Below are 144,179 nucleotides of genomic sequence, written 5' to 3'. Positions count from 1 at the left end.
TTCTTCTTCAATTAAGTAAATATAATATTTTCTTCCAATTAGGACAATACATGCCCTTCAGCTATACTACAGATGAAGAAATAGAATACCTGCCGTCCATAAAGCAAAAAAGGTACTCCAACCCGTAATTTTCGTTTGACTCCTACTTTAGGGTTTGTGAATGAAAGATACTTCGGAGGTAAGACGGTCGAACGCTTACCTCCATCCACCCTCAGTCAACCAGATCTTCCGATGGCTAGGGAGAATCTGCGTCCAAAACCAATTACCGTGGAAACTCTTGATAAGCCTGCTGAAGATCCTGACACTCACATGGGTGATAGACAAACTATTGGAAACACTGCTCGATCCTATGTTGCTACTCTTGTGGGAGATAAAGAAGGGAGGGACATAGCGTTAGATCATTTGGTTCATGAGTTTGATGTGAATCTTGAAGACGGGGATGCGATTGTGGGTCGCAGTGGGCTCTTCCCTCCTATCAAATTTTCCCCTTGTTTCCACGACTCCATCAATGCAAACATGAAGAAAACAATAATTATTCGATTGTTAGGCAAAACGATTGGATACAAAACTTTATGGAACAAGATCAAAATTCTTAGGCAACCTCAAGGAAGATTCTAGTTAGTTGGTCTTGATCATGATTATTTCTTAATCCGGTTGGAACACGAAGAGGATTAAACGAAAGTGCTAACTTAAAGGTCGCGTGTGATCTTTGGTAGTTATTTGAGAGTTCAACCATGGAGCAGGGATTTCAATACCTTAGAAAATCATTCTTCCCAAGTAATCGGTTGGATATGACTTCCAGGCCTTTCCTATCGTCACTATACCAAATCTCTTTTTCGGGTTATTACACCTGAAATTGGTAAGGTAATCAAAGTGGACTACAACACGAACGCATGAGAGAGGCAAATTTGCGCGTTTGGCAGTTGTGGTAAACTTGAATAAACCTCTTTTGTCGTGTATCGAAATAGATGACTTCATACAGAAATTTGAATACGAAGGTATCCGGAATATTTATTATAAATGTGGGGTGTATGGACAATCGAGATCAATGTGGTGGAACTCCGGAGGCAAATATCCTTCCCTAGGCGACGAATATAACCCCGCTATCTACATCCACCTCACCACCCGAGGTTGATAAAGACTTGTATGGACCTTGGATGGTGGCTACCACTCGAAAAACACAAGGTGATGATCAACAAGATGTTAACAAACCTGAATCAGGTACTCAGTCGAGGTTCGCGACCTTTGAGATGATTTTAGAACATCTTGATAAGGAGAACAACAATCCTAATCTGATGGGTGGAGTTGAATCCACATCACGAGAAAGTCTGAAAAGTGGACGAAGACGAGGAAAAGAATCGATCATGCTCGGGATGCACAACCCTAAAGTTGTCTTGGATGCGGGCCAGCAAGCCACAAGAACTACTACTGCGAGGAAAACAACCGGGGAGCTTCTCATGGCCAAACAAACAACTAAAGAGAATGACTTGAGTGTACCTTCGTTTTGAGTTGAGCTAACATTTGTTAGAACTAACGCTAATGTTCAAATCCAGACCTCACAAGTCCAAGGGGTAATCACATAGCTGTAATGATTGATGAAGGATTAGGGGGGAAAGTAATATACTTGGCTTTAAGGGTGACTTGAATAGAACTGGATCACCTAAGGTCACAAAAGAAACAAGTAATAAAGCGTTGAAGTTTAAAAAACAAGCTTGATCGAAAGCAATCAGCCAAGGATAATATGGATGGCCATGCAAGAGTGACGTCCGCGCAACCAGGGCTAGAGGAAGGGTGTACTAATGCTACTGACTCTATGGTTATTGAGGCCGAAGGGGCCTAATTTTCTCAACTTTGTTTTGATGTTTAGTTCCATGATTTGGAATAGCCATGGCATTACAAGCCCTGTCCCATTTGTTCTTCGAGGATGATCTCGTTCTTTTTGCTGAAACGTCTCTCCCTCATAGATATTATTCAGCATATCCTTGAAGATTTTTGTGTCTGTTCCAACCACAAGACCAGTCTTCCCAAGACCAATATTTGCTTCTCAAAAAATATGGACGAACCGACTTGAGAGGATATTAGTAGCAGCTTTCAATTTACTTGCGTTGTTGACATTGAGAAGTATTTGGGATGCCTTTGTTACATGTATAAAAGGGTAACTTATTCTACCTACCAATTCATTGTACTAAAGCTTCAACATCGTCTCTCGGGATGGAGGGCGAAGTTCCTTTCGTTGGCCGGCCGTATTACTCTTGCAAAATCGGTGTTAGCAGCACTCCCCTCCTATGTAATGCAATCCTACTTCCTTCCTAAGAATATTTACACAAACATTGAACGAATTATTCGTAATTTTCTGGGGCAGTACCGAAGAGAAAAAACGATTCACCTTGTGTTAGGAAATAAACCGAGTACAAGTAATTTCCCTATAACCAGATTAGTGAGAATGCGAAATAAAAGCGGAAAAATAATACCCGAAATTGATAACGGAGTTCAGCCAATTGTGTTTACGTTTCCGGACTGCTGCAGATCTTTTACTAAGAGAAAATTTACAGGTGTTTACAAAACACTCACTACTCACAAGAAAGCTCTCTAGTATTGGGAGAAAGAAAATGATTTTTGGGATGATTTTGAAGCTAAATGAGCTAGGGTATTTATAGTTGAAACTTAAGGACTTAATCTTGTAAATACCCTAAAGCCTAGGGATTAATTGTGATTATCCCATTATCATTTTTCAACAAACATCTACCAAACTTTGAAAAACTATTTTTCAAAGAAACATTTACCAAACTTTGAAAACCATTTTCAAAGAAACATTTACCAAACTTTGAAAACCATTTTTTCAAAGTTGGTTACCAAACTTGAAAACCATTTTAATAATTTCAACAATCTCCCACTTGAAGACTGATTTTAATCTGTCTTCACACCTCGATCAATGCAACAGCTTTTCTAGTCTTGTTACTCTAGCATGTCAACTGAAGTTGAACACAATTTCAGTTTGTCTGTAGTCACCGTCTTTGTCAACATGTCTGCCGGATTTTGAGCTCCACTGATCTTTTCAAGTTTCAAAATCCCATCTTCCAGAAGATACCGGATAAAATGATATCGCAATTGTATGTGCTTTGTCCTGGAATGAAAAGACAGATTCTTTGCTAGATGTATAGCACTTTGACTGTCGCAATACAAGACATTGTTTTCTTGTTTCTTGCCTAACTCTTCCAAGAAACTTTGGAGCCAAACCATCTCCTTGCTGGCTTCCGTAACAGCGACATATTCTGCTTCAGTTGTGGAGAGAGCAACTATCTTCTGTAGTTGAGAAACTCAACTCACTGCGGTTCCTCCTAGAGTATAGACATACCTTGTAGTGCTCATTCTGATGTCAATATTTCCGGCTAAGTCAGCATCTACATAGCCTGTCAGTATCGTATCTCCACCTTTGAAACAAAGTGTTTTATTTGTGGTACCCCGCAGATATCTGAGGATCCATTTGACTGCTTCCCAGTGTACCTTGCCCGGATTATTCATGTGCCTGCTAACAGCTCCCACTGCTTGAGCAATATCTGGTTTGGTACAAACCATGGCATACATCAGACTTCCAATTGCTGAGGCATACGGCACCTTCACCATGTGTGCACGTTCTTCCTCCGTCTTTGGTGATTGTTCTTTGGAGAGTCTGAAATGAACACCTAAAGGTGTACTTACTGGTTTAGCATCTTGCATGTTGAACCTGAAGAGTACTTTGTTGATGTACTCAGCCTGTGATAATATCAAAGTCCCCGACTTTGTGTCTCTCTTGATCCTCATCCCAAGAATCTGCTTTGCAGTGCCCAGATCCTTCATAGCAAACTGCTTTGACAATTTTTGCTTCAAGTTTATAATCTCTTGCATGTCTGAGCCTGCAACGAGCATGTCATCAACGTACAACAATAAAATAATGAAGCTATTATCGAATCTCTTGATGTAGCAACAATGATCTGCTTGGCATCTGGTAAAACCACTGCTACTCATGAAACTATCGAACTTCTTGTACCACTGTCTAGGAGCTAGTTTTAAACCATACAAGCTCTTCTTCAACCTGCATACCAGGTTTTTCTTGCATACCTCTATGAAGCCTTCTGGCTGCCTCATATAGATTTCTTCCTCCAAATCACCATTAAGGAAAGCTGTCTTTACATCTAACTGCTCAATATGTAAATTCTCTGCAGCTACAATTTTCAACACCAGTCTGATTGTAGATAGCTTCACGACTGGAGAGAAAATTTCATTGTAATCAATACCTTCTTTTTGTTGAAAACCTTTGACAACCAATCTTGCTTTATAGCGTTTGCTCCCATCGTGCTCTTCTTTGATCCTGTAAATCCACTTGTTATGGAGCGCTTTCTTGCCTGGTGGTAATTCAGCTAATTCCCATGTCTGATTTGACATAAGCGAGTCCATCTCATCTTTCATGGAAGACTCCCACATGACTGAATCCTCCACTTGCATTGCTTCATCATAGCACTCTGGTTCACCATTGTCAGTCAGCAACAAGTAGTGCAAAGAAGGAGAATACCGTTGGGTTGGTTTAGGAATTCTGGAGGAGCGTCTTAGTTCTGGTGTGCCTGGTTCTTCCTCTTGAACTGCTTCAGGACTGATCTGAACATCATTTCCAGAAATCTCCTCGAACTCAGCAAATTCCTTTGTTTCAGCTTCGGTATTACTTGATTCTGCGGTTGACCTGTATTTGTACATCACATTTTCATTGAAAATGACGTCTCTGCTTCTAATGATCTTCCGATTTTCGTAGTCCCAAAACCGGTAACCAAACTCATCACCACCGTAACCAACAAATACGCATTTGTTGGACTTGGCATCAAGTTTACTTCTTTCATAAGAGTTTATGTGTACATAAGAAATACAACCAAACACTCTTAAGTGTGAAAGGTTTATTTCTTTCTTGCTCCAAGCTTCCTCTGGTATTCCACCATCCAAAGGAACTGAGGGCCCACGGTTGATCAGGTAAGCTGCAGTGTTGATAGCTTCAGCCCATAGAAATTTGGGCAATCCGGCATGTATCCTCATGCTTCTGGCACGTTCATTCAGAGTTCTGTTCATGCGCTCTGCTACGCCATTCTGCTACGGTGTTATGGGAACTGTTGTCTCCATCTTGATCCCATTGTTTGCGTAAAAATATATGAATCTACTATCTCTGTACTCTCCTCCATTGTCAGACCTAAATCGCTTGACTTTTAAACCAGTCTCATTTTCCACCATGGCCTTCCATTTTCTGAAGGTATCGAAGACTTCTGATTTCTTCTTCAGAAAATAAACCCACACCTTCCTTGTTGAATCATCGATGAAGGTGACATAATATAGTGAGCCTGCAAGAGATGGAACTGGGGATGGTCCCCATACATCAGTATGAACCAATTCTAACCTTTTTGCCTTGGGTGTCTTGCCAATCTTTGCAAAACTGACTTTCTTTTGTTTGCCAAAGATGCAATCCTCGCATAGTCTGACATCTTCATTCTTTAGATCTGGCATCTTCCCTTTTGACAGAAGTATCTTCATTCCTTTCTCGCTCATATGGTCAAGCCTTTGGTGCCATAGGTTTGATTTTCCATCAACATCTGCTACTGCAATGATATTCTCTAAATTTGAGGTTACATAGAGAGCACCAGTCTTCTTACCACGAGCAATGACGAGTGCTCCTTTGGTAATCTTCCATTCACAGCCTGAAAAGGTTGTATTGTATCCTTCTCCATCAAGCTGTCCTACAGAAATCAAATTTCTTTTGAGACCAGGAATATGTCTCACTCCTGTCAGCTTCCAGGTGGTCTGGTTTGGCAGCTTTAGTCGGATGTCTCCTTTTTCGACGATCTTCAAGGTTTCATCATCAGCAAGATGAACCTTCCCAAAATCACCACTGACATAGTTCTCCATGATTGCTTGGCATGGCGTGGAGTGGAAAGATGCCCCTGAATCCAAAATCCATGATTCAATCGGACTGTTGATGCTTAAAATCATAGCATCACCTGTCTTCTCCGTCATGTTGGCAGATTCCTGTGCGCCGGTATTTTTCTTCGGTGCTCGGCAATCTCTTTTGAAATGGCCCTTCTTGCCGCAATTATAACAGGTAAAATCTTTATTTCATGTTCTTGATTTTCCCCTTCTGGATTTCGATCTGCCACGATTTGAATTTCTTTCTGAAGTTCTCCCTCTGGACTCCGTGTGCAAGGCTGAGGAGGTTGATGCTTCACCCGATTCTCTCCATCGAATTTCTTCGCTCAGTACCAGATCCCGAACATCGTCAAATTTTAATTTGTTGTTTCCCGACGAACTGCTGACTGCTGTAACAGTAGCATTCCAACTATCTGGTAAAGATGATAAGAGAATTAAAGCTCGAACTTCATCATCAAATTCAATTTCCACTGAACTCAACTGGGTTGTGATTGTGTTGAGTTCATTTAGGTGTTGTGCCACCGATGCCCCTTCCGTCATCCGTAAATTAAATAATTGCCTCATCAAATGAACTTTGTTTGAGGCCGATGGCTTCTCATACATACTGGAGAGAGCCGTCATAAGACCCGCCGTGGTCTTTTCCTTTGCTATGTTGAAAGCAACATTGCAGGATAACGTCAGTCGGATAACTCCGAGGGCTTGTCTGTCGAGAAGAGCCCAGTCTTCATTTTTCATGCCCTCTGGTTGTTTTCCTGATAGGTGTTGATATAGATTTTTCTGGTATAGAAAATCTTCAATTTGCATCTTCCAAAATCCAAAGTCCGCACCATCGAACTTTTCAATTTTCACCTTCCCTTCGTCTGCAGCCATCGCTCCCACTCGAATATGGCTTCGTTTGGATCGTTTCTGACAATTTTTGCGAACCGCCGTGTATTAGAACACCTCCGTCGACAAACTCGTATCGCCGACCGAATTTCACTATTCACGAAATTCATTATTCATGTGAATAGTAACCCGAATAGTAACCTCGCAAAAAAATTGACAAAATTCACAACCCAAATGCTCTGATACCAGTTGTTAGGAAATAAACCGAGTACAAGTAATTTCCCTATAACCAGATTAGTGAGAATGCGAAATAAAAGCGGAAAAATAATACCCGAAATTGATAACGAAGTTCAGCCAATTGTGCTTACGTCTCCGGACTGCTGCAGATCTTTTACTAAGAGAGAAAATTTACAGGTGTTTACAAAACACCCACTACTCACAAGAAAGCTCTCTAGTATTGGGAGAAAGAAAATGATTTTTGGGATGGTTTTGAAGCTAAATGAGCTAGGATATTTATAGTTGAAACTTAAGGACTTAATCTTGTAAATACCCTAAAGCCTAGGGATTAATTGTGATTATCTCATTATTATTTTTCAACAAACATCTACCAAACTTTGAAAAACTATTTTTCAAAGAAACATTTACCAAACTTTGAAAACCATTTTCAAAGAAACATTTTCCAAACTTTGAAAACCATTTTTTCAAAATTAGTTACCAAACTTGAAAACCATTTTAATAATTTCAATACCTTCTACGCTGGAATGATGTTTTCAAACCAATTAACCAAGGAGGACTCCGGATGAGACATCTTAACACCAAAACGACGCTTTTTCTGATAAAGACCACTTTTGGGCTCAGGCTCTAAGAGGGAAATATAAAGTTATTGAAACAGTGTCGCCATCAATTGTTTGTCGCAGTTGCTCCCAGTTGTGGAAAGGAATTAGCAAGTCTTGGAATTTAGTGCGCGATGGGATTATTTAGAACATTGGAGATGGCACAACCGTTGATTTTTGGTACGATAGTTGGGTGAGAAATCTTATTCCTCTGTTTAGTATTTATCTTTTAAATGTGGATAATCCCCCTCCCAACACCCGAGTTTGTGATATGGTCATGCATGATGGCACTTGGAATAGGGACGTCATCAATGCAACGCTCCCTTTGGAAGCTAGAAATTCCAATGGTAGTATGTCCACCTTTTGCCCGTGGAGGGACTGATAAACCTGGCTGGAAATGTCATGCACATCGGAAATTCACAACTAAAGGTGCTTATATCCTTCGTACTACGGATACTAATGTCAATCAGTCCGCGGAATAGAATTTGACTGGGTCATATCGAGGCTTGCCGCATGTCCGAATGCTTATGTGGCTCTTGCGACAAGATAAAATTCTGTCGAACGTGGAACGAGTTTGAAGACATCTGACCACTGATGCAAGTTGTACCATCTATGGTAATGCGGCTGAATCTACCTCCCATATATTTAGGCGTTTTGCTGTAGCGAAAACGACCTGGACTGCTCTGATGAAACACGATCGTCATGCGGAATTCAATGGTATGGAATTTGGCCCTTGGATTGATAAGAATTTAAAACACCCGAATTATTTTGCATCGCAATCAACTGAGTAGGGTCTCTTTTTTGGAGCTATCCTTTGGTGCTCACATTCTCTTTGATCCTAATTACATACTACATAGTTGAGGATTCTGTGTTAAACCAAAGTCGGAGACTCACCTTTGAGGCGACCAATGGTCTTTCCATGCAAAATGTTAATAAGATGGAGTCGGCAAGAAGAGTACAGAGGCATGAACCATGAAAACCTCCCGAGGAAACCATCAAACTTAATACTGACAGTAGCCGACAACCAACAACGGGTTATTCTATCTGCGGTGGGGTGCTTATGATCATTTTGAAACTGGCTGTCGAGGTTTTCCAAAGTCATTGGCCTTTGCTCCACTATTGACCTGAGTTATGGGACATATTTGAGGGTTTAAAACTGGCACGGTCTTTGCATGTTCAGAGGATTGTAGTTAAAAGTGATTGCCGTGAAACTTTGTCATGGATCCTCGGAACTCCGACGAGGGGTAGGGGCCAGGGATGGACTTAGGGGGGGCCGGGTGGGCGGTCGCCCCCTATAATATAAAATTATCATATATTTTTTATTTTTTTCTATGTATTTTCTATTAAAAATCTATTTTTGTCCCTAAATTTTTCAACGACTCTTAAAATTTTATAAGTTCAAATTCACCATTCAAACATAAAATTTTGTGTCCGTCCCTACCGGTGGGACTCCTCTTTGCTGGCCCATATTCGGGACTTGTTGAACAGGAATTGGACTGTTGAGTTTGTCTATGCTCCTCGCGAGTGCAACAAAATAGCGGATGGTTTAACAGGTTTAGTATGCTAAGGGACCCGTGCTTACATTATTTTTAGTCACTGCCTACTGGGTTGACAGCCATTCTCACTGAAGAAGCTCAAATAATGAATAGCTCTATTATATCGAGCTAGTCATCTAACTCTTTCCTGCTTTCACTAAAAAAATTTGAAAAATAGATATAATTGAATATAAAAGATCACGAATAACTAAGTTATTCTTTTTAAATGAAGATTTGTTTTCTTAACAAGCATATTTTATAATATTTAATGAAATACCAAAACAAATTATTTGTTTGCAATTAAAAAGTCCGGTTATGCCGACGAGTGTAAACATATAAATTGTTGGGATTCAAGAATTTGAGCTTATAAGGTTAAATTTGAATTCTACCAACATCGCTTTTGATAGGTAATCTTTAAATTCCTATATAAATCACAATTAAATATTAAATATATTTTGGAGCCACCTTAACCTAATTTTTTTGTAACAAAAAACCCCGGCTATAATCTGTCATATAACTAACAAAACAAACAGAATCTAATGAAAAATAGGAATTTATTATATTTAATAATGTTTTGGATAAATGAACAAATGAAATTTGGAGAGAGTCCAATCAAGATGACATTGGGTCCCCGATATTATTTTGTTATAAACAAAATTGTACAATTATTACTAAATTCAAATAATTCGTTAATGATTAATTTTCAAAAAGAGAAGTATTAGCGAAATGATGATGTACCCATGACAAGGCCCCCGAAATCTGATAATCACAACAAGGACCTCATATAAATAATAGGAAGCAATGGGTCCCTTTCACCACCAGTATGAAAATCCCCCCATTTCCCCATGGAAACATGAATATTCCACCCTCTCCGTCCTCTTTACATTTAAATATGTTTCCCTTCATTGGCCAACTCTATCTTCCACACATTTTGTAGACACCCACGTGTAAACAATCAAAGTAAAAAAAATCAGATTTGGAGAATTGGCAATTTTTGTAACACCCAATTCATATCCGACTCGGATACGAATTCAAGGTGTTACATTGATTTTTCAAATCATTGTAAAAGTAGTTGAAAAGTTTAAACATTTATTTATATTAAAATGGTAGAACCCTTAATCAAAAGTAAATGTGAAGATTCAAACTCAAATTGAAAATAATTTTTTTAATAATTTACATAAATAAATTCAAGTTTGTTTACAAAATATGATCAGAGCATACACGATTTAAACATTTAATTACATGCTTACAAAATTCAATACAACAAAAGAACATACCGTTAAATCGCTTCTGATCTGATATTCGGTAGAGATATGTTGTTTTGACTTGTCCTAGCTTTGATCTTCTTGCTTATTTGAACCTACGTGTGAAACACTCACATGCTAAGTCTTTGACTTAGTAAGACATATAAAGTTCGTAATAAAACATTAAAACATCATAGAATAAAGAAATCATGATACACTTCACAAAACAAAAACATATAACATCATACACTGTTCATTTCTTTTAATAGCCTATGGTACATCATTGAGAACTTAAAGATTGTGAGTGCATTGAGGTTGTGCACTAATGCAGACACCACTGCTCATATAAATTGTACCGAAGTGCCGCGTAGAATATGCACCGAAGTGCCACGTAGAAATGTTCCGAAGGACCACATAAATATGTCTCGAAAGACCGCGTAGAAAAGTCCCAAAGGACCACGTAGAATTGTCCCGAAGGACTGCGTAGAACCCTCGACTCTTGGCATGTCAATTATACCTTTAGCTCATATATCACATACTTTTGGGCTTTACCATTTATACATTTCACATAGCTTATATCACATATTCATATAATCACATAGATCATTATCACATAGCATGAAATATAAACAGCGTAGTAACAGAATCAAAGCTATGCTTATATTCATATAAACATGTATTCATAACATTTAATAAACTTTCAAAATATTGTTTTAATTAAAGCATTGGAAATAGACTCATCGCAAGTCTTCTTTCCATAAAACAATATATATATAGTAGTATGCACTCACCTTAGCTTTACTTAGTCAAAGAAAAACCCTTATCACTCTTGGCCGATATCTTATAACTTCGAATCGTCCGGAACTTGCCTTTGTTCAATATCTACACAATAATACGATCAAAATGAATATCAGAATTCATATTACTACTAATCAATCATTAATAACTTAAGTTAAACAAAACACCTAATTCACAATTTCAATCTGAATAGTATCGGTACCCTAGGCCCAATACCAATACTTTCTTACTATGGTATCAATAATATCCTTCAGTATCGATACCCAATCTACATTCTGGAATTTGTCTTCTAAAAATGGTACCGATACTTGTACATTAGTATCGATACCCTTGGTATCGATGTTACTCATTCGATATCGATACTGTTATATTGATTCATACCGTTCTACCTTATAGTATCGATACCATTCTTCCAGTATCGATACTCCAATACAGATTTCTCTTATTTTTTCTTTGAAGTATCGGTACTGTTTATCCAGTACCGATACCCTTGCTCAGAAATAACCCATTTCATCTCGAAAATTTACCAAAACTCAGCTAAATTTCCTACTTTTAACTCTTTTCAGGCCTTTAAACTCAAATACACTTATTAAAATCAACTTATATCACTTCAATACTCCTTAACATAAAAAATCCACTAAATCACTTGAAACTAAAAATCATCCTCATTAATCAATATATCCCAAATCCATTTCCAACACCTTAAACTTCTTATTCTAGCTTATGATAAGTCAAATATTACTTCAAAATCCATTTGTTAATTCTTTCTCATAAATTCTCTCAAAAACCCTCTTTACTTAATCACCCATAACTTATCAATCTTTTAGTTTCATGTAACACCCCAACCCGTACCTGACCCGGATACGAGTACGAGATGTCATATTAACTTTTAAAAATGATATTCTTACAAAATATCAAAACATTTGAACTCATTTTAAGAAAATACCATAAGATTCTATTAAATTATTTTTTCAGTATAAAAATTCAAGTCAAAAACATATTTATAAACAGTAAAATACAATATGAAAAGTACCGTGAACAGTACCCTGCTACAGTACCAAATGCTAAAATTTTCAAGATTGCTGACAAGGAACCGATACCTTGCTACAGTACCTCGGCAAAACATGTATAAAACTCATAAAATTTAAAACGTTCATCATTATACATTTACCATTTACATATATACGTTTAAAACATTCCAAAACTCAATCAGAGCGTATCTAATACAAATCCTTTTTATTACATGCCAACTAATTTCTTTCTAACAAAATATATGTAATTCGATCTATATTTCTGATCTGATCTTCGGTAAGGAGAATTGACTTGTCTTGTTCCTCTTTACTTCTCTTATTGCTTTCCAAACCTACGTGTGAAACAATCACACGCTAAGTCGATGACTTAGTGAGGCATATAAAACATATAATATAACCATATAATATTTCATATAAACAAGGGGCATACATCTATAAATACTATTATTAATCCATTTTTCTTACCATATACTCATCATATAACACATATATCACTATACCAAGGAATAAACATATCATCATATAATTTCTATAACATATTTCATATTACCAAATATATATATATATCACATATAGTGTATTTATTATTATCTCTTATTAACCCATGTACACATGTCACTAACTCTTTTTATCATATAAACATATACTAAACATTTCTTTATACATCATGGAACACCTATATCATTTCACAACAAAAGACACATCATATAATATCAATTAATTTATTTACTCTCTTTAAAGTCTATGTATTAGCCCATGTATACTTTTGAGAACTTAAGGTATGTGAGTACATTGAGGTTGTGCACCACTATGCTGTCACCACAACTCGTATAAATGTCCCGAAGGACCTATCCAGAGGTCATAAAGAACCTCGACAACTGTCCATAGGTCCCGAAGAACCTAGGTAAACTTTCCATATATTCCTTAGAACATAGTTATATTGTTCATATGTGTCGAAAGACATAGGTAATTTTGTCCATATGTTCCCGTAGAACATAGGTAAACCCTCGACTATTGGCATGCCAACTATACCACTAGCTCTCATATTACATAATATGGGCATTATCATTTATAACATTTCATATCACTTGTTCTTTCTCTTCTGTCACATACCACATGTTTGTATAACCATATATCTAATATCATATCACATGTATCACAAGTGCATGTATTCACGTAGATCGTTTCATATGGCTTATACCATTTCTCATTTGTCTATGTAAACTCGCATGTCATATCATGTAACATATATCACATAATCATATAGGATCATGGCTTTATCACCTATCATGTTATTTCACATGTACACTTTTTATATCACATAAACTCATATCTTCTTATCACATAGCTTCTTATTATATCATTCACTTCATATAACTTATTGTCATATAATCTCATATCACCTATAATATATTCACATACTTCAATATCATTTGACTTATTTCACTTTATTACACTAAAAGATAGACATATAGTCTTATGTGCCCTATCAATAGTATCTGTTCATATAATCTCCTTTTACCTTATCAGTAAATACTACTTATTTTATCTCACCTTTCCATTTATTTACATAAGCCACATAGCATTTACAAGAACATATCCACATATATAATCAAGCATACATATTTCATGTCATTTATTTCATTCTCTATATCCTTATGACATAACTTATTTTATTTCTCATATTCTTATGTAAACACATATGGCATGTCTTGTTTACTTATGTTCATATATATATATATATCACACAACACATATAACAACATGTCAAACATATCATAACATTTTAAGAGTTACTTCTTATTATAGTAACTCTATCACTTGCTCATCGCAAGCCAATGTTCGTTCTATAACATAAGCACAAATTAAATTGCACTCACCTTAGCCTTGCTTTGATTCGATCCTAATTATTTGATTATTCTGGAACTTGTTTAGGCTCAATATCTACATAAATATAATTTTTCAAAACAATTATCAGAAGCCTAAACCTTAAACTTGATGTTAATAACTTAAGCTAGTTTAATGAACAAAAATTTCATTTTTCATTTAGGGGGTATCGATACCCCCCCTATAGGGTATTTGTACCCTCTGCATAATCTGTAATTTTTTGCCCATAAATCACTGTTCATGCACAAAAATTTACTATTTCAACTTCAATTCTTCATGTTTCATTCCCTTTCATATTCTTAATTCAAATATACATACTTACACTAATTTATATCAATTTATCTCATCTTAAACCTCAAAATCTCATCTTTTATATGGAATCAATGATCATACCAAAATTTTCAATATGTTCTAATTTCAATTCTATCACTTCATATCTCTTAATTAAGCTTATGACAAGTCGAATTTAACTTCAAATTCAACTTATCAACTCTTTTACAGAAATTCATTTAAAAACTCATTCATTTAAATCTTTCATAACTTCTTCATCTTTTGATTATAAGATAACTTACGCTTAGTTATCATCTAATGATCAAAACCCAACTATAAAATCAACAAATAATCAACTAAATAGAAAACTCACCTTTGCTCTAGCTTGGCACACGTGAAGAAGAGAGGAGAAGAAGAATAAGAGAGTTTTCAGATAACTCTCCCCTATCAACGTGATTCATGCTTATAAAAGGGGAAAAATATCTTTCTTGTCAAATGACCATTTTTCCCTTTAATTCATTGAATAATTACTAACAACTTTCAGGAAATATCTCCACATAAATCATTGAAATATACTATTATACTTTTATCCCCAAATTCTAAAATTTTATAATTTAGTCACTAACCCGTAATTTGGGATGTTACATTTCTACTCCTCTTTAAGCTTTCTCAAGCTTCCCTAATACCCCAAGAATCAAAACAAATAAAAAAAATTACAAGAAATAACTGACTGAAAGACTCCTTACCTTAGCCAAGCACTCACGGTGGAGAGGAGAAAGAAATGATGAAGAGAATTATAGACTTCTTTTTAACTCTTTATTTCTTTTCCAAGTGGATATATAATACCCAAAGAATGAATTTTAAATTCATTTCCTTGAATAAAGACCTTTTTGCCCTTCTTTCTTTCAATTCTTGCTAATCAATCCTACATAAATAATTTTCAATTTATTTACTTAATCACGAAATTTTAAAATCTTACACTTTTGTCACTAGCCCGATATTTGGGATGTTATAATTTTATATTAAAAACCCCAAATAAATAATTATTTAAAGAAATAGGGCCCTCCAGACATTATTTAGAAGAATAACCGCCAAATTATCAACATCGGACGACCTCGTGGCTTGCAAACCATGTGTTAAATCTTTGCACTCTCTAACAAGTGAGATACATCCGATGTAGGTGCACTATTCAAGTAAGCCAATAAAACAATTGAATAAAATGATCTCACACATTGCGAAGTGTGAGGTAGCTTTATGATAAAAAAATATCATGAGATTTATGAAGGATCTCGCGACCTACAAAACGCGAGGATAATAGATACCCTACCTCCCTTCAGTGTCCATAGCCTTGTTCGGATACTATTTTTGAGTGAGAAATTGAATTTTTAAAATTTTTAATTATAAATGCGTAGTGTTATAATTTATCTTTAAGGTGACTATAATATAAACATATATAAAACATTTTAAGCGGGGAAAATGACGTTGAAAATGGTTAGAAATCATAGTTTTGTGAAGGAATAAGAAAAATGGTTTGTTATGAGTCTTATTTATGGCTTGTAAATATGCATAATATATGTTGTTAATTAAAAAAGAAATAATGCAAAAAAACTCATTTAATTGATACGTGGGCCTGAGTGATTGAGACATTTGTTCTTTGTGTGTCCGAGATTCCTACATATAGAGCATAATTTCGGTTGTCCGGTTCTTTTTTTATGTTTGACCAAATCCTCATCATAAAAAATCTGGGTTGACCGTGAACGACCGGGTTTTTTCCGTCATAGTGCATAAAATGATCGTATTGTAGGTTCATCATCAACTTCATCTGATTCCCATTCATTTTCAATGGGAGGGAACTCGTATTCATAAACCTTGAATATAGTTTCAAGTAAGTAAACACGATCAACAATCTCAAGTAGGGTATCTAAATAGAAGAAGCAACAGCAATGGTGTGCGCACACGGGCATTTGAAAGTTTTGAAGAATCCGTTCTCGCATGTTTTTTCTCGTAAATTAACCACGTATGCATTGTGTTGTATGCCTTCCAATGGACTCACAAATTCTGATACACAAAATAATGACATTTCGCGAGAGAAGCATATGGTACTTATCGCGTTGGAATGGTGCTCGAATCTTTGTAATTTTCTAAGGAGTTCTAGGTGGATTTGGTGGCTAGGGATGACAACGGGCCGGGTTCGATCCGGGTATTGGTCTCCCCATCCCCGTTTAAAAAACTGTGAGAATTTAAACGGGGATCCCCATCGGGTAATCGGGGAAAATCGCGGGGAAAATCGGGGGGAAACAGGTATCCCCGTTTAGCATACACGGTTATTTAAACGGGTATTGGGCTGAGTATATATATTTAAATTAAATATATATTATATATATATTAATTTAAATTAAATTTATTAATATTATATATATATATATATAATAATAATAATTATTTTTAATATTTATCAGGCCGGGTAATCGGGTAATCGGGGCGGGGATTACCAAACCCGTCCCCATCCCCGTTTAGCTTAAACAATTTTTCCCATCCCCGTTCATCATCCTCGAACCTGACCCGTTTAATTCGGTTTTCGGTTTTCCTCGTCGGGTTTGGGTTTTTTTGCCATCCCTATTGGTGGCCACCTGTCATCCAGTCAGTTGATTGTCTTCATAAGGTTGCGAAAAGGGTTGCCAGTCGATAATATGTTGCTTTGACAACGAACGTGATAGGCAAATGACACACTCCTTTTAGTGATGAATTTATTACCTTAGCCAGGTTCGTTGTCATGTGACCATAATGTCTACCCCATCAAATGTTCGAATCCATTTCTCCTTTGGGATTCTAGCAACGTAGTTGAAGCCCTCAAAATTCATGTGTCTCAATTTTTGCATCAGGTCCTCAAACTTACATACGGACTGTATCTAACCTATAAATAAAAGTGGATCAATTAATTTGAAATAATTTTTGTAAAGATATGGTAAACCGAAAAGGGTGCAATACATACCCATTCAAAGCATCATTAGAGGCTCATCTTGACTCTTGAACTTCTGTAAATGTACTATAGATATCACGTTTTGCAAGATGTATGGTTCTACTAACGAAGTATATATACCACATTGTGCAGGGTGTGATTTTCACTGAAACCTATTTTTATTAATTTATTAGAAAAATAACTCCCAAGATGAATTGAGTAATGGAAAATAATTCACTAACTCAAAATTGTTCGATGAATTGCAATTGCTCAATTAACTCTAAATAAAATAGTTTAGTAAAAAATAATAAAATAATTCACATAACATAAAATATTTTGATTAACTCAAAATAAAGTAGTTTAGTGCAAATATTTTAGTTTTGAAGAACGAAATAAATAACAACTAATAATTCCTATGTCCACCAGTTCCACATCATGGTGGACGACGAGTCCGATGCGGATGTAATTACGATTCCTCATCCTCTTCAGCAATATCATCATTATTAAGATCGACAACTGTTTATGGAATAGATCCACCACTAGCACTGGAACTGAGACCAATGTAGAATATGCTTTACGACAGCATTTGTTTAACAATACTAGATCCAAAGTTAGACGCAAATTGTATCGATGGTAAATTCAACCGGTCAAAGACGTCGGTAAGGAAACCTTCTGAGAACTGTCCCATTTGTTGAAATATTGATTGAGTTGAGTGGGTGAAGACAGGGTTAGGGTGTGTCAGCAGTGTATGAGGAGGTCTTTGTGTTTTTACTAATGAGGATGATGCACCTTGTTGTCTTTTTCTTCTCTGCCTTGACTCCTCCTACATTGCCTCCCCGTCTGTGGGCAACTCTGTGGAGGAACATATAATTCTCGCAATCACTCCTTATCGATCAATATATGTGGCATCTCATATTCTTGGTACCACCGCATATACTCATATGTCGCATTGTAGTCGAAGATAGGTTGAGTCATGGGCGTCTTCTCGAATATTCGGACCCACTCGTTCAGATATGCCGCATTATGGTACGCCCAATTAATTTTCGTCTTCCCTTGTCGCGTCAATCGATGCAACTCATCCAATCAAGGTGGATGTGGCAGAATCAATTGTAAATTCTCAAAGAACGTGCTGAGTAGTATGTCATTCGACTATCTCATATAAGATCAGCAGGACTGACACAATGTACACCGACGCATTAATCACCAGAATCTCATGCGGTATACAATCTACAGTAGCAACATCACAGTAAGGCGTCCACAAGAACTATAAAATTAAATTTACACAATTTTTTAAGCTATAAACCTCAAATAAATTAAATTATTCTAAAATTGTAAGATAAAAGTCGAAGGAAAATATTTTATTGCATGATGTCCAAACTTATCGATCAAGATTCCGAAGTCTCGTTATTGTGGTGGTAAGTGGGTGTAAGAGGTTTCATCAGTCCACCTATCATTAATACAATAGAATTGTATTATTTGTTAATAATATTATAAAAAAATAGATAAAAAATATTTACCTCTTAAGTAACGGAAATTCATATGGGACGCGTGTTTTAAGGATCAGGCATAAAATGGCATTCAGACCCAGGCCCACGACTGCAACAACAATAAACACCCTCCAATGACATTTTTCGTCAGATCTACGACTCTACAAAGTTGCCGGAACAAAAATGCCAAAATTACCGACCCCAACTTATATTTATTGAATCACTCAAATTTTGCAAATGATTCAACCACATCAGATGCACCTTATTTTGGGATTTTTCTGGCATTAAAACCCCTCAAATAACTAGTAGTATATGCGCACGAGCAAATCACTTCAAAAAATTAATAAAATAATATAACTACTTAATTTCCAAATAAATAAATAAATTGAAATATTAATAAATATTGATAGATAAAAATATTTATATTATCTCCATCACTTCATGCTCCGCATTTTGGGGTAGGTTCGTAAAATTGACATCCAAAAATTTAACTTTTATTTTTCACTATCGGTGTATCATTAGGCGAATCAATTCCGAGCAACATCTCACATACGTTTCTAGGGGCGCTGGAAACACTAGTAATAGCTACTTCATCAATAGGAGTCCCAAATAAAATGCAATATCTTGCAGGGTAATAGTTGACAATCCACACGATAAATGAAATGTGTGCGTCTCCGGTTATACCACTGATATATCTGAAACCCGCTAAATGTAAATAGTCAATAATATTAGCATCGGGTAGTGTCACATGATTTATATGACACTCTAATACACGTCCCTACGAAATATAAATATAAAAATTATCTAAATATCAAAACAAATAGACTAAATCAATAAATAAATAGTAAAAATACAAAATAATATTAATTAATTTACCTCATCATTTCGCCTCCAATAATCGAATACATGACTTCGATCATGTCTTAATAGACTCACCACTATGATATGAAATCTTTGAATATTTGTATATATGAAAGAGATGAGTTTGGTGATGAATAAGACTGGAGGGCTCTATTTATAGCCTTTCTCGCACTCGGAGAAACACGATTTTAAATATAATTCATGTCCTGCAAGACGTGAGTTACAAATTTTATTTCGTTCTCAGTGCCTCGTAGTTTGTAAAATATGATATTACTTTATCTTTTAAATTTCAAAATAAATTATAATTATAATATTATTAATTATTTATTATATTTAATATTTTACACATATATTTTTTCATTATTTCAAAATTTATAAAATATATTATAATTATTTTTATAAAATATCTATTTTAATTTCTATAGTTATATATTATTAATTATTTCTTATATTTAATATTACTAATTATTATTATATTTATTTATTATATTCATTTAATTTCTACGTTTCAACGGAATTCGAAAGAACCTCACGCTTTGCAGGCCGCGAAGTCATTCATAAATCTCGATATTTTGGATCATAAAGGCTACCTCGCGCTTCGCAATGCGCGATGTCATTTTATCCAATTGTTTTATTGTCTTACCTGGAAAGTGCGCCCACATTGGATGTATCTTACGTGTTGGATGGTGCAAAGATTTAACACGCGGTTTGCAAGCCTCGGAGTCGTCCGATGTGGACGATTTTAGGGTTATTCTTTCAAATAATGTATGGAGGGCTTTATTTCTTTAAATAATTATTTATTTAGTGTTTTTAATATAAAATTGTCTGAAAAAATCACAGTCTAATTACAAACCTCAACCTCCAAATTGTTCAAATGGATGCCACTTGGGAAATTGAAGGCCTGTCTGTAATTACCGATACAAGCTGATGCAACCTTAGCCAGTCTAAGAAGAGGTTTCAAATCAGAAGGAATTACAAGTCTAGGGTCCAAAAGTTCATTAAACCCTTTGGATTTAATCAATGGCAGTGCCCATCTCACAAGCGACCCTTGTTCACTTCTCCTCTCTGTCAGAAGTTACAACAAAGCCACACCGAAACCATAAACATCGCTTTCCTTGCAAGCACCACAATACTCATCGTCTATATACCCCACGGGCCCTCTCGTCTCTTTGGGTGCCAAAAACGATAGCCCGTAATTACATAACTTTGCGACGAATTTCACATCTAATAATATATTCGATGCCTTAACACACCCCTGTATTATATTTGGTGCCACGCCACCCCTTCGTGCAGATCCTCGATTCCTCTAGCCACCCCGGCAGCGATCCTCAAACGCCTGTTCCAATCTAGCAACGACGCGCCATCGGCGTTTTCGTGCAAATAGAAATCCAAAATCACCGAACCCACGAATTCCATAACGATGATCCTCTCGCCTAGTGCTTGTGAAAACCCTATGATGGGGACTATGTGAGGATGCTGAGCTAAAGAAAGTGTTTTCATTATCGAAGCGAACCCGAATCCAGCATTGCTTAAAACGAGTCGTGGATGTATCCTTTTCACCGCAACGAGCTCTCCTCGAGGCGACATGGCGGCATAAACGGTACCTAAACGGCCTTTACCGACGATTCTTCTATGATTAAACCCATCCGTCGCTGCGTCTATGTCGGTTAACTGATAAGAGCTCGCACAAGACTTGACGGGGAGTATTTCTTGTTTTTGATGGGATTTTTTCGATCTCTTCCTGCAGATGATGATGAGGACGATTCCGAGAATGAAAAGAGAGATGGAGAGAAAAACCAAAACCAAATCATAAGCGATATCCTCGCCTCGTGTAATCTTTTTCTGAGCTAAAAACTATGGTTTCTCAATTCGGATAGGGGAAATGGAGAAAGAAGAAAAGGGTGTTGTCTAGTCCATTCCATACACTAACGTGTTGAAAAGGCTTACTTCTATATATGGGATTGGGATTGAACTTTGAACATTGAAATTTCTAGAGTTTTTTCCCCCTTCCAAATATTGAAATTTCAAGAGATGAAGGAAGGGAAATGGGAAGGCTCTGTTTGTTTAAGTGCACAGACTTTGAAAAAAAAGGTTTAGATTTAGATTTGGTAAAATAGTTTGTATTCCTTCTTTTCCCACAAGTCTACCACTAGTAATTGTTTTTGTTGGCTGACTATGGTTTAACTGCCTTATTCTTTATTTTATTTTGTTTCATCATTCCATAATCATTCATATATATATATATATATATATATATATATATATAATATCATATTAGGAAAAAAAAGATGTCAGCATAATGCACGGACTAATTTATCTCGGTAGTTAAAGGAATCGAGCACCAACTATTATAATAAGATAATTATGTTTGCATTACCAAATGATTGAGAGTATTTAAAATAGATACTACTTTATAATTATCTTAGTTTAATAAATAAAATATCAAAACTTAATAGAGATAATTGGTGAATGATATTTGTCTTTGACTTTTCTCTACGGACCCATATTTGAGTATGGGCAGGAAGACACCTTCCAAGGACCCTCTTACTCCGAAGTTAAAATTATGAAGTTAATTAAAAGAAACAAATTATCTATTTAGTCATCCCCATATTATTTTATTTTTATTTTAGTCATCTAATTATTATTATTTTTTTGAAATCATATTTAATGGTACATTTTATTGAATTTTTTGTTACTCGTCATTAAAAAACTATCAACAATATTGATGTGATGTTTTTAAATTATTTTCACTTTCTATTTAATTATTCTTTTATTATTTTTTTGACAAGATGGAATAGGTTGAAATCGAACTTGAACTCTGCTAACAGAGGGTCATGCATATTTTTTTACAAGTAGTTGTGTTTAATAAAAATTCATGATGTTTTCTATTTAAAATTTGATGTATTTATTATATAGTTTATTAAACGTAATAAAGAAAACAATATAAAATAAATTTATTTTTAGCTCTTACAATTTAATTTTTTCAAATACTTGTTATTGGAGATCTAAATTTTATGTTTGCCCCAAATCACTAATGTAATACACAAAAATTGCAACAAGTGACCAAAATGTAAATTTTGAAAGTTTGATAGTCAAAGTATATAAATTTGGAAAAGTTTAGGGACCTAAAGTATAATTTTAAAAAAGTTATATATTTCGGTCCTATAAATAGATAGTTAACCTTAAAAGAAGGATTCTCTTGTCTTCCAAATTTTTTATCCGAAATTTGTAGAAAAAGCTATTAATCGATAAAATTCGATAAAATAATTGGATATCAGGATCGAATTTAAAATTTAAAAAAATTTTAAGGATAGTAGTACGAGGATAGAAATGTTGTTTTAGTATTTTTAATGTGAAAAATTTTGTAACACTCCCAACCCGTACCCTACCCGAATACGAATATGAGGTGCCACATTTGACTTTTCAAAACTTGACTCTCAGAAATTCATGAAAAACTAAACTTTCATTACATAAAATTCATTAATTTACATAATTTAGACCCAAAACAATACAACATCAATCAGAGCATGTGTAATTCACAACATGTTTACATGCCAACACACTTAATACAACAAAATACATACTTTACAAATTAGTTCTGATCTGATCGGCTAGTAAGGTATGTTATCCTTGCAACTCCTAATTCTGGCCCTCTTGTTTCTTGGTACCTACGTATAAACCACTTACACGCTAAGTCACAGACTTAGTGAGACATAAAAGAACAACATGTAACGATAAATTCATGAACATGCACTATTATCAATCAACCATGATATTACAATTTACATGTATCTACTAAACTATAACATATATGATTATGATATCATATATGAAACTTAACTTAATATAAGAATTTTCATTCTATTTATATTTAGATGCCCATGTACATTATTGAGAACAGAAGATACATGAGTACACTGAGGTTGTGCAGAAATGCTGTCACCACATCTCGAATAAATTCTCACAGGGGCATTGAAAATCTGTCCCGAAGGACCACTATGTCCCGAAGGACCACTTATAATCTCTCGACTCTTGGCATGCCAATTATACCTACAACTCTTATATTATATAACATGAGCTTAAAAATGCATACATTTTCCATTTTCATCTCTTTTATCACTTCTCATATAAACACATCATTCACTTTACATGCACACATATAATCACTTTTCTTATTATACATACCTGGATATGTTCTCTTATAGTTGCATACATTCATATTGCATTATGTTAAAGAATTTAAAAGTTATGCAAGTACTCATTATAGTCATAACATATGCATATATACGAAAAAGGAAATCATGCAATCAAATATAGGAAATAGACTTATCATAAGTCTTATTTCCATTGAACTATATCTATTGTACGCACTCACCTTAACCTCACTTGATTTGAATCAATTCTAGCACTTTATCTCTCTCTCGACCGTTTCTAATTCTTCGATTGATCCGGAATGGGGTTACGTTCAATATCTACATAATCATACATTAATACATATTAGTTCCCATATCATACTTTAATCTTTCATTTCTTAAACTAAAGGAAAAGTTTATTTTCATTTTCCCTATGAAGGGGTATCGGTGCCCACTATAGGGTATCGATACTACCCCTAGCTGGGGTATCGATACCTACATAGGTATCGGTACCGAAATTACATTCGATATTTTCTGGTATCGATACCTCTCTTATGGTATCGGTATGTAGGTATCGATACTACCTTCCCAGGTATCGATACCCTTTGAATGTATTCGCTATTTTTACTCTTGAGGTATCGGTACCTGTTGAAGCAGTACAGATACCCCTAGCCCAGATTTCCATTTTAAGCCTGAAAATAACTCCAAATCAACTTAAACACTTCATGTTTCATTCCTTAACATATTCTTAACTCACGTACACATGCTTAAACCCATTAATACTCATTTATCACATCTTAAACCTCAAAATTCTATCCTCCACATGGAATTCAAGAATCATACTCAATTTTCAACATGTTCTAAATCAAATTCTAACACTTTATACTTCTTAATTCCACTAATGACAAGTCAAATTTAGTCTTGAAATCTAATTATTGTCCCTCTACAAAGATTTCATTTAAACACCCCTCATCTGTAATCATTTTTATTCTCTTCATGTTTTGTTTTAAGACAAATTAAGCTTTCCTTAAGCTTAAGTGTCACCTAATGATCAAAACCCAACTTAAATTTCAACTAAGAATCAACTACTAAGAAATCTCATATTTTCCTTGAGCTCTCACGTATGAAGAAGAAAAGAGGAAAAGAGAACTCTGGAAACTGGAACTTGCCTCTTCTTCACTTCCACATGTGCTTAATATAACCCCATAAAAATTTTAATTATTTTTCTTACGAAAAGACCATTTTGTCTTTCTATTCCTTTTTCTTTGTAATTTCGTCCTACACAACATTTCTCATATAAATCCTCGAACTATTCAATTATTCTAATTTAGTCACAAAATTATGAAGTTTTACAATTTAGTCACTAACCTGGTATTGAGGATGTTACAAATTCAAAGTGGATTAGTCATATTAAAAGGTTTTACCCTGTTTTAGTAAAACAATTCAATTTAAAGACTAAATTGAAATTTTAAAAAAAATAGAAAGACAAACTTGGAAAGGCAAGAATTGGATATTTTTTATGGACAAGGTGATGTCGTGGATGATGTCATGTAATGGTAAAGTTGTAGTTATGAAGATTTATTAATGATAAAATTTTGCAAAGATGAATTTTAAATTCTTTTTGATTTAGAATATAAACAAGTGTAAGGTGTTATAATTCCTAGAAAATTCAAGAAAACAAAAGGGTGTTTTCTTCGGGAAATTATCATATGCGGCAGTCTTAATATACGGCTAAAAAAATACGTTGTTGGTTTTGTTATTATTTAAATAACAAAACCGATAAAAAATTACCGGAAACATTATTATTTCTACCGGTTTTGTTATTTTTCTACCGATTATGTTATTGTTGGGCACTTTACCAGAAATGTTAAAAAGCATTGATGTTTTAAGTAGAAATAATAATGTTTTAGGAACTTTTTTATTGGTTTTATTATTTAAATAATAACAAAACCGGTAGTACATTTTTTTAGTTGTATATTAAGGGTGCCGCACTTTAGAACTTCTAGTTCTCTTCTTCTTGCTGCCGTGGGTTTCTCCAAGGTGAGAAAAAAAATTCATTTTCAATTTCTCAAGCTATTTTTTTAGGATTTTGGTTCAAGTGTGAATAGGAAAAATGTTCTACTCAAGATTCTCTTTCATTTGATAGTAAAATCTCATTGTTTCCTTGCTTGATGTGTGAAGTGAATGATTATGGTGGATGAGAAACCAATGAAATAAGGTTGAATTAAGGTACTAACAGTGTTGTAGAATTAAAATTAAACATGAAAATTGATTGAAAACATTTGGAAGGACTTGTTTGAAAATTTTCGGTTATTATAGGGTTTTGGAGAAATGTTAATTTTGATTGTTGTGATTGGAAATGGATTGAAAATCATTAGGACTTATAAGAGATACTCTAAAAAGCTTGCCATTCGATTGAGTACATAAAGCCGATTGCTGCATTATTATTAAAGTGCTATTGTAAGTTTGTAATTTTTCGTGTTCTAACAATGGGATGGAAGAAAGTGGAGAGAACAGAGTGTAAGATTACCCTTGTTTATTAATATGAAATGTAAAACTATATTTGTATTCCTATGGCATAAAGCCATAAACAATTTCCTTTGCTATAGTTGCGGAAAAACTTTGAAAATCGAACATTCTTGTTATGTAGGCATATCTCTGTTTGAAACTAGCACGGTCCAAGTAGCATTGAATATGATACTCAATTGAGTTCAAGTGACGATGTTCTGTTTTTGTTAAGGAAAAAGAGAGAGTTAAGGTTAGTTTTAATTAGGTGAAAGGAATTTTGTATTGAATACGCATTGAGGACACTTTTTAGAATTTTTTATTCAAATTCGAGTTTATTATATTAGTAATCATTCGTGTTCAAAATTGTTATGTCGTGATAATTGACATCTGTGTAGATCGAGATCGGTCACATGTTCAAAGCGAGTTAAAAGAAAATGGATAAAATCCGAGAGTGAAGTGATCGTAGTGTTAAAGCTAGTGAGGCAACATGTGAGTGCAACTAACTTTTTAACGAAATAATACGATGAAGGCTTGCAATGAATCAACCTCGATCGCTTTTATTAAAAAGTTTTTTTTCTAAGTTGTAATTGAACATAGATTTTATTAAGTTGTTTTATTTCATGGTATATGATTGTTTTGAGTATGAACTGCCCATACAGTGTTATGAGATTTTATTCGAGTTGAATATGATTAGATTACATGCAAAATAGTATATGATTTTGGTACAATTGGCATGCCAAGAGGTGAAGTGAACAAGTATAATCTTACGAGCTGCACCAGTATAGATTACTCATGAGACTCGTGTGCCTTAGTGGTGCCGAGGTGGAGTGATCTGGTGCAATCTACAAGACATTTCATATGTATATGATATGACACAGTGTGCCTTAGTGATACACGATGGAGTAACTCAGTGCATTTTACGAATGCTACTAGCACGACTGCATATTGGACTCTCATTCATATGACTCACATACCATAGATTTCTCATGATAGTACAATGGGCAATGATACGATTGGAAATATAATAGTATATAATTGATACAGTTTTAAAGTAAAGAATTTTGATAATTATTTCTATTTTATATTTGTTTTATTTAATAGCATTTTTATATAATATTGCTTATTTTATATGTTATTTATTTTATTATGTATTCTCATTAAGTGTATATTAAGCGTGTGAGTGATTCACATTTATGTATTTTATAATATTCACACGTAGGTACAAGCGGAAAAAAAAGTAGGGCGTACATCAGTATCACTATGAGGAATTTTGTCTGCCATAAAAAAATCAATAAGTAAAGACATCTTATTCGACATTTTTAATTAGTAGTGACATGTATACAAGGACAGTTTAACTATTCAAACCTGAATTTGTATAAATTGTTGTGTTTCAAATGAATAGATTTTAATTATTTTTCTAAAAAGGGCAATGAAAATTTACATGTAGCAATTTATTAAATTGCATTTATGTATGCTCGAAATGGATTTTTAATAAATACATGATTTCTATAAAATTTAAAAGTAATAAATTTTCTCGGGTTTTAAAATGGTAAAAGTTTTCTATAAATGATGTGACGTATCTGACTCGTGTACGGGTACATATATTGTAATACCCTAAATTTTAGTTGGTGATCAAAATGTAAATTTTAAAAGTTTAGTGGTTAAAGTATAAAGTTTGTAAATTTATTAACCAAAAGGGTAATTTTCTAAAAATATAGGGACCAAAGTATAATTTTCAAAATTTAGTTGTTTTGATCCTATCGAAACGGTTTTTTTTTCGGAGGGGAAAAAGGAGTCTCGTTTTGAAATAATTCTTTGGTGACTGATTAGTGATAAAACATAGTTCGAGGAGTCATCACCAATATTTGATTAGGCTGTGATTAGTCACTCAAAAACATATTTGTCATTTTAATAAAATATTAATTTTAATTAAAACAACAAACTTGCGGTCTGCGTTATCAAAATTTGAGTTCGAGAGTCGGTTATGTGTTAAGAAATAAATGTTATTTTATTTTTTTTAGAAAATGAAAAATATTAAAAATTTATTTTTTTTATTTTTTCTATAAATCAAAATATGTATAATAAAAAATAATTTTTTTAGTTTCATTAAAAATATTTTGTAAAAATTAAAAAGTTTTAAAAAAGGCCTTTCTTTTTAAATTAACGAATTAATATGGATGCAAATCCATATAAATACAATAAATAAATCTAAAATCCTAAACCTAGTTCAAATCCATATAAATCTAGTTTTTCTTCTTTACTTTATTAATCATATTTCTTTTATAAAACAAACAGCCAAACATATTTTCATATCTTTATCATTGAAAACAAAATTTTATTTATATTCATCAAACATATTTTTCATTTTTAAAAGTAAAAATTAAAATTATATGTTAAAAATAAAATTATAAAATATTGTTTGTTTTCATTATTTATTTTCATTCCTGAAAAAACAGATTTCAATTTTTTTATCATTTTAAAATTGAAAAATACGTTTGATGATAAAAATAAGAGAAAATAACCTCAGTGACCAAAAATCTCAGATAATATACGATTTTAACCAACTTTTTTTGAATTTGCGAAAATGACCAACAAAAGCGCAATGCGATATCTAATTTGCATTGCGATCTCTACTATCGCAAATTCGCGTTGCATTTCGCGTTGCGATAATTGAAAATCGCGTTGCGATTTTCCATTTCGCGTTGCGATAGTCTACAGTTGTCGTTGCGATTTTTCAAATTTGTTGCGATAGTCTACAATTGTCGTTGCGATTTTCCAAATTCGTTGCAAAAATTCGTTGTGATAGTTAAAAAAAAGATTTTGTTTCTTAGGAATTTTCTCTAAAAAGATAGTATCCGCGCGGACGTGTCGAAGACACGTATTACCACGACCACGACCACGAGACGGACGGCGGCGGCGCGAGAGTCCCCCTTGTTCTCTATCACTCAACAAGAAAGTGGGAAAGCCAAGCCTTAAATATCATTCCCAATAGTGTTTCCAATACTATGTGGGATTTGAGCATTACCAACACTTGTTCCCAATCCTATGTGGGATTGAGCCTTAAATAGTGATATTATTTTTGAATGTTTTGCTTAAAATTGTAATAATCGCGATTGATTGTAGATTGACTTTTAATTATGACATATTTAATTGTATAATACTAATGCAATTAGTTGCTGATTCAGTTGTTTTAAGGTGCATGATTGTTAATTGTTTCCTGAATAATCACATTGTATTGGAAACAAGTGTTGGTAATGCTTAATCCCACATAGTATTGAAAACACTATTGGGAATGGTATTTAAGGCTTGGCTTTCCCACTTCCTTGTTGAGTGATAGAGAACAAGGAGGACTCTCGCGCGCCGTCGCCGTCGTCCGTCTCGTCTCGTCTCGGGTCGGGTCGGGGTCGGGGTTGGGTCGTGGTCGTGGTCATACGTGTCTTTGACACGTCCGCGCGGATACTATCTTTTTAGAGAAAATTCTTAAGAAACAAATTTTTTTTTTAACTATCACAACGAATTTGGAAAATCGCAACAACAACTGTAGACTATCGCAACGAATTTGGAAAATCGCAACGACAACTGTAGACTATCGCAATGCGAAATGAAAAATCGCAACGCGATTTTCAACTATCGCAACGCGAAATGGAAAAGCGCAACGCGATTTTCAACTATAGCAACGCGAAATGAAAAAGCGCAACGCGATTTTCAACTATCGCAATGCGATTTTCACCTATCGCAACGCGAAATGAAAAATCGCAACGCGATTTTCAACTATCGCAACGCGAAATGGTTGTTCCCAATACTATGTGGGATTGAGCCTTAAATAGTGATATTATTTTTGAATGTTTTGCTTAAAATTGCAATAATCGCGATTGATTATAGATTGACTTTTAATTATGACATATTTAATTGTATAATACTAATGCAATTAGTTGCTGATTCAGTTGTTTTAAGGTGCATGATTGTTAATTGTTTCCTGAATAATCACATTGTATTGGAAACAAGTGTTGGTAATGCTTAATCCCATATAGTATTGGAAACACTATTGGGAATGGTATTTAAGGCTTGGCTTTCCCACTTCCTTGTTGAGTGATAGAGAACAAGGGGGACTCTCGCGCGTCGTCGTCGCTGTCCGTCTCGTCTCGGGTCGGGTCGGGGTCGTGGTCGTGGTCGGGGTCATACGTGTCTTTGACACGTCCGCGCGGATACTATCTTTTTAGAGAAAATTCTTAAGAAACAAAATCTTTTTTTTAACTATCACAACGAATTTGGAAAATCGCAACGACAACTGTAGACTATCGCAACGAATTTGGAAAATCGCAACGACAACTGTAGACTATCGCAACGCGAAATGGAAAATCGCAACGCGAAATGGAAAAGCGCAACGCGATTTTCAACTATCGCAACGCGAAATGGAAAAGCGCAACGTGATTTTCAACTATCGCAACGCGATTTTCAACTATCGCAACGCGAAATGGAAAAGCGCAACGCGATTTTCAACTATCGCAACGCGAAATGGAAAAGCGCAACGCGATTTTCAACTATCGCAACGCGAAATGGAAAATCGCAACGCGATTTTCAACTATCGCAACGCGAAATGCAACGCGAATTTGCGATAGTAGAGATCGCAATGCGAATTAGAGATCGCATTGCGATTTTGTTGGTCATTTTCGCAAATAAAAAAAAATTGGTCAAAATCGTATATACTAAAATTGGTCACTGAGGTTATTTTCTCTAAAAATAAAGTGGTGTGAAAAATAAAAAAATACATTCCGTACCTATCTTCTTATGAGAAATAAATTTTAAAAAATATATATACTAACATTTATAGTGATCCGTACTACAGTAAGAGGTTTGATATTTAGGATTTTTTTAAAAATATTTTTATATTATATACAGTTAAAGTTGGATGATTGGATCAAGTCGTTAAGGTTAGAAATCCTTTATTTTCAATTTTTATAAATATTCTTAGGGAAAACAATGAAAATAACGTTTTTATTAAAATTGTTTTATAACTTCAACATCTTTTATTAAAAAAAGCTTAACATTTTTTAACCAATTAATTTTTTATTTTCCATTTAAAAAAAAGACTAGAAAACAGACTAGAAAGGATAATAAGCAGAGCTTTTCTAAAGTAGACGTTGAAACCAAACCCTGGAAACATACAAATATGCTGGCTTCCTCCACGTATAGGGTTGTAGAAAAAAATATTTTCCTATATAATACATTCATCATATTATTTCCTGAATTGAGATTTTTTATTAGTCTAAAAACACCTGCATTTATGGGGTATTCTTAATTTGCTTGAAGATGCCATACAATTGTGAAATATTCTTCATTTGCTTGAAGACGTCATACAATCGTAGAATCTTCATATTTTACTGATATCTTTAAATTGATATTGTTCAATTCACCTTAAATGAAAAAAATAATCTCCTAGATAAATTATATTAAAAATTAAAAAAAAATACACTTACATTATCTCACCTATTTTTACCCAAATATGCTTGACCTGGCGGCCCCATTATGTTGAAATTCTTACTTTAGATCGAGTTTGGTTTATTCGTTGGCATTTGAATTGCAGTGAGCTATAGCTGATTCTCCGCAAGTAATTTAAGAATCACTGCAAAAATAAATAAAAAAGTGGAAGATTTGGTGTACGTTTAATGTTGCACTAAAACAGTTGAAATCCACGGAAATGCTTCTTAAGGCTGTAATAAATTTAATTTGAGGAGGTACGAACAAGTAAAACAACCAACCAAATGGAACAAGACAAAATTAAACAGCCTATATCCGCTGTCTAATACTCAGCTATGGGTCTGGTTTTGTCCAGAAAAGGCTGAAGATTGTTTACATGTTTGTACCTCTTCTAGAATAACTGTTTTAGGTCCCACTGTCATCTAGGACGTACCTTACCCTACCCAACCACTTCATCACAGATTTATTGCAATTAGACCTGTTTTTCAAATATGCAGCTTCTTGTTCTTTGCATGATAAAAAAACAATAAAAATGATGTGCTATGTGGGGAAAGCAACAAAGATCTTCATCTTCATAGTTACGGTGTTAGTGGTTTCGGGTCTTGTATTGGGATTCGGGTTGTTTCGTCACGGCCACCGTAAGTCGCTTTCGCACAAGTGCGACGGCGACTCTTGCGGCCCTCCTCCCAATGTCTTCCCTAATGCACCACCTTTTTCTTCCTCCTCCTCTTATAGCCCGCCTTCGCCCGCCGCTGGCTCTAACCAGCCTAGCCCTGACCCACTGAAGTTACAAAAACATTATACTGTATCAAAAGAAGCAGCAAGCTGCTACATGTGGCTTACAAAAGCATAAAACCTCTTTAAAATCTCACAACAGAGAGCCGTGAAACCAATTAATGGGAAACAAAGATTAAGGTAGTTTGTGATTCAAATGTCACCCCATGCCCTTTAAATAAATTTACACACTACTTTTAAATTCCTTAATAAATCTGCCCCTGCTCTTTATCTCTCAAAGCAAAACATCAAGTGGGTACAATGATTGGAGACCAAAATTTGAGAGGCGTATGTCACACAACAATCCTATCCACTCGTCTTTGTTTATGCAATAAATTAAGCTATGCGCATAACCTTGTTTTTCTTCTCATGCTACACTTCCTTGATCCGAGCCCTCTTCGTAGTAATGAGGATTAAATTTCCCGTCCTTGGCAGCAGTTTTTTGCTGGTTCTCAGCACCGGCTTCTTGGAGCATTTTAACCACCCTTCTCATTGATGGGCGGTTGACTGGAAGTGGGCTGGTACAAAGGAGGCCGATGTTAAGGACCTTGTATATTTCATCTCTGAAACAAGGATCGAGTTTGGAATCAAGAACATGGTCCACTCCTCTCTGGTCTAGAGTGGTGCAGACCCATCTTATCAGGTCCTTCTCCCCATACTCCGGGTCAATCGGGAGTCTTCCTGTCACCAACTCGAGTACAACCACGCCGAAACTGTATATGTCACTCTTCTCGTTCACACTTAGTGTATATGCATACTCTGAATCAACAGTTCCCATAGGAAGATTTAGTTCAGATAGAGTGAAATATAACTTCAGAGGCAAATAAATATTTGCATCGGTCAGTTGAAGGAGAATTATCAGTGAAATGTACATACAAGACTACGAGTTTTTGGAAGATTTCTGATTGAGCATTCAAAGAGCATAGTGTAACCACGTTCTAGGAAATAAAACAAATAAAGTGCAACATTCAATTATAAGAATGACAATAAAGAATCCAGCAACAAACCTGGAGCAATGTAACCACAAGAACCAGCGATGACAGACATCGATTTAGCACCCTTTCGAGCTGTATCAACCACCTTGGCAACTCCAAAATCGGCAACTCTAGCACCAAAATCCCTATCCAGCAAGATATTGTTCGACTTGACATCCCTATGCACGATTGGGGGAACACAATCATGATGCAAATAAGAAAGCCCCTCGGCTGCATCAACAATGATCTTGTACCTCGTCGGCCAATCCAGCAAACCACTTTTACTGCAATGCAACAAATCGCCCAAGCTACCATTAGGCATGTACTCATAAACCAAAAGCTTGCAATCCCTAGTAGTACAGGAGCACCACAACTTGACAATATTCTTGTGCCTAATTTTCCCCAAAGTCTCGACCTCAGCTTGAAACCCATCATCGTGAGCTGGAGCCTGAGCCTGACCTCTCTCAATATCTATACTCCCGCAACCCTTTTTCACGCCTCTCCAGAGCTTCTTCACGGCAACAGCCTCTCCATTACTAAGTACCACCTTGTAAACTTTCCCCGACGATCCTCTCCCTATCACATTATCCTCATCAAGACAATCCAAAATCTCATATTCACTAAAACCCAACTTATGAAAAGACATCAAAGTCCACTTGGACTTATCGATTGCCCTAGCTTTTTTATAACTCCTGTACTTCAAGTAAAACCAAACAACACCAACAACAAGCACCAGAGCAGCTAAGACAAAAATGGATCCAAGCAACCAAACATAACCTTTATGCTTATCTGCATCCCTTCCAACACACAAACCACTGATATGCCCGCACAAACCAGGATTCCCTTTGAAGCTATTTTTGTACAACTCTTTGTCGAACAAAGGCGGTAGCTCGCCAGATAACAAGTTATTTGACAAATTAAGCTGGTTAAGCTTCAAATGCTGCAAACTAAAAGGAACTCCCCCAGTTAACTGATTGTTCGACAAATCAAGATAGTTTAACACTGACAAACTCCCTATTCCATCAGGAATCTTTCCTGAAAACTCATTTTTAGCTAAATTAAACTCGTTTAACTTCTTCAAAGACTCAATCCCACTAGGCAACCCGCCTTCCAACTCATTCCCATGAAGATCGAGAATCCCTAGTCCATCAAGTTTCACTATGCTTTTAGGTAACGGCCCACTAAACTTATTGTTACTAGCTGAAAGTTGAACTAAACTGTCAACTAGACCAATTTCTTCTGGCAATGAGCCATTGAACTCGTTCCTAGATATGATCAAAAGAGACAAATTCGCTGCCTTGGCAATTGATTTCCCAATTTGGCCAGAGAACGAGTTATTAACAAGCTCAAGTAAGTACACGTGAGGGAGACCCCAGAACCCCTCAGGAATTTCACCAGATAATTTGTTGTGCCCGAGTCGGATCCGGTTCAGGCTCCGACACTCTGCTAAATTCGACGGTACATGACCCGAGAACGAGTTGTATATCATTAGAAGCTCCTCTAGGTTCCCTTTCTCGCATAAACTAGGCGGAATAGGGCCGGTGAATAGGTTGCTGGAGACGTCAAGCCATCTTAGAGGCGAGTTTTTACCGAGGTTCACGGGTAACTCCCCAGTGAGTCGGTTCTCAAAGAGCCTGAGTTCGTACAGAGCTGGGGAGTCGGCGATACTCGATGGTAAAGCCCCTTCAAAGTTGTTCTCGTATAGGTTGAGACTTTCAAGTGGCAGCTGTGTCAACTCGTCCGGAATCGTCCCTGTTAGCTGGTTCATCGACGCGTCGAATAGTCTCAGTTTGGTCAAATTCGATAAACCAGAAGGTAACACGCCGGTCAAGGAGTTGTTGTAGAGCTCAATCTGGACGACACTAACCAACTCGGTAAGAGAACCCGGGATATTCCCCACCAAGTTGTTTAGGGCGAGATCCAAATCGGTGAGTTTCTCGAGCCGACCCAGCGAATCAGGAATCTCTCCGACTAAATTACATTCCGTGAGCCACAAAATCTCCAAGTTCGTTAAGTTGCCAAGCTCCGGAGGGATCCGACCCGGACTAAACGGGTTGTACGATAAATTGAGCATTTTCAGCGTACTAATGTTGCCTAAAAAGGCTGGGATTGTACCGTCTAGAAGGTTGTAAACCAGAGACAAAACCTCAAGCTTCTGGAATCTCCCGAATGAAAGGGGAAAATCTCCCGATATATTGTTACCAGTTAAATCGAGGTACTTAAGGTTAGGAAGGTCAGCCAAAGTGTGGGGGAGTTCACCAGTGAGTAGGTTCTGGGAGAGATCAAGGTGGACGAGATTTGGACACGTGGAGATATCTGAAGGGATGGTGTCATTGATGTTGTTGTAGAACAGGTTAATGAAGGAAAGGTTTTGGAGACGGCAAAGGAGTGTGGGGAAAGGGCCGCCGATGTTGGCGTTGGAGAGGTCAAGGGAAGTGACGGAGCCGGTGGCAGAGTCGCATGAAACGCCGTACCAATAACACGGGGTCGGGTCACGAGGGTTCCATGAGGAAAGGGCGGAGTCAGGGTCCGAAAGGGAAGCTTTGACTTGGAGAAGGTAAAGACCATCTTGGTTGAGAGAGAGGGAAGGTGAAGAAAAGGTGAACAAGAGAAAGGAGAGGAAAAGGAGAGGCATTTTTATTTCGTAGCTCTTTTTTTGCATAGTGAACGGAATGAGAAAGGAAATGGAGATTTGCAGAATATATATGGATGGAGCCTCTCAACGGAATGAAGAGTTAATGAGTATGGATTTTGAGAGATGAAGATAGTACTTCGCCATTGGAGAGACAGGGAATGAATGCTAGAGAAAAAACAGAGCAAGGGGGAGGAGTGCTATGATGTGGGTGACTATTATTGTTTGTCTGTGGTGAGTTTTTAAACAGAATCATGGTGGGAGATTATACTGGAAACTGAAGCAAAGGGTATAACTGTTACCATTCCATTCCCCTTCTCGAAGCTAAAAAGCCAAGAAAATGATGGGAGAAAAGGGATGTTTTTTTTTTGTTACCGTAAGAAGCTGTGATTTTGAAAACAAATAATGAATGGGGTTGAGACAAGGGAGCGGAAAAGTTCATCAAATCGGTCGCATCACGGGGAGTGGGGAAATGATCTCGAGAATGATTAAAAAAACATATACTGATATATGGCGGAGATTTGGAGTGGGAGAGAAAGGCAGAAACGTAGTGGGAGATTATTAACGAGACAGGCACTCGAAATTAAGCTTTGCTTTTATTATGAATGCATGGCAGAGGCATTCTTTTGCCTCGTTTTTTTTTACTAGTACAAGTGAATCAAATGATCTCGACTCGTTGAGTTACGCTTTCAGGAGCGAGCCTTTTTTTTTGGGCAATTAACAAAGGGTAAATGCTCTTATGTGGTCAAATCATACGACGTTACTTCATAGGTAGAGAGTCCAGTTCGAAGACCAAATTTGACATCATCAGTTACTGTTGCAAGATACAGTAAAAAATCTTAGTGATTAGATTCGTTTAATTCCATACACTTCATTTAAACCCCATCGATTCAATTTCAATCAACGAAAATACCACGAGTTTTTCTTTTTGTTCTTTCTAGACATCGTTGATTTTGTTCTTTAAATACAAGGGAAGAGTCCAATAATAACGAAGGATAAACTTAAGCTACCCCGACAAGGTTATTAAACAAGGAATGTGTACTTGTGGAATAGGTAGGTGGTATATTCATTAATAATTAACTTTATTGTTTTAAATATATATTAATATTTGGAAGTCGATGCTAGTAAGAGGAAAAGTTAGGGTTCCATAAAAAAAACATAATGAAGGTCTTTAAATCTTTGCACTTTTCATTAAAATTTTGACTCCTAAGGTTGGGTTGGTGGATCGCTCTCTATCTCCTTAATACAATTGTGAGTTAAAGTTCCTAGAACCGATATTTTAAAGAATCATGGGGTGGAAAATTTTCAAAGACTCAATTATTTTAATGTACCATATTTAACATTTAATGCTTTCAAACAAGTTACACAATTCAGATCCATCTGCCTTGAATTTTAAAAGCAAGTAGCTTAGCTATGTATAATTTGTTCCAACGTCAAGTTAAAACATTTGAATTCCATATATATGTACGCTTGAAGTTAACTTTAATCAATGGGAAATGAAAATGAATCCTTTGACTAATTTCCCATCAACTAAATGTTTCACATTTTCCTACCTAATTGGGTAACACTTGTACAATCCAATTCCTTAAGCATCAACTCGAGAATTAGTATCATTTACACTCAATGGACCCATTCATTTTTTTCCTCAACAATAGTAATAACTTGAGCTGGTGAAAGATTTAGTTTTACTTCCATTGACTGCTATTTTTTTCTAATAAATTATCTTACAGAATATAAGAATCAAATCACCACAGTAACTGGAAGTCTATTGCAACAGTGAAATATGTCCAAATTCTCTGGAAAGTGGGTAAGAGTTAAAACCACGTACCCCCTGAATCAGGACAGTAGCCTTATCCATGTTGTTTGGTAACTTTCACACACAAAAAAGGTTATTGTTTGATCGTAAAACAATGGTGGGATGTCCCTACAATTAATTTCTTTGAATATAAAAGAATTTCCATCAATTTTTTAAATTTATAGAAGAATAAGTAAAAACGAATAAATGTGATATTTGAACATGACAATAGTACTTTCTCGTATAAAATGTTTGTTTGTAAATTACTCGATCATATGACATCATGCATAAAAAAAAAGCAAGCTTGAATTCCGTTGACGTTCTTCCAGAATCCAACTCTCAGGAAATTTCCTGGACCCCTGAGAGAGTGAAAGGAGGATAAATAAATTGACATTTTTATAGAAAAATGCTGGATTTACGGTAGTACAAAGTTGCTGTAAAAAACCACTTCAAAATGCATACTGAATGTGCATTCTCTTAGTTGCTAGGATTTAAAATGACTTCCAACAACTAAATTTATGAACCAACTTCAAATTAATATATATATTCATCATTTCTGAGCCAACGCGGAAATATTGTAACTCGGAGTTGGGTAGGCTAATAAATAAGAGTGAATGTTAATATTGGTAGCTACCATTATATATGGTAGGAAAGTTTAGTCAGACACATTGATAATCATAATTTATTAATTCTGCTGCTGTTAGGATTGAAAAATAAATGTAAAAAAATGTAGCCACAAATTTTAAATTTTAAAAGCAAATGGCCTCTAATTTTGTGAATACACTGGAAAAGCAGTTTTATTTTAACAACGCCTATATCGAGCTGTAGGGTATTCTCTTAAATGAACGCTTGCTTAAAAAGCAACTTTTAGTCAATAGTTGAGTGCACGTCCGTTACTGGTGATGGTGGACGTCCGGTGGACTGACCAATGAGGGCGACTAGCCGGCGTTGATGTGAAACGCCACTTGCACCGAACGGTGACTGGGCCACACGAAAGTTGGAGGGACCATGGTCCATCCTAGAGCTTTGAGATGAGTGGAAACGGCACGAACATTGAGTATTGCTTCAAGAAATTGGTCGGACAGTGTCAAAGTTCTTTCCTATTGGGTCTGGGTTCACATTTTTCAAGTTTGGCGGCTGCAAAAAGTATAATTATAATATTTTGCCTTTTGTTTTCTTCTTGGCCTTTTTAAATAAGTGTCTATTTTTATGTTAAATAAGTGTTCATAATTTTTTTTATTTATCCAGATATCTAATATTATAAACATTGGTATTTTAAATATTTGGGACACAACAGCCGTTAAATAAAAATTATTATCCATTTATTTAATTATTTATCGACATGTGTTCCTAATTATATTTTTTCTATAAAATTAGAATATATAAAAATTAAAATAAATTAAACATTAATATTAATATTTTAACCTAAAAGTAAAAAACCTAAATTTTACCACTATCCCCTTCTCTGCAACTCTCCTCCTCCCCCATTCACGGCTTGAAGTTGGTTGGTTACCTGCTTGACCAAAGTCTCATTGGCAGTAGGCGGGATCGAAGTTTGTCCGAAAGCAGAGTGAAAAAATAGCGACAACGATTCATCTTCACTCAGCAAATCAACTTTGTAAACTTCACGAACGACAGTTGTTGAGAACCTGAATCTTGAAACAACTGGAGTTTTATATGTTGAGATCCTGAAAATTAATTGTTCCAGTATAGGAAGGGACCAAACGTCGTCCAAAATAACCAGAGTTCGTGGTCCACTTCCCCACTCACAAACAAGTTATTGGTGTAACCTATGGCCTCGTTTCCTGTAAGAAATCCTCATATTCTTGCCCTCAATTGTTGGATATCCGGTGATTGTGATATAGTTAAGAAAAAAATTCTGTCGTTGAAGTAACCTTAAAAAATGAAAACAGAAGCAATTAGTTCGACCATAATCGGGCATACCGACTAGAAGAATCGACAAAAACTTCATTTGATCAACTCCTTACATCAAGGAGAAAACTTACTTCGAACTTGATTATCTCTACAAATTTCATTGGCCAGCGTAGTTTTACCCGATCCTCCAATACCCCAAATTCCAACAACATTTATATCATCTATTCTGATGATCATATTGTTCACTCTATTTTTTCCTAAATCTAAACCAACTCCACCGATAATTCCCAAACGTCTCAGACACTTAGAGTGTTAATGTTTGTAACGTTAGACATTCGGATGGATAAAAAAACATAGACACTTATTTAACACAAATGATATAATTTGTACACTTATTTGAGCATTAAGTTTAAGCCTTCTTCTTTCAAGATTTACAATTTACAAAGTTTTAAAAGTAAAAAAAAAATGTACATAGTATTTTTTTCTTGCATATATATATATATATATATATATATATATATATATATATATATATATATATATATATAAATTGAAATCGAAATAAAAGTATTATTAGAAGGTAAAACTTGTATTCTATGGTTTACCTGTTTTTTTTTTTACATGGGAAAGAGGCATTAACCATTACATCAATAGAAAATTTTTCAATCATATGATCTATATAGAGAATGTTATAAAAGTAATCCACTGATTTTTTTTTTCAAATGAATGAATATGAGTGATTGAGTAAATGTTTATTTGTTTAGAATTTTTTAAATTACTGAGAATATACAATTTTTAGATGTATTGCTCAGATTTAAAATTTCTAGAGAGAATAATATTCTCTTTTATTGTTAAAGTGACTTATTAAATTCACTAATTTTTAATATTAAATTAAGACATTGTTAAAACAAGTTTTAAAATATACATTCAAATAAGTGCAATATGTAAATTAAAATTTTAAAAGTATATAACTATTACGTCTTCAATATAATTGACTGATAAAAAGTTAATTTTGAATTAAAAATCATTAAATTTAATAACTAAATAGAGAGAAGAAGATAACAAATGAGGATATTTGTGAGTGATTTGAATCTTGGTCTCGATAGTCTTTTTAAGTGGGTCAAGCATGGATTTATATCAACATTGAAGGGGATTAGGGTCCCAAGTGGGATGGTGGTTGTCCCATAGTTAAGAATGCTACCACACATCGAGGGCAAAGGGTCCCAATGCTTTGCCTAGACGGACCACACTATTATTATTATTTAAAGCCAAACAATTTTATATCTTAATAAATTAAATGCTATTTCACAAATTGGTTGAAAAAATAAAAATATTTTAATTATATTCTCAATTATACATGTAGTATTCTTTAGGTATTAATTATCCGAATTGTTTTCGTCAGTTATAAATATATTTTTAATAGTATAATATGATTACAAGAATAATATTTGTTTAAAATATTTTTTAGTTATTGACAATGCACACAAACCTTTAATTTAACTGTTTGAACTCATGATCTCTAGAACAACACTCTATTTTATCATTAAAATCGTTTGATAGATTCATACATTAACGTATTTTGAATATGGGTATATATATATTTGATTAAGCTAAGGTGATTATAAAGTAAATACTCTTAATCATTTGACAACTAATGCTCAATCACCCTACTACAGTTGTTGGTGTTCGAACCCGCGACCTCAAAGAACAACAACAATTCCTTTAACCACTTGGATAAGTTGGTTCGTGTGAATATATAAATCTATTTAGTTTTATTTTAAATTTAATTTTAGTTTTACTAAATGCAGTTTTTTGAATGTTTTTTAGGGGAACTTCTTTCTATCAAAGTCTTGATCGCTTTAAAAATGAATTTATTTTTCTGAATAAAGAATGTTCGAACATTTTGAGTAGTTCAATTTTGTTCTTCAAAAGTTTTACATGAAATGATTTTTTTAAAATTTTATTTCATTTAATACGTTGTAAAATAAAAACGTAGATTTGAAAAACTGGCACCGAGGTGGGCTTTCCGCTTTGGAAATGAAAGCATCGACAAGTTTGCATGTCTTTTTATTTTAATCATAAGATTTATAATAATTATTCCCTTTTAATATTACCAATCAAATATGTATGCCTCGAGTTTAGGCATTCTGATGTTCGAGGATGCTGCTGCAAAATCATAGCATTTGTTTTTCTTTAACTCAAAAGGTTGTAGTTGGTCGAACTCATTATTATGGTCTCTTTCTGATATTTTTCTTCTCTTTTTTTAATGTTAAATGTACACTGAATTGGAACAAATGTGCAAAAGAAATGTTTGCTGAACATTTATGGTCGAATTGTACATAGTCTTGTTCAAAGATTTATGAACAACTTACCAATATCATTCAATGGTCACTGAGCATCTAGTTGGAAACTATAATTGTGTAAATCTTACAATTAGATAAGACAATTTATTTTTCTGTTCAATAAGTACGTGCCTACTTTCTTACACAGGAAGATCCATGTAATAATGAGCTATAATAATCCTTTTCCTCTGCTAAGACAAAATTTTTGTCCGTCCATAATATTCTTAGTCTAGAAGATGGGACCTTTAGCGGTGCATTTAGGCTATAGCCACCAGAGACCCAACTTAGCACCTTCTTTTCTAATGATGATCTATTCTTGTTTGGAAACTGAAAATTACATATTTTTTAAAAAGCATCTATTTTTATTTAGAAAATGAAATATTCTAAATTACAATAAATATTTACAATCACAATAGTAAATTAAATATATAAATAGCAAGATTTTCTATCGTCATTGAAACAAAACTAGCAATGTAAGATCACATAAAGATCATACAAAGAAAAATTAAATCCAACAAAGAAACTCAAACAAAGATAGATACAAACATATCCAATCGTATTGGCAAACAAACCACAAAAAGAGATCAAGCTATTGAAAGACCACCGACAAACTGCAAATCAGACTAGAGCGACATAAAAAGATATCCGCGAACGCAAACCGAGTATACAAATCAAATATGAGGGTCCAAAGCAGGGATGATCACAAGATATCATATTAGCATCATATTGATCAGTCGTGACAATGTCTGATCAACCCTTAGGAAAAAGATAAATGAAAATACGACCAAAGAACCTGAAAAACATGCCAAAAAAGCATAAGAAATGTGCCATAAAGGAAGATGAAAAACGTACAACACAAACAAATTTTGTAATACAGCAAAATTTGGGTAATGACTAAAATGTAAGTTTTGAAAGATTGGTGGCTAAAGTATAAACTTGTAAAAGTTTAAAGACCAAAAATGTAATTTTGAAAAGTTTTATATTTTAGTCCGTAAATGAAAAGTTTGGCCTAAAACTATGATTTTCGTGGTAATCAGATTTTCGATACGGAATTTGTGTTAAAAGCTATAAAACGTTAATGTTCGGTATAGAAATCAGATAATCTGATCGAACCGAAATTTTACAAAAATTTGAAGGATATTAGATAATGGTTGGAAATATCGTTACCATATTTTATATCAGAGAAATTTAGTTTGGATAAGTGTAATTTTTTAGATTTAGGCCGAATAGTGGAATTTTAGTGACTAAAATGCAATTTTTGAAAATTGCATGATCAAAGTAGAAAGTCAAAGCCAAGTTGATTCATCTTTAACTAAGGAATATTTTAATGGAAGTTAATGCAATGGTATTTGGTAATTTTCAAGTTTCATTAATGGTATTTTTGGAATTTCTCATTAATTAATTTTTAAATTCTATTAAATTATGTTAAAGACATGTGTTAAGCATTATTTAACTAGAATAATCAAATAAAATTTAACATATTTTCTGCTCCTAACTTCGTCAAGGCCGAAACCACCATTGCTACAAGGTAAGAAATTTTGTTTTCATTTTTAATCTTTGGATTATGTTGTGAAATACATAATTAATCTACATGAAATTCTCAATCATTTGAAATAAATATTACATGGTGAAGATGCTTATATGTTGAGATTTAGAATTAGGGTTTATGGAGTTTGAAGAATTAATGAATGATTTTTTTTATGTTGGAGATTAATTTTCAAACATGTATGATGTCTAAAATCAAGTATAGAATGATCTAAAGCATTTGGCCTAACTAGGGTTTTAGTGATTGATTTGATTTTGGTTCTATTTGATGTTGTGATGTTTTAGAGTAGCATGAATTTGATTCAAGGAAGTTGAAAACATGCTTGAAAGTGAATGGAAATCAAGCCCTATATTAATTAGGGTATTCGTACATATGAAGAAAATTATGGGAAAATTATTGGAAAATTTCCTATGGTCTAGAATTAATATTAGAGGTGTTCTATGTGATTTAGAGATCATTTTGGATCAATTGGGAAGCTTGAATAATAAAAAGGGCTAGTTTACAAATTTTGAGAATTGTGGAATATTATTGTATAAATGTGATATTTGAGGTATTCAATGATGAATTTTAATATGTAATGCTGGAATTTTTTAGTTGCAAAGTTGATTGGAACCAAATTGCAAGTTTGGTAAAGTTTAAGGTTAGAATTTGAAAAGTCTCAAAACTTTAAGGACTTTTCTGTGATTTTGAAACATGTTTGTATTATTTTGAATGAGAAATAGCAATACTGGAAATTTTAGTTATATGCTGATTTTTGGGTTTAAATGTTGAGTTGTGACCAAATTTCAAGTTTATCAAATTGGATGATTGAATTTTAAAAGTTTAAGAAAGTTTAGGATGAAATTACAATGTTTTGAATGTTAAAGTATTGGTTTGAGTATTTTATTAAGGTACTCGAAATTTTGTACTTAATGTGAAATGATCATAATAGTGAAGGGCTGTTATGAATTTAAAGGAAAAATTAAGGTAAATTCTAGGAAGAATTCATAATTAGTGGATTGATTATGTATTTGGCAAAAGTTGAAGGGTTGATGATGAAATAAATATTTACAGAATTAAATGAGTATTTTTGAGAAGTTTGAATTTATGGTGGAAATATAATTTAGTACTATATTGATTAAGTATCGATTTTATTTTATAGATTTTATATTTTTAAGTCTAAATTATGTTAATTTGTTATTAACATATAGTTTGAATATGTTATGTTGTTAGACTACGATAAATCTAGCGATCTAAACGACCCAAAAGGAAAAGATAAAGTACGTGATTAGGAGTATTTCGTAAAAGATTCGGTAGTGAGGCAAATGTGAGTGCAATTTATTTATTTAATTATTCTGATAGAGGACGACTTGTGATAATTCAACCTCATATTATTTTAAGATATGATTTATAATTTTATATTATGGATTATTTCCATAATCTTTCAACAAGTTTTATGAATGATTTAGGTTATGAACTGCTTAAGTACGAACTATATGACTATGAATTTCAATGTTTTGATTTTTAAAATGTTGATTAATAATGATTATATTATGTTTTATAAGCCCACCGTATGTTGCATTGAGAGTCATAGATACATTTGACATGCCATTAAGTTGTAAACTTTCAAGTTAAGTTATGATACATTCGTATACATTATGATCTGCACCGTTGGTGCTCATGTTATGATTGCACTTGGAGTGCATTATACGACCAGTTATGTTTGACACCGTGATATGCCTAATATTCACCTTATGTTCTACTCACGTACCTTATATTCTCTTAAATATACTTTAGGCTATGAAAATGAAATATAAAAGTATGAATATGTAAAGTTCACAGGAAATATGATATGTTTATGTTACCTTATATTATTTATGATTTTTATAAGAATATGAAACAAGTTGATTTTCAGGTTTCAATGCAATACTGGACTTGAATAGGTCGGTTTGAATGTCTAATGTTTTATTTAATCCATTTCCATTGTTTTAAGTATTTATTATATTTTTAAATGTTTTATCTCACTTTAGCTTATTAATGTCTCACCAAGTTATACTTAACGTGTGATGATTTTCATACGTAGGTTCTGGAAGAGATACAGACGCCCAGTGAGGAGCCACCCGAACATCTTTTTGGAGATCGTCTACATTATCAGTATCAATAAAACTCTATATTTAGTACCTAAACTATTAGTCTTGGTACATTTTGAAACCTAAACTTTCAATTTTTTAAAATCATTCTTAAAGTTTAATTTTTATTTCATTGTAATACTCTAATTTAAAATTTAACGTTATGTTTTGAAAAAGATTTCAAAGTTTATGTATTAAAATGGACCAAAACTGATAGATTAAGTTCTAAATGCGTTAATTTTTTATGGCGAATTACTGGAGTGAAATAAAAATTAAACATTATGTATGATTTTAAAAAATAAAAAATTTAATTATTAAAATAAATCAAAACATATAATTTACCCTATAATAAAAAACGGATGGAGAGATGTTCACGATTTCTACGCAATTAGTTACACGAATAATATATATTCTCATTACATTCTCAACCATCCAACTATATATTAAAATATTAATATGAATCTCATCCAAAATGTTAGCACGTATGTATAAAGTGCGACACTTTAATATAAGATTAAAATAAGACGTTATTGGTTTTATTATTATTTAAATAATAAAATTAATAAAAAAAATTATCGGTGATAATATTATTTTTACTTAAAACATCATTTTTTTTTTACATTTTTAGATATTTTTTAGCGTCTAGTAATGTTTTCAGTTATTTTTTAGCGTCTAACAATATTTCCGGTCATTATTTCGAAAATCTGCTTAAAACACCCAATAATAATAAAATCGGTCATTTTTTAGCGCCTAATAATATTTCCGGTCATTTTTTACCGATTTTGTTATTTAAACAATAACAAAATCAGTAACATATTTTTTAACCGTATATTAAAGTTATTACATGTGATCATTTCCTAGCACCTCACGTGTTTGGAACGTGACATAAGAAAACCAAAGACACTTTTACTAATGGAGTCGGGCAAAACATACAATCCCCATTTACTGGATTGTAACGGAATTCATTCTAAAAACGTTACCATTTACAAACAAATTGTATTAACACCATAAGATAACGTTTGATTAATAGAATGTAAGATTAATAGTAAAAATAAGATTATCGAATAGAATAAGATTACTGATAATGTTCTATTTTATGTTTGGTTCGTTTAGTAGGAATGTAAGATTACAATGTTTGGTTAATGAAATAAAATATTATTAGAATGTATATTTTACCAAATTGTCTTTATTATTATTATTATTATATATATATATATATATATTAACAAGTTGAGTTCTACTATAATATCACTATAATTAATTTATATATTTTCTTTAAAAATTTTAAATTCATAAAATTTATATAATTTTTTTTACAAAATTAAAAAGATAAATAGGTTTAATAAAATGATAAAATTTTATTTTAACCATGAACTTCATATAAAATTCTAATTATGATTTTTTTTTTGTAAATCTAAAAGAGTTTTAAGGATAAATTTATATTTTAACCTTTGTAGAATTTTTATTATTCAACAACAGAAGAATGATATTTTTGAAAAAAAATTAAGGGCATTTTAGTCCAAAACACTAGTAATTCAACAATACATAAGGGAATGAGTAAACACATTCCCGATAATATATTCCAAAAATAAAACTGTTGGGAATAAAAAATTACCGGAAAATAAAATTACTGGCCAACCAAATGAGAAAATGACATTTCATTCCCTCGATAATCCTATATTACCTAAATCAAACACCCCTAAGGGGGTGTTTGGTTCAAGGATTGTGGGATTCTCATGAGATGAGAATCCTACATTCCCATGTTTGGTTGGCCGGGAATCTCATTCTCGGTAATGTTTTATTACAAATAGTAGATTTTTTTGGTATATTACCGGGAATGTCATTATCTCACTTCCCTTAGGTATTGTAACATTACCGGCGTTTTGGACTAAAATGCCCTTAAATTTTTATTTTTTCAAAAATATCATTCTTCTGTCATTAAATAATAAAAAATTCTACGAAGGTTAAATTACAAATTTATCCTTAAATTATTTTAGATTTACAAAAAAAATCTATAATTAAAATTTTATATGAAGTTCAGGGGTTAAAAAAATTTATCCTTTCATTAAACCTTTTTTATATTTTTAATTTTGTAAAAAAATATAAATATTATGAATTTAATTTTTTAAAGAAAATATATAAGTATTTTACAATTTGTAATATTATACAACTATATAATACGGACAATTTGGTCAAATATACATTCCAATAATCTTTTATTCCTTTAACCAAACACGGTAATCTTACATTCCTGCTAAACCAACCAAACACAAAATACAACATTCCCAGTAATCCTATTCCCTGATAATCTTTTATTCCCACTAGTAATCTTACATTCCGTGAACCAAACGCACCCTAAGGGGGTGTTTGGATGGGGGAATGTGGGATTCCCATGAGAATGGAATCCACATTCCCCCGTTTGGTTAGGCCGGGAATCCCATTCCCGGTAATGAAAGATTATCAATAGTAGATTTTTTTTGGGTATATTACCGGGAATGTCATTACCTCCTTTTCCTTAGGTATTGTTGGATTATCGGCGTTTTGGACTAAAATGCCCTTAACTTTTTATTTTTTTCAAAAATATTCTTCTCCTGTCATTGAATAATAAAAATTCTACGAATGTTAAATTATAAAATTTATCCTTAAATTATTTTAGATTTACAAAAAAAAGTCTATAATTAAAATTTTATATGAAGTTCAAGAGTTAAAATAAAATTTTATCCTTTCATTAAATATTTTTTATATTATACAAATATATAATAAAGAAAATTTGGTCAAATATCCATTCCAATAATCTTTTATTCTTTTAACCAAAAACGGTAATCTTACATTCCTGCTAAGCCAACCAAACAGAAAATACAACATTATCAGTAATCTTATTCCCTGGTAATCTTACATTCCCACTGATAATTTTACATTCCGTGAACCAAACGTACCCTAAGAGTTAAGTTCTTACCGAATCGTTTATTAAAATAAAAAATTTTGTAGCCATTAAATGAATTAATGGACCGATCAAATTAAATTTGATTTCAATCTGTCCCCCCTCCCCTCCCCCTTGAGAAGACTTCCAATTTGGTCTATACGGCCTTTCCTTTTTCTTCCCGTCGGCACAAAAAGTTAAAATCGAGGACTAGAGTGCCACGAACCGATTCTACATGGATGGAGAAACGAGTGATGTACAACACACTGAGAATTACTATTTTATGTACGTTATTTATATTATGGTTGATTGTTGTTGCTCGTGACTCCAGCACGACTGGAGGCATTATTTCAATGGAGAAAAAATCTGGTAAAAAACGAGTCTTAAGGTCTCCCAAATTCAAGGTATTGACAGTATGTACCAAACAAATGTATATGTTGAGGTTATTTGTTGAATACAGGTGTTGTGATGATGATTTGTATATTCATTGTAGGGTTTTTAATTCTTGCTATCTGGTGACAGATCTAAAAATTTAAAAGTAGGGTCTAAAATTTTAATTTTCTTCTCTTAAAAATTATGGGTATGTAAATTTTTTCCCTTAATACATTAAGCTAAATTTAATCATTTTTTAAAAAATGATATGACCCACCCTTGTGTTACCAGTGTAATTAGTGGTCGTGTGCCAAATAATCAATTCAAAATCAATAATCCAATTTTTAGGTTTTTTATTGTTGCCCTCCAGTTTAAAGTTTTTGTCTTGACTAATCTAAATCGACCCGGATCACATATATGATTTTGGTGAGTGAGTCCCTCAGCGGAGATTTTCTACTTACTAGATTTAAACTTCAAACCTTACTTAAACAATATCAAGTTACTTATCAGTTGAACCAACCACGTTGAATTTCTAGGTTTATATGTATTTAATAACAAATTTGGATATTATATTTGATGAAAGGAACCCAAGGCATGCGAGAGGCATGGCTGAATGTGTCACTGTCCGATTTTTACATTTACAATCCATATATAATAATTGTACATGTTGGTATGCGTAGCTATGTGGACCATGGGTTGTGGAGTGCAGTTAATTGTATATGAAGGTCCAGAAATTGCTGTCTACAATCGCATTTAAAAACCAATTTACTACTTAATCCAGAATCCAAGGGTATTTGAAGAGTTGAACATCTAGTAATCCTAATCCACAACAATTTTCTTAATCAACATTATATTTCTATGAATGGTATCTTTATTGTAAAATACAATCACACATTTGGGAATTAAAAAAGTCTAATAATATTTGTTGTCTTTAAATTTATTAAAAATTTATTTTAATTTTATTTTTTAACTTTTAATTTGTTTCAAATCGAATTAATTGACAAAAAATAACAAATATGTTAAATTAACGTAAACTATTTCAATCTTTTTACCACATTAGTTATTTTATTATTATTTTTATCAAATTTTAAAATTATTTAAATATAATAAAATTATTTAAAATGAAAAATTTATTAATAAATATATTTAATTTATAAAATATATAAAATTATTAAAAAGAAAAAAAAACATTATTCCTCTTTTTGTATTTGTCTACGAAATTTATAAGGCAATAACAAAAAAATACATTGTTTTAATAATCATCCAAACCAATCACTTTCTCTTTTTGCTTAAAAAAAATATACTGTCCAACTTAATTTCTCTTATTGACTTTTTTGTCATTAACTTTGATTAAATTTTATTTAAAATTTATTATTTATAAAAATATGAAAAAGTATTTTAGAAATCTTTAATCAAATAATTTTGAAATATATAAAATTAATAACGTACATTTTTGTGGGATAGAGGTAATATCATTTGTGTGCTTTTTCGTCTATAAGAATCTTAGTGAAGGTATATTGGATTTTTTTTTGTGGGGAGGAGGGTTGGCCAAATACCCAAAGCGGGTTAATTTATTAGGGTATTAGGTCGGTTCAATTTTTATTTTGGGAAATACGAAAAATACTAGTGTACAGAGAACTCTTGGCCTCCCTCGGATATTATTTTTAAATGGTCCATGTATGATGGTCCCCATATGAGCCATTATTTTATTGTCATTAATATGATTCATCACCTCGATGTAATGAGTCTATTAAAAATTATTTTTTAAATTACAAAATAAAATTAAAATTTTTAAAAATAAAAATAATAGAGGAACTTGTCACATCAATGTGACGAGTTCCTTTGAATTCAAAAAACTAGTCGTTAGTCAACAGACATATGGGCAACGGTCACTTGGAACTCGTCAACTCGAAGTGATGAGTTTGACCGAAATTTTAAATCAACTAGTCGTTTATAGAGAAACCCTAAATCCAAAAAATTACAAAAAATCACACGTTCTGTGAAAATCTCAAAAAATAGCTACCCAAGAAGAAATGTTGCACCAAGTTAACGTCCATATTTCATCGATCTAACTCATGCCTAAAGAAGAACGAAGTATTCGTAAGCGCGGGATGACATACAGAGAGTTGCATCAACATATGCTGATATATCTGCAGCAATCTAGTATATTTTCAACCATATATGTACGTGGCTTCATGCTTTACCCGGCGTTGACTGAGGTTATGATCGAACGTTGGCGGCCCGAGATGCACACGCTCCATTTCCCCGAGTGGTGAAGTAATGATTACTTTGGAAGACGTCGCTTATCAACTCGGTGTTCTTGTGAATGGAGCCCTCATGGTGAGACAGAACGTTTACGACCCCACGATGTTGGTTTACCATGTTTTGGGAAAGATGCCACCATTCGGTGTCATCGAGGGTTATCGAGTATATATTATGTGGTTGGAGTTCGAATTCCAAGTGACAGTCGACTCTACCGAGTACGAGGTTATTTTTGCGTCCCGAGCATATATTCTCCAACTGATCGAATGGGTATTATTATCGGATAAATTTGGTAATTTGGCACACACTTATTATCTACGAATTTTGCAAGACTTTGATGTGTATCGTAATACCAGTTGAGACTCGGTGATTTTAGCCTTTCTGTAACGGGAGCTTTGCAAGGCTGTAACTGTCAAGCCGGGTTGAAAAGCCGATGGAACAGGCTATCTAATACTACTACAATCCTGGGCTTGGTACCGATTCTCGTTTCCGACACCAATTTCAACAGCCCCAGTTGAGTTTCTACTGGCTACAAGGTATTTGTTTAACTTCATTTATTTAACCTATTTTTGAATTTGATTAATTTAATTTCTTTTTTATTTATTTATAATATTTTTATTTTTAAATACTTTAGATGGTGTCATAAAATATTTGAGACGAAGTTGACGGATGTCACTGTACGAGATATACAGATGATGATCGACATCGCCGGTCGATATATGGTATGACATACGATTTTTTATTATTTTTTTAACATTATATATACTAACTTTGATATTTAATATTTACAGTTTTCTTGGCTTCCGTATGTTGATGAGGATATCAACCAATTATTGCCAACACGATTTTTTGAGGGGTCCTAATTATGGCGTGTCGTGACGCCGTTATTACATTATGTGATTGTTAAGTGACACGCCACTGATAGAGTGATGCGATAGTTTGTGTCGCATCAACCAATTCCTACGCAAATCGTTGATATGGATGCGCTCTATAAAATTGATACGCGTGGGAAAAACACTGAAAATTGGCCGGTGAAACACGCTTACTACATCGAGTTATGGAATCAACGTCAACTATCGATCCCCCCCGTTACGACATTACACCGTTGGACCTAGATTTTGACCATTCTCCCTATCTCCGAAATTGCGAAGCAAATTGGAAACCATATCTCACGACACCATAAGAGAGCGGATAATGAGAACATCATCAGGCCACATGCGCTAAGTCCAAGTCTAAGAAGAAAGCATCGTCGTCGTCTTCCGCTTTAGCATCTGCAACTGAAGAGTATTATTATTCATCTCAGGCTAGTTTCGATTTCTGCCTTCCATATCATACATCAACCGAGACTCGACCGACTTGGGTTGGAGGTTCATGGGATACACTGTAATACACTCAAACATCTTCGACAGAACATACAGTTGCAGGTGAGTGGGATCATATCCTATATGGTCAATAAAGTAGCAGCTAAGTCGAATCAGTTACGACAATGGTGGCGTCAAATACCATAAGTGTAGAACTTATATTTTTGATATAACAAATAAGGGCAAAATGTTTTAGGACTAAATCAAATTTATTCAAAGTCTTCACAAATAATTCAAAGTCCAAATAAAAGTTAAAAAGATGTTTTAAATGTTTTTCAAACTTAGTCAAACCTTTTCAAAACATAATCGATCGTTTTCGCGCTTTAAAGTCATGTTTCCAAGATTCTTTAGCTCAAAGGATCAATCTCTTAGCAAAAGGATCAATCTCTTAGCAAAAGGATCTCTTATTTTGACCAAAGGATCGATCCCTTGGACAATAGTGAGTTTGGGATCGATCCCTTGACAAAGGGATCAATCCTTCGAGGAAAAGGATCGATCCCTTTGGTAAAAGGATAAATCCTTTATGCCTTAAAAGTTGCAGGTAACATCTATTTTAATCCTCAATGACTCTGAAACATCCTCAACAGCTAGAAACGACTAGTAACTCATTCCAACTTATAAAACAACCCAATGACACTTGAAGAATTTGATACAACATCTATCCAAGCAATCAAACACAAGAAAATAGTTTTTCATTCTTATTTTTCTCTCTCTTGTAAATAGTGTGTGTTTAAGTGAGCTTATTTTGTAAACATCTTCTTTTTGAGAGATTTCTTATTTACATTTTCTTATCCTTTTGTAAAGGGGTTTTGGTTATAGTTTAGCCAAGTGAAAACCTAGGGATTTGTAAAGGTTACTCTTGATCCTTGAAAAATAAAGAACAAATTAGTAGATTTGTTGAAAAATCCGAAGTGAAGAGCTTAGGTAGTGAATATAGACTTGGTTGATAAGTCGAACCACTATAAATCATTGTGTAAATTTTTCTATCTTTAATACTCCTTACTCCCTAAACTTCAATAAACCAATTCGCCCCATCTTGGTGATTAAACGAGCTTCATCGAACCCAATAATAAGCTCATTATCGTATTTTGAAGGCGGATCTCAGAGTGTGTTAAGTACACCTCCTCGATAAGATGAAGACGATGACGATGACGACAACAACGATCAAGGCCTACGACCTCGACGTACTCTACGAGCCCCGCGCCATTATCATTCGACAACTCCTCGACATCGTCATGAACTTAGAAAATATATATAAATTTTCTTTGTAATTTTTCTGCAAACAATTTATTTTTTATTTATTTACTTTGTATTTTTTAACATATAAATAAATTTATTTTTCTTTTAATTTTATTTTTTAAAAATTTTATCCAGAAGTAACCGTTGCACATCTACCCATTGACCAACAACTACAAAACGACTAGTTTTTTTAATTTGAAGAAACTTGTCACATCGAGGTGATGAGTTCCTCTATTTTTTTGAAATTTAAATATTTTAATTTTATTTTATAATTTTAAAAAATAATTTTAATAGACTCGTCATGTCGAGGTGACGATATTAATGACAATAAAATAATGACCCAATTGGGACTCACTATACGGGAACCATTTAAAAATAATATCTGAGGAAACTCATCACTTCGAGATGACAAGTTCCGTGTACACAATAGAATTTGTCGTATTTCCCAAAATAAAAATTGAACCAGCCTAATACCCTAATAAATTAACCAACTTGGAATATTGGGCCAAAAAACCACTTTTTGATCCAAAATGTATAAGGCCCAACATGTCAAAAACTATTTTATTGGTCATTCTTAGGATCATTTGGATTACAAATCGACTATGTTTGGCAAACTACTAGTCGGGTTTTATGGCTCTATTATTCAATATTCATCTCACTTTTTGCAAACCAAGTTGGTTGAAAATGCAGGGACAGTAATGTATCGTATGAAAAAAATATATTAAAACAAACCAATTGAAAAATGAGAAAGTTCCCCAACACACATAGAAGAAGAAAGCCAGTTCCCCATATAAGTACATGCTTCTCTATGGAATCAAATTTACTCGTTAATGTTGATTAATAGAAACCCCACACTGAATCTCTCTTTCAGGGTACGTCGTCTTGCAAGCTTAGCTTCCATAACGGATAACAATCATGGTAAACAATTCAACAGCTAACCGACCTGGAACTAAAACTCCCTGTTCCGGTAATGGTGGAAGATTACTTTATCATTCTCCTCCCAACCTTTACCTCCACTAAAAAAATGTCTTTTACCACCTTTATAAACGAAATTGCTTAGCTGAGACTTTGAATACCAGCCAAGGATAGAGCACCATAACAGGATTATAGAAAACTGCAGCACCTGCAGGATTTGCATGTAGGTTACGGTGCAAGGTGAACAAAAAGCATCCCCCTTGTATCATATGCCAATATATCCAAAGCACGGGTCATTCGGCTAATCTATTATCACCCACTGCATGTTCTGACCTTCCAACTTCTCTAGCCCTTATTCACAATCTATGAGAACTGTAACTCCATCGGTCCATGACTGCTGTCCTCAGGGATTAGTAGATTATCATGTTTGCTGATGAGATTCACGGAATTGTCAGTTGCAATGTGTCTTCTGGAGTATGGTGTTTGCTGTCAACCTTACCAAACATGTAATTTGATTCTCCCCTTGCAAATAAGCATGTCCCCTTTTTGGTATGATTTCTAGATGCCCTTATGTTTCCAAAGCCATAAAACTCTTTCACTCCTAATGTTACTCATCATGACAAATAAATGTTGAATGCAAAGTAATCATGTCTGATTAGAGGATAAGGCCAAGCGAGAAATATGTATATAATTAAAACAATGAAGTACAAGAGTTGTATGCCAAATCAAAAGGCTTTATCTTGAGTCTATTTCAGCTCCAGTGATTCCACTCATCATCTCAACCTGAAACAATTCAACAGCTTCTTGGACCATTCTTTGATCCCAAAATGCAACAAGAAGCATACTCCATGCTCCCTCATTTGGAGTACATCCATCAATCACCATTTCATCAACCATACAAGCAAGTTTGAGTAGGTCTCCATTCTTGCTGAAAGATTCCATAAGTCTCAAATGTCTCAGTCTCAACATAGATACCCCTAATTCTCATGCTTAGATATAAATGGAAAGCTCGACTTGAATCACTCTTGGTACAAAGGCCTTGGACCACCATATTATAAATCCTAACATGAAGACTCCAAGTTAATCGGTTTGGCAAGGTCCTGCCTAAGACCATCTCATCAAGGAAGTTTGCAGCCTCCTGAAACTTATTAATATCACAGAATCCACTTATGATCTTCCCATACAACCCTGCATCTGGTCACATAGTCCGTGAATTAAGGTACTATAAGTTATCATGTTGGGTTTACCATTTTCTCCAGTAGTTCCATGGCTTCTGAAGAATTCCCATCCTTGCATAGACCATCCAGTAAAGAACTGTAAGTAAACACATTTGGCTCCATACCATTGTTTTTCATCTCTTCAAGCAATTTCATAGCTTCATCTATATTCTTTGACTGACATAAGCCATGTATCAAGGAGGAATATGTAACAACAGAAGGAGAAAAATCTCTCGTTTTCATCTCTTCAAATAATACCTTTGCATCCGTAACCTTTCCGAATCTACACAACCCATTAATCAAAGTTCCATAAGTATAGGAATCTGGAGGATACCCACGACTGGGCATCTCATGAAATATATGAAGACCAGAATTCATGGTTCCACTGTTCTTACGGAGTGCTTTAATCAAAATATTCAGAGAAACAATACAGGTTGAAACACCTACTTCTCTCATATGCCTGTAAAACCTAAAAGCTAGCTTTAACTGGTTCTCTTCAACCAGAATATCAAACACAGTAATATAAGATTTTTTTTACTTGGTTCACATTGGAAGTCCTTCATCTTACCAAAGATCCTCATGGCATCCAACGTCTATGAACCCTTCCATACCCTCTACAAAGAGAAAGGAGGATATTTTCTCTTACGTCACATTTTTCCACCTTCATTCTATCAAGAAGATCTTCAGCTTGTCCAAATTTGTTTGCCGAAACTAATCTATATATCATAACACCAAAAGTGTTGTGATCATGATGAAAACCATTGGCATACTCGGCTGTTGCTAAATCAAATATAGCAAGAGCCTTGTCTACATTCCTCTCTACTTTTATTAAGTGCACCACTTGGGAAGGAATGATTCGCTTTGACCATTTAAACGCAACTTTGGTACCCATTATAGCTATTAGCCAACTCTCTATGTTAATAGTACAATGACCAAATTAGAATAATGTCAAAATCAGATGGCATGCTTCAATGCTGGTTAGCAATTCATGCACACCTACACGAGATTAAGACATAGACGTTAAAAAACCTAAGAGGGGGAATATAATGAATATATAACACCAAATTCTGTCCTTAAATTTATCATAACAATACACTCAAGTTCTTGCCTCTAAATTTATTGAACAAGCCAGAATGGAGAACCAAACGAAGCACATGAGATTTCATATGCAATAATGAACTGTTGATGCCTTTGATTGCTGGCATGAACATTTTATCAAACAATTGGTAGGTTGAAATCAAGATATGAGCAAAAGAAACAACGTATGAAAAACCAGATTCCCAACAAATTTAACGACAAAAAAATGAAAACGTCTACAAAAGCATATTTGAGAGAGCAAGTAGCTTACAGCTCGCGACAGTGAAGTCAAGCGAGTTATAAACCCCTAGACCCGAACTAGAAGAAATTAGATCGAATCTAGAGAGTCAGATTGAAACTTGTCCATCACGAAAACTATGTTCGTTTCAGAACTTAAAAAATATAATATAATTAAAGAAAAATTCTTAAAGTTCAAACCATAATTTATCAAAACAATTATCTGAGAAAAATTCGATAGAGATTATAAATATTTAAAACATACATAAATAGTTCCAAAATTAATTATAATGTCTGAATTCCAAATTACAAATAATAAAAATAATTTTGAAAATAAATAAATGTCGGATAACAGAAAAGTAGAATAAAAATCATATTGAAATATTAATTTATCTGAAAATAATGACGAACCCCTCCAAGTACCAGTTCACCTAATTCTGAGTATCTGAAAGAGTAACTATGGGGGTGTAAGTTATTAAGCTTAGTGTGTTTCTAAAGTACAAACCGTCACATAACATAGTTCGAATCAATCAATAATAATCATAGTCCAAATCAAAAAGTGATAATCATAAATTTGAATGTTATGCAAATGTTTATACACCCACCCATACTCCTATCACACTATCCGAAAAGTGGGTTCCCCAAAACCATACTATCTAAAATCACACCATCTAAAGTAGGGTCTACCACAAAGGCAGATGCTAAAGAATTCGAAAGTGATATTCACCCCGTCGAGTGAATGCACTGAACTTCCCCTATCAAAATTCAACCCAATATGACATGCAAAATGATATACATGTCCGATTTATGATATGATCTGATCCGAATGTAAAAAATATTCAAATAATTCCAAAGTCTAAATGTATAACATAATCCAAATCTGATAAATAACATGTCACATAATATATATTTCCGAATTGCATTAGATGCAACGTCACATAACCATCATGCTCGAAATCAACTTCCCATCAACATGTATATCCGAAATATAATTAATTCAACCTTACCACAAAACAATCATGCTTCCAATTAATTTCAGACAATCAAACAATTATCACAAATAAGATTTATCACCAGATAGAGATACACCTCGACAAATAGCTAACCACAATAATAATGTTTTCCACGGTCAATCAGAACAGTGGATTGACTCGAATCAGTGCCTACGACAAATATTTAATAAATAAATTAATATTCTAATCGTAACAACAATGTTAATCGTACTACAAATCATCAACTAATACTCACAATCAACACGGTCAACAAGAGTCGGTTCAAAATTAGAAGGTAACGACGGAGGAGACGGTAACTCGGTTCCCAATCTGATTTCGGCTGCAAAATTACAACGTCCGGAGTTAAGTCCCAATTCAATAATTTCAGATTGCGAAATAATAATTAACGACGATTTAAAATTATTCCCGATCGTCGGTAACCGACAGCGGTATTTGTTCGAATAACAGGGCTGTCAGTATAACGAAGGGGACTGATGGCGATGAAACTTCACCGGTAGCAGTCCCAGGAACCGGCTACCATCACGGTCTGCCGTCACACTACAGCAACCGACAAAACAAAACAGACCCGACCGAGGGGGTTTCACGGCCAACTGCAGCTGCCAGCCGCGACCCAAGCCATCTGGGTCTTCCCAGGATAGGACCCGAGCTACCGGTGCCCTTGAACGGCCGCCAAATAACGGCGGCGACTGAGTTTTGCGAGACAAAACTCGGGGGTCATTCGTATCCGCACCACCCAACGACAAAGGCGGGTCATAGGTGCGACAAAGGGGAGTTCGAGGCAACGATCGACGACCACCTTGATCACCAGACGGCGACGCTACGAGAGGAAAATGGTGACAGCGGCACGAAAAGGAAACAATGAAGAAGAAAAAAATAATGAATCCCTACAGCCACTCGAGATAAAAGTGTAAAGGATTAGAGTTCTATTAAAATTAGGTTTGGTCAAGTTTCAAGTCTGGTCCTATATTTACTAGCGTTTATGAAATGGTTCTATGCTTCCAAATTTTTACAATTAGGTCACTAATCTCAATTTTTGGATTTTGGAAATAGATCTCCAAATCTTAGGGTTTCAAATTGGGAATTAATTGGGTGTTACACGAGTGATTTTAAAGTGTTTGGAAAATCAGATTGTAGCTCGCTTCGGTGATGACACTGGGAAATGTTCTGCGGTTTGCTTGCACGATCCCATCTCAACATAAACCAGGTTTTTGCAGGCCGAATCCTGCCCATATTTCTGGTGCAAATAGCGTTCGAAATCGATTCGGTCCAGTATTTGCCCAGTCCGACATGATATCTAGACCCCCAGGTCACGATTGGTGACCGGACATTGGGGTGTTTGACAAACAGTTTTTTTTTTTTTTTTTTTTGAGAATTTTTAGCTTATTTGAGTATAAATAGTTGATTGGTAGTTAAATTTTCTATTTTTAATGTATGGTAAAAACCTTTTTAAAAGAGTTTATTGTACAAAATAAGCTGAAAATGAAAAAATCAATGGTTTGAAATAATTGATTGCAAAATAAGATGTTAAATAACATATTTGATCTTTCTTCTTCCATAATTGCATTCTTACCATAAAATCTAATATAATGAAATAATATTCATCCTAATATATTTAAGCCGAAATTTTATTTTATTATTGTATTTTTTAGTTGTAGATTCTTAAATATATTTTAGTTAAGAAAATATAGCAAAACATGAAAGTAAAAAAAAAACAGTGTTGATATTTTATAGGAAGTTAACAGTATGTATCAATCTCACAAGTTTAACATTTGTAAATATTAAATTTAAAAAAATATATTCAAAATTTTCAAAAATGTTCACTAATTTTCTTAAAGAATTTTTAATTCGTTCTCAAAAGTATTTTATCCGAATAATTTTATCTCAATAAAGACTAAAGTATTATAAAACATATATGTACTTAACAATCAAATGTAATATACCATTATTTTTCATTTTATGCATATCGACTATCGGCTAAATTTTATTAAATATTTCTATATAAATAGTTAATCAAATTAATTAATCAAATCAACTGCTGAAATCAGTTATCAGCTATCAATTATAAGTTGTTTGACACCCCTATATCTATTGCCCTTCCATCACGAACCTCGGCAAGCCAACCTTTCACTCATATCCTCCTTATACAGCAAGCCAACTTTTCACTCATATCCTCCTTATAGAACTTTTATATATTTTCCAACACATTTTATTTATAAAAGTTTGAGTTGTTTGATTTTTTTTATTAATTTTCAAATATTATAGTGATAATATAATTGTGAAATCATCATTATCATGTATCGCTACCTTAGAATGCTACATGTTCAGGTCTTAATATTGACATTATAAAAAAAATTCAAAATTCTTAATAGAACGAAAGTGTAAAAATAGGATTAAGACAAGAAAAAAATAAAGGCTTAATATCAAAATAAGTGCCCAAACTATACCCATTTTCTCAATTAAGTGTCTAAACTAATATTCATATCATCCAGGTCCTAACGTTACAAACGTTACCTATTTAGGTGTCTGGGCCGATAACGGTGTTAATTTCCCCGTTAAATGACAATTGTCACAACCTGATAGTTTTAAAATTTTTATTTAAAATTAAAAAATTAAAATGAAATATTTTTAAAAAAACATAAAATACAAATTTTGAAATAACCCAAAACTTTGAAAACATTCATTTCAACCCCTAAACCTACACCAGCCACCGCCTTTTGCCATCAACGAAGCTCCACTCGACCTCCCTTCCCCCACCCGACCAAAAGCCCTATGAAATCGTGACCTATTGACGACCTATCGACGACGAATCAACGTTTCAAACCGTCTGATCCATAGGATTAAAATTGCGATCCCACGCAATTCCGACGATCAATCGACGGAAACTACGTTGGTGTATGAGTAGGATGATGGTAAGGTCTATGTTGGCGGCCAGAAAGGGCGGCGACAACGAATTAAGGTTTGTTTATGGATTTTGTGGTTGTTTTATAATATTATAAAAGTTAGTTTTTTTATATATCATAATATTTTTAATATTTTATTTTTAAAAATAAATTTCAAAATACCATATTGTGACACATGTCACTTAACGACAAAAATTAACGCCGTTGACAGTTCGGACACCTAAATAGGATAATGTTTGTAACGTTAGAGACCTAGATGAGACGAAAATTAGTTTAGGCACCTATTTGAGTTTTAGGATATAGTTTGGGTACTTATTTTGGTATTAAGCCAAAAATAAATATCAAATTTAAAGAAAGTGCCAATTATGACAATAAAAAAATATGTAATTGTAACCCGTAAAGTTTTACAATAATTCGACCATCATTCGTGTTATTATCTCAAATACTAAATCACGTACGAAAAATAAGCCATTGGATGTTATCCACATGGACAGAATTTGTAAAGATTTGGTAAAAAAAAGACAAAGAGACTAAAGGAAAAGTGATCCGCACTGCACGTGGTATTTCCTATCTGGCTGGGTGATCCGCTTAAAACGGCTAACGTGGCATAGATTTATAAAAGATATCACGGTTATCAACTGTCCTCGACCTCGCTCCATGTCATTTTACGAATCTCCAAATTTAATCCATATTTAGCGTTCATCTTATTCACTCACGTAAACCTGCAATATCTCTGATGTTCAGTACTATGGCTACCCTCTCCTTTTCTATACTCCGTCCAAACACATCATTTTCTTCCTTTCGATTCCCTTCTAAAAACGTATCTTCCCGCCCGACTCTCCTACCTCTCCCCAATCGAAACACTCTTCCCCTCACTCTCTCCGCCGCCAAACACCCTCCCGCCACTTCCGAAAACAATGCATCCACTTCAGTAACAGTCGAGATCGTCGCTCCCGAAAATAACGACAACTCAATCGCTTTCGTCATCCGTACGCGTAACCGTATAGGTCTCCTCCAAAGCATCCTGCGCGTCTTCAATGTCCTCGGTCTACTCATCGACAAAGCCACCGTAGATTGCGAAGAAGGCTATTTTATAAAAAAGTTATTCGTAACAGATTCTCGAGGCAACAAGATCGACGATCGGCAGAGCTTGGAGAGAATCAAGAGGGCCTTGGTGGAGGCAATCGACGGGACAGTGACGCCGCCGCTTCTGTCTCTCCATCTGAGAGAGGGATCATGGTTAGGAAGCCTCGGTTGGAATTTGGGGAGGAGAAAAGCAAAGCTGAGAGGATGTTCGGATTGATGGATGTTTTCTTGAAGAACGACCCGCTTAGCTTACAAAAGGATATTTTAGACCACGTGGAGTTCACAGTGGCTAAATCGCGATTTAAATAATGATTTTGAAGCTTATCGCGTAAGATTAAGGTTCCGTTGGTGGGTTGAGAACGAGTTCTGACATTTTTTTAATGTTTGGAGGGAATTAATATTACTTGATTTCGATTGTTTATCAGGCTTTAGCACATGGTGTAAGGGATCGGTTGATTGAACGTTGGCATGATACTCAGATACATTTCAACAGGAAAGGTCCGAAACGACTTTACTTTCTGTCGCTTGAGTTTCTTATGGGTATATTTTCCCACCTTTATGAGCCTTATAATTTTACTGTATTTAAAATTATCGATAAGTTTAGAGCTCTCTAAAAGTTTGTTTATGGATTCTATTACTCTCCTTGTACCTATAATTGATCAAATCTAGAGGATCAAACTACGTTTCCCTCTACAAGGAGAACAAATTCCTGAATTCACATCTTATTCGCTTTAACTATCACTCATGCTAAACTACTTGCATGCTCTTTATAATTTCAGGCCGTTCGTTGTCAAATAGTGTCATCAACCTTGGAATTCGTGATCAATTTGCAGATGCATTAAGCCAGCTTGGTTTTGAGTTTGAAGTTTTAGCTGAACAGGTTAACTTGACAGTTGATTTTCTATAATACTTTATTGTCCTAATCTCATATTATTTCAGCGGATCATGTTTCGGAAAAGTAATTTTTTAATTGCAAGTAGAATTGAAAACATCAAATATATATATCGGAGATCAAACCGTGTAGTAATTGGGGATTTGAAATTAGGTGGCCATATTCTAGCTAGGGAGTATATGGACAAAAGATCTACATTGCTTCGAGTAATGTTTTTTTCATGAAGACTTTATGTCCGGCTCTTGGATATGGGAGATGAGAATATGACCTCCAATATCCTTCAAATATATGAAAATTTTTGAAAATATCTAACCATACCCATGTTTGACTGTTACATGGATATTCCGAGTAACGTAGCAAAATACTTTATGATGTGCCCTTGTCCTTTCAAAACAACCCTATCCTTAGAATTAGAGACGGTGAGACTCAGAGAGATATCTCGGGTTTTTAACTAGTGATATAAAAGTAAATTCTTAATCATGTACGAAGAAAGTTCTTCATATATTATGTATATATAGCTATATTCTAGGATAATTATGCATTTACTCTATAGCTTATTCATTATGATAATCAAAGGAAGGAGATGCTTGCCTGGGTAATGGAGGCCTCGCTCGTCTTTCGGCATGCCAAATGGATTCTCTTGCAACTTTGGACTATCCTGCCATAGGGTATGCCTTTATCATACATTTTGCTTGTAAGATTTGTGGAGATATTTCAAGTCAAAAGTAATACATCTGCACATTCCATTAAATAGATGTTCTGAATAATTATCCATACTGGATTTGAAACAAAAATGGGTTATGGTCTATGAAGCTGACTTGTATATCTTCTAACTAGTTTTAACTTATTTATAATCCGTGCTAGTTTTACTTCTCCAAGAGCAGTTAAGGAATTCGTGCATCAAATGATTATGACTTGAATATCCTCAAATGAGTATTGGCTTTTACGATAATCTAACTCTAGGGAATTATGTATCTTCTTGTTGCAGCTATGGATTGCGCTACCAGTATGGGTTGTTCCGACAAGTTATATTGGATGGTTTTCAACATAAACAACCTGATTATTGGTTAAACTTTGGAAACCCTTGGGAGATAGAGCAGGTTCACATAACTTATCCTGTAAAGGTTTGTACCTACTCAGATGTTTTTAATTATCTGTAGTCATAGTAGATGTGTGACATATCTTTATGTTATTTTTCTTTTCTGTTTTGCTTACTAAACTTGTGTTCACTGTTTTTGAATGGTAAAGTTCTATGGGAATGTCACAGACGAAGTTTTGAATCAAGAAAAACATAAAGTTTGGGTTCCTGGAGAAGTGGTAAAGGCAGTAATCTTTTCATAATTTGAAGCCTACACTTTTGCAAAAAATTCTATATCCTTCGGTGGCGATGCATGGTTTAAATGCCTGGTAAATTTATCCGAATGTATTTGGTATTCTTTTTAGCTTAGCAATATGCCTTCATGTTGGTAGGTTGAAGCTGTGGCATATGACAATCCAATACCAGGTTATGGAACAAGGAATACCATTGTTCTTCGCTTTTGGGCTGCCAAACCAAGTGATCAACACAATATGGTAATTTCGACAAAGTCCAATTAGTAATTGTAAGCATGGATTCTATGTGTATGTTTGCTTCCATTTATATAGGGTTACCTAACTATGAAGATCCGACACATAAAACTATATTTCTTATGTCTAGGTTTACTAGAAATACTATAGTTAGACTGACCTGTAAAGTGCTGATTTGGTTACTTAAAACATTGTCATATGTGCTACTAGTACTATGTTGTTTTTCCTGTTTGGATTCTCTTATATACCCTACCCATTGAGCTCTGCTTAGTAAGGGGGTGGTTTTGAAATCTTTTTTAATTTTCCCCCCTAATTGTTTTGAAACATGCTTAATCCAACTTAAGTGATATCACTTATTTGCTGAGTCAGGTTATTTATTTCTTTTATTTTCCCTTCTCTTTTAGATTTCACTATTTGCACGTCGGAGAAATACTTTTTGGTGAGAGAGCTCTCGCTTATGTCAGTAAGATTTTAGCATCTAACATATTTTTGTATAGTCTTTGAAGTGGGTATTTGATGTCGGTTCTAGAAAAAAAAAAGTGTTAAGATTTCTGTATATTTCAGATATTTTTTTAGTTTTGGAGACTTTAATTTCGTTAGGGGTTGTTTTGGAAACTCCAAAGTTTCTGATTTTTTTGTTTGTATAATTTTTATTGCCATGTATGATTATGGGTTCTTGTGAGTATGTGGCATTGTTATATCTTAAATCCTCAGATTTGGAGCATGGCTTTGCAGGAGTCTTATAACACTGGGGATTATGTTGATGGTGTGGTCAATAGACAGAGCAGAAAGTATTAGTAGCATACTATACCCCGATGATCGTTCTTATCAGGTTTGGTTTCTTTTCCTTAACTTGATTAGTTAACAGCAGGAGGTTTAGTTATCTATCAAACTTTCCATGATGCATCTTCTAAAGCTTTTACTGTAATTGTTTGATTTTTGGGAAATTAAAGGTATTAAGTTGGAGATTATTCATGTTGCTTTCATTGAAACTTGGTTGAAATGTCTGCAAGGGCTTGAGTGGTTGGCTGAATATTTTTCTTTAATCTTTATGTAGAGCTACATTCATCCTTCTTTGTGTTGGTTTCTCTCAGGGTAAAGAATTGCAGTTGAAACAGTGATATTTCTTTGTCTCTGCATCAGTACAAGACATCATCAGAAGATTCAAAGATACTCATAAAAATTTTGATGAGTTTCCAGAGAAGGTTACTAGCTGAATGTTTAATGCATCTCTAAGTGCATAAGCATATGTAGGAACACCTCGAATAGGACTATTTGGAACTGGTCTGATCATATGATCCAGTTATACCGTTCTGAATCTTGAGTAATGTAGCTGGTCTCAAGGTTTATGCAAGTTCTCAATGTCGTATACTTTATAAATGGTTATGCTTTCAGATGACGGCAGTACTGAGAGTTGAGTGAGGAGGCTTTAGCTATCCTGAGAAGAATTTTCTTTCCGCTTCAATTGTCATCCTTAGGTTGAGTGCTGTGCTGATGCTTGACTACTGTTCTGTCAACTTCAATTGCATTTTATATAGGTTGCACTGCAGCTGAATGACACTCATCCATCTCTCGCAATAGCTGAGGTAATGAGAGTGCTTTTGGATGAAGAGCTTTTAGGCTGGAACAGAGAATGGGACATCATATGTAAAATATTTTCATACACAACTCATAACGTATCACCTGAAGCAATGGAGAAAATCCATGTGGATCTAATAGGAAGCCTTCTCCCTCGACATTTGCAGGTGTATTTTGTTTGAATGTTTCAATGTACTTTCAGCTTAAGTAATATCTGTTTCATTGAATAACTATGTGATTGAAAGCCTAATTTGTTCCAAAGGAAAAGCTTCATCTTACAATATTCTTCCATCTACATCTGATGTCATATGGTATAGCTTCATCTTAATAGTTTTCTTAATTATGACATCATGCATCCAAGGTACAGAAACATGCATGTGATTGGTTGTTATTTTCAACACATTTCCTGTATCATCCACTTATTTAGATTGTAATATATTAATTTGACTGCTCGTCAGTTTGTTACTAGTGTTTTACAAAAAGCTCTTTTCAGATTATATATGACATAAACTTCAACTTCATGGAAAAGTTAAAGAAGAAGATTGGTTTAGATTATGATCGGCTGGCCAGGATGTCAATTGTTGAGGAAGGTGCTGTGAAGGTATATATCAATTTGTATAGTTAATTTCTGTTGATTTGGTGGATTGCTAGAATGTAAGAAAAATTGAACTTCATAACCATCCTTTTTGTCAGAATATTTGGATGGCAAACCTATCAATCATTTGTTCCCAAACCGTGAATGGGGTCTCCGGATTACATTTAGAGTTGTTGAAAACAAAAGTATTCAGGGTAAAACTTATCTTACCTTCTTAAACATTCCTTTCCTTGGCTTGTAATAAGTTTGAAATAGAACTCAGCTTCAAAGAACATCTTTAATTAGTTGATCTTAATTGTTGTCTGTTAAATCTTTGCAGGACTTCTATGAGCTGTGGCCGCACAAGTTTCATTACAAGACAAATGGAGTGACCCAGGTTTAAAATAAGTTTAGTCTTTTTTTGCATTTAGGTTATTGATAGGTTAAGTTGCTTGCCTACCCACAGATACATTCTAGAATTGTTGCTTTGATTCTGTAGTGCATCTAGCCCTGATAACTAAAAGTACATGAATAATTTAAATTCATCTGCTGTGTAGTGATTTTGATCAGTTAACATTTGATATCTCAGCATCGCTGGATTGTTGTCAGCAATCCTAGTTTATGTGCTCTTATCTCAAAATGGCTTGGAACTGAAGCTTGGATCCGTGATATTGACCTTTTAATAGGCTCGAGAGATCATGCAACTAATGCTGAATTGCATCAAGAATAGAAGATGGTACTTTCTTAGTTAGCACGCTTCAGCTTTGGAAATAAAACATATCATTGGCTAAACCATTCGTTTAATGTTAATTATTACCTCATAGGTTAAGAAGATCAACAAAATAAGGCTTGCTGAGTACATTGAAGCAATGAGTGGTTTGAAGGTTGTGAAGAAAGCTATAGTTTGTCACTAAATTTCCTTTTCATGTCTTCAAGGAGCCCTGTAATGACCTAATGTTGGTGTGCATTATCAGTAATGTGCAGGTCAGCTTGAATGCAATGTTTGATGTGCACACAAAGCGGATACATGAATATAAGCGGCAGTTGCTTAATATACTTGGCATTATCCATAGATATGACTGCATCAAGGTTACTATCTTTGCCTGAAAGAGCCATGAAAACATGTGGAATTTATAAAATGCTGTTTTTATGAGTGCCTTGTCGAAATGCCTTTAGGTTTTAAGTTATTACCACTCGTGGCTGGATATTTGCAAGATCAATGATTCCTTATTCTGATTTGATAATCATTTAGTTTTGCATAAAAAAATTTAAGTTATAAAAGTTGTATATATTTCAAACATTTTAACATCATGTTAAAAGAACGAGCGATCCAGAGGTATCAAGCTCATGCCATTCTCATTTTGGTGCAGAATATGAACAAGAATGATAGGAAAAAAGTTGTGCCACGGGTCTTCATAATTTCAGGAAAAGCAGCTCCAGGTTATGAAATTGCATAGAAGATTATTAAACTTTGTCATGTTGTGGCTGAAAAGATCAACAATGATAACGATATTGGAGATCTTTTAAAGTTGGTAAGGCACTATATTGTTTTTCTTCCCGATACGTTTGTTGAATGAAACTCTGAAATATGAATTATTTCCTCAGAAGGGTGAGTAATTGCCCTTGAACAGGAATAATTAGAAACCGTGATGCAGGTCTTTATACCTGATTACAATGTTTCTGTTGCTGAGCTGGTAATACCAGGGGCTGACCTTTCTCAACATCTAAGGTAGTATGCACAAGTTTTGCACATTATATGGTATTAACAAATTCGTTAGCAGTTATAATATCTTTTGCAGTGATTGCTGATTGGGATTCTACTTGTTTTTGTATGGTCAACTATTTTGACTTCATTGTTTCTGTATATATATTTATCCCTCTAAAGATGGATATCTCCATGTCCCGTAAATTTGGGTCGAAAATCATTGTCTTTTAGTATTAATTCTCGTTAAGCTTATGCAATGAATGATAATTTCTATATTTAAAAAGCAAAGATATATTGATTGTCAACAGTAAAGATTAAGCAGTTCAAAGACAATAGGATGGTGGAATGATACAATAAAATTCCAAGTGATTGTCAATTTTTCTACTTCTGATGCACACTTCTTTTACCTAAAGTGTTTCCTGGTTCTGATCCAGCACTGCAGGACATGAGGCGTCGGGAACCAGCAGCATGAAATTTTTGATGAATGGATGTTTACTTTTAGCCACTGAAGATGGTTCAACGATTGAAATGATTGAAGTAGGCCGGGAAAACATGGTAAGCGATATGTCACTACAGATGAGATGCAAACATAATCAACAATATTAGTAGGACTGGATTTCTGACAAGATTTCTTTCAGTTTCTGTTTGGTGCATCAGTGAATGAAGTTCCTGCATTGCGAGAGAAAGTGCCTGCTCTTAAAGTTCCTCTTCAATTTTTGCGTGTAGTAAGGTATTTACCAATACTTTACGTCTTAGTTACTCGGTAAAGGAGATATATCCTTGCTTTTCTTATACAGGGTTTGATTTGAGTGGCGTTGTGTTACTATTATATAGGATGATCCGAGACGGTCATTTTGGGTTGAAAGAGTATTTCAAATCATTGTGCGACAAAATAGAGACTGGGAATGACTATTTTCTACTTGGAGCCGATTTTGCAAGCTACCTAGAGGCCCAGGTAAATAGCCATCTGGTTGGAATTGGAAAAGGATATTGCATTTTAATTGTGGAGTTTGTGTTGAAATGAACAGGCAGCCGCGGATAAAGCGTTTGTTGATGAAGATAGATGGACTCAAATGAGTATACTTTGTGCAGCTGGCTCTGGGAAATTTAGCAGCGATAGGACCATCCAAGAGTATGCTGAAAAAACTTGGGGAATTCAACCTTGCAGATGTCCCTCTTGAATGCTCTCTCAACGTCACCCTTTTTTCACATCTGAGTAATATTACCAAGAATAATGCTTTTACAAGTCGTTCACGCTGGTCAATGATACACTTCCTTCATCTTTATAAATAAAATGTTCCATTTGTCTCAAAATATCCTTTATTCTTACATTACAAAATTAATTGTTATTATATATTCTTTTAACTCCGTTTTTCTATTTCGATTGTATAAGTATATAAAATAAATTTAAATGATTTTAAGCTTATTACATGAATATAATTGATTATAGAATTTTACTTGTAGCATTATAACTAAATAAATGGAATTATTATTTATTCAACTAATGTTAACTTTTGAAGAGTATTTAATGTTGGTTTTATAAATGAAATAAGGTATCATGTCATTTTTTTAATCGCGGTTACAGATAACATTAGTTAAATAAATAATAATTCCATTTATAAAAGAAATCCCTCGAGGACATGGCAAGTGGCAACCAAGATCTCTCATCTGCTGTCTGCTGTATCTAATCTTAAGGTTCAATTCATTTATAAGAAACGTTTCTTATTTTTCGCTTTGTTTCATTCGTCTGTTAAGCTTGTTTGGATTGATGGGACAAGTAATGACACAATAAAAAAAATCAATTATTATATGAGTTATTACATGAATTTGAAAATATTTTGTCAGAATAGAAAATAAATTAATATAAATCTAAACTTGATACTAGAAAGATTAGTAAAAAAATCAAGAAAAAAAATAGTAACTATTCAAAATAAGTAATATTGATTCATTCATTTTATCCAAACCAAGTCATGTGACTGTTTAAGTAAATACAAAGTGAACTTAGTTTATTACTGACCCCTGTACTAAAATGTACTCAAAATAATACTATACTTTGGAATCTTCAATTTCTTGTCAATTTCCCAAAAAAGAAAGACTTCTTGAAAGAGAAGACTGAAGATTATTCGAGTCCATAAACTTAGGAATCTTCTTGGTAAATACATAGCGGATTGCCATGTTATGTTGCAATTTCTGAACTGCAGGATCACTCATTACTTGCTGATGAAAGGATTACGTCTCTAGAAGAGGAGATTCGTTTTAAATAGTTGTATAAATATAATCACTCTTTCAATTTTTTTTAGTCCTATTTGATTACTGTAAGGTATGGCTCATAAATACATTCGAGTCCAGATGTTTGCGGTTGAATGCAGGGTTTCCCAAACACTTCTGGGCCGAGGCTGTTAACATGGCGTGTTATCTTATCAACAGATCGCCAAGGGCATCATTGGCTGGGAAAGTTGCAGAAGAGGTATGGACTGGTCATGATGATAGTTTTGATAACTTACGGATTTTTGGTTGTCCTGCTTATGTGCATGTACCTGCTGATGAGAGATCCAAACTTGATGCAAAATTGAAGGAGTGCATTTTTCTGGGTTACAAGAAAGATGTCAAAGGATTCAAGTTCTGGGATCCAGTTGCGAAGAAAATTGTGATCAGTAGAGATGTTGTTTTTGATGAACAATCCATGTTGCAACAGAAGAAAGACACGACAGTGGTGGATTTCGAGCAGTTTCCAGTTGAGAAACCATAAACGTCTCAACCGACTTCTGGTGGTTCCACTACGGATGATTTGCAGGATTATAGTCTCGCCAGAGACAGGGTGAGACGGACGAATATAAAGCCTCCGAGTAGATTGGGTTTTGAAGACTTGGTCTCTTTTGCACTTATTGTTAGCAGTGATGATCCGGTTACTTTTCATGATGATGTTACTAGTCAGGAAAACGACAAGTGGATGGCAACCATGGTTGAGGAGATGGAGTCTTTGAATCACAATCGTACATGGGAGTTGGTTCCCCTTCCTGAGGGTAAAAAGTCGATTGGTTGCAAATTGGTGTATAAGAAGAAACCAGCAGTAACAGAAAAAGAGGAGGAGAAGTTCAAGGCTCGTTTGGTAGCAAAGGGTTTTTCACAGCAGAAAGGAGTTGATTATGATAAAATCTTTTCTCCTGTGGTCAGACACACTTCAATCCGAGCAGTACTTGCATTGGTGGCCAGTTGGGATTTGCATTTAGAGCAGATGGATGCTAAAACTGCTTTTTTGCATGGTGATTTAGAGGAACAGATCTACATGCGGCAACCTGAAGGTTTCACTCAACTTGGAAACGAGCATTTAGTTTGCAGATTGAAGAAATCTTTGTACGGGTTGAAACAGTCTCCGAGACAGTGGTATAAACGATTTGACTCCTATATGATCAAGATTGGCTACAACCGATGTGAGTATGATTGTTGTGTCTATGTTAAGAGCCTTGATGATGGTTCTTTTATTTTTCTATTACTGTATGTTGATGATATGTTGATTGCTGCGAAGAACATGGATGATGTTATCGGTTTGAAAACTTTATTGAGTCAGGAATTTGATATGAAAGATTTAGGTGCTGCAAAGAAAATTCTTGGAATGGAAATTTGCACGGACAGAGACTCAAGGAAATTGTGGCTATCTCAACGGGGTTATGTTAAAAAAATGCTAGAAAGGTTTGCGATGAGCAGCGCAAAACCAGTTAGTACTCCATTGGCGAACCACTTTAAGCTCTCATCAGAACAGTTCCCTAAGATAGATAAGGAAGCTGAATATATGGCAAAGGTTCCGTATTCTAATGTTGTTGGCTGCTTGATGTATACAATGGTATGTACTCGTCCTGATTTAGCTCATGTTGTTAGTCAAGTTTGTAAGTACATGTCTAAACCTGGTAAGCAACATTGGGAAGCAGTCAAGTGGATCTTTCGGTACTTAAAGGGTATTGTGGGACATGGAATTGTTTTTGGTAGTCAACGAGATAATCCTTTGGTTGTAGGATATGTGGATTCAGACTATGCAGGTGACTTGGATAATAGAAGATCTACGACAGGGTATGTTTTTACTCTTGGTGGAGGGCCTATTTGTTGGAAGTCTACTGTTCAATCTGTTGTGGCACTATCTACAATTGAAGCTGAGTACATGGAAGCGGCTGAAGCTGCAAAAGAAGCTTTATGGCTCACTGGTTTAGTGAAGGAGTTGGGTGTTCAGCAAGGTGGAGTTCAACTGCTCTGCGACAATCAAAGTGCTATTCACTTAGCTAAGAATCAGGTATATCGTGTTAGAACTAAGCATATTGATGTACGTTTTCACAAGATCAGAGAGTTGGTTGCATCTGGAGAGATTTTGTTTCAGAAGGTACACACTGATGAGAATGCCGCTGATATGTTCACCAAGCTAGTTACAACATACAAGTTCAAGCATTGCTTGAACTTGTTGAATGTTTCAAGTTGTTAAAGAAGTAAGGTAACCCAACCTATATTGAATGTTTCCTAAGGGGCAGGATATTCGCCAAGGTGGAGATTTGTAAGGTATGGCTCATAAATATATCGGTAAAGAGGACAGGGGATAGAGCGGAGTGAGCGAAGCGAACATCAACTGTCCTTTCAAAGAAAGTCTTGTAGAGGGGGTTACGATTATGTGGGTTGGGGGTGCGGGGGCTGCGCGCCCGCGGTACGGTACAGGGTTAATTTTGGAATTATTTACCAGGATTTTCTATTATAAATAGAGATGTAACCTAAACCTATTATCATTGAATAAATATTTTCTAGCGCCGCCTAGGCACCGATGACGTAAGCACATTGCTGAACCTCGTTAAAATTCTTGTGTTCTTTCGTTTACTTTGCTCGATTTATCAACAATTACTTTTCATGTTTCTATTGGTTAGTGGCAAGAAAATTTTGCTTTAGTGCAACGTTGAACTGATTTTAGTACTAGGCTTCGTGATCCTAGGTACACCCTTGGGCTGTTTCAAAAAGGAACAATTTCGATCTTCATGTTTTAAGTCGAAGGCACAGGGCGCCAAGGATAGACTGGAAGTTGTTACTTCACAAGTAGAAAAGGCCAGCATTTACATTCATCAATTTCTTTTCTGTGCAGAGATTGCTTTTGAATGATGAGGGGTTCTTCTGGTTTGTCATGCATTATGATATATGATCATCTAATGCTGAATGAGTAAGAATTTGTTCATATTATAAAATTGTATAGTCTTTAATATCCTGTTCCAATTATTGAAGTTCTGTGTTGCCGCATTTCTAGATTTAAATATCCTTGTTGGGTTGGTGTGAGGAGGTGTCATCAGTTGTTAGGGTTGAGGTACCAGTCACAAGCTCCCTGCTAAACTATATTTCTTTAAATCAATGAAGAAAATATAGACATTTTCTCCTTGTATTATTTTTCAGTCAACGATGAAAATGGCCACATTTTATCAGAACTCATTCTTGGTTAATTTTCTCTTTCTTTTGATTGTTGATATGTAGAGAACTTGAAAATTTGTTTATTCCGTTTTGATTTTGTTATCTCTATATATAAATAATATTGCAATGATTATATTTTACTCGCTCAAAATTTCATTCCCTTGCTTTTAGATGGCAGAAGTAACACTGTGAGTCAAGTCAACAGCTTGAGCAGGCACTTCAAATTGCTAAAGTACAGTCTTCCTTGGGCCCTAATGATATCAGTTATTTTTTAAACTCGGGGGAATTTAAAAGAAAACGAAAATAAAGGTTTTCTCATTATAATAATGCTTTTTTTTTTTTTGCATTCTTGATCTTTGTTACAGATGAGGCCATTGCAAGCTCAAAGAGAAAGGAATAAGAGGTGCACATTCTTGAAGGTAATATAGTAAGTTGACCGTCTTTCAGACCTTTTCTTTTCTTCCATCTCTGTCCAGAGCATGCTTTTGAGAGGAGCAACCTGAGTGAGCACTTGCTCAGGCCCCCCTTTTAAATTGCTCAACGAAGGGCGAAGGACCCCCATTCTGTATAAATATTAGTTCTCAAGAGTACAACAACAACAACAAAATCCAATTCTTATATGCAATGGGGTAAGAGGAGGTAGGCTGCCCCCAACGCCAAGTTGAGAGTAGCTTCCGTGGAAGATCTCCGGCAGTCAGAAAATTAAAAATATAGATAAAATGCAATGCATGTATAAATACATACAAAAATACATAGTTGAACAGTATTTATATATAGTTATTAATATCATTAATATCATATGCGCGTCTGTAAAGGGCAGTAATCCCTGCAAAAAAAAATCCCTGCGAAAAAATCTCTGTATATAGACAGAAACGTAAGACCCGACTAAAATTAAAAGTGGAGAGAATGATACACAGAAGTCAAACGATAGCAAGCCTAGTTCTAAGCCTTCATAAATACCAATAACAGAAACGAATAAAAAGTAAAAGACATGGAAATTACTACAAAGACATTAAAAGAAGACAGAGATGATACACCCTAGAGATGTGACCCACACTACTCGACTATCCTAGTCCTAAGTCTCCATACTTTCCTATCAGATGTCATGTCCTCGGTAAGGGCTAAATCCATCAAATCAGATCTCAAGCAGTCTTCCCACTTCCGCCTTGGTCGTCCTCTCCTTCTGGCACCGTCGACTGAAATCGACTCTACCCTCCTGACCGCATCTGACGGTAGTCGCCTAAGGACATGCCCAAACCACTGTAGTCTTCCTTCCCTCAATTTTTCGAAAACAGGCACCACCCCAAGGACATTCTAATAGCAGAGTAATTGTGATATTGTCAAGGGCCCAAACTCATAATTTCACATTTAGTTTCACTTCCGAAAGTTAAAACCTAAAATTGTACGAACAATATATATATATATATTCATATATAATTGATGGGGCTCATTTTTAATTCTAATGGTTAGTGAGTATTTCTTCTATTGAATTTTTCATTTCCAAAATTTCATTAACTTACCACATAACTCAAAATTTTAACGGTAAAATAATTAAATATTTCTAGTTTCCCATAATTAAATTTTTCCTCATTTATTGAATTCCAATTTAAATATACTATATATATCTTTCTTTCTCAAAACACATTTTACATTTTATTTAAAAAAATTTAACTTTTCTTCTTCAATATAAACTCGTTCTCTAATTTAATATTCTTCTATTATTCCTTTTTTTTATACCATACATACAGTTCAATTCATTAAAATTCAAAAAGAAATATTCTTCAATTATTTATTTTTTATACCATACCCACAATTCAATTCATTCAAATTCAAGAAGGAAAACGTTTGATGTTTTGGACTTTTAGATTTACTAATTTTCGGAAGAACAATGTCTCAAGGATTGAGAAGAAAATCTAATTTATGAAATTATTCGACTAAAAAATCATGTTTTGTTGCTTATACTCTTGTCTATTAATTATTCATGAATATCCAGTGAATGCAAACAAATTTTCATATCCATGAATATCACATTTATAGTAATTCTTAAACGCATCTTCCAAACAACAAGAAGATTTTAAACTCGGATCATCTAGTGAATGCAATTTGTCAGAAGAAAATAAAAAACCAAACAAATTTTCATATTATCCATATTGTTCAAATCTCCTATCAAGTGAAACAATCGTTTGATCAATGAAGCAATTGAAATAATTAATTTTAAAAGACTCTTCCTCACATTGTGGACTTTCATCATTTAAATTCTCATCAAACTGTCTTTTTCTTTTGATTTGAGGCCTTTAAAAAAAATAGATCAATTTTCATATCAATTGCAAGTTCCTTAGCAACTTCAAAAGCATTAGAAAAACCATTCTCTCTATACTCCTTAAAAAATAAAATTAATTTTTTCGCATTTTCAATGGCAACCGAAACAAACATATCTTTCGATTGCAATTTTTTACTAATTGAATTGACATCATATAACAAATCATACCAAATTACCATAGCCTCTATAAACTCAAAATCACCAAGCTCATTATTGGCTAAAGATTTAGTTTCGCATCTTATTTTAGAATCTTTATCACTATTAGCAACTTCAAGCAACACTTCTCTTATATTTAAAATCTGAAATTTTATTGCCTCTACGCTATCAATGCTACTCTCCCAATGAGTAGAAGATAATAATTTATGAGTTAAGTCTTTCACGTTTTCTTTTAAATCTTGCCATCTTTTTGTAGAATTTGCAAATATAGCATAAATACGATGTATAACACTAAAAAAATCTCTAGCTTTTCCAGAATTGTTGGCCATATCACATAACTTTAAATTAAGACTATGAGCACTGCAAGGAGTGTAAAAGGCTCTAAGATTCAAATCTAAAATTTTTCTTTGTACTCCTTGTTTTTTCCCTTTTGTATTTGACATATTATCACAACTTTGTCCACGCATATCATCTAAATCAAGTTTAAGAATATTCAATTCATGTAGAAAACCATCAAAAAGACCTTGTCCAGTTGTGTCATTCACATTAAAAAAAATCCTAAAAAAGATTCTTCTATGTTAACACAATTAGAAGAAACATTCACATGCCTTAAAATTAAAGACATTTACTCTTGGTGACTAATATCAGGAGTACAATCAAGTATCAAAGAAAAATATTTAGCCTCTTTTATTTTCTTAACAATTTCAAATTTAATTGCACAAGCAAGCAAAAGAAGCAACTCATTTTGGATGTTATGTCCAAGGTAATGAACATGAATTTCATCCTTAATAATACGACGAACATGCTCTTGAATAATAGAATCCAACTCAACTAACATTTCAATTAATCTCAAAAACATTCATTGCTATTTTGATACAATTTCTCATTAGTACCACAAAATGCTAGATTATGTTTTACAAAAAAAATTACAATTGAAATAATTCTCAATAAGACATTTTCCCAATGTTCTTTCTCCTTTTTAAGTTGTTTTTGAGCTACTTTGTCAATAGTTATATTCTTTTTAAGTCTTAAACGTAAATCATACCAAGTGACCATATTTTGAACATTTTCTATAATAGTTTAATGTTCACTAATTCTAACACAAAGATGTGCCCAATCACTATATACGTCATTTACTAATCAACCTTTACCATACCATTTCTTAAATAGTTTACAAAAAAAAAAAAACTCTATCAAGTTCTTTCGAAAAATACAAGTCAATCTCTATCATATTTTTCTCCATTTGGTAGTATTCTAGTGTAGAATGAGGAAGAAAATTATCTTTCAATTTTATCTTTAACACCTTTCACAATGGATAAATCTCTTTTAGGACCTTTTATCACTAAAATCTCAATCATTTGAGAATCTAAAGCATCCCAATTTCTTGGATCAAATATGTTAAACTTATGATACACAATATCATAAAAATATTAGCATTGTCAACATCAACATTATTAGGTTTATCGATATCAACATTATCAACATCAACATGCTCAACATTAGAAAGTCCAACATCATTATCAAAGGCATTTTTCTCATTTACATGATCTTCATCACCATGTTCATTATTATTATTTAAATTCACATTATCATCAATATTAACATTTTCATCATTGAAATTACGAATATTAGAATCATCAATATTAGCACCATTTTCATTTTCGGACATTTGTGACTCATTAATAAAAAATTATCAAGTGTTTCTCTTTGGGATTGAACAGCTCATCAATTCTTTTTTTCTTTTTACGTTTTTCACATCCATAGTTATACTTTCTTTTATGAAGCATACTTTCTTTCATATCCTAAATGACTAAACTAGTAGTTGTATCATGCAACACATAAAATTTTAAGAATAATTAATAGACAAGAGTATGAACAACACAACCTGATTTTTTGAGTCGAATAATTTCAGAAATTAGATTTTTTTCTCAATCCTTGAGACATTGTTCTTCCGAAAATTAGCAAATTCAAAAGCCCAAAACATCCAACGTTCTCCTTCTTCTTAAATTTGAATGAATTGAATTGTAGGTATGGTATAAAAAATAAATAATTGAAGAATATTTCTTTTAAATTTGAATGAATTGAACTGTAGGTATGGCATAAAAAAGGAAAAAGTGAAGAATATTAAATTAGGGAATGAGTTGATATTTAAGAAGAAAAGTTAAAAAAATTTAAATAAAATGTAAAATATGATTTGAGAAAAAATATATATATATAGTATATTTAATTTGGAATTCAATAAATGAGAAAAAAATCTAATTGTGGGAAACTAAAAATATTTATTTATTTTATCGTTAAAACTTTGGGTTGTGTAGTAAGTTAATGAGATTTTGGAAATTAAAAATTGAATTGATATACTAACCGTTAAAATTAAAAATGAGCCCCATCAGTAGTTATATATGAATTTGTATATATATATATATATATATATTACACGTCCACTTTTAAGTTTTGACTTTTGGTAGCGAAACTAAATGTGGAATTATGGACGTGGGCCCTGACAATATCACAATTACTCTTGAGAACTAATATTTATATAGAATGGGGGGCTTTGAGAACACCATGAGGTATGTTTAGTATGTTTAATTTTACACGTACTCTTGAGAACACCATGAGGTATGTTTAGTATTTTGAGTATGCCTTTCTAGATTCTTTTGTCTGAAAAATAACTGTCACTCTTGAGGGCTTTCACAAATCAAAACATACACTCTAACTCAAGTCTCAACACCTCTTCTACTCTTCCTAAGCAATTTGATTCAGAAGATTCTAAGATCTTCAAGGTTGGACAAGCAAGTGTTGGTTCGATTGGTTGAGTGCTCGATAGCACCCCATTTGGCTTAGCCGAACAAAAAAAGGCTTCAAGATAGCATTATCTCTTTCTTTCACTAAATCAGTTATGAGCCTTATTATGGAAACTGGTCTGTAGAATCTTTTGATCTCTCCCTAGTCCCAGTGTCAAAATGGAAGATTGGTGGTTTGATAGGTTACATAAAGAAGGTTGAGTATTCATGGAATTTTTGTTCTCTCAGCTCAGAAAAGTTTGAAACACAAAGTATGATAATAATCTTATGCTAACGTGAATCACTGAAACCCTGAGGTTGCTTGTAAGAGAATGGTTAAGAATTCTCTTGCATTTCCAACTTGCCTCTGTGGACAAGCATCTCTGTTGGATCTGTGTGAACACAAATTCTTCAATCTGGTGCTTTACTTCAAAATATTATTCAGTGACTATTCAAATTTCCTCCAACACATGGAATTTGGTTTCCTCTACATTTTAAGGAGTTAAATTAACATGCATTTTGAATTTCATCAATCTGTCTAATTTGTGCTGATCACAGTGGTTTATATGGTTTGCTGGGGAATACATATAAACAGGTTCCAGCTTACTAGTTAATGTGTAATTCTGTATTTTGTGTATAGACATTACTGGCCAAGTCCAAAGAAGTGTATACCCCTTCCCTAGTTACCTTTGCCTTTGAAATAAATAAATTCTTTTGTTGGGATATTTTCTTGCACTTGCAAGGTTTCATCAAACAAGAAATGCAAAGAAATGAAGTTGCTGCAGCTTTTGTCAATGATGTACTGGTATTCTTTCTGGTATGTTCTTGTATATCTGCTGCCTCCTGTACCGGAAAATTTTCTTGAATAGCAGTTGTAATTCGTTTTATGGTACGTCAGGCTTCTGCTTACATCACCTTCCCTGTACTGGGTGCTTGGATGCTGGTTTTGTCATGGTTCAGCTAAGTCCAGGTACTGGGTTGGTTGCTCTATAAGAGGCTCATCACATCAATGGTTGCCTATGATACATTTTTACACAGAAAATTGCAGGGTCCTGATGAATACATTACTATCAGTGCTCGAGGGTCAGATCAATACAATATGATTCTTATTGACCAAAATCTAGATTTGCCAGGCCTATGCAATTTGCATCGATTAGTAACATATCAAAGTTGGAATCAATCATTCAATTGATTCTTGTGTTCAAAGATAAATAAATATAGACAAAAGCACTTCTTAGTGACCTTTGCACCTTACATTTGGTTACTTGATCTAGGAAAAATATTAGGTTTAATAAATATCAAATCAAAGCCTCTTACTATATATTTTTCATAATTATTACAATTAATAACCTTAATTTTAGTTTCCATCTATCAGAAGTGGCCAAAAATTTCCAGGAAAATCCTGACGTTTAACCACTTTGGTTTTGATAACAATTCGTGAATTAAAGACGTGAACTAATTCATGATTCATCCTCTCTAAAAGTGTATTAAGGTAAGTGGAATAATATACGTGACGGTGGCGATAAGGCAATTCCTATTGTCACGAGATTAGACCCGAGATATGTGCGCTTGAGACCAGGACAGAAGTTCTCAAAAAGGTGTTGGACGTGATTAATCCATCAGACTTAGTTCAATCTGTGGAAAAAGCTAAGGAGTTCATTCACATTAAACCTGTAAATATGGAAAATGATATCATATCAGAAGGTGATCACAAGAACTTGACAAATATGGCAGGGAATGATATCATATCAAAGAGGATTATGGAGGAATCTTTCCATATCCAAGGATATCTTCGATCAAAAGAAAGAATGAGACTAATTGATTTGTATGGATGCTAATTTGATTGAGTTTCCTTAGATAGAAATATTTGTAATTAATAAGGCTCATCTTGGCCATTGATCTAGATTGATCTTAACAATCCATTGTAAGGGGATTTAACTATAAATAGAGATCTTCCTCACTTTATTTTTACTCAATTCACTTTCATTTCATTTGGTGGAATACAAAGAGCATTCACCTAACTCACTCTTGTTTGTGTGAGCTATATTCTTCCCAAGTTCTTTTGTATTTCTTAATTGTACTAAACCTTCTAGCTTAGTATTTTTAAGCTAACTTAGGTATAAAACGCTTAAAAGTGGTTCTAAAACATCTAAGGTAGCACGTTCTCGAATTTAAGGCTCGAAGGGAGTGACACTATGCTGAGGTGTCTTAAGCGCTTGACGTTGCTAATGCTAAATGTCCTTAAAAAAGTTGTCACCTCCCCAAGGTGTAATCCATTGTGCATGTCATAACCCATTAATGAAAAAGACAAAGTTGGAGTCGTCTTCATGGAAGCAAAAGCTCCAGGCTTTAACAAACATCCTAACATGCCCCACGACCTCACCACCTCTCCACGCAAATCCCATGGTTCCTCAACTGGGATTCCCTCCCCCCCCCCCAATTTCTCTGCAATAAAACCAACTCCACCTGGAATGGGGATTCTCTCTTTTCCTCTAAAGGGTCTCAAGATTGGGTCTTCATGGAGGTTCAAGTGCCCTTACAGGCAGTTCCCACCACTGATACTGGCCAAGGGTGTGGATGAAGCTCTGTGGGGTGATGCCCAGAAGAGGGAGTATGTTAGGTAGAGGATGCGGAGGAAACGCCTAGGAAGCGATATCAATCCTTGGATTCCGATTTTGGTTCCCGATTTCTTCTTGTTCTCTCTGCTTTTCTTCAATCCATTTCCTCTCAAAGATGAGCGACTACTTTCGTTACTCATTGTCGTATATTAACCACTAGATCCTTATGTTTTATTGCCTTTTTTGTCAACGTTGGGTCATCTTGTTTACCCTGGACATTGTTCTCAACAACACTGTTGTTTACCGTATTAAATCTGAATTAAGGCCCCAACCAACCATCGACTAGAACTTGGAACTAATGCAGAAGTAGCAACAATAAAGGGTTATTGAACCCACCAAAAACAGTAGCAATAAAGGGTTATAATTCAGTTCGCTTAATCAAGAATTTACCTTCCAGGGCCAAGTGAGTAAAGTCCATGACCCACCTGTTTCATTCATTAATCATCCCGCCCAAATCATCAACTATAATATCGGGTAACGTCTAAGCATTCCCCTTGTGCTTTCAAAAAATCCACATGAATTTTCTGGAGATATGACCGACCAAACTCCAACTGCACTACCCGAAAATCAACCCTATATAATTTAGTAAATCTGCCCTCGACTTTACCACCACGTCATTCAGATTTTAAATTTTAAAATCTACCTTATGCTGTTTCCACGGCTTCTACCTACTTCACAACACTAACAATCACTCTACTTTCAAAAAAGTTATCACTCGTAACTTTGGATTCTGCCTTTTCTTTTCTGTTCAACTCATATTATATTTTTTATGCTTTTTTCTTTCAAATTGTGTAGGATTTGGTTCCCGGATCGATACAGTCCTTGGACGACTGAATGCTTCCCCAATCCCCACCGTTAATCAAGCAACTAATCTTCACTTAATCCAAGGAAAAGGGAAAGAGAAAGCCAACAACAAAAGAAAAATATTCAATCGACCGGTCAAACACTAACGTTGACACTAAAGCATTTCTAATTATAATAATTCCTTTGTTATTTGCACCTATCGTTCATCGAACACATTTGGCGACCAACATTCAATTACAATAAAGGGGATGCATACATCAAAACTATCATCATCATGATGTCGCAACCCCAACAATATTATGAAGCTTTCAATTCATATATTTATGGAAAACAATTATTTTTTAAAGGATCATATTTGATGTTATGTAAATCTAAATTTCATTTTTCTGCCCTTGTATTGTCACTCTCTTCATATGCTAAAACATGAGAGCAGAAGAACCATTTTCGGTTAGAGATGTGGACTTGATTTGAGATTGTCTACATTGATCTTCCATTTTATGTTTAGATTACGACACAAACTGACTAAGGAGGAAGTTGGATGCATTTATATTGGTACCAAGTATATGTCTGCTGGTTTGGTTATAAAAGTTAAAGTCTTTAATCGAGTAAAATTATATAATTAAGATGTTATAGTTTTTAAAATAAAAAAATTCATCAACACATTGCACACCAGTTTTTGCAAAGGTAGAATGTCGTATTGTTATAGTTTCACTGAGATACTCAACAGAGGCAAGAAGGAATAACAAAACAGGAAAACAAGATTACTGAATTCACTTCATTATGTGATATTTCTTCTCAATCACAAAGAGCTATATTTATACAATTGATAGAAGTAGTTCTAGAAACTCTAGTGGAAGCTTTAGCAGTCTCAACTGTTAACCAACTGCCTTAACTAATTCTAACAAACTAATAGTGAGATGCCAACTAATCAACCGACTCATTCTAGAACAATGCACACTAACATTCCCCCTGCTGCAATCACCTCTTTGTTTAAGAAAACAACTCCACGAGACCAAGATAATGCACACTAGCATTCCCCCTGCTACAACCACCTCCTTGTTCAAGAAACCATCTCTACGCGAGACCGAGGTATACACAGCATCACGCATCATTACTCCCCGTACTGCAGACTCTACTTGTCTACTCTTCAACCCTTGAGACGTGAGACTTCCCTGGAACTTGAGACACAAGCAGCCGCTGTCGATGTTTGAGAAACATAGGAGCAGACAGTGGCTTAGTTAGAATATCAGCTACTTGTTCAAAGGCAGGAACCTCCTGAATAGAGAGTTTTCCAACAACCACCATCTCTCTAACAAAAAACAGATCAAGCTCAAAATGTTTGAATTTGGAATGAAGAATTGGATTCGCACACACTGCAACAGCACTAGAATTATCACACCACAAAATAGGTTTACCATGGACAGTCACACGAAGTTCACTCAAGAGAGACTCAAGCCATGCTATCTCAGCAGCAGTACACGCCACACTGCGATACTCAGCTTCAGCAGTGGAGAGAGCTACCACCTGCTGTTTACGAGAGCCCCAGGAGACTAAATTCCCGGCAAAGTAGATGCAGTAACCGGAGGTCGAACGTCTGTCATCTGCATATGTTCCCCAATTTGCATCTGCAAATCCTGTCAAAGACAAGAGAGGTGATGCTGAAAACCGAAGACCAAAGTCGACAGTGGCCTGTAAGTATCTTAGTATGCGCTTTACCGCCTGAAGATGAACATCACGCGGAGATTGCATGAATTGGCATACTCTATTTACTGCAAAAGCAACATCGGGACGAGTAATAACAACGTACTGCAGCGCACCGACTATACTCCGATACTGTGTAGCATCCTCAATCGGTGACCCGATATCAGCAGTCAATTTGCAACCCGTAACCATAGGTATAGGGAGTCCTTTAGCATCTTCGAGGCCACTCTTGCACAGGAGATCATGTATATACTTCTGCTGGCTTAGAACGATTTCACCACCTGTTCGACATACCTCGATTCCCAGAAAAAAATTCAAACCCCCCAGATCTTTTAAAGCAAATTGACCATTAAGTTTATTAATCACATCCTGTACTTCTTGTTCACAACTTCCAGTTATAATAATATCATCGACATATACTAACAGATACATAATGTTGCCAGCAGTTTCCCTGACAAAAAGAGAGGCATTCGACCTTGACAAGACAAACCTTTGATCCTGCAAATACTGCTTGAGCTTATCGAACCACGCTCGAGAAGCCTGCTTCAATCCGTAGATGGCTTTGTTGAGTTTGCAGACCACGTTACCATTACATTTCTCATAGCCTGGGGGTTGCACCATATACACGTCCTCAACTAAGTCTCCACTTAGAAAGGCATTATTGACATCAACTTACCTTAACGACCACCCTTTTGATAATGCAAGTGACAAAACAACCCGTACAGTTGCTGGTTTAACCACGGGACTGAAAACTTCATGGTAATCAACTCCTGGCTATTGTAGAAAACCCTTGGCCACAAGTCGAGCTTTGTGCCTTGCTATGGAACCGTCAGCATTCCTCTTAATTTTAAAAATCCATTTGCAGCTTACTGGTTTCCTACCACTTGGGAGAGAAACAAGTATCCAAGTGTTATTTTACTAGAGCATCGTATTCGACTTGAGCTGCAGCTTTCCATTCCAGACTGTTCATAGCTTCTCGAATCGTCCTTGGCTCTTTATCAGAGCAGGCCACTTGAAAAACTTTAGGTTTCCGAATTCCACTCTTACTTCGGGTTATCATAGGATGAACGTTATATTGCTCTACACCAAACTGTTCTCCATCAGATTGTGACCCTTCACAGAGTCCTAGCTCATTTCCAACAGCATTACTACTTGATGCAGAAAAATCAAACTGTCCTGGATCAACTTCCTGAGTAGATGCTATTAATACATCACTTGTATGCACATTGTCCCCTACAGCAGCAACAGCCGGTGATGATGTAGGATGCTGTTCATAGTCACGGGCTAAATTTGATGTTACGTTGACAGTCTGATCTGAACCTTCAGTTGACTGTATTATAGGTAAAACGGTGACCGAGGGACTCGTGTTACCACGACCTTGAACAACTGACTTTTCTTTATAATAAAGGAACACTTCTTCATCGAACACAACATGTCGTGACATTAAAATTCTCCCATTCTCATCTAAACATTTATACCCTTTGTATGACGAGCTATAACCAAGAAATACATATCGTTTCGACCTGAAATCAAGCTTGTGTTGATTAAACGACCTCAAAAGAGGAAAACAAGCACACCCAAAGACTTTAATCATTGAATAATCAGGAACTTGTTGATAAAGAACCTCAAAGGGTGATTTTCCATTCAACACTTCAGTTGGCAGCCGATTTATCAAGTGTACTGCTGACACAAAAGCATGACTCCAGAACTTTAAAGGTAGTGCTGCCCTAGCTAGCAAAGCTAACCCATCTCGACAACGTGTCTATGCTTCCTTTCTGCTTTCCCATTCTGTTCAGAGGTACTCGGACACGAGATCCTCTGCTGAACACCATTTGCAAGAAACCAGCTTTTAAGGGCTTGATATTCTCCACCTCCATCAGTCTGTAGGACTTTAATTTTAGAGTCAAACTGAACTTCAATCATCTTGAAAAAACTAAGAAAGCACTGCATAACTTCAGATTTCCTTTTAAGCAGATAAATCCAAGTGTGCCGACTGTAAACATCAATGAAAGAGACATAGTAAGTAAACCCATCAGCAGAAATAGTTGGAGCTGGACCCCATACATCTGAGACAACCAACTGAAATGGTTTATTATACTCAGTTAAAGACGTACAAAACGGAAGTTTATGAGCTTTGCTTTGTAAGCAAGTTGTACAAACACGAGACAATTTATTTTCACTAGGGACAATTTTACACGCCTTCATTACAGCTCAACAGCAGCTATCGAGGAGTGACCCAGGTGCTTATGCCACAACTCTAGTGAGTTGGACGCTTTCGAGATGTGGTTCAACTGCCAGCTTTTGTCCCTCGTAGTGTGTGGCAGTAGTTGATATAGTCCATCAGGTGTGAGCCTCCCTTTCAACATAACCTCCTGAGTTTTCATGTCCTTCACAAAACATTCAAATGGGTGAAATTCGATAAAAACCTTATTGTCACGCGTGAAATGTGACACAAACAACAAGTTCTTCTTTATACTCGGCACATGCAACATATTTTGTAATAGCAAGGGCTTCGAATTGCTTAGTAAACTTGACTGTCCTATATGAGAGATCTTAACACCCTCTCCATTTCCCATGAGCAATGTATCTTTACCTGTGTAAGTAGTTCCAGAGTTAAACACAGATAGATCATTGGTGACGTGGTGTGTTGCTCCTGTATCCGGATACCATATCGTGTTAGCCGTGTTGGTGGAAACATTACCAGAGGGTATTGTGGATACAAAGGCCGTTGGTGAGGAGGACATTGAAGAACTGAAAGGGTTCTTTCCAGTACTGGGGCTAGAGAAAAAATCACCAGAAACTGTATTCATAGGAGCCATTGACACCAGATACGGGACCTGAGAAGAGAACATGTGACCACCTTGATAATAGGGCACTGATCCAAACGGCTGCACACTGGGAAAAAATGAGTTAGCAATAGGATGGTAAAAAAACACAGGAGATTGAGGGAACACAGGACTCATCGAGTGCCCATATGCGTGAATGCTAGCAGTAGTCTGTTGTTTGTCATCCGAGACACTGCGAGACTGTTTCGACCCATTATTAACTGACACAGAGGAGTCAACTACCCCGGTGTACTCACGATCAAACCTGTGATAGAACTTCTGAACCACATGACCAAATTTTCCACACAGTTGACACTGAGGTCGATTAGAATTATTAAAACGACCACGGTGTTTCGATCCATTATTAACTGACACAGAGGAGTCACCTACCCCGGTGTACTCACGATCAAACCTGTGATAGAACTTCTGAACCACATGACCAAATTTCCACACAGTTGACACTGAGGTCGATTAGAATTATTAAAACAACCACGGCCTCTACCACGGAAGCTATCACTTTGTTGACTCCTTACTGGATTAGATTGAGACTGGATATTACCAGCCATGGAACTCGATTCTTGAGAGTCCTTATCATCAGAGCGAGTTGCCATATTAACAGATGCACTCTCACATAGAAAAAATTTCTGTCGAGCTTCACAGTCAAGAAGCATTTCGGTTAAAACATCTAACAACAACGAATCACGCGAAGCTATAGCAATGACAGACTCAAATTCCATGGATAATCTAGCTAAGAGAACACTGACGTGTTCTTGTTCAGTTACTAAACTCTCTGCAGCATTGAGCATGTCGCAAATGGATTTTACCTTGGCTAGATATTCGCTAACTGTTGAGCCAGCCTTTCTTTGCGAATGAAGACTATGTCGAAGAGCAATCACCTTCGCACTAGGCCTTGCACCAAACAGTCTTGTGATGGAACTCCAAATGGTGAGTGTGGATGTCAAACCAGTGAGATGAGAAAGGACTTCCGTACTTACTGTGGTTAGGAGCCAAGAGGCTAACAATTTATCTTGTTGCCTATAAACCACAAAAGCGGGATTTTCTTCTTCCTGTCTTGACTCGTTCACAACAGTCTCACTCGGAGCAGAAGCATCATTAGACACATATTTCAACAATCCATATCCATCAATAATCAACATTACTTGATGTTTCCACAAGAGATAGGTAATTTCAGACAATTTCACAATATCATGCTTAGGAATATGTTGAACTGTTAAACTAGCCAAAGAGGAGGCCATAGGAAGGTAACTAGCAAGAAATCAACAAGAAGTTGAGTAGAAAACACCTTACCACCTACTCACAATGCTCCAAGAGTTGCAACTACCAAGAAGAACCAAGCTTCCACGCATCACGCAAAGTAAAAGGAAAGAAATACCGAGCAGCGGATAGCATGATACTCCGGATCGTGGCGAATGATACCATGTTATAGTTTCACTGAGATACTCAACAGAGGCAAGAAGGAATAACAAAACAGGAAAACAAGATTACTGAATTCACTTCATTATGTGATATATCTTCTCAATCACAAAGAGCTATATTTATACAATTGATAGAAGTAGTTCTAGAAACTCTAGTGGAAGCTTTAGCAATCTCAACTGTTAACCAACTGCCTTAATTAATTCTAACAAACTAACAGTGAGATGCCAACTAATCAACCGACTCATTCTAGAACAATGCACACTAACACGTATAAGAGTTGTGAAAATAGAGATGAAGTTCATAAAAAATGTGAAAGAAACATATCTAGGCATGGGTGGGGACTTTAAAGAAGGGGATGGGTCCGGGGACTTTAAAGAGAGGAAATCTCGAGAGACATGTTTACCAGAGTAGGGGGAAATGGGATCATTAGAAAAAGGAATAAATATCATTAACAACAAAACACAAAGGAAATGTTCCTCTTTTGCTAAAGCAGTGTCTCGTGCGAAGGGACCACAATCATCACCGCCCCATCCCATTTGCACCTAATTGAGTTGATTTCTTTTTACAATCCAGGAAAAAAAAAAAGAACTGAAGTTTGTCCCTTCTTCCTATATAAACACTTGGTATCATCGCAATTTCTCATCACACACAAGTTAACGCGAAACATTAGCTGCTGCCATGTCTTCCTCACGAAAACTCATCTCTATGCTCTTCCTCTTTGCCTTCTTCGCCATGCAGATCCATGCCAGGGAATTCTTCAGCAAAATCCCAAGGGTTAGCACCAATGAGAAAGAGACAACGAAGACAACAAGAGAGCAAGAGCATGGGACCGAGACCACCCAAAAGACAGAAGAGCAAGAGCCAAGGTTTGTTCCCGAAACCCAAAATGGTTATGGCCTTTACGGGCACGAGACAGGCGCAGGCGAGCCCAGTTTCACCACAAAAGAAACATACGAACCCTATGTCACCCCTGTTAAATACCATCCCGATGAACCCTACAACAGCATTCCCGAAACCGGCTCCAACAACAAAAAAACTTACTACTACAACAAGAACGCCTACGAGTCCACTGAGAAGCAAAACTTGGGCGAGGCCAGCTTCACTGAGAAACGATGGAGCACCAAGAAAAACCAGAACAACAACTACAATAGCAACAACGGTGAGAGACAAGGCATAAGCGACACTAGATACTTCGAGAATGGAAAGTACTACTATGACATCAAGAGCGAGAACTATTACCCAAACCAGTTTCAGAACTCAAGGGTAGTTGCTTCGAGGAACGAGTTCAATGAGAATCGTTACAACAACATGGGAAGATACAACCAGAACCAAGAGGACTTCGAGGATACCGAGGAAGAGTTCGATCCCTGATCAGCTGCCGCATACTGCTCTAAATTTGATGTATGATTGGTGAAGATCACCATGCAATACAAGCACTGGCTTTAATTAGATGTCAAGTATGGTAATTAATTAGCAAAAACAATGAAGAAGATAAAATTTTATTTACCGAGTCTTGCTGTCATTTTCTTGTGATGTATTTTTTTTCTGGTTATAGTTCCGTTGCTATGAAATGCTCAAGGTTGGAATGAGTTATGTTCATTTTTTCCCTTCTTAACTTTATCAAACAAAAATAAGATTCAAAAGCTTAAACCTTCATGATAATGGAACAACAAATACATGGCGTCTTTTATACAGCTAGTTTAATCAAGTGTGGGTGATCCCTACATGGATTAAAACGAATTCCAACAGCCATAAACCAAGGAAAGTGTATAGCTGGCTATAGTTGTGTACCACTTCCTTGTGATGATACAAATAGCCCCCTCCTCCCTTATGCTTTGAGGTAAACAGCTGAGCACTTTCAAGTAATTAATCACTATTTGCACTAATAGGTAAATGCAAACCCACTCAGCATAATAAAACTGCAGGTGTCTTGGTCTATTCTCAAATATTTTTTGTTCATGGTTTTTAATTAAAATTTCAATTGGTTTGTCATCTCCCTGAATGACGGGTATAAATTGGGCTTTTTATCTCTTTTGTCCAACTTTATTAGTGTTCTCAAGCTCTAGCCTTTAGGGATCATCTGTCTTTTTGACTTATAATATATGTATATGAACTCATATGTCGGTGTGGAATGTTCATAACAGTAAAGATAATTGTTAGGGTTAGTTTCAGACCCTTAACAAAATGAACATGTTGATAGAAAGTTGGGGGCGAACCCATCTAAAGATGACAAGGGGTGCCCTACCAGAAGAATGTGTAGGTAGGTACATTTCTTTAAGTTGGAGCTGTAATGCCAGAAAGCGAAGCGGATAAATTTACCATTCAAGTTTTCTTTGATCGGAGATCATTAATAAAATTAAAGCAATCGGACAAATATAAAGAATGGCCCAAATTGCCAGGCATAGACTCGACCCAGGCTCCAGTAGTCCACCAGGACCAGTACCCATTGATTCTTTAAATCGTGTAAATCTTGAACTTCAGTCCATAATTTAATACAATACATTTATTATATATTTTCTTCTTAATGTTCCTATTTCCTAACAACATCCATTTTTATGCTTAGTTCACCCTACATTTGAGATTTTCTTCATTTTCATATTTCATTTTTAATTACTTTATTGGACATGAAATTGGTAATATGTTTCAATGTGTCACAATAGCAATAGATTTTTGATATAGTATGTTACTTTCTTCGTTTTTCCCTTATTGTAAAACGACGGTCCTTCAACACTTAAGACAGCATGTAAAACGCCTTCAATTCCCCCATGCAATCCAATTTTTCTAACAGTCTCTCTACAACCAGAAAAACAATGGTCCTTTCATTAACGCCGAAGATGATTGACGTCATGCAGTCAGGGTAACAAAGTACTGAAAAGCAAACGAAAATAGTGGAGTTTTAAATTCATCTCATAATCCATATCAATGCCTGAAAATTCTGAGCTGAAGTCTCAATAACGTGAAAGTTAAATGACAAATGAAGAAAGAAATAATAGAGGTTGTGAAGTTAATGATTCTAACAACCAAAACATTGATTGATTTCAACTTTTTAACTCCAAATTATTCTGTGCTTTTAAGTCAGTTTTGCAGAATATAAACTTTCCCCTGAAATATGAAACCACAGCTTTCTTTTGGTCTCGTGTTCCCGTCAAGACCTGTTTCTCTTTAAGTTTCACCTGTCAGCAATGCCTTCCATTTACTTCTAAACCAAACCCCCTGGACTTAAATTTCAAGGAAACTGATCAATCAATGCCTGGCTTAAAAATTTGGTTAACAAGTAAGAATCATTTCAACAAATTTTGCTATTTAATGGTTTAGGTTCCTTCCAAAATGCAGTTGTTCCGATTCGAGGGAAAGCTGAACAGAGTAGTACAGATCAAATAGAAAATGAGTGAGGAGTTGTGAATAGACAAGCCAACAAGAATCCCATTTTCTTTTTGTTGTCTAGCTTTTTTTTAATTAGTATGATGACTCCATTTATGTGATGAACTTCATGGCATACTGAAACACCACATTTCATTACTTTTGAAAGGAAAGAAATTAAAATAAATTTTGAAAATGAAAACCCCAATAAGGAAATACTAGAATAGTGTCCCAACAGGCTAATATCACTGATTTTCTTGCTTCCTGCAATATTCTGAATGCTGGTTTAGTTTCAACACTCATTTAGCAGAAAAACGGAGTTGAGTTCACATCTTCGTCTAATTTCCCTGACATGAGTCCTGTTTCTTTAGTGCGTGGGGGAAGTACTGCTGGCAAATTACTATTCATGATTACTGATTAATACCTAACGGTATGCAATATTACCAACCCCTTTGCCTGTCCATAGATAAATGGAAAGAGATTTTTGAAGTATGGCGGTAAGTTAATGGTTAAAATGTTGTTATTAATGACTAAACAGATGTGATTATGTGACCAAATTAAGATAATGAAGTAGAAAATTTGGCTTATATTAATCAAGTCTCTCATGTGATTTGCAAAGCTGAAACACATCTCCCCTGGGGTCCATTTCATTAATATTTCCTTGTTTAAGGAAGAAACTCTCAGATGAGCCAATCCAAGACCAGGCGCTCTTATTAACCATCTTAACAGTCGGTCACAGGGATTTTGTATTCCAGGTTGCCATTATATTTTGTGATCTTCATCTTCATTTATTCAGTGCCATTTTGATTCCAATTATTCTTTTTTCTCTCTTGCTATTCGAGAGCTCAAGCCATGGCCGCTGAGGTAATAAGCATTCTTCTTCTTATGTGCTTTCTTTCTGTTGATCATGCGTGCGCAATTTTTCATGAATTTTTGTTCCGATTGTTCAAGAATCTGTTTCCTTATTTTTCTTGGGTTCTTGCTTATATCCTGTGTGGTTGGGAACAGAAAGTAACGAGATTTTGGTCTCTGGTAATGCTGAATGTCACCGCTCTTGTAGTAGCAGTAAACCACCGTTACTTCAATTTCTGCTGTTTACTAGAAAGAGATAGGGATAAGAGCAATCTAAAATTTGAAACTTTTTCGAAGTGTCACTTTGGAGATATAAAAGTGTTTTTTCAGGACTTTTTTCTCATACTGATTCATGAGGTTTTATCTCAGTGCCCGTCTCTGGTTAGTACTGATCCGTGATTTCCGCCGACAGTATTCCTTTCTGGAAGAACTTATATGAAAGTAGAGAGTGGAAACGGCGTCGTTAGAAGAAATTCATGGTCGGTGCCTCTTAGAATTTAATCCATGCTTTTTGATATTCTTACAGCATCATATGTCAAATGCCGCAGTTAGAACTGTTGGTGTTTGATGTAAGAGAACGGGTGAGAAATCTTCATGGGATCTTAAATAGTTACTTTGTTTCATCAGAATGGGACGGTCTTTTAGCTTGTGTTTGAAGGTGAAACTGACTTTTCTCCCCCCCCCCCCCCAAAAAAAACGAAGGTGAAACTGACATTTAAGCAGGAAAATCAGGCAGTAAAATGTCAAAAATTTCAGGCAGTAAAATGTCAAAAATTTTCGAGTGTTTTAAACTTTTCAATTGTGCCAAGGTCTTACCTGCCAACATTGCCATCCATCCCCCACATGGCTTTTTAACAAACTTCCCTTGTTCAATCTCTTTCAATTTTACCCATTTTTGCCACACAAAAAAACTAAATCCTTGCCCATGATAATCAATTCGAAGTTATGATTTGCTATTATATTTGAGAACGATAAACAATGCACATTTGAGAGCTAAATGTTGAATTGATTAATATCCCCAGAATCGTGAGACGTCCAATGGGTGGCCACTTGGGCTACAAATAATGACCATGAGGCTTGGGTTACAAGAACGATACCAGGGTGCTGCTCCAGCGGTGGAACCATATTCTTTGCACATTCCTTCAAGCAGCTTCTCCTCATTCTCCTCTTCTAACCTTGACATCGAGGTAATTCCAATCCCTTGCAATGAATATATACTACCTTGTAATCACATCAGTTTAAGGGGGGAAAACCTGACTAATTCCAATCCCTTGCAACGAATATATATAAATATTTACCAATATATATGATCTTCCATGGCCAGTCCTCGGCTTCATTTTTCCAGGATAGCAGTGTATCTCTAGGGAAGCTAATCGGACATGGAGCAGATGAGGGAGGACCATTATATTTACAAAACACAATCCATACCCATCAAAGCAATAGGCAGTTACCGGTAAGAGGTGCCTGCAACTGCCGGTATGCATCCAGAAAACACAGTGCAGATACATCTCAGGGAATCTGCATTCCTCTCATACTAGGCGCCCTACTAAAGATCTCTAGAAACAAGATGAAGTCAAAGCGAGTGGATTGATTCCAATCTTCTATTAAATTCTTTTCTCCTCCTGGATATTCATAAATTAGTCATTAACGTTGTTTGTAACCTTCCAACAGCACTATCAAATTAATGTCGAGTTTGACAAATTCGAAATTTGAATGTTATTTTTTGTTTTAATATCATTAAGTTCAACATTGATTTCAAGCAAATACTGAAAGATAAAGAGCCCAGCTACGTTCTTGCTTGGCAAAAACCATCTTCCTGGTTTTGTACTGAATCAATACATGCTACCGTACACCATGAACCAAGATAGATCCCGAATCTCAGTTACAGAGGGGTCAGTAGTCAAGGCAACGGTTTGGCCCTCTATTCATGGTTAGTCTGGGAAAGCTTTGAAGCAAATATTCGAGGAAGAACAAACGAGCCTTGATAAAACTTTTAAAGTAACGAAGAACAACGAGCTTGATATAGAAAGATTTTAGTATCAACGCTTAAATTTCCAGATGCAATTCAATCACAAGAAAGATACAGTCTTCTACATGCTCGACTAGTACTTAAACTAGACTATTAGATGTTAAAAATTATAAAGCAGAAGACCAGCTACCAGCAAGATTTGTATACCAAGCCCAAGTACCCAACACCACACTGAAAATTGTACCACAATAGCATCTCAGCAACATTATGAAGAGTAAACGATTATCATCAGGCCAACTCATAAGACCTCCTTCGAGCATCTAGCAGCTTAGGTCCATGTAATCTCTATCATTCATCAACTACACTAACCAACTCATACTCCACAAGAGATAGATTGTTATCTTCTTTAACAACAAAGTTTGCAGTGTCGGTGACCTCAACAAGGCCCCATTTGTCAACTGCCAGCCTCATAGAACCCTTAAACATATCAATCTTTGCATTACGAAAAATGACAGTGTCACCAGGCTTCATCAAGTCAACTGAAAAATGATTCAAGCATCATTATGTTGTTTAGACTAAGTAGATTCAAAATGTTGATAATGAGAATACCAAATGCATTACCAAAAACATGAAGGATTTAAATGGAAATTAAATCCAATATCTGGTTTATTCAGTCACATTTAACGATTTGAACGCCAATTTTTGCAATCGTGAGCATGTGGCAATTAAGGATTTGAATGGAGAATCGATTCAATCACAATAAATAGAGTAAGAATTTAGTTCACCTTGCTTGAGGTTTATTCCACAAATCAAGGATTTAGTCAGGAAACTTGGTTCATGTAAAATCATTGATAGTTAGATCCTAGATTTTATCAAATCCACCCTAACACTAACAAAACAAAAGAGAAATATAAATAAAAGCTTCTGAAATGCGCTGTATACATATATGCAAAGCCAACCAAAAAAAAACAAAGGAAAGATCAAAGCTTTTGAATTGAAGGATGAAATAAAATGCACCCTTTTGAGAGAACTAAGATCAGATCGGTACAGCAGAAAACTTTTAAAGAAATAAAAAAAGGTGTTAGAAAAAAGGACCTTGATCATTACGGGCAGTGAAGAGGATAGTACCGGTCTCGTCTCCAACAAGGCACTCAGCGATGCGGGTTTGACGGAGATTTCGAGAAGGGGTTCGACCCTTTTGAAGGACCGTGTTTGAGGACAGTACCTTGGCGATTAAGGTGTGGCCATTGGTCCCTGGTTTTAGCTGATCTACTTTCACAAACACTGGCTTCCTCTTCTCTATTGTTCTATTTTGTTGCTGCTGCTGCCCTGTCGTCGCCATTGATTCAAATGTTGTTCTCCTCTCCTCTGTTTTCTGCTTTTCTTTATCCTTTACAGAGCCTGGGGAAGGATGAGAAATGGGAAAGCCCTATATGTGGAACAGAAATTGAACCGTTCCTATTTTTCTCCCATGACCAATACGATGGCGTTTTAGCTACTTTTGAAAGATTGAAGCCACTTTTTCCCCATGGATTCGTCTTATAACGAAATAATTTCACAATACTGAAAAATATTGTTTCGCCCTTTCATTAATGATTTAGTTAATTTTTCAAAGAATTTTTATTATGTGGTATAATTTTTCAAAGAATTTTTATTATAAGATAATATTTTTAATCAATAATTATAATCTGTCCATCAATAATTGACCATTAATATTATTGTTTAGTCAGATATTCATAGTCATTTTTTTTTATTAAATTTATCATTGATTGGTTAATTTAATTCATAATCGATAGCTTCAAGAACATGTCCAATAATAAGCATTTATTGGGTGTTACTTTGCCCTGAAAACACTGCATTCGTATTCATTTATAAATTTGTCTCCAGGCAAGTGCATTAAAGTTTGCTTAGTAGAACTAGAAACCTTCAAGCAGAATTCAGAAGAACGGGGCTTGTGCCTGCCTATTCAAGGTAATTTCAAATAAAAGGGTGTAACAGTACATGCTCACGTTTAGTTTTCAGAGCAGTACAAATAATGGGTATTTTTCCTCACATCAACATCATGCTTTCTTCTGACATTATTGATAGTAATGAATACTTAGCTTTAATTGAGATTCTGCCACCTTCTACAAAATGTTTGGCTCCAGTAACCACCCAATATCCAGGTGTGTCCTCAGCTCCTCTAACCATCTCCTTTGTGTCTACGAAGTTTGTCATTTTGGGTGCTTTTGGTGGTGAAGGTGGGGACCACCTGGAAAAACTGCTGAATTTAAGTCCACTTTAGTTGGTTTCTCGTTTGGATTCAGTCCTGAACTGAACCTTGTGCTGATCAACATTGAGAAGACTCCGGATTTCCGTGACTGTGTTGAGGGTCCGTCCCATTCTGATCTGCGGATCCTAGCGGAGGCCACCATGGAGAACCCAAGCCTCAGGAACAGAACTTTCCTCATCCCTACCACCTTTACCTCGAACCAAGCTTTGGTCACTATAGGAGCTGTATCATCAAAGTGGGATTCAATGCAGTGTACAGGGGCGTTGCATACATGTGAGAATATGCTCCACTTGACGGGTTCCAAGTACCCACGTTCTGGCTCATCGATCAACTCATAGCTGTGATCATCTGAGAGCTGCAGGGCTTTAGGGAGAGTTGAGAGATGCTGAAGATGGATTGCTAGATGGTCACTTTCTTACCCTCCAAGAATAGGCGTATACCTGTCTCAGGTCGATTTCCGGTATCAACCTGCAATAGAAGATTTGGAACTTGGGAATTGGTCAAATGAGAATAATCACATCACATGCATGAGTTCTGCGATGCATTTTAATCATGGCAATCATCCAGTGACATCATGAAGGCAATATTTCCTAAATTAGATGCGAAGGTCTGTCGACATCGTTCTCTAACAGGATAACTTTGCGTTGCTAAAGAGGGAAAGCATTCAAGTCATAATTTGAGTTAACGAAGACATCACTTTATCGACAAGTTCAGAAGCTTAGATGACAGATTAAAATAAAACGACATGTCAATTAACAATATAAATATCAATACTGTATCTAGAAAAGTAAAAATGTGATCGGCAAAATTTTACCCTTGCAGTATTAACATAAAGCTTAGGCCCCATAAAAGTGAACTGGAGTGAAGGGGATGCTTGTTTTCTGCGCTTGAGACCGAGAGGCAGATCGCAGTATATGGGAGCCCATTGTCAAGGTAATTGAAATTCTAGAAATAAATGGAGTTCCTCTATCGGTGGTTTATCTGCATGATATCATCAATCATTAGAGGCGAAAATCAGTGCACCATATAACAAAAAAGGTAATATTGATTTGTGAAAGCAATGATCTCTCGTATATACAAACTTTCACTCAAAAGGAAACCATTTTAATTTATTATAGATCTTCGAGAAGAATAAACAATCTCATCTTTTACAAGACTTGTAATTAGTACAAAGTGCCAAAGTACGAAACTGCAATTCGAAATCAAATAAATTCATTTTCGAAGTGTTAATATGGGAATGATCTAAATCCCAATTGACAAGGGAAGATCCAGTTTGCATAAATCACTCGTGCATAATGCCACCAAGACATTTTGCCTTGAAAAAGAGCAATTTGACAGCATAACAATGATGCAAACTCATATCGTAGGTACAAGTTCACTGCATGGCTTAAAAATCCTTTTCCCCGAGCACTGCTTAGTAGAGAAGTAAAAAGCACAATGGCCATCGATATAACATTTGGTGATTGCGATATTATCGATAGCCACTGGCTATGACTTTGACCAAAATCAATGCCTCCCCTTCGAATATAGATATTCATAGTGTCCTGCAAAGTACAAAAATCAAATGGAGTCACCTCTACTGAAAGCAGTTTGTTCCTTTACAGGTGCAATTCATAAACAACAGTTAAATAGAAACTTACATTATTCTTTGAGCAAGCAACAACAGGTGGCCTAATTGATCCAGCGAGCACCCGTTGAAGTTCCAAAGGCATACAAGGTTCTTGCTAAAGCAATCAATGAAAGAAAAGTTAGAAAAGAAAAGGCAAAAAAAGGTATTTTCGAAGCCCCAATGATGGTGCTCTTTCACGGACTAATATGTAATATGTTGAGTAATAATTAATTTGAATTGCAATCCTTCTGTTGCTTATGTGGCATTATCTTACCTCAATTACTTCTTGCCAAGAAAATTTTAGAGATACAGTGCATGGTGGACATTCCCTGACAATTATCTAATAACAATAGTTTTGTCTACCATAGAATGTAAACTAACTGGCAATTTCAGCCGGTTCAGTTTTTAATATTATGTTTGGTTAAGTCAGTTTAGAGGAAAAAAGCCGACCGAATAAACCGATTACTCTCCCCTAATCAGCATGCACAATTCATTCGGATTTTAAAGATTAAATATACCTTTGGTTTTTCCGGGAATCGAGGAGTTCCTATGTTTTCTGAAAATCTCTCATCAGCCAACTGCTTTAAAGTTTTCTGCACTTCATTTGGCTGAAGATTTGAATTTTGTAATTGTTTTACGTGTATAACATCTTTACCTCCCATTTTAGCCCCAACAACAACATGAGTACCATATTTTTCAATGAACCTGGGAAAAAAACAAAATTGGTATCGATTTAGCAAAGAATATCAATATGAACACCCACAGTTGACGCCGGTGAGAGCACTAAAGTTGTAAGTGCAATTGCTTTGCACAAGCTCTTTTATAATTGACTTACTCAGCAATGGCAGCAGGTTCCCATGCAGGGTTTTAAACAGTGTTCGTGGTCACGTTTTCGGTCGCGTCGCGTTTATCGCGATTGCGGACATAACGGATGACATCGCGGCGCGGTCGTGAATTTTTTTAAATTTTGCACAACTTATCTTAAAACATAATAAAAATAATTATAATTATAAGGAATCATTTTTAATGCTTTTTAAAATATTTTCTAAACGAAAAGATGAAGTAAATATTTTAATTTGAATAATGAACTATATTAACTATTTGAACTTACTTATTATAAAATAGATGAATTAAATTGTATTAAATTAAAATATAAAGGCATAAACCTAAATAAAAGTATAACAAAAACACTAGAATCGGTAACTCCAGAATATTTCCACGTAGTTGGGGTTATCTGTCGCGACTTCTGCAGGCGGTGATCTCACGACCGATAGTGCAGTGAATCGAGATAAAGCAAAGCTGCATGTCGAGTCACTAGATTGAAACTTCTAGAAATTTTGATGACTATTTTGTAAAAGAAGCAAAAGTGTTGGCCATTTTAAGAGAATCCTAGAGAATACATGCACTTATTATGTGAATTACCCATTTTTATTGTATCAAGAATTCTAACCCTATTTCTCCCGAAGTGAATGTTGTTTCACTCTTTTTTTTTTCTTTCCTTGCTTTTAATCAAACGGCCGCGTGTTTCATCTATTTCTCTTTTTTTTTCCTTCCTTTAAACTTTGTGTGTTGCTTCTCTTCTTCCATAACCACGCCATTGATCACGTCAAAACTCGTCAACAGTGAAGTTAGTCGTCTTGCAGGCTTGTAGTTACCTCGCGACGTGACCGTCGTCTTGGTGCCGATTGATTTACTGGACAACGAGATATCTATGTTGCGAAATCGACAACTGAGCTTTACAAAAAGATGTGAAAAAGGATAGTTCTTCAAGTAGAACTAGGAGAGGCAAATCTCCGTTGAGATCAGCAATGGGTTTTTCTGAATATATGGAAAATCACAGTTGAATAACGGTTGTTGTGTCCTGTTATCGACGCAATTGTCCGTTTCTCGTTAAATTACGGACGCAATTGACCGAGAACGGTGTGAATCCGTGACCCACCTTAAAAATTATAAAAACCGATTTCAGACGATGGTGCGACCGTAATATCACGGCCGCTATCACGTTTTCGGAACGCTATTTGATATCATGGTCCCATGTAGTAGGCAACACTTGTTTCACACGCTCGGACAAAGTTATGTTTGTTCTTTCCAACTCAATACTGTACAGCGTTAGGAACAAACCATCCAGGGCAAGATTTTTGCGGAAGTGGCGTCCTTCTGTCATCAGCCCTTCAAATCAAACATGGCGTTGAATAAGCCCGACGGAATATTGCCGGATAATGATAGATCCTGGTTGAACTTTTCCGACATCTAGCACAAGATGACCCTAAAGTTAAAACACAAAGAAAGCCACACAGAGATCCTGAAAAGCCTAAAGAAAAACAGACCTAGACCCCGGGCTTGTTTAATGCTTGGCATTCATTATTTCTTTTTAGTAAAAGGTCCGACGACAAGTTTAATTGTAAAATTTATGGATGAAAATAAATTATTAATAAAAAAATCTAAATTATATGAAAATTGCAAACACCTGTCAGCCCTTAGTTTATGCAAAACAACTTTAAAATAACAAAGCCAGGGAGGAGGAGAACTAGGAAAGGCACATAATAAACAAGAAAACAATGGTAATAAGAGCTCTTTCGAAAACTAATGGAATTTTCCTTTCCATCATCACCAAATCAAATTGTAGTAAAGATTACCTGACTAAAGGAAAGAACATCAGAACGAAATCTGGTGCGCTCGCCTTTATCACATTTAATCGAACTGGGGACATTTTTTACAACAACCCACCAGGAAAAACCAGGTACCAACTAGCTGCCGAGTCAAGTTCGGTCAATCTCGAGCCAGAAGGCCCCGGCAAGCAAGCCGAAAGCCTGATATCCTTGGACAAGTCGTACCAAATCTGATAACGGAAACCGCTTTTTCAGCGGCCGATTGAGGGTCCTATTGATAGAGATTACCGGCCATGGGTTCCTTATTAGACAGACGGTAGCTGGTGTTGCGTGAGGAGTTGGTGAAACTGAGCTTGTATTGTGAGGTTTCAGCAGACTGCCGAAGAAGGCGATAACTTAGCGCTTTACCGAGAAACATTATTATTTTTTTACCGAATTTAATTCTATAAATAATTATAATCGATCAAAATAATAATGTTATTGATTATGTTTTACCAATTTTATTATTTAAAATAATAATAAAATTAGTAACATCTTATTTTAATCGTATACTAAGATACCTTATCGCATAACTACACATTATTTCCTCTACTTTTCATTTGAAAAAACAAATATTTCCGGTATCTGAGAAAAAAGAGTTAGCAAGTGGTGTTGGAAAGATATGACGTTTGACTCAACGGTTCAGACAGAGGATTTACCAGGCAAGCTGCCGCGGAGACTACCTAAAGTCTGAAACTCCTACATGTTCGCCACGTGGAGACGGGTTTGGAATATTTCAGCTCTTTGAATGTTCAATGGTAAATTACATTTATCATCACTAAACTTTCTTACCATTCCTATTTTAGTCACTAATATTTTAAAAAATTCAATTTACTTATTAAACTTCCAATTAAATCCTATTTCGATCATTCATACGAGTAAAATTTTTAAAAACTATGAAATGATTTTATTTTTTATGAAATAAATTTTTTTTTCATGATGAAGCAGCTACTTCCAAATCCTAACAGCAAGAAAGTGGAGAAGGATGAAGCAATTTGTATGTCTTGATTTCACTTTGCTCGAATTATAAAGATTATAGATCATGGTGGATATTGTTAATTAAGGGTTGATGGTTAGTTTTATGATTTTTAAAGTGATTTACGTAAAATATAAACTAATAGAGTGGTAGGAGACAATGAGGTGAGTTTACCCATATCTTAAGTGGTCGAGATGTCAAAGAATGATAATTAAAGTATCGACGGAACACATGGATGAAACTGTAAAATTTTTATTTTTAGAGAAAGAAGATAAAATAAAATAAAAAGAGAAAGAAAGAGAGAGAGAGAGAAGAAAAAAATGATATGAATGACTAGGCCTGTAAATGAACTGAATGTTCAGCGAACTGTTCATGAACCGTGCGGCGAGAAGTTCGTTTATTTATTAAATGAACGAACATGAACAAGATTTTGTGTTCGTTTAATTAATGAACGAACACGAACATAGGTCTCGTTCGTTCATTTACGTTCGTGAATGTTCGGTTATGTTCGTTTATGTTCATTCATTTATGTTTAATTCAATCTTCTTAAATCAATTTTGGTGACCAATTTGTAAGTATCTTAAAAATATTAACTAATCTGATATTCTGATGACAAACAAACTAACCCAATTTTATTTGGAGATTAAATCCAATATGTTAACCCGTGAGGCACCTCGCACCTATATTCATTTCTCCCTTTTTTTCTCAAACCTTAGTGTTCATTGGAGAGTGGAGACGATCGGTGAAAGTTTCAAAACAAGTTATATTATAGTGCAATCTGAAGTTTTACAAATATGTTTTCATCTTTTTCTCTGTTTTATTTGTCTTAATAGTTGATATGTAAAGTTATGCGGGTATCTTCACATCTAACACTTAAGAAAACATCACACTTCTTTCTAGAAATATGGAAGATAAAGGTAACAATCGGAAGTATGAGCATCAGTAAAGAGAAAAATATAGAATTGCCAAAAAAAACAAACAAAGGTTTCTATGCAATTTCTGAAAAATAGTGTAATAGCGGAAGTAATGGGTTTTCCAGGAAGAACCCATTAAGTAGTAAAATACACTTTGACATGAACTTTTGTTTTCATAGTTCTGTGTGACCTTTAGTTGTGGAGTAGACTTTAGGTACGTTAAAATTTGAATGGTGGTTTAGCAATATCATTTATGATATGTAGCATCGGAGGGATTTCGGATCTATGTTATTGCCTTATAGTCCAATTTGTACCATTTGAATTCTTCATGATGTTAAATTTTCTACTCTACCAACAGAAAGGACCATTATTAACAAATCTCACTAAAGTCTGACATTGATGTCACAAAACTTTTAGCCGGCGAATTTATTAGAATAACGTAATGGAAAATGATTGTTCATATGTAATCATGGACCACTAAGATAAATGTTATAGAGTTAAATTAAAGTCGTGTGAATCATTTAATATCTTTAAAATATCGATCGAAATATCGGATATCTTCAAACATTTCATCACTGCTAATCAACTCTTATGTTATTTACCACTGTTAAATGTTATTTTACGTTTTGTTGCAAGTTTTGGTTTGTCTTAATTGTATGTACTCTGTTTAGTTTGTTCACTGAAAACTTTTCAGCTTTGGTACCCAACAATTATAGTTTTGAAGCTAAATTAGTTAAGGTCATACTGAAAATTCTTTTTATTTGCTAATGCTAACATTTACTCATTGTTGTACCACAGATGTCTGATTCGCCACTTGAATCAACTAAATTTGAATCAAGTACCGACACTCCAACCATGGAAAGTACACAAAATCCAGATGTTGTTTTTATTACAGCTGATAACGGAGAAGTATGCAACAGCTAGCTAGTATAGAACACGTTGATGCAACCAACAATGAAGAACCAACTCCATTCACTAGAAGGAAGAGAAAGAAGACTTCAGGAGTTTGGGAATATTTCTGGATGGTAAAGTTGCATTATGAAACTGACTTGTGTGAATGTAGCCATTGTGGAGAAAAGATTAAGAAAATGAAATTGGAACCACCACACCGTTGCATAGGCATATTGGTGATTGTCCAAGTTGAAAGTGGTTAACAGAGGCCAATTAAGTTTTAAAAGTGCAGTATGGCAAATCAGATTCTTCATCTATGGTTCGAAATTGGAAGTTTGACAATGCAAAGATGAGAGAGGTTATTCCCACATGATCATGGTTCATGAATTACCTTTTAATTTTACAGAGTATGAACTGTTTAATGTGGTAATGAAAGAAGCAAATCCAGGATTTAACAAGATCTCACGTGCTTCTGTTAAACAAGATTGTATTTCCAGTTATGAGATTGGAAAGAAAAGAGTTCAAAAATTGATGCATTCTGTCAAGCGTGTGAGCATCACTACATATATGTGGACATCGAATCAAAACATCCATTACATGGTAGTTACATGCCATTTGTAGATTCTGATTTCAAGTTTCACAAACGCATATTAAGTTTTGTTGATGTGCCTCCATCGTATTCAGGAGTATGTATCTATGATTCACTTTTAAGTGTCTAAAGGAGTGAGTTCAAAAATTGAGCATTCTGTCAAGCGTGTGAGCATCACTATAGATATGTGGACATCGAATCAAAACATCCATTACATGGTAGTACATGCCATTTGTAGATTATGATTTCAAGTTTCACAAACGCATTTAAGTTTGTTGATGTGCCTCCATCGTATTCGGAGTATGTATATTATGATTCACTTTTTAAGTGTCTAAAGGAGTGGAACATTGAGACAAAGGTGGTGACTTTGACAGTGGACAATGCTAAGACTAATGATGTGGTGGCTAGAAAATTGATGGAAATTTTGAATCTTCAAAAGAAACTTGATGTTGGTGGAAAATATTTCATGTGCAATGTTGTGACATATTCTTAATTTGTTAGTTCATGATGGTCTTGGAGAAATGAAGATATAATTCATAATGTTCGTGAGAGTGTGAAACATGTATGTTATCTACTGCTACACATGCTGTTATCTACTGCTTTAGAGTTCAAAGAAGTGTTGTGAATTATGCGATCGAGAGTCTACATACACTACTTACTGAGCGATGAGACTGGAAAAAAGTTGAAGAGGTTTTCTCATATTGGGACTTTTCAATGAAGCTACAAAAATCATTTCAGGTATAACTTGATTCCTTTTTATTAATTTTTAATACAAAGAATTTACTACTAATTATTTTTTTTAATATTATAGGTTTCGAATATCCTACATCTAATTTATTTCTTAGCGAATTGTTTGGGATAAAAGAAGCATTGGATGTATTAGTTTTAGGAGGAAGTGATTACATGGTAGCTATGGCTATGAAGATGAATAAAAAATTTGACAAGTATTGGGGTACTTGTAACTTGTTAATTTCAATTGGTGCCATTTTAGATCCCATGTATAAATTTAAGTTGTTTGAATTTTATTTTAATGAAATTATTTGAGTTATATTGATGCCATTCTCTCTATCAGGTAAAATGAAATTGTTTGAGTTTTCTTACAATACTATTTATTCACATGAAGCTCCGAGAGAAATGCAAATAGTTCGATGTATTTTATATGAGTTGTACCAAGAATATGTTGAGGCTCATAAAGCAGAAAATGTTGTTTCATCTACTGGAAATGATGGGAGTCAAGGTGTTAGTATTGGTGGTACTTCTAAGAGTAGTGTTAGCTCCTTATTCAGTCGGTTTGGTAAAGGTATTAAAACTGGCACAACTAAATATGACCAACATATTAGAAATGTCGATACTTTTATATTTGTCAAGTTAGAATTGGACACTTATTTGGAGGAAAGAGTTTTAATTGGTGAGCCTGGTGTATATTTTGATGCCTTGGGATGGTGGAAGGAGAACAATCTTAAATTTAGCATTTTGTCAAAAATGGCTACTGATATATTGGCAATTCTGGTCACTATTGTTGCTTCTGAATCTGCTTTCAGTGGTGGTGGGAGGGTTATTGATCTGCATCGATCATCTTTAGGAACTAAGATGGTATATATGTTTTTTTGTGGAGCTGATTGGTACGTCAATACTATGGGTTAGAGAAAAATAAAAACAAGGTATTTTTATGTTTTAAATTTTATTGGATTTGGTTCTACAATGACTAATATATTTTTGGTTTTTTGATTTGTTGTAGCAAAACGAAGATATCATACATGTTGAGCTTCCTTGAAAACGAGGATGAATAAATTGGTATAACTTCGTTAATTTAGTATACTTTTCATCTTTTGTTATAACTCCTTTACTTTAATATAATTTATTTGTTTGATTATGATCAGGATGGATGATGAATTAACAACTGATCATGAATGCAAGTTGAATATGTTACGAAGATTATTGAAGTTGTTTGGTTGAATAATTAACTTTAAGACTTTATTATGTTCATATAACTTATTTATGATGTATGTATGGTTCTGTCGTATTCGAACAAATTAACTCTAAAGTTGTAGGTTATATTAATGAATTTTAAGTTGTTATTTTTGTTGTTTATTATTCTTGTTGTTTACATTTTTAAAATTCATTTGTTGTGTTCGAATAAGTTTATTTTTTGTGTTTGTGTTGTTCGTTTATGTTCGTTTATGTGTTCGTTTATGTTCATTTATCATTTAAATGAACGAACATGAACAAGTTATATTCCTTAATGAACGAACATGAACAAAAAAAATTTTGTTCGTTTATGTTCGTGTTCGTTTATGTTCATTTATTTATTAAATATACGAACATGAACATACCTCCATTCATGTGCGTTCGATTCATTTACAGACCTATGAATGACACATGAATTCTATATTAATAAAAAATAGTCCACATCAACACACATAACATGTTAGCTTTTCATTTATGATTTAACATCTAACTGACTAAAATAAAAAAAATTAATGAATAAATTAACATTTTTATTCTTTAATTATCAAAATAAGAGTAAGAAGAAAAATGAACGATGAGAATTATAATCATATTTGAAAAAATTGTATTTTTATTGTTATGTACGTGTTATAAATTAATTAAATTGAATAGAGGGTAAAATTTGATTATTATACAAATATGTCACACACTGATTTGATTATTAATTGATTTTTCAAACACACGTCATAGTAGACGATTAAGCTTATTTGTGACCTTCTTTGAGAATCAGACACATTATTAGTTATTTGGGTGAACATGTTTGAAATTATAGGTTTTTTATGTACATTTTAATTATTATTTGTATAAACTAAATTACTTTAATGATAAAAGAATTGTTGTTTTTCTTTGAGGTTTCAAATTCAATCATAAAGAATGGCAACGATGTGACTGTTCAATGTTAAATAGTTGACTGTTATTTTTGAACATATACTATAATGTAATTATCTCAAATTAATCAAAAAAATAATTATTTTTTTCCAAATATTGATATTAATGATTTTGTTTTTTATGTAAAAAAACATGTTATTTAATAATAAAATATTTAAATGATAAAAATATAAAAATGCAAAAATATATTTGAATTATCAGAAAATTGTAAACTTTATAAAATTATTAAAAATATAAATAGAGTATATGAAAAGATAAAACGGTTAATGATAAATTAATAAATTTATTATTTCTTCGATTATTTAATATAATAAAAATAAAAATATATAAATTATAAATGGTGAAAACAGTTTAAAGGTTAAAATAACTTTTTTTAGAAGTTTAAAGATAAAAACTGGCATTAGGTAAAAAAGTGAAAGTTATTTGTTTTTTAATTTTTATAATTGTCGGATATATTTGAATTTGTTTTTTTAAGATATCAAACATATAATGATATAGTATATAATTCATGACTTGTTATAATGATTTTATTTTATTTTAGATTAAATTATTATAATAATACCACACAGTTATAAATCTTACCAAGCTCTAATATTAATCATCTAAACAACAATAAAATCCTATTCCCATATGCAATGGGATAAGGGGGAGGTAGAGACCCTATTACATATGAAAATAGGGTTTTGTTAATTTTCGGCTAGTAAAAAATTGTTAATTAAGGTATTGAAATATTAAGTATTCATGTTAGGTCTTACGTACAAATCATTACAAATTGCTAATTAAAACGTTGAAATCTCAAGTCTTCATGATCAAATCGTATCACACAAGAATAATAATATTTATCCTGATTTAAAAATATTTTTTAGTCACTAAATTAAAATTTTAATATTTCCGAAATAGGCCTTGATAATAAGAATGGATATGAGATGTGAGTTCGACGAATTTTGACTCGACCTAATCTTATTGGAAAAAGTTAAAAAATTGATTTCAAATCAAATTTTTAGAGGAAGAGTTCATTCAAATTTAGAGTAAAAAAATACCCTACTCAATTAAAAAAATAATTTAATTATATCTTATATATTTAAGGATAAATGTGATAATACATATCTCTATATTATTATTTATTCAATTAATTCTCTATTTCATTAAAAAGAATTAATAATTTTTTATAAATATATTTTTTAATTCGGATCTAGTCGAATTTAAATTTTATCTGGAAAATAAATCTAGAAGAAACACATAAAACTTAGATCCAATCAAAATTCACTTATCAAATTTCAAGCGTAAGATATATATACATATATTTTGTAAAATTGGCCGGAAGACAATCCATACCCATCCCTAAAACTTTATGGTGTAATGACCATAATGCTATTCTTAATGCTACATGAAAAATGCTAAGCCCCGGATCTTATTATTCTTGAAATCAGCTTGATGTTGTGCATCTGTAATTTTCCAGAGTTTGTCATTTCAATTGGTAACGAGTTGGTGCCCACCACACCATTTTCATCACCCCTCTTTATTTATCAAAGGTGGGTCCAACAATAGTACCATGAAAGCGAGACCCTTTTCTTTTCTCTCACCTCAATAATGTAATAGATGGACGATGAACCCAAAATAATTTTAAGGGTAAAATATAGTAATGGTCACTAAACTTTTCTAAAACATTCATTTAAATCCCCTAACTTTTAAAACTTACAATGAAATCCCCCAACATTTAATCTATTTACAATATGATCTCCCAAAATTTATTCTATTTACAATATGTTCCCCAACGTAACTTTTAAAGGACCATATTACAAACGAATTAAATGTTATAGTATCATATTGCAAGTTTTAAAAATTAGAAGACCTAAATGAAAACTTTAAAAAAATTCAGTGATCATTACTTTACTTTACCCTTATATTAAAAAAATAAGATTTATATTTTATTAATTTAACATTCAAGGTTTAAAAATGTTATGAATTTTTTCATTTACATTATTAACTCTAAATTAAGTTTTTCATTTGTACAGATGATTTTAAAATATTAATATTTTAAAGTAATATTTGACATTTTAATAAAATTGTTATACATATGAATGAGCATTTAATCTATAAACTCAATGAATTTTAATATGATTTTATAGAATTGGATTTTTTTTAAAATCAAATTTAAAGCAGGTGGATTTTTTTTTAAGGTTGATATTAGATTTATAGTGAAAAATACTTGTATTACTCTCTTCATATATTTAATCGATTAAAGGCTGGGTGTTAATTTATCTCAAAAATTGAATAATATTTTAAGATAAATAAAACTTTCTCAAACTCAGATCAAATAATAAATAAAAAGATATAATAACGACCATTAAATTTTTTTAAAACTTTCATTTAGATCCTTAACTTTTAAAATTTACAATACAATCCCCTAACTTTTAATCCATTTACAATATGATCCCCAACATTTAATCCATTTACAATATAATCCCCAATGTAACTGTTGAGGACCATATTATAAATAAACTAAATGTTTAGAAACTCTATTACAAATTTTAAAACTTTAGGGACTTAAATGCAAAAATTAAAAAAATTCAGTGACCATTACTATACTTTACCCTAAATTTAATCAACTTCAAGCTTTGATTAAGCTAAATTAGCTGTACTCCCGCACACCATTACAACACCCCCATTACATTTATTTGTTTATTTAAGTAATACAGCTGCCGGACTGCCGCTCAAGGTCGGATGTTGAATGACAAAACATCCGTTAACCACCGTGGGCTAGCGCAGCCTTGGTCATCGCTCTTAAAAAACCTACTACAGTAACACGAGACAAGATCAAACTAGCATTAAAACGGACACCTTTAGCATATTGAAATTAAAAAGAAAATACACTATTTACATGCAACCCTGGTTCAGCCTTCTCCGAGGCTGCTAGCTTCCCGCCCGCCCATGAGACGCCACCTACTCAGCGATGCTTGCTCCTGGTCTCCCCACTATAAAGCCTGTTAATCGTATGCAAACCGAGTACTTTCATCTTAGTACACTTAGTTTTGATACCCAGAAATCAGATTCAGCCCCTTTGATTCAGAATCCTCATGAAATTGATTTAAAGTTTTATACATTTTTCCCTTTTAAAATATCTGATATTATTTATTTAAAGCCAGTAATCTTAGTTTTTCTTTTTTGCTCATTAAAAGTAATTAAGAATAAGAAACAACTAGTGTTATACCATATACAAGTGTGTATACTGATCAAAAGGAATTATTTCCACGCAGCTACCAAACAAATAACCAAGTTTTCCTTCATTCTCCCCCTCTGAGCCTCCGTTTGGTTGCTGAGAAAACGTTACAGAAAACAGAAGAACAAACATAGGTAATTCATTGAGGATTCTGTTTTAAAATTTAATTTCATTGTATTATATATATTATATAGAGAAACAGAAGTAACTATCCAGTTAATGTCAGCCTTGCCATGATTATTTTGAATTCGTTTATCTGAGCAACCAAATAGATGGGATAGTGGAACACCCAGCCCCAAATCCCAACATGTCAAGTGCTAGGAGGTACGTCCTACGTACCAGTCATAGACAGTAGGAGAGTTAGGTTGTGGCCTGTGGAACATATCAGCGCCAATACTTTTAGTAGCGAGGTTGCTCCAGGGATGGAAGACGCTCCTCCACACGTTCTCCTTGCGCGGCGTCGGAGTCGTGGGTGTCACCGGTGTCGGCGGTGCCCCTGGACTCATTGGCATCGACAAAGACCTCCGGAACCTTTTCCCTTCTCCGTCATCTAACCAAAACATATATATCAACCCTCTCTGTAAGTTGCTCAAAGTACTCACTCGAACTAATCAAATCCATGCACGTTGATTATTAGGATGGATCATTTTACCTTTGATGGACAAAGGCTGGGTGGTGATCTTCCGAAGCTTGCCGAGACCACGCTCGGGTTGAGGCCCAGCAAGAACATCGTCCCACATTTTATCAAGCAGAACCATTTTCTTCCCTTTTTGCTATTCTTGGAGATGTTATTGATGGGTGGGATATATTTGGTCATATTATATAGGGGAAGCTTTAGCTGAAAATCTCTCTCTCTCTCTCTCTCTCCCCAATGAAGATGAGTAATTGCTATTTCCAAATATTATACAAGTATGTAAAAGTTATTAATTAGGTTAAAATCAAAGGTAGTTGAATAGTGGCAGTAGAAGATTGAAGAGTGGACATATGAAGGAGAGAGATGGATAAGGATGAGACTGAGTAAAGGGGGAAGGGGACCTACAAAACAAATATCTATTATTTATTTAATAATAATCGGGATGAGAGTAGGTTGAGTCACAAGTGACACTTGTTTGTCGTATTGTCTACACCATTACTAGGGGTCCACAACTAAATGAAAAGGGGAAAATAACAGCAGTCATGTGCTTAGAGATGGACACCTAGCTCCCGTTTCCTCTGAGTAGAAGAGTTCGACTCGACTCGAAAACTAGCGAGCTTAAAATTTTTAAGTTCGACTCGAACTCGAAATTTTGAACTGAAGCTCGTGAACAGCTTGAAAAGGCTCGGAATGAAAAAAAAAATCTTAAACTTAACTTGATTGAATCCTCAAACTCAAATTCGAACATAAACCTTAAATACATAAAATCTTACTGTATTTTTTAAAAAAATCAATACATAAATATTAATATTATTATTAATTTTTTTAAAAAAAATAAAATCTTAATATATTATATTTTCGAGCTGCTCACTAGTTTTTTGAGTCGAATATCGAGTAGCTCGTTTCAGCTCGTTAAGAACTCGAGTTGAATCCATTCGATCCAAGTATTTATCGAGCCTTGATAGAGTCAATAACAAATAACTCACAATCTATCTCGTCTCATTTACAGCCCTACACGCCAATTCCCACTTTCTTTCTTTTTTTTTTCTTGTAAGAATCATGATGCTTGTCTGGGTTATTACGTATTTATTAGCGTAATATCAGCCCTGAATACATATGCATTTTAAAATTGTTTCCACGATTTTATATTTGAATAATGTAAGCTTGCGTGCCGAAGCTAAAGGTTTGTCTTTTGTCATAGGAGAGTTTGGCAGTGGAAGGATCTGGACACTGAGTCTTAAGAACGGATTCCTCTATTCTTAGATCGATGTGTGCCATTCGAGATATTAAGCAATGTTTATGGTTCGCCTATTTAACAAACTATTACATCAACATCCTGGAGGCAACGTTTTCTTGGTGGAGGTATTTTTTTTCGAGAAAATCGCCTCAGTGACTAAAAATGCCTTATAATATACGATTTTAACCAATTTTTTTTGGATTTGCCAAAATGACCAACAAAATCGCAACGCGAAATAAAAATCACAACGCGATCCCCAGAATCGCAAATCAGTTTCCAAAATCGCAACGCGATTCTTGACAATCGCAATGCGATTGTACAAATTCGCATTACGATTTTCCAGAATCGCAACGCGAATATGAAAATCGCAACGCGAACACATAAATCGCAACGCGTATCCGTAAATCGCAACGCGATTTTTAAAGCGCCATTATAATCGCTACGCGTATTTTATTTTCAAATTACAAAAACGAATATTAAGACAAAATCCCGTAATCGCAACTCATAACCTAAAACCTAAAATCACAACTCAGTCCCATCTCCATCTCTCACTCTCTACGGCGAAATCCGTCCCCATCTCCGAAGATTTCCGTCCCCATCTCCGGCGAAATCCCTCACAACCATTCACGGTCAGAAATCCCTCACAATATTCAGAAATGGAAAATCAACCTCCGAGGGTTAGTTTTTTTTAATTATTTTTATTTTGAAATTTTTGCATTATTGTAGGTTTTTCATATTGAAACTGATGATAAGTTTACTGGTCATTTCAATAATAGATTAACCATTTCACTTAGATTTCATTTCGCGTTACGATTCTCTCGTTGCGATTTTCATTTCGCGTTGCTATTCTCTCGTTGCGATTTTCAAGTTAGTATTTGTCTTTGTCTTTGTTCTGTCTTTTGGTTGAAGTAATGCAATCCATTCAAGTTTCAATTTGCAGAAGAGTCGCAACGAGATAAATGAAAATCGCAACGTGAAAATGACTATCTGCAACGAGAAAAATGAAAATCGCAACGAGAGAATCGCAACGCGAAACCAAAATCGCATTGCGATTTTATTTCGCGTTGCGATTCTCTCGTTGCGATTTTCATTTCGCGTTGCGATTCTCTCGTTGCGATTTTCATTTCTCTCGTTGCGACAGTCATTCTCTCGTTGCGATTTTCATTTCAACCAAAAGACAAAACAGTGTTGCAAATTTTAGTTTCAAGAATAAACTACTACTTTTTATGTTTATTGTTTTTGGTATATCTTCAGTGTAGTTTTTGGTATATCTAACTTGGTATGTTTATTGTTTTTGTAGAAATTTTTTTCGGCTTCATTGACATTAAGGAATAAAGTTAGCCTAGCCACTACAATTGCTTCAAAGCTTTCACCTGCACAAAGACAATTGTTTGAGGAAACCTGCTTCGGGCCATGGCTGAGAGTACAGCATCCGGGTGGAGATGCTAATTTAACCCATTTGTGGCTTCAGACCATGACATCAAATCTACCCGACAGTATACAATGTGGTGAGGAAGAGATATGGTTTCATTTTCCACCAGCGTATACTTGTTTTGGGCGGAAGGAGTTCTGCTTAATCACTGGTCTACGATTCGAACACGATGATGTAGGCCGGTACACTCGTCATATCGCCCGCCCATCATGGTTATCCCGGGTTTTTCCGGATGAGTCAATGGAGAAGCCGAACCTACACGTCGACGACCTGAAGAAATTGTTTAATAAGAAAGCTGGTTTCACTCGGATGGATGACGTCGATGTTGTCCGAGTATGCGTTCTACTACTTGTGTATGCCGGCTTTTTAGGCAGAGAGGCCAAACAACCTATTCCTCGGGAGCTAATAATATTGGTAGAGGACCTGAATGCATGGAATCTGTTTCCATGGGGTTCGTATATATGGAAAGCTACCTGGACTAAGTTGTCTACTGCCTTTGATGACCGCAAAAGTTTGCGTGGCGATGGGTCGAAATACACTTTGTCAGCTTTGTTTGGGCCTTTAAGGTAAGAATTTCTATATAATGTTTCTAAAATTATAATTAATTATTTAACAATTACTAATTTTGTTATTATATTGTTTGTAGATTTGGATATTCGAGGCTTTCCCCAGCATGCGTACATATGCAATAAAAACGTCAAATGATATTCCCAGGGCTATTTCCTGGAAGAGGAAAAATCTGTTGGATTGGGAAGACTTAATACCATATGCGACAATAAATAATGTAAGTTAACACAAATACTTTCATATATATAAACAAGTTATTAATAGTAGACGTTTAACTTTGTTTGAGTTTTTATATTGTTAGGAGGCCAACATTCCATTACAAAGACTGACACCCACGGAGGAAGAGCTTGCCACTGATTGGTGGCAAGCTAGTCAGAGTTTTTTTGATGGCACGGATGATGAGCAGCATCCACTTCCTCCAATTCGAGAGCCATCACCTCACCCAGAGCCATCACCCGATCGACCCGACTATACACCTCTAGAACGAGAGCCATCACCTATCCCGTCACATCATCGAGCTCTTCTCCACCATCACCTCATGATAGGCGACCGGTAAAGAGGCCACGACATTTATCTCCTTGTTCTCCACCTCCACGGGATGAGTTACGTGATGAGGTCAATGCCTTGCGTGAGGAGATCGGTACTCTACGCGATAACGATGGTGCATGGCGTGTGGAGGTGTCAACTTTACGTGGTGAGGTTGCCGCTCTACGTGAGATGATAGTATCGTTGCAAAATGAGGTTCATACTCTACGCAACGAGGTAAGTTTAAGATTTTCCATATTTAACTTAATGATAAATTTACTCGTAATTTCACTTAGATTAGCCATTTCACTTAGATTGCTTAGTAAATTTATTCGGTTGCTGCCAATTCTGCTAAACTGTGTATTCTTTAACACTGTGAAATAGTATTTGTCTTTGTTTTGTCTTTTGGTTGAAAGTAAATTTGTTCGGTTGCTGCCAATTCTGCTAAACTGTGTATTCTTTAACACTGTGAAATAGTATTTGTCTTTGTTTTGTCTTTTGGTTGAAAGTAAATTTGTTCGGTTGCTGCCAATTCTGCTAAACTAATACCCTGAAGTCAGTATTTGTCTTTGTTTTGTCTATTGGTTGAAGTAATGCAATCCATTCAAGTTTCAATTTGCAGAAGAAGAAATAGTTTACTTTCGCAACACGAAACTTAAAATCGCAACGAGAGAATCGCAACGCGAAATGAAAATCGCAACGACAGAATCGCAACGCGAAACCAAAATCGCAACGACAAAATCGCAACGCGAAACCAAAATCGCATTGCGATTTTCATTTCGCGTTGCGATTCTGTCGTTGCGATTTTCATTTCGCGTTGCGATTTTGGTTTCGCGTTGCGATTTTGGTTTCTCGTTGCGATTCTCATTTCGCGTTGCGATTTTAAGTTTCGTGTTGCGAAAGTAAACTATTTCTTCTTCTGCAAATTGAAACTTGAATGGATTGCATTACTTCAACCAATAGACAAAACAAAGACAAATACTAACTTCAGGGTATTAGTTTGAAACATATTTTTCTTTGTTATCTGATGCATTTTGTGAACTATGATAGAATAATGACTTGGGTGAATACAATGCAAGTTTGAAACATATTTGTCTTTGTTTTCACTGTTTAAATATCATGTCTGTTTATTTACTGATTTTTGTATTTAATTATTTAGCGGCCCGATAGAGTGGATGCTTTACGTCGGGTTATGCTTGCACGACGGAGTTCACGCATCAGACAGCGTGCACGTGCTATTAAGTCTCCGTACACCCCAATAGTGCGAAGACACCGCAAGAAGAAGCCCGACTCGCCTGTCATCCCTCAAGAGTCCACTCCTATCGTTGAAGAGGCCCCCCTATCATTCCTCGAGAGTCCCCTCCCACCGTTCAAGAGGCCACTGTCATCATTGAAGAGGTCCCTCCCACCATTCAAGAGCCCGATTCACATGGCGTCATATGTAGGCTTCTTGAGAAACCCTCTGACGTGCCGGACATGATGGATTCAAGTTGGCTCTCGTATGAGTTACCGGCCAGTACCATACCGGTATCTGAAGAGGAGAGGAAACAACTACCGGACACAATTCTGGATAACACCCTTTGGGCTAAGACCGCAGTTGATTTTTATCTACATGAGCGGAGCCAGGGGTGTTTCACTGACATATGCAAGCTCACCGATGATATCTATTTGTTGCTTGATCGGTCTTGGTGGGGCGTATTATTAGGGGTCGAAGACAATGGCTATTTCGATGGGGGGGTAAGTCTTATATTTTTCTTATATTTTAATTTGATTAATTTTTTTTTAAATTTATGTAAGTCACTAATATATGTCTTTTTTTGTAAAACAGCATATCGATGCGTGGGTGACACGTCTTCTAATAATAAGAAAACTTAAGAAAAATAAAAATATACGATATACAATTATGCCGACGTCTTTTAACGCCGTTCACTTGAAGAATGCACGAGATGAATCATTTGATTTGGGCAATGGACAAGCTAAACTTTATCCTGCATGGTGGGAGGTCGATAAGGTTAGTATTTATTTTAGATTGAGTTTAAAGGTTTTATGAAATAAGTGCGCAAATGAATGAATTATTACTTATGATTGCAGGTGTTTATCCCTGTTTTGGAACGTAAACATTGGATTCTCGTCGAGCTTCAGCTCCCATCCCTTAAGACAATAGTGTATGACAGCATGATAAATTACATATCATTGGCTGATTTAAGAGAGATTATTAAGGGATGGAGCTCTCATTTGGCTAAATTCTTGGATGCGATCAATTATTGGACTCGTTCTGGAAACAAGAAGCCAAAGAAGCTCAATATTACAGTTATTAGAGACGAGACCGCGCCACAACAAACGGGAGGAGCCAGAGGAGATTGTGGTCCTCTCGTATGCTTGGCGTTGGAGCGTTTGACGACGGGAAGCACCAAGTATCTACCTCCCACCGATAGAGATAGAGCTGCAGTAGGCTTGTGGTTTTGGCATTATATGGCTAAATCGATATATACGAGACGCTGCCTACCTGCATCCGCGTTATAAAAATGTCCATAAACAATTGGTAAGTTTATAGACTTTTGGTTTGAAAATGTTTGGTTAAGTACCTAGAATAGAATAATTTGCTGTTTGTAGGTTTTAGATGTGTAGAAAGTGTTGTTTGAGCAAATGTTTGGTTTCTGCAGGTTAATCTCAGAAGTGAAAATGATGTATGGCTGCAAAAGTTGATTCAATAGTTTAATTGATTGTTTTTTGATTGTTTAATTGATTTGTAAAAGTTGATTCAATAGTAGATGATTGGAAATAAGAATTATTGCTTATTTTTTGATTGTTTAATTGATTTGTAAAAGATGATTTGTAAAAGTTGATTTGTGTAATTGATGCGAACATAATTCTTATTTGTGCTTGTTTAATTGATTGAAATGTAATGGTTGATTTTGTTGATTTCAATCTGCATTATGTTGAAATGAAAATCGCAATGCGAAATGAAAATCGCAACGAGAGAATCGCAATGCGAAATGAAAATCGCAATGTGGAAATGAAAATCGCAACGAGAGAATCGCAATGCGATTTTCATTTCGCATTGCGATTTTCATTTCCGCATTGCGATTCTCTCGTTGCGATTTTCATTTCGCATTGCGATTTTCATTTCACATTGCGATTCTCTCGTTGCGATTTTCATTTCGCATTGCGATTTTCATTTCCGCATTGCGATTCTCTCGTTGCGATTTTCATTTCGCATTGCAATTTTCATTTCGCATTGCGATTTTCATTTCCGCATTGCGATTTTCTTGTTGGGATTTTCATTTCGCATTGCGATTCTCTCGTTGCGATTGTAATTTCCGTGTTGCGATAGTCAAATGCATGCCTAATAAGTGATAACAACTGAATAACAGAGTTGGTTAAGTCAAAATGGTTGGCCTGAGTCATTAATTCAACTGAAAATGTTAAAAGTTCACACATAAAATCCACATAATACAACGTTTGCATTTAAAAATCACCTAAGTTAACAGTCCCAAAAGGTGAAGCCAATTGTGATTGGGATTTTAAAGATGATTGCCTTTTGCTTGACACCATATGAGCTTTGGATTTTGATGAGGATCCATATTTTGGTAGAGGAAAAGATGATTTTGATGGCACTGGTGATCCACATGTCAACCTTGTATGACCACTTTCCTTGCACCGACTACATGTCGATCTCTTCTTCTCTTCACCCTTAGACGGTATACGATCGTGACTTTTTGGTCGGCCAGGTAGCCTTCTGTCCATGGCTGGTGGCAAAACTGTTTGTAAGTCATCTGGTATGTCCCACTCAGAAGGATGTGGAATAGGGTAGACAATCTCGGCATAAGTCTGTCGATAAACTTCTGTAGTGTAGCAATCCATAGCGTATGCGCTTGAATCATCTTGGTTTAAATGAAGAGCAACTTTTATAACATGGCCACAAGGATAACCAGATGTTTGCCATTTCATACAACTACACGTCTTTGCATTTAGATCGACTAGCCCATTTAAGTTATTATCCAGTACTTGAAACAAAGTGTTTGAACATGGTTCAACTCTCCATGACGTTGACTTCACAACACGTTTCGTTATTTTTTTCAGTCCATGGTGTAACACGATGTTCCAATGTTCCTGTAAATTTAAATAAACAATACTTAGTAAAATATATAAATATGATAAGTTACGAATTCAAAGAAATAATACCTGCATGGTTTCTTTTCTTGTAGTACCACTGTTGAATAGAGGCTCGAAAAAACTCCATTAACATAGTAATGGGTAATTTCCGGGAATGACGACTTAGAGCGTTGATTGATTCTGCACTATTAGACGTCATGAAACCATATCTTGCTCCAAGTTGATGTACTCTTGACCATCTTTCAAACCCGACATCTTCTAGTGTTTGAGCACACTGAGGCAAAACACGTCTTAAACAATTTATATGCTTATTGAAATCCACTTCCCGATAAGCTTTTACAGCCTTCCAGTATGTCCATTTGTGCTTTTTTATACCAGCAGACCTTGATTTTAGATTTCTATACAAATGAACACCACAAAGTCCATGAAAAGCATATGGGAAACACCTTCTAACAGCGTTGTCAATTGAGTTTGCCCTATCGGATATGATTGTCAGATTGCTAATAGGACCTATGCAATCCCTAAGATGCCCCATAAACCATGTCCATGAATCAGAGGTTTCAGATTTGCCAACCCCGTAAGCTATTGGCAATATCCCATTGTTAGCATCCATGGCTACTGCTAATAAGTTTACTCCAAGGTATCGACCTTTCAAATGTGCTCCGTCAACTATAATAACTGGGCGCATGCAAGTAATAAACGAACGAATCTACAAAATAATATACACAAGAAATAATCATTTAAATGTGAAATGCATGTAACTAACAAAAATGAGTCAACAAAATTATATTGATTTACTAACCGTAGCACCAATGGCGATAAACAGCAACTCAAAGCGTCCATCTCTATCTGTTTTGATATGAGTTACCGACCCAGGGTTTTTCAGCTTTAAATTGTGACAATAAGCCGGCAGTTGGGCAAACGATGCTTCTGGCGACCCCCTCAACAATTCCAAGGCATAACATTTGGCTCTCCAAGCTTGAGAATATGATATACTAATCTTGAACCGAGCATTCATGTCAGTCATAATTTCATGTCCCCGATATACCCTGCCATTCAAAAACATTAACTCAGCCAGAAAACCACCCAACACCTTTTTGTTTGCCTGTCTATGGTGAGGAAAAACTTGGGTTCTTGAACATGTATGTTTATCAATAAAAGTCCTAACTTGAAACATTTCGCAATCTTTTATTCTCTTTGCAATCATACGCCACGTACAGTTTTTGTCAATCATACACCTTGTTTCGAAACGATCTTTGCTTGATTTGTTAACTTTTAGTTGATAGCCATCTTCCACACATTTCGTATACAAAGCTATCTTCAAGTCTTCCTTTGTATCAAAACAATCATCTTTCTTGATACGAATAACTTTTGTGTAACAATCAACTGCTTTCTTTACCAACTCTTCTTCCGGTATCTGAAGTAATTCTGGCATATTCCAGTTATACGCCCGTGGCATTTTCTTTTCTTCGGGGACTTTTTCTTCTTCTTTTTCTTCTTCAGGATTATGTGAATTACAGAATGGATGTTCAACATGTTCATTCACAGTCATAACTTCCTCCTCATTATCATCAACAATACATTCTTCGGCAACGGCTGTTTCTTCATCAAAATTCGGGTATTGACCAATATCAAAATCATTACACGCAGGGTCTGTTTCTTCTTCTGAAACATCATCAAAATCCGTGTATTGACCAATATCAAAGTCCGGATATTGACCAAGACCAAATTTCGAATACTGACTAGTACTCACAATTTTTTCTGTTGGCTCATCATCGTCTAACTGGTCAATACGAAAACCGGAATTTGGTGCTGAAAGTTGATTGGGATTTGGATTAGAGAAAGGTTGTGGGTTTTGAGAAAAACTTAGTTGATTACTACCCGCTACTGACCCAACAATACTACTTCTAGGTTCAACAACATACAATGTAACATCATCTTGTGAAACACTAATGTAAGCAATGAATCGTTCAACATCTTCATTGTCGGTTAACAAATAAACTTTACCATTTCTCTGATAAGATAGCCTAAATCCACTTAGGGGCTCTAAATTCAATTTATTTGAAACACGTAGCATTAGAGTTTCATAAGTTAACTTTTGTAAAGACAATTTTAGTTGAAGATTCATGGGTAAAGGCATATATTGTAAAACACCATGAACATTATCCCATGACCCTCCAAAACACAAATCTATCCAAACATGATCAACATTAGATGATTTCATGGTTGTAAATTAATTTACTAAACAGATGAGCTGCGAAACTAAAACCTGTTGCCGGATTGGGAAGGATGTCGTTGGATATAGGAACGGATGTCGCCGGAGAGAGTGATAGATGGAGATGGAATGAGTTGCGATTTAGGGATTTAGTTTATGATTTGCTGCTGTTGCGTAGTTATATACCCAAAATTTCAGTGTTGTGATTTACAGATTCTCGTTGCGATTTACGGATTATCGTTGCGATTTACAGATTCTCGTTGCGATTTACGGATTATCGTTGCGATTTACGGATACGCGTTGCGATATACGGATACGTATTGCGATTTACGGATACGCGTTGCTATTTACGGATACACGTTGCGGTTTACGGATACGCGTTGCGATTTATGTGTTCGCGTTGGGATTTTCATATTCGCGTTGCGATTCTTGAAAATCGCAATGCGAATTTGTACTATCGCATTGCGATTTTTAAGAATCGCGTTGCGATTTTGGAAACTGATTTGCGAGTCTGGGGATCGCGTTGCGATTTTTATTTCGCGTTGCGATTTTGTTGGTCATTTTGGCAAATCCAAAAAAGTGGTTAAAATCGTATATTATAAGGCATTTTTGGTCACTGAGGCGATTTTCTCTTTTTTTTCTCTCTAAACCAAATCAATCAGTGACTTTAAAAAAAAAACTAAAATGTAAAATAGTTTAATTGGCTTAAAAAAAGGTATGAAAATATTAAGAATCAAATAAGATATTGTTTATTAATTTTAATATATAATATTATCTCTTTAATAACACTTAAAGATGCAATATCCATTCTATAATAAAATTTAAAATTTAATATCTATTTTATAACTTTTAAAAGTTTAATACTTCAAAAATATTTAGACCAATTTAATAGCCCATTTTTTAACTTTAACCAACAAAAATTAAGTAAAGTAAAGAAACAAAAGAATGCAATAGGGTCGTTCTGGTAATAGCTTAATCAGATAATAATATAACCATACCCTTAAAATATAATTGAAATTTTCCAAAAAATTAATTGAAAAATAAATTATGTGATCCTTTTTCAGAGAATTGATTTTCATAAGAAATTCGATAAAGAAATATATTTTTTATTCATTGGAAATTCATTATCTCATCATTTTGTTGGATGGAAAATACAAGTGACTCAACGAGGTTGTTTTCCATACTTCAGCAAATAATGGCATCAAAATCATGCAGTTTTTTTTTAAACATATTAAGACTCTGCCATTTGGCAACTATTACCGAATGAAATTGATAAGAGTGCCCTTGCTGGTATCCGCAGCTCATGCAATTGTAACGAACGAAAGGTTCTCTCTTGATCAAATAACAGAATAATAGAACCACTTGGTTTCATTAAAATCTAAAAATAAGAGAGATTGGCTCCTTGTTTGACTTCACCAGGTTCATCAACAAAAATTAATAGACAAGTGCATGAAGCAAAACAAGTGTTTCACCCTATGAATCTCCTGCTACAAGCATGAAGATGATGTAAATGTCCTGCGTAAACACAGAAATTGAAAACAATAGCTAACACAAGTAAAATGATGATCTAACAGCAGCAAACCAATATAAAAACTGTCAGGTATTTTACATCAGTTCGAACCGTACTCCTGAGCCATACGAATATTCCCTATAACCATAAGCATGACGCTTAAGTTCCACATTACAACTCATTTAACCTAATAGTTTATCATAAAAACTGCAGGGTACTACGAGATAAGTTCAAACTGTTTTAGAACACATACTTAATATCCAATAAAAAATGTAGAAAAAGTCCGTGAGATCAATACCAGCCAAGGGAGTCCAATTTATACGTTTCAAGTGATCTACCATAACCCTCAATTCAGAACAAGTTGACTTGTTCCATTGGACTTGCAGGAAGTTTAACTTAAGCTCCTTGGGAGATTTCTAGGTATGCATGCGAAAAATACCAACATACTCTCTTAGCTTTATATCAACTAATAGATAAGCCACATAAATTGTAAATTTCTTTCTGCATACAACTAATAAAAGAAACAAAAAATTAAATATGAAAAGTTTTCAAGAGAATCCCGAGTACTTCCATGATTATCATTTTAATAGGTTGAAAATACCATTGTTAGGAACTCCATTAGAAAATTAGCACAAAACTGTACAAATACATAAACACTCAGCCTCTCAAGATTTTCCGTATTTCTCAATATATCCCTGCAAAGAAATTTAAAAAAAAAAATATCTCAGTTCTATAAATGAATTGCATCAAAAAACTATAAATAGTAAATAGAAGTAAACTTTGGATTGAGAAAACAATATTCACGCTTCAAAAGATCTAAGTTTTGCAGGGAGGAGAAAGTCGGGGTTGGTAGAAGTAATAGCAAATCTATCATCTAGATCACGCCTAGTATACACCACCCCTCAAATCAAAGACACTCACCTGAACAAGCCTTGCTATTTTTGGTTGGGAAGAAGAAAGATACTGCTCAGTTGATTCGAAGGTAAGTGGAATTTGATGAGGCTGAATGGTGCCAATAACCTTGTCAGCAGCTTTTTTGACTATTCTATTATGAACATCTTTACTGAGATGTCCCTCGTGCCAAGTTGGTTTCAAAATTTCTTTAATTAAATCTACAAGAGCAGTGTGGAAATGCCTCATTGCTTTAGACTCTCTCAGTGCATCACCATCAGCCTTATGCTCAACATATGTTTCATTCTTTTCTCTACCTCTATCTACTTTTAGGTCTATTATGCATTGAAACCCATCCCTTTGATGTCTAGCATCTCGACCAGTATCAAATTTTCTAGTCTTTGAAATGTCTTTGACATGAGAAGCAACTGAGGAAATCTCCTCTTTAGCCAGTGTTCCATTTTGCATATCAGCTGCAGAGGTCCCTTCATTTGCATCAGTTGTTGAATGTTTCCCAGAAGTGTAGCAATAATTATTGACCAAATTTTTAAGGTGTCTAGCATGGGAAGATGCAGTTCTTTTATCAGCATGACATTCAGTGACCAATGGCCCGGCCGATGCAGAATCACCATATGTTGGTGGATATGCTACATTCAGGAGGGATGGGTCTTGACTACAAAATGAAAATTCAAGAGAACCCTTTCCTACATTGGACAAATCAATGCTATCACGAAAAGGACCATATCGTGGGGATGATGGGCTAAAAGTAACAAAAAAGGATGGTCGAAAGGGCACTGATGGTTCCCAACCTTCTGAAGAAAAGTTTATTCTATATTCAGCAAAGTGCAATGGATCCCTAGCAATATCACTGACAGGACAGTTTTCCGGTTCAAAATTAGAGAAGGGGGAAGAGCCTTGCAGCAAAGACAACCGGGAAGAATGGTGTTCTCTGCTATTGTCCAACATCTTTTGGGCACCAAGAGAACATGCACTTTGAGAAGAACTTAAAGGTAATGATGCTAACCATGTCCAGACACGAAATTTTTGTTCCTCTTTGTATGTCTTGCCCAATGATGTAACTGAGCCACTTGATGAAGGTATATGCTTAGGAAGAAAACTATTTATGAAAGTAGAACTACCTCTATCACTCAGCAGACAAGGCCTGACAAAATTATCAGTAGGGAAACTCTGATCTGTACTATTTTGTCTTACATCCTTAGATGGTCCAAAATCATCTATAACTGCTAGAAACTGTTGAGAGCCAAGTGATGTGCCGATAGATTTATCCTTACTCTGGAGTAAAGGGGATAAAGCTGTCTTATTTCTAACTGATGAATGCAATTGATCAGAACGAGGTGATGGTGATCTTGATCTTTCAGCAGCATTTCCAATATCTGATGCACAAGGTTCTTGTTAAGATATCATTGTAGAGAAGACTGGATCACCCTAAATACAGGGGAAAAAATTGTACCTTCACCAAGCTGAACAGATGCTTTCTTATCTGCTACAGCTACATCTTCCTCAGGTTGTTGTCTAGGATTAACAACGCTACCTTTGATGTGAATATATTTACATGAACTTCCTTTAATACACCGCCCTTTAACAAAGAATTCACATATAAGCGCAGGGTGTTTGTTCTCACTATTAAACTCAATACCAGGGGAAAGACCTGCGGTACTAGTTTCTGGAGAAGCAGATCTGTAAAACCTATCGATTAGTAAAATAATGGATAAATAATCCTAGGAAGGAAGAAATTTACTAGCAAAAAGGACATAATAAGAAGCTTGGTTTCAATTTTCTATGTTACAGAACACATAGGTATCACCAACCTTAATTTTATACTCCACTTATCATCCTCTGTTTGCATGCACATTTGCTTATTATTTCGCTTCAAACCTAGATGAGTGCTAAGTTCTGCCCCTGACTGATATCTGACTGGGATTGAAATAATCTCATTGATAGCTACCTCTTTGCTATCAACAATTGACCGATTAGTCGTCTCATTCACAATCTCATTGACAACCAAGTGACTCTTGCTATTAGTATGCTGTCCATGGCATTTTTCAGGGGCTTTTCTTTCTAAAATGACTTGAGCATCTTGTATATTAACATCATATTCTTGAATCGCCTTTTCCTTTCCAGCGCTTTTGCCAGATATTGGATACTCGGAACCCTCATAGTTTGTGTGAAGATCCTCCCTTTGAGTTGCTAATGGCTCATCTGGAAGACTACAGAATATGAAACTAGCATTACTCTCTCCTACATAAAGGGTTTTAGAGGCTATTCTCATTTCAGAACTTCCAGGAGCTCTTAAAGGATCTGATCCTGGGTGTCCATCATGCTCCTTGGACTTGATATTATTACTAGCGCCTACATGGAAGAAAAACGTAATCCAGATGACAAGAAATAACCACAATTTCTGATCACACTATGAAATAACATTTAACCAAATCCTATAAAAGTTGAGTCTTTCCATTTCATTTTCTTATAATATGGAGCCTAAAAGGAATTACCAAGCCGAAATTAAGAGAGAATAAATTGGGGCACCTGCACTGCTGCCTTATAGCAGTACAGCATGAACAAGTTAAAGATGGATCAATTCACCTAATGCTAACACAACAAAGAATCAAGCACCTAAGAAAGAGATGTGTCAGCAGTAATGCATAACAGTATCTTAAAGCTGAGGTACTTAGGCTTAACTGAAAATCAATCCACTTGTTGAATAAGTGCACACAAATCTATAAACCTTGCCTCCCACATAGAAAAATTATTTATTTATTTATTTAATTTTCTCCTCTTAACACTACAGTCCTCTAACGTCATTCAGGGCACAGCATAAAAATCATGACTTTAAAACATATTCAAAATTTAATCTCCTTTCAGAGAAATCAAATGTCATAAAGATGAAACAGGTGCAATCATCATCATCGTCATGCATAAATTATTTACGTTCAGAATTAGTTCAATGAAAAAACGATTGAACGATAGTTTATCTATAATAACCGTTTCGTTTCGAAGACGTATGCACTTTCTCTTCTCCTTCTTCCTCAACTTCGTCGTCGTCGATTTCCATATCGGACCTTTTGACGTCCTTATCGGCGAGTGGAACAGCGGCGGGAGTTGACAGATGCATTGCGGCTGTATGCTGTATTTTTAACGGAGTCATGAAACGGAGGGGAAGGGTGTTGCGGAGCTGCGCAGTCAAAAAGTATGATCTCTATTCATCGTTTGCCATCTGGATTGCCGATCATCACCGGATTAGGAATCTATTTCTTTCTTCTCCACGCGCTTCTCTTAGAGCGTGCTTCAGGGATTAGTAATTGGGCTCCCAGATGCATCATCTCGTACCGTGAAGAAAACGGAGTTTTGTTTAGAGAAAATTTTCGAGTTAATTCTACAGCAAGTCCACAAACTTATAATTCTGCAGTCACTTTTGATCTCTTAATTCATTGGTAGAGATTATTATTATTTTTAAAGGTTTTAAATTTGAGCACAAAAAATCAAGAATAATTGATTCTTTATTATTAAAAAAATTAAAACTTATTTAAACATATATTATCTTACAATTACTTTTAAATTCATAAAAAATTAATTCTCTTTAAAATGATATCAACGCCTAAGGTTTGTACTATTATTATTATTTTTTTTGCTTTGTTGTTGTTAGTCTTTTTCCTTTTTTTTAGTGTAGTATATCTTTGTTTTTTTTTTGTTTTCTTATTTTTAATAAGGGTAAACTATTTCAATGGTCACTAATATTTAGGTAAGTTTTTTTTTCACCATTGATGTTTTAAAAGTTACAAATCGGTCACTACCGTAATTGTTTGTTACAAATTGGTCACTCGTCGTTAACAGGTGTGACGGAAAACACACGTGGTCTGTTAACAGCAGTTAACATGCTTACTTGGATGGTATAATTACACAAATAGTCCATGTTATTTATATATTCTTTCAATTTGATCATAGTTTTAAAAAATTAAAATATGTTTATTTTTAATTCTTATAAATAATGATATATTTTTATACAAAATAATTAAATGTTTTTTAGTTATAAAAACAAAAAAATTAACGTGATGATATTATTATTATTAAATGTATTTTTAAGAAAATGAATCGTTAATTTTTCATCTAATCAATAATAATATCATCACGATTCATTTTTCCAAGAATTTAGGTTTGAAACCGGGTAAACATTTGCATGGCAATCAACTTTTGACATTGCAGGTGCCAAAGTTGCCACAAAAATTGAACATACTACAGTTGTTGTTTGGCTCCCACCATATCAAGTTCCAACTTTTCATGTCTGTATCCAACTCCCAATACTGTAAATGTCCAGTAGAACTCAACACCGTTCTTTTATCTTGGTAAACTTGTGTTTTACTCATGCTGAAATTCCAGAAGTTGACTAATGTAGAAGGCAGTTCATCTGCTCTACTTGATCTCCAGTAAATGGTGCTCTTTTCCATGACAACAGGCCGCAATTGAGAATCTAGTCCGAACGTGAAGTTTCCCGGTGATGGATCATCTTCACTGCGCCATGAAGTTAATAAGATATCGGCATTCATCTTCATACCATAAAGAAAAGTATCCGTCGGATGCTCAAAGCTTTGCCAAAGATATAGTTTCCACCGATCGAGTAGAATCAAGTTACCGGTATCGCTAAGCTTCACCATCGGAGTTGAACGCTTAACCCCAGGCTGTGCAGACCAGTAAAGGTTCCCTTTGTCATCAGATAACTTCAGTGTGCCATCTGCAACAGATAGAACCCCAGTCCTATCTGGAACTGGATTTTTTCCATTGCCAACCCAAACAAGTATTTTCGGATTAGAGGTATACCATATCCCCACATATCTCTTCACGTTGGAGATGCTTGATGGGCTAAAGAACCCCAGTTCAAATCTATTTCCAGCTGAAACAAGAGTTTCCCCATCTGCGAGTCTAATTTTTACTGTTATATTATCTCTAGCGAAACAGAACTGAGGGGAAGAAAACATAATCAAAATTGTGTTGATAAATAAGATGGAAGAAACGATGTTAGGTACTGACCAACTTGAAGCTGCTTTCATCTTGTGTGGAACATAATTTTTCTGCAAAAATCGATAACTTTCTTCTTCAGGGATGATTAATACGAGTCAGTAGCTAAAATTGCTTTCCTATATAGAGCATATTTAGTACTAATATTTCATCATATCAATAATAATAATATCATCACGTTAATTTTTTTTTATAACTAAAAAAACATTTAATTATTTTGTATAAAAATATATCATTATTTATAAGAATTAAAAATAAATATATTTTAATTTATTAAAACTATGATCAAATTGAAAGAATATATAAATAACATGGACTATTTGTATAGGGTGAATTCACGAGATAATGTTCTCGAACTTTTTTATTCACGATATAATGCACATCCCAGATTAATTGCTGAAATGGGGTGAATTCTACAGTGACCTCGTAGGTCGCCATGGCATCCGGGCGACCTTGTAGGTCGCCATGGCATCCGGGCGACCTTGGAGGTCGCCATGGCATCCGGGCGACCTTGGAGGTCGCCATGGCATCCAAGCGACCTGTGTGGTGTTTTGCAGGTGTAGGTCGCCATGCAATCAAATAGTATTGGAGCATGCATGGGGGAGTTGTGGGAGCTGTGCATGGGACGAGGGAACTGTGCATGGGGCATGGGGGAGTTGTGGGAGCTGTGCATGGGACGTGGGACCTGTGCATGGGGCATGGGGGAGTTGTGGGAGCTGTGCATGGGACGTGGGAACTGTGCATGGGGCATGCACGTCGAACGGTGTAGGTCGCCGTGGTAGGTAGGTCGCCTACATGCGTTGCATCATAGCTGGGAGATTCCTGCATCCGTAGCTGCATGTGTTGCATCCATAGTTGCGTTATTGCAGCGTTAATTTAGCTGCCAAATGCAGTAAATATTATTGTTCAATTGCAGCTTTTCAATGCTCAATAGTTATACGATGCAATGCTAATATTATTTGCTTCAACAGTCAAATTTAATGACTCTGTCCAACGCTCAGTTGCTTTATATAAATGATATGGGGTTTAGGGTAGAAGCACAAGTAAAACCAGAAGTATAAGCACATATAAACTTTGCCGAGAGAAAGAAAAAGAAGAAGAATAAAAGAAGATAAAGGCTCAAACATAGTTCGTGAGGTAATTTTTTTATTGTTTAATTTAGTTTATTATATGAAATTATTAGTTTGTTAGTTTCGGGTTTAGGGTAAAACTAAAATCTAGTTAATTAGTTTGTTAGTATAAATTATTAGTTTGTTAGTTTAAGTTATATTATATTAGTTTATTAGTTTAAGTTATATTATATTAGTTTATTAGTTTAAGTTATATTATATATATAAAAAATTAGTTAATTAGTTTCTTAGTTTAAGTTATTAAATATAAAAAAATATTAATTAATTTGTTAGTGTCTTTAAACGTATATTAGGCTGTTCGTTGAAGTTGAAGTTATATTATAAAAAAATTAATTAGTGCTTAATTAGTTTGTTATTTTAACTAAGTTATATTATAATAAAGAAATAGTTTATTAATTTAAGGTATATTATAATATATTAGATTATATAAAATTAATTTGTGGGAGCTATTTTTGTTTAAATAAATATTTTGTTTACACATACATGACATTATTTCACAATATTTGCCCACGTACAGATTGATTCGAAGAAAGAAACAAGGCAGGAAAAGAAAGTAAAGGAAGAAGGCATAAAGACGTGAGTAATTTATTATTTTTTGTTGTCCATTTTTTATTGTTTTGTATGTGTAAATTAGTTAGTTAGTAAGTTTATATTAAATTATATAAACTAATTTGTGCGAGATAATTTCCGTTTTAAAAAATATTGTGTTTAAAAATATTTAGTGTTGTTTTAAAAATATTTTGTTTAATTTACATTGTATGTGTATATTAGTAAGGAGTAAAAATTAATTGAATAAAATAATCCGGACAACGCATTATCTCGCGAAATAATTATTTCGAGAACATTATCTCGACAGTTTTGCCTAACAAATTCGTTTGTTATTTTTAAAAAATAAAAAATATTATCAAACTAATCATTATTATTAGTAATAATTACTAAATGATTAGTATCAAATCTATATCATTAAATATTTAGAATAAATAATTATTAGTGATTATGACTAAATCATATTATTATTAAATCATTAAATATCAAATCATTAGATTAATAGTAATTATCAAATCATTATTAGGTTTATTAGTAAGCAATCAATCAAGTTAAATAATAAATTTTATTTGATCATTAATATAATAATATATTATATTATATTTAATAATTTATGAAATTATCTTATCTAATTTTTTAATCTAAATTAATTTATTTTTTTATTTGTAGAGAAAATGAGCAACAACTTTTTCACGATTGTCCATTATAATGGACAGATTATGGAAAATGAGGTCGGAGTAGTTTTTCAGTCTGAAAAACCAATAAATATGATGTTCAAAAAAGACATCACATTTATAGAAATGAAGCATAAGATAGAAAGAAAAATTCGAGCTGCAGTTGATGGTTTGAGGTATAGGTTTATGATATGCTCTAACCCAATCAGATATGCTGCAGTTCCACTTGAAGAAGATGATGATATTGGAACCATGGTTGGATTACATGAGTAAACCAATATAGCAGTTATTGAATTATTTGTTTATGTGCTAACATATGTGATGTTCCTGGGTCATCAAGAGGTGTGGCTCAAAATCCATCTGAAATGGCTTTATATAGTCAGTTTGAGGAGCCGACATACAGGTTCCCGAACAGTTTTATGGCACTATTGGAAAGTGTAAATGAAGTCGGGGGGACATCTACAGCAGCAGAGTATGAGACGAGAAACATACCGGAATTGGTTGTTGATATTGACGCTGAAAATCGATGGGGAGAAATTCATGATGATTCAAGCGAAGATGAAGAAACTGAAGAACCCGTTTTGGGCGGCGACGAAAATATTTTTGGTGGAGGTGCAATTGATGAAGTTCCGACACCGTATGAAGCTACTCCTCACATGTACGAGATAGACTATGATACAATGAGGGCACCTGAATTCCCAGACATGCCACATTTACCTCCGTACCAAATGACTGAATCATTCGATAATTCTGGTGAATTTTCAGTTGGGGTGCAATTCAGAGGAAAAAATGAAGTTACGCTGGCGATTAAAGAGTACTGTATCAAATGCCATGTTGATGTCCATGTTGCAGAGTCCAACCAGAAAACCCTATACGCAAAGTGTGTAAAATATGGCCCATAGTGCAAGTGGAAGATCAGAGTGTCGAAAAATCAAAGGCGCGATGTTTGGGTCATCACGAGGTACAATGGTTCGCACACATATTTGCGAAACTCCATCGAACAAGACCACCGACTATTGGACTCAGATGTAATATGTGAATACGTGAAGGCGGTGGTTGAAAAGGATCCAAGGATATCTTGTTCAGTGTTAGCTGCATCTATTCAAAGCCAATTTGGATATCAAGTAAAATATGGCAAGGTGTGGAATGCGAAAATGAACGCAATGAAGTTGACGTATGGAGATTGGGATACATCGTACAATGAGCTACCACATTTGCTACAAGCAATGAAGCAATTTATCCCAGGAACTATAGTGAAGTCTCAAACCATGCCCGCATATGACGAAGAAGGTTAACTTTTGCCAGGGAAGAAAATATTTTATAGACTATTTTGGGCATTCAAGGCATGTATTGAAGGATTTCCATTTTGCAAACGTATGATCCAAGTAGATGGTACGTGGTTGTATGGTCAATATAGGCATGTACTTTTGATGGCAGTTGCTCAAGATGGTGAGCGAAATATCTTCCCAATTGCATTCGCCATTGTTGAGGGAGAGAAACAGAGGCTTGGGATTTCTTTCTGACCAATCTACGTCAATATGTCGTTCGTGAAGATGGAGTTTGCTTGATATCCGATAGAGGAACGGGTATTTTGGCGGCAATTGAACGACCAGGAAGTCGTTGGATACCTCCGTATGCATATCTGACATTTTGTATCCGTCATATTGGCAAGAATAGTATCGACCAGTTTCATAACGCACATATTCGTAGCGAGATAGTCAGCATGGGTAAGTTTTATTTTCAATATTTGTGTATTTTTTACGTGGTTTTTTTAATTGTGGTTTAACACAATATATTATGGAACAGGATACGAACTACATCGACCAAATTTTGACAAGAGATTGGAGAATTTGAAGGTATTTTACGATGATCAGCGTGTTTGGAAGTGGGCTTCAAAAATACCGCGGGAAAAATGGTCGCAAGCATACGATGAAGTTCGGAGATACGGACATATGACGACAAACCTTGTTGAGGACATTAATTCGGTACTAAAAGGTACACGCCATCTCCCAATAGCGAGTGTGGTGAAAGAGACATACTTTAGACTGGGTAAAGTTTGGTAGGACAAAGGCAAGGAAATTGAGAGTCTCATAAATAGAGGTAAAACTTGGGCTCCTACAGTGGTGGAATCAATGGAATCAAATGAGCGATTGGCAACATCAATGGTTGTTCATAATTTCGACCGAGTTGGTCATACTTTTGTCGTGTCGTGTATACGTCGTAACGTCGGAGGAGAAGACCAAACATTTAGAGTTGATTTACGACACAAATGGTGTGATTGTGGTCGTTTTCAGGCATGGAAATATCCATGTGCTCATGCAGTCGCTGCATGTATGTATGCTGGTGTAAGCGCATACACTTATGTTGATGAATGCTTCCACCTACGTAGGATATTAAATGTCTACAACTATGTGTTCAGACAGATCCCGAATGAATCATATTGGCCCAAAAAGGATCATGATGAATGGCTACCAAATCCAATGCTTCGCAGAAGTCCAAAGGGTCGACCTGAGTCCACTCGAATTTATACCAGTATGGATTTCCATGCTATAGAGAGAGGTCAAGCAAAGAGATACTGAGTGTGAACATAACTACCGGATTTATCAGGCATCAAAATTCCCCCAATCAATTGTAATATATATGCTCGTGTTGCATATATAATTTCGTGCTCCGTACTATTTGATTGAAGTTGAAATTCATTCTTCAACCATGACAACCTCACCCGCCACCCTTTACACTCTGGTGGTACGGGCGCTTTCCCAAGAAACAAGTTGCAAAGTTGTTCCACCTTATTAAACTCATGTGACATTACCACCGGCATCCCATTAGTTTGGACCCCGAGTTGTATTGCCACATCCTCCAAAGTTATAGTGCATTCGCCACACGGCAAATGAAACGTGTGCGTTTCTGGTCTCCAACGTTCAATCAATGCACTGATCAAACCTGGGACCAACTTGTAATCTCGCACAAATGTTATATACCAAAATCCAGCCTCTTGCAAATTTTCTTCTATCAGTGGGTGTGGCTTGGGCACTTTATGTAGTCGAAGACGAAGGACTCGCTGCTCGTCCTCCTACAATTAAATATTTCAAAAAAATTATCACAATCATAAAATAATATTCAAATATTTATTAATTATAATTCATTAAACAAATATTTTATTCACCATTATTCCCAAATGACTTGAAATATGTTCATTGTCAAGCCTCAACAGTGGAATTTGGTCAGCCATTGGAATGAATCTGTAAAAAAAATTAAACAACAATATTTAAAAAAACATTTAATATAATCTAATATAAACTAACTAACTAATTTACAACACTAAACTTTAATATAATAACTTATAATAATAAACTAATAAACTAACAAACTAAACTTTTTAAAATATAAGTTAAACGTAAACACTAAACCCTTAAACAACTAATAAATATTTTTTATATAACTAAAACTAACTAATAAACTATTTTTTCATTATATATACTAATAAACTTACTAACTAATTTTTTATATATATATATTCAACAAACAAATATAACTTAACTATTTAACTAACACAAACTAATTAAATAATTTTTTTATATAACTAACTATTAACAAAACAAACTAATTAATTATTTTTTAACTATATAACTATCAAACATATACTAATTAAATAATTTTTAATTTATGTATACTATAACTTAAACTAACAATCATATAACCCTAAACTAATAAACTAATTAACATTTATAATAATAAACTAATTTAAATATAAAAAAATTTACCTTATCTCCCTTTCTTCTTCTTACTTTCCTTTCTCCCTTTCTTTCTTTCTCGGCTGTAATCTCTTCTCCCTTTCTTTCTTTCTTTTATGTGAGATCTTTCTTTTATGTTCTTGCGATTTGCACACCTCATATATAACCGGCTGCCTCAATTATTTCACCAACAGCAATGGTTCAATTATTGTACCAATCACGACTCAAATGGTTCACATGCATGCATCAATAGCTGTAGGCATGCAGCGGGGAGCAGGAGGGGAGCACGTGAAGGAATCTTGGATGCATGTGCATGCATGGTCTCGTGAGCTAGGAGTACATGGCGACCTAAGGTCGCCGGGACTACATGGCGACCTACAAGGTCGCCGGGACTACATGGCGACCTACAAGGTCGCCCAGACTGCATGGCGACCTCTCGATTGGCTATGGCTCGTCTGCATGGTGACCTCTCCTCGTATAAGACTGCATGGAGACCTCTCCATTGGCTCGTATGGCTCGTATATGCCTTGTATGGCTCGTATGTCACCCCGTATGGCTCGTATGTCACTCCGTATGTCGCCTGGATTGCATGGCGTCCTACAAGATCGCCTGGATTGCATGGCGTCCTACGAGATCACTGTAGAATTCACCCCATTTCAACAATTAATCTGGGATGTGCATTATATCGTGAATAAAAAAGTTCGAGAACATTATCTCGTGAATTCAGCCCTTACATGGATGGTATAATTATACAAATGGTTGAATTCACGAGATAATGTTCTCGAACTTTTTTATTCACGATATAATGCACATCCCAGATTAATTGTTGAAATTGGGTGAATTCTAGAGTGATCTCGTAGGACGCCATGCAATCCAGGCGATCTTGTAGGACGCCATGCAATCCAGGCGACATACGGAGTGACATACGAGCCATACGGGGTGACATACGAGCCATACAAGGCATATACGAGCCATACGAGCCAATGGAGAGGTCGCCATGCAGTCTTATACGAGGAGAGGTCGCCATGCAAACGAGCCATAGCCAATCGAGAGGTCGCCATGCAGTCTGGGCGACCTTGTAGGTCGCCATGTAGTCCCGGCGACCTTGTAGGTCGCCATGTAGTCCCGGCGACCTTGTAGGTCGCCATGTAGTCCCGGCGACCTTAGGTCGCCATGTACTCCTAGCTCACGAGACCATGCATGCACATGCAGCCAAGATTCCTTCACGTGCTCCCCTCCTGCTCCCCGCTGCATGCCTACAGCTATTGATGCATGCATGTGACCCATTTGAGCCGTGATTGGTACAATAATTGAACCATTGCTGTTGGTGAAATAATTGAGGCAGCCGGTTATATATGGGGTGTGCAAATCGCAAGAACATAAAAGAAAGATCTCACATAAAAGAAAGAAAGAAAGGGAGAAGAGATTGCAGCCGAGAAAGAAAGAAAGGGAGAAAGGAAAGTAAGAAGAAGAAAGGGAGATAAGGTAAATTTTTTTATATTTAAATTAGTTTATTATTATAAATGTTAATTAGTTTATTAGTTTAGGGTTATATGATTGTTAGTTTAAGTTATAGTATACATAAATTAAAAATTATTTAATTAGTATATGTTTGATAGTTATATAATTAAAAAATAATTAATTAGTTTGTTTTGTTAATAGTTAGTTATATAAAAAAAATTATTTAATTAGTTTGTGTTAGTTAAATAGTTAAGTTATATTTGTTTGTTGAATATATATTATATAAAAAATTAGTTAGTAAGTTTATTAGTAGTATATTATAATGAAAAATAGTTTATTAGTTAGTTTTAGTTATATAAAAAAATATTTTATTAGTTGTTTAAGGGTTTAGTGTTTACGTTTAACTTATATTTTAAAAAGTTTAGTTTGCTAGTTTATTAGTTTATTATATTATAAGTTATTATATTAAAGTTTAGTGTTGTAAATTAGTTAGTTAGTTTATATTAGATTATATTAAATGATTTTTTAAATATTGTTGTTTAATTTTTTTTACAGATTCATTCCAATGGCTGACCAAATTCCACTGTTGAGGCTTGACAATGAACATATTTCAAGTCATTTGGGAATAATGGTGAATAAAATATTTGTTTAATGAATTATAATTAATAAATATTTGAATATTATTTTATGATTGTGATAATTTTTTTGAAATATTTAATTGTAGGAGGACGAGCAGCGAGTCATTCGTCTTCGACTACATAAAGTGCCCAAGCCACACCCACTGATAGAAGAAAATTTGCAAGAGGCTGGATTTTGGTATATAACATTTGTGCGAGATTACAAGTTGGTCCCAGGTTTGATCAGTGCGTTGATTGAACGTTGGAGACCAGAAACGCACACGTTTCATTTGCCGTGTGGCGAATGCACTATAACTTTGGAGGATGTGGCAATGCAACTCGGGGTCCAAACTAATGGGATGCCGGTGGTAATGTCACATGAGTTTAATAAGGTGGAACAACTTTGCAACTTGTTTCTTGGGAAAGCGCCCGTACCACCAGAGTGTAAAGGGTGGCGGGTGAGGTTGTCATGGTTGAAGAATGAATTTCAACTTCAATCAAATAGTACGGAGCACGAAATTATATATGCAACACGAGCATATATATTACAATTGATTGGGGGAATTTTGATGCCTGATAAATCCGGTAGTTATGTTCACACTCAGTATCTCTTTGCTTGACCTCTCTCTATAGCATGGAAATCCATACTGGTATGAATTCGAGTGGACTCAGGTCGACCCTTTGGACTTCTGCGAAGCATTGGATTTGGTAGCCATTCATCATGATCCTTTTTGGGCCAATATGATTCATTCGGGATCTGTCTGAACACATAGCTGTAGACATTTAATATCCTACGTAGGTGGAAGCATTCATCAACATAAGTGTATGCGCTTACACCAGCATACATACATGCAGCGACTGCATGAGCACATGGATATTTCCATGCCTGAAAACGACCACAATCACACCATTTGTGTCGTAAATCAACTCTAAATGTTTGGTCTTCTCCTCCGACGTTACGACGTATGCACGACACGACAAAAGTATGACCAACTCGGTCGAAATTATGAACAACCATTGATGTTGCCAATCGCTCATTTGATTCCATTGATTCCACCACTGTAGGAGCCCAAGTTTTACCTCTATTTATGAGACTCTCAATTTCCTTGCCTTTGTCCGACCAAACTTTACCCAGTCTAAAGTACGTCTCTTTCACCACACTCGCTATTGGGAGATGGCATGTACCTTTTAGTACCGAATTAATGGCCTCAACAAGGTTTGTCGTCATATGTCCGTATCTCCGACCTTCATCGTATGCTTGCGACCATTTTTCCCGCGGTATTTTTGAAGCTCACTTCCTAACACGCTGATCATCGTAAAATACCTTCAAATTCTCCAATCTCTTGTCAAAATTTGGTCGACGTAGTTCGTATCCTGTTCCATAATATATTGTGTTAAACCGCAATTAAAAAAACCACGTAAAAAATACACAAATATTGAAAATAAAACTTACCCATGCTGACTATCTCGCTACGAATATGTGCGTTATGAAACTGGTCGATACTATTCTTGCCAATATGACGAATACAAAATGTCGGATATGCATACGGAGGTATCCAACGACTTCCTGGTCGTTCAATTGCCGCCAAAATACCCGTTCCTCTATCGGATATCAAGCAAACTCCATCTTCACGAACGACATATTGACGTAGATTGGTCAGAAAGAAATCCCAAGCCTCTGTTGTCTCTCCCTCAACAATGGCGAATGCAATTGGGAAGATATTTCGCTCACCATCTTGAGCAACTGCCATCAAAAGTACATGCCTATATTGACCATACAACCACGTACCATCTACTTGGATCATACGTTTGCAAAATGGAAATCCTTCAATACATGCCTTGAATGCCCAAAATAGTCTATGAAATATTTTCTTCCCTGGCAGAAGTTGACCTTCTTCGTCATATGCGGGCATGGTTTGAGACTTCACTATAGTTCCTGGGATAAATCGCTTCATTGCTTGTAGCAAATGTGGTAGCTCATTGTACGATGTATCCCAATCTCCATACGTCAACTTCATTGCCTTCATTTTCGCATTCCACACCTTGCCATATTTTACTTGATATCCAAATTGGCTTCGAATAGATGCAGCTAACACTGAACAAGATATCCTTGGATCCTTTTCAACCATCGCCTTCACGTATTCACATATTACATCTGAGTCCAATAGTCGGTGGTCTTGTTCGATGGAGTTTCGCAAACATGTGTGCGAACCATTGTACCTCGTGATGACCCAAACATCGTGCCTTTGATTTTTCGACACTCTGATCTTCCACTTGCACTCTGGGCCATATTTTACACACTTTGCGTATAGGGTTTTCTGGTTGGACTCTGCAACATGGACATCAACATGGCATTTGATACAGTACTCTTTAATCGCCAGCGTAGCTTCATTTTTTCCTCTGAATTGCACCCTAACTGAAAATTCACCAGAATTATCGAATGATTCAGTCATTTGGTACGGAGGTAAATGTGGCATGTCTGGGAATTCAGGTGCCCTCATTGTATCATAGTCTATCTCGTACATGTGAGGAGTAGCTTCATACGGTGTCGGAACTTCATCAATTGCACCTCCACCAAAAATATTTTCGTCGCCGCCCAAAATGGGTTCTTCAGTTTCTTCATCTTCGCTTGAATCATCATGAATTTCTCCCCATCGATTTTCAGCGTCAATATCAACAACCAATTCCGGTATGTTTCTCGTCTCATACTCTGCTGCTGTAGATGTCCCCCCGACTTCATTTACACTTTCCAATAGTGCCATAAAACTGTTCGGGAACCTGTATGTCGGCTCCTCAAACTGACTATATAAAGCCATTTCAGATGGATTTTGAGCCACACCTCTTGATGACCCAGGAACATCACATATGTTACGCACATCAACAAATAATTCAATAACTGCTATATTGGTTGACTCATGTAATCCAACCATGGTTCCAATATCATCATCTTCTTCAAGTGGAACTGAAGCATATCTGACTGGGTTAGAGCATATCATAAACCTATACCTCAAACCATCAACTGCAGCTCGAATTTTTCTTTCTATCTTATGCTTCATTTCTATAAATGTGATGTCTTTTTTGAACATCATATTTATTGGTTTTTCAGACTGAAAAACTACTCCGACCTCATTTTCCATAATCTGTCCATTATAATGGACAATCGTGAAAAAGTTGTTGCTCATTTTCTCTACAAATAAAAAAATTAATTAATTTAGATTAAAAAATTAGATAAGATAATTTCATAAATTATTAAATATAATATAATATATTATTATATTAATGATCAAATAAAATTTATTATTTAACTTGATTGATTGCTTACTAATAAACCTAATAATGATTTGATAATTACTATTAATCTAATGATTTGATATTTAATGATTTAATAATAATATGATTTAGTCATAATCACTAATAATTATTTATTCTAAATATTTAATGATATAGATTTGATACTAATCATTTAGTAATTATTACTAATAATAATGATTAGTTTGATAATATTTTTTATTTTTTAAAAATAACAAACAAATTTGTTAGGCAAAACTGTCGAGATAATGTTCTCGAAATAATTATTTCGCGAGATAATGCGTTGTCCGGATTATTTTATTCAATTAATTTTTACTCCTTACTAATATACACATACAATGTAAATTAAACAAAATATTTTTAAAACAACACTAAATATTTTTAAACACAATATTTTTTAAAACGGAAATTATCTCGCACAAATTAGTTTATATAATCTAATATAAACTTACTAACTAACTAATTTACACATACACAACAATAAAAAATGGACAACAAAAAATAATAAATTACTCACGTCTTTATGCCTTCTTCCTTTACTTTCTTTTCTTGCCTTGTTTCTTTCTTCGAATCAATCTGTATGTGGGCAAATATTGTGAAATAATGTCCTGTATGTGTAAACAAAATATTTATTTAAACAACAATAGCTCCCACAAATTAATTTTATATAATCTAATATATTATAATATACCTTAAACTAATAAACTATTTCTTTATTATAATATAACTTAGTTAAAATAACAAACTAATTAAGCACTAATTAATTTTTTTATAATATAACTTCAATTTCAACGAACAACCTAATATACGTTTAAAGACACTAACAAATTAATTAATATTTTTTTATATTTAATAACTTAAACTAAGAAACTAATTAACTAATTTTTTATATAATATAATATATAACTTAAACTAATAAACTAATATAATATAACTTAAACTAATAAACTAATATAATATAACTTAAACTAACAAACTAATAATTTATACTAACAAACTAATTAACTAGATTTTAGTTTTACCCTAAACCCGAAACTAACAAACTAATAATTTCATATAATAAACTAAATTAAACAATAAAAAAATTACCTCACGAACTATGTTTGAGCCTTTATCTTCTTTTCTTCTTCTTCTTTTTCTTTCTCTCGGCAAAGTTTATATGTGCTTATACTTCTGGTTTTGCTTGTGCTTCTACCCTAAACCTCATATCCTTTATATAAAGCAACTGAGCGTTGGACAGAGTCATTAAATTTGACTGTTGAAGCAAATAATATTAGCATTGCATCGTATAACTATTGAGCATTGAAAAGCTGCAATTGAACAATAATATTTACTGCATTTGGCAGCTAAATTAACGCTGCAATAACGCAACTATGGATGCAACACATGCAGCTACGGATGCAGGAATCTCCCAGCTATGATGCAACGCATGCAGGCGACCTACCTACCACGACGACCTACACCGTTCGACGTGCATGCCCCATGCACAGTTCCCACGTCCCATGCACAGCTCCCACAACTCCCCCATGCCCCATGCACAGTTCCCACGTCCCATGCACAGCTCCCACAACTCCCCCATGCATGCTCCAATACTATTTGATTGCATGGCGACCTACACCTGCAAAACACCACACAGGTCGCTTGGATGCCATGGCGACCTCCAAGGTCGCCCGGATGCCATGGCGACCTCCAAGGTCGCCCGGATGCCATGGCGACCTACGAGGTCGCCTGTAGAATTCATCCCATTTCAGCAATTAATCTGGGATGTGCATTATATCGTGAATAAAAAAGTTCGAGAACATTATCTCGTGAATTCACCCTCCATGTAAGCATGTTAACTGCTGTTAACAAGCCACGTGTGTTTTCCGTCACGCCTGTTAACGATGAGTGACCAATTTGTAACAAATGATAACTGTAATGACCGATTTATAACTTTTGAAACATCAGTGATGAAAACGAAAACTTACTCAAAAATTAGTGACCATTGGAGTAGTTTCCCCTTCTAATAATTCTGTTTTATTTTATATTTTTCTTCTCATTTTATAACACTTTTTTTCTATTTTTATGATATGTTTTTAGTCGTTTGACTGTTGTTTTCGTTTATCATTTTTTTAAGGTTAGATTTGACATCACAACGACTGATCAAGATGAAGTTTATTTGTTATCATGAACAATTGAACTGGATTTGGATATACGATTTACGTTCGTGGATAATACTTTCACGTAGCTCGATTTTGATTTGCGGTTTGTATGTGGTCTTTCAACAACTTTATCATCTTATGGTTCGTTTGTCAATGCAATCAAATATGTTTGTATCTACATTTTGTTCGAGTTTATTTAGTTAGGCGTTTTAATATTTTACTTATTTAATCACCCATTTATTATTTAATTTATGTTTTTGGTCACTCAATTATAATTTATTTTAAATCACACTTAATGTTATATTTTAGTTATGTTTTGATCTCTTGTCTCTTTGCGATAATATTGATGTATCATTATAAGATAATGCCATGTCATGATTATAAAATAATTAAAAAATGTAATGTGAACGTCATTATATAAATACAAAATCAATTAAGACAATAATCATCATAGATCAAATACAAAATCGCTTCATAGTATTTTATATAAATATTCTTGTTTGATTTTTTTTTCCGGGGTAAAAAATGATATATTTTGTAACAATTTTACGTAATTATAATATCAGGACTTGTATATCAATTTTACCCATATCCTGGGCTAACATTGAACCATAGGTGAATTAGTGAATCCGGCCCAATTTGTTGAGTAATAGGTGATAACAGAAAAGGCAAAAGTAGGAAAGTAACTCGATATATTAGAGGGACATAATCGAGGGTGAGGGTAGTGTGTAGCCCAAAAATCTGAAAACGCCAAACAGAGCAGGGAGAGACTTGAGAGAATGGGGAAGACGCTTGGACCGACAGGGGAATTCTTCAAGAGGAGGGACGAGTGGAGGAAGCATCCGATGCTCAGCAATCAGCTCCGCCACGCAACCCCTGGGCTTGGCATCGCCCTCGTCGCCTTTGGCATTTATCTGGTCGGGGAGCAGGTCTACAACAGGGTTTATGCTCCTTCCTCCTCTCACCATCAGCAGCACCAGTCTTCTTCTCACTCTCATTGAGATCAGGTTTTCCCCTTTTCTCTCTTTCATTATACTTCGAGATTCAGATCATTCCTGTTTTGCAATCAAAACTGATATCCACAATTTTGTTTTTATGCATTGATGAAAGGTATATAATTTTTCAATTTTCACACTCGGTTGTGAAAGAAAAATTAAATTTCTCTCAATTCTAGTTTGAAGCTAGTTATAATTGAGTTCCTTTCATTTTTAAAAATTTCGAATCATAAATTGATTTTGCTATTTATTTTGAAATTTTAGGGCATTAGGATATGTGAAATATGTGAAACTAGTTTTATGGTTTGGTAATGGGCTAATGGCTAATATCTTTCCATTCCTTTTGTTTTTTTTTTCTATCACCGTTAATTTAGAGAACGCCTTTGATGCTTACGTTTTTTGATC

The 144,179-nt window shown here is 34.9% G+C and overlaps 9 protein-coding genes, 1 long non-coding RNA gene and 5 pseudogenes across 17 annotated transcripts in view; 5 read left to right on the top strand and 10 right to left on the bottom strand.

Moving 5' to 3' along the window:
* Window positions 1–9,376, top strand: part of LOC120194835 — a 12,357-nt pseudogene extending 2,981 nt beyond the window's left edge.
* An 11,105-nt stretch (window positions 9,377–20,481) lies between these two features.
* LOC120194841 lies at window positions 20,482–23,882 on the bottom strand (annotated as a pseudogene).
* An 8,813-nt stretch (window positions 23,883–32,695) lies between these two features.
* On the bottom strand, window positions 32,696–36,380 carry LOC120194863 (receptor-like protein kinase HSL1). The gene is made up of 2 exons (XM_039197040.1): window positions 33,568–36,380; window positions 32,696–33,319 (listed from the first exon to the last, which is right to left on the bottom strand). Exons 1-2 carry the CDS (start codon window positions 36,194–36,196, stop codon window positions 32,928–32,930), a joined length of 3,021 nt encoding a protein of 1,006 aa, XP_039052971.1. The 5' UTR covers window positions 36,197–36,380; the 3' UTR covers window positions 32,696–32,927.
* An 18,809-nt stretch (window positions 36,381–55,189) lies between these two features.
* LOC120194854 lies at window positions 55,190–59,132 on the bottom strand (annotated as a pseudogene).
* A 2,891-nt stretch (window positions 59,133–62,023) lies between these two features.
* On the top strand, window positions 62,024–69,939 carry LOC120194839 (annotated as a pseudogene).
* Window positions 69,940–89,407: 19,468 nt separating this feature from the next.
* Window positions 89,408–90,326, top strand: LOC120194831 (protein E6-like). 3 transcript variants are annotated; one of them, XM_039197017.1, is made up of 2 exons: window positions 89,411–89,632; window positions 89,663–90,326. In XM_039197017.1, the coding sequence occupies exons 1-2, from the start codon at window positions 89,493–89,495 to the stop codon at window positions 90,183–90,185; spliced, it is 663 nt and encodes a 220-aa protein (XP_039052948.1). In that variant the 5' UTR covers window positions 89,411–89,492; the 3' UTR covers window positions 90,186–90,326. The 3 variants fall into 3 exon arrangements, with proteins under 3 accessions (XP_039052947.1, XP_039052948.1, XP_039052949.1); XM_039197018.1 differs by having other exon boundaries at window positions 89,412–89,635; window positions 89,666–90,326; XM_039197016.1 differs by having other exon boundaries at window positions 89,408–90,326.
* Window positions 90,327–92,724: 2,398 nt separating this feature from the next.
* LOC120194829 lies at window positions 92,725–94,763 on the top strand. Its single transcript, XM_039197014.1, has 3 exons — window positions 92,725–93,038; window positions 94,049–94,213; window positions 94,351–94,763. The coding sequence occupies exons 1-3, from the start codon at window positions 93,027–93,029 to the stop codon at window positions 94,615–94,617; spliced, it is 444 nt and encodes a 147-aa protein (XP_039052945.1). The 5' UTR covers window positions 92,725–93,026; the 3' UTR covers window positions 94,618–94,763.
* A 296-nt stretch (window positions 94,764–95,059) lies between these two features.
* Window positions 95,060–96,513, bottom strand: LOC120194828 (uncharacterized protein At4g28440-like). The gene is made up of 2 exons (XM_039197013.1): window positions 96,091–96,513; window positions 95,060–95,534 (listed from the first exon to the last, which is right to left on the bottom strand). The coding sequence occupies exons 1-2, from the start codon at window positions 96,335–96,337 to the stop codon at window positions 95,344–95,346; spliced, it is 438 nt and encodes a 145-aa protein (XP_039052944.1). The 5' UTR covers window positions 96,338–96,513; the 3' UTR covers window positions 95,060–95,343.
* Window positions 96,514–97,044: 531 nt separating this feature from the next.
* Window positions 97,045–101,780, bottom strand: LOC120194858 (annotated as a pseudogene).
* Window positions 101,781–110,439: 8,659 nt separating this feature from the next.
* On the bottom strand, window positions 110,440–111,822 carry LOC120194861 (auxin-repressed 12.5 kDa protein-like). Of its 3 annotated transcripts, none has more exons than XR_005523011.1 (4): window positions 111,662–111,822; window positions 111,349–111,559; window positions 110,671–110,773; window positions 110,440–110,585 (listed from the first exon to the last, which is right to left on the bottom strand). XR_005523011.1 is itself a non-coding variant. In XM_039197037.1 (4 exons), exons 1-3 carry the CDS (start codon window positions 111,765–111,767, stop codon window positions 111,033–111,035), a joined length of 390 nt encoding a protein of 129 aa, XP_039052968.1. In that variant the 5' UTR covers window positions 111,768–111,822; the 3' UTR covers window positions 110,440–110,773; window positions 111,001–111,032. The 3 variants fall into 3 exon arrangements, 2 of the variants coding, with proteins under 2 accessions (XP_039052968.1, XP_039052969.1); XM_039197037.1 differs by adding an exon at window positions 111,001–111,105 and having other exon boundaries at window positions 110,440–110,773; XM_039197038.1 differs by having other exon boundaries at window positions 110,440–110,773.
* On the bottom strand, window positions 110,440–119,469 carry LOC120194862. The gene is made up of 3 exons (XR_005523012.1): window positions 119,459–119,469; window positions 112,206–112,209; window positions 110,440–110,559 (listed from the first exon to the last, which is right to left on the bottom strand). It is a non-coding gene; the product is annotated as an uncharacterized LOC120194862 (long non-coding RNA).
* A 4,165-nt stretch (window positions 119,470–123,634) lies between these two features.
* On the bottom strand, window positions 123,635–125,910 carry LOC120194838 (protein FRIGIDA-ESSENTIAL 1-like). The gene is made up of 4 exons (XM_039197023.1): window positions 125,900–125,910; window positions 125,608–125,843; window positions 124,167–125,530; window positions 123,635–123,940 (listed from the first exon to the last, which is right to left on the bottom strand). The coding sequence occupies exons 1-4, from the start codon at window positions 125,908–125,910 to the stop codon at window positions 123,911–123,913; spliced, it is 1,641 nt and encodes a 546-aa protein (XP_039052954.1). The 3' UTR covers window positions 123,635–123,910.
* LOC120194860 lies at window positions 125,904–127,486 on the bottom strand. Its single transcript, XM_039197036.1, has 2 exons — window positions 127,140–127,486; window positions 125,904–126,506 (listed from the first exon to the last, which is right to left on the bottom strand). The coding sequence occupies exons 1-2, from the start codon at window positions 127,300–127,302 to the stop codon at window positions 125,935–125,937; spliced, it is 735 nt and encodes a 244-aa protein (XP_039052967.1). The 5' UTR covers window positions 127,303–127,486; the 3' UTR covers window positions 125,904–125,934.
* Window positions 127,487–128,338: 852 nt separating this feature from the next.
* Window positions 128,339–129,127, bottom strand: LOC120194837 (G-type lectin S-receptor-like serine/threonine-protein kinase At4g03230). The gene is made up of 2 exons (XM_039197022.1): window positions 128,970–129,127; window positions 128,339–128,883 (listed from the first exon to the last, which is right to left on the bottom strand). Exons 1-2 carry the CDS (start codon window positions 128,980–128,982, stop codon window positions 128,339–128,341), a joined length of 558 nt encoding a protein of 185 aa, XP_039052953.1. The 5' UTR covers window positions 128,983–129,127.
* A 14,376-nt stretch (window positions 129,128–143,503) lies between these two features.
* Window positions 143,504–144,179, top strand: part of LOC120194851 (NADH dehydrogenase [ubiquinone] 1 beta subcomplex subunit 3-B-like) — a 2,661-nt gene continuing 1,985 nt past the window's right edge. For 2 of the 4 annotated variants that reach the window (XM_039197033.1, XM_039197034.1), the window contains exon 1: window positions 143,504–143,786. In XM_039197033.1, coding sequence (XP_039052964.1) covers window positions 143,559–143,780 — 222 coding nt within the window. In that variant the 5' untranslated portion in view covers window positions 143,504–143,558 and the 3' untranslated portion in view covers window positions 143,781–143,786. Of the gene's footprint in view, window positions 143,789–144,179 lie in introns of all 4 variants that reach the window. The other 2 variants (XM_039197035.1, XM_039197032.1) reach the window with 2 other exon arrangements.

Source organism: Hibiscus syriacus, unplaced genomic scaffold, assembly GCF_006381635.1.
Source record: "Hibiscus syriacus cultivar Baekdansim isolate YM2019G1 unplaced genomic scaffold, ASM638163v2 tig00117002_pilon, whole genome shotgun sequence".
NCBI lineage: Eukaryota > Viridiplantae > Streptophyta > Magnoliopsida > Malvales > Malvaceae > Hibiscus > Hibiscus syriacus.
The sequence above is the reverse complement of the archived record's forward strand: the minus strand, read 5'-3'. Positions and strand labels throughout refer to the sequence as shown.

Coding starts and splice junctions, on each gene's coding strand:
- LOC120194860 (XM_039197036.1), bottom strand. CDS start 127,302: ATGACTCCGTTAAAAATACAGCATACAGCCGCAATGCATCTGTCAACT. Junction 126,507..127,139: donor TACGTCTTCGAAACGAAACG/GTTATTATAGAT, acceptor TCTTCCATGTAG/GCGCTAGTAATAATATCAAG.
- LOC120194863 (XM_039197040.1), bottom strand. CDS start 36,196: ATGCAAAAAAAGAGCTACGAAATAAAAATGCCTCTCCTTTTCCTCTCC. Junction 33,320..33,567: donor TTGTGGTTACATTGCTCCAG/GTTTGTTGCTGG, acceptor CTGTTGATTCAG/AGTATGCATATACACTAAGT.
- LOC120194861 (XM_039197037.1), bottom strand. CDS start 111,767: ATGGTTCTGCTTGATAAAATGTGGGACGATGTTCTTGCTGGGCCTCAA. Junction 111,560..111,661: donor CCAGCCTTTGTCCATCAAAG/GTAAAATGATCC, acceptor TGTTTTGGTTAG/ATGACGGAGAAGGGAAAAGG. Junction 111,106..111,348: donor TCTCCTACTGTCTATGACTG/GTACGTAGGACG, acceptor ACGTTTTCTCAG/CAACCAAACGGAGGCTCAGA.
- LOC120194838 (XM_039197023.1), bottom strand. Junction 125,531..125,607: donor ATCTGTTCAGCTTGGTGAAG/GTACAATTTTTT, acceptor CTTGTGCATCAG/ATATTGGAAATGCTGCTGAA. Junction 123,941..124,166: donor AAATAGCAAGGCTTGTTCAG/GTGAGTGTCTTT, acceptor ATTTCTTTGCAG/GGATATATTGAGAAATACGG.
- LOC120194828 (XM_039197013.1), bottom strand. CDS start 96,337: ATGGCGACGACAGGGCAGCAGCAGCAACAAAATAGAACAATAGAGAAG. Junction 95,535..96,090: donor CACTGCCCGTAATGATCAAG/GTCCTTTTTTCT, acceptor ATCATTTTTCAG/TTGACTTGATGAAGCCTGGT.
- LOC120194831 (XM_039197016.1), top strand. CDS start 89,493: ATGTCTTCCTCACGAAAACTCATCTCTATGCTCTTCCTCTTTGCCTTC.
- LOC120194829 (XM_039197014.1), top strand. Junction 94,214..94,350: donor CTTCTAACCTTGACATCGAG/GTAATTCCAATC, acceptor TTCCATGGCCAG/TCCTCGGCTTCATTTTTCCA.